The sequence below is a fragment of the Labrus bergylta genome, chromosome 13 (genome assembly GCF_963930695.1).
Source record: "Labrus bergylta chromosome 13, fLabBer1.1, whole genome shotgun sequence".
In the NCBI taxonomy this organism is placed as follows: Eukaryota; Metazoa; Chordata; class Actinopteri; order Labriformes; family Labridae; genus Labrus; species Labrus bergylta.
In genome coordinates this window covers 13,019,287-13,160,574 of record NC_089207.1, presented here as the reverse complement: position 1 = coordinate 13,160,574, position 141,288 = coordinate 13,019,287, and the positions used below count along the sequence as shown (strand labels likewise).

At 45.0% G+C, this 141,288-nt stretch overlaps 8 protein-coding genes across 16 annotated transcripts in view; 1 reads left to right on the top strand and 7 right to left on the bottom strand.

Annotated features, from left to right (window-relative positions):
* Positions 1-1,951, top strand: part of LOC109986946 (ras-associated and pleckstrin homology domains-containing protein 1-like) — a 58,466-nt gene extending 56,515 nt beyond the window's left edge. For all 4 annotated transcript variants that reach the window (XM_020637827.3, XM_065961931.1, XM_065961929.1 and 1 more), the window contains one exon: positions 1-1,951. This exon is cut by the window's left edge and continues 1,651 nt beyond it. In XM_020637827.3, the coding sequence (XP_020493483.2) occupies positions 1-722 (722 nt within the window). In that variant the 3' untranslated portion in view covers positions 723-1,951.
* Positions 1,952-4,576: 2,625 nt separating this feature from the next.
* Positions 4,577-11,509, bottom strand: LOC109976874 (acetylcholinesterase collagenic tail peptide-like). 3 transcript variants are annotated; one of them, XM_020637774.3, is made up of 15 exons: positions 11,216-11,509; positions 10,034-10,120; positions 9,462-9,577; positions 9,290-9,331; positions 8,452-8,478; positions 8,294-8,365; positions 8,090-8,155; positions 7,911-7,937; positions 7,170-7,214; positions 7,048-7,083; positions 6,882-6,962; positions 6,014-6,110; positions 5,011-5,120; positions 4,806-4,925; positions 4,577-4,694 (listed from the first exon to the last, which is right to left on the bottom strand). In XM_020637774.3, exons 2-15 carry the CDS (start codon positions 10,107-10,109, stop codon positions 4,677-4,679), a joined length of 933 nt encoding a protein of 310 aa, XP_020493430.2. In that variant the 5' UTR covers positions 10,110-10,120; positions 11,216-11,509; the 3' UTR covers positions 4,577-4,676. The 3 variants fall into 3 exon arrangements, with proteins under 3 accessions (XP_020493430.2, XP_065818004.1, XP_029133867.2); XM_065961932.1 differs by lacking the exon at positions 11,216-11,509 and adding an exon at positions 10,975-11,146; XM_029278034.2 differs by lacking the exon at positions 10,034-10,120.
* Positions 11,510-12,411: 902 nt separating this feature from the next.
* Positions 12,412-31,564, bottom strand: rif1 (replication timing regulatory factor 1). Of its 3 annotated transcripts, none has more exons than XM_020637830.3 (36): positions 31,382-31,564; positions 30,780-30,826; positions 29,572-29,716; positions 29,381-29,459; positions 29,172-29,268; positions 28,950-29,080; positions 28,115-28,209; positions 27,820-28,009; positions 27,248-27,340; positions 27,019-27,157; positions 26,549-26,700; positions 26,310-26,424; positions 26,025-26,204; positions 25,736-25,846; positions 25,424-25,486; positions 24,840-24,943; positions 24,421-24,507; positions 24,265-24,338; positions 23,074-23,254; positions 22,781-22,873; positions 22,514-22,663; positions 22,175-22,274; positions 21,804-22,093; positions 21,507-21,709; positions 20,873-20,966; positions 20,656-20,787; positions 20,407-20,549; positions 20,227-20,316; positions 20,078-20,132; positions 15,214-18,954; positions 14,994-15,122; positions 14,801-14,887; positions 13,979-14,094; positions 13,751-13,901; positions 13,538-13,664; positions 12,412-13,317 (listed from the first exon to the last, which is right to left on the bottom strand). In XM_020637830.3, the coding sequence occupies exons 3-36, from the start codon at positions 29,685-29,687 to the stop codon at positions 13,025-13,027; spliced, it is 8,001 nt and encodes a 2,666-aa protein (XP_020493486.2). In that variant the 5' UTR covers positions 29,688-29,716; positions 30,780-30,826; positions 31,382-31,564; the 3' UTR covers positions 12,412-13,024. The 3 variants fall into 3 exon arrangements, with proteins under 3 accessions (XP_020493486.2, XP_020493487.2, XP_065818328.1); XM_020637831.3 differs by having other exon boundaries at positions 24,840-24,940; XM_065962256.1 differs by lacking the exons at positions 30,780-30,826; positions 31,382-31,564 and having other exon boundaries at positions 29,572-29,720.
* A 1,898-nt stretch (positions 31,565-33,462) lies between these two features.
* LOC114920437 (uncharacterized) lies at positions 33,463-35,899 on the bottom strand. Its single transcript, XM_029278032.2, has 2 exons — positions 34,463-35,899; positions 33,463-33,611 (listed from the first exon to the last, which is right to left on the bottom strand). Exons 1-2 carry the CDS (start codon positions 35,892-35,894, stop codon positions 33,463-33,465), a joined length of 1,581 nt encoding a protein of 526 aa, XP_029133865.2. The 5' UTR covers positions 35,895-35,899.
* Positions 35,900-39,743: 3,844 nt separating this feature from the next.
* Positions 39,744-50,640, bottom strand: tnfaip6 (tumor necrosis factor, alpha-induced protein 6). The gene is made up of 6 exons (XM_020637853.3): positions 50,482-50,640; positions 47,401-47,538; positions 45,647-45,808; positions 42,060-42,288; positions 40,737-40,777; positions 39,744-40,019 (listed from the first exon to the last, which is right to left on the bottom strand). Exons 1-6 carry the CDS (start codon positions 50,579-50,581, stop codon positions 39,898-39,900), a joined length of 792 nt encoding a protein of 263 aa, XP_020493509.1. The 5' UTR covers positions 50,582-50,640; the 3' UTR covers positions 39,744-39,897.
* A 9,406-nt stretch (positions 50,641-60,046) lies between these two features.
* itgb5 (integrin, beta 5) lies at positions 60,047-105,417 on the bottom strand. Its single transcript, XM_020637866.3, has 16 exons — positions 104,796-105,417; positions 103,969-104,054; positions 103,625-103,832; positions 103,245-103,494; positions 101,331-101,499; positions 98,885-99,046; positions 96,871-96,966; positions 96,692-96,781; positions 93,996-94,130; positions 88,398-88,572; positions 87,861-88,115; positions 68,906-69,128; positions 66,526-66,626; positions 63,615-63,734; positions 63,051-63,217; positions 60,047-62,897 (listed from the first exon to the last, which is right to left on the bottom strand). The coding sequence occupies exons 1-16, from the start codon at positions 104,872-104,874 to the stop codon at positions 62,802-62,804; spliced, it is 2,412 nt and encodes an 803-aa protein (XP_020493522.2). The 5' UTR covers positions 104,875-105,417; the 3' UTR covers positions 60,047-62,801.
* Positions 105,418-105,619: 202 nt separating this feature from the next.
* rbm44 (RNA binding motif protein 44) lies at positions 105,620-115,324 on the bottom strand. Its single transcript, XM_065962055.1, has 21 exons — positions 115,179-115,324; positions 114,897-115,050; positions 114,449-114,476; positions 114,220-114,326; positions 113,931-114,005; positions 113,805-113,850; positions 113,691-113,716; positions 113,398-113,594; positions 113,092-113,309; positions 112,058-112,502; positions 111,910-111,977; positions 111,676-111,825; positions 111,417-111,582; positions 111,300-111,334; positions 111,132-111,213; positions 109,867-109,981; positions 109,610-109,777; positions 108,520-108,587; positions 108,360-108,433; positions 107,994-108,195; positions 105,620-106,859 (listed from the first exon to the last, which is right to left on the bottom strand). The coding sequence occupies exons 1-21, from the start codon at positions 115,197-115,199 to the stop codon at positions 106,566-106,568; spliced, it is 2,739 nt and encodes a 912-aa protein (XP_065818127.1). The 5' UTR covers positions 115,200-115,324; the 3' UTR covers positions 105,620-106,565.
* Positions 115,325-121,551: 6,227 nt separating this feature from the next.
* etv5a (ETS variant transcription factor 5a) lies at positions 121,552-136,529 on the bottom strand. Of its 2 annotated transcripts, none has more exons than XM_020637828.3 (13): positions 136,370-136,529; positions 133,867-133,995; positions 133,632-133,725; positions 133,464-133,511; positions 132,344-132,394; positions 129,714-129,837; positions 129,309-129,620; positions 128,190-128,515; positions 125,479-125,541; positions 124,992-125,060; positions 124,453-124,622; positions 123,884-123,991; positions 121,552-123,440 (listed from the first exon to the last, which is right to left on the bottom strand). In XM_020637828.3, exons 2-13 carry the CDS (start codon positions 133,912-133,914, stop codon positions 123,210-123,212), a joined length of 1,644 nt encoding a protein of 547 aa, XP_020493484.1. In that variant the 5' UTR covers positions 133,915-133,995; positions 136,370-136,529; the 3' UTR covers positions 121,552-123,209. The 2 variants fall into 2 exon arrangements, with proteins under 2 accessions (XP_020493484.1, XP_020493485.1); XM_020637829.3 differs by having other exon boundaries at positions 123,890-123,991.
* Between the last annotated feature and the right edge of the window lie 4,759 nt (positions 136,530-141,288).

Here is a 141,288-nt window from a genome sequence, read left to right as displayed (position 1 = left end):
CTCATCACCTTGACTCCCCTGATTACTTCCCGCCTCCCCCAAGTGACTTTGAGCTTTTCCCACCTCCTCCCCACCCTTCGGAGTTCCATCACCCGCCAAAGGTTGCCGTGGTGAACCCCCAGCCTCAGATGCCTCCACCTCAACAGGTTGTTTCCTCCTCTTTGTCTTCATCTTCATGGAAACAAGGCTCGCTGAAAAAGGGCACGGTCCCTCCTCCGATGCTGAACCGTCGGAGCAGCAACACAAACCAATATGACAATACAACATCAATGCCCCTGTCACCACCCCCTTTGTCTCAGACCCCACCTCCTTCTCTGTCCTCTTACTCCACATCCTCCTCCCCAATCCCCCCCACCTCCCCAAAATCAGCGGGGCCAAGCTCTTTGGCACTAAAGCCTCTTTTCCTGGAAGACCTCAACCGTACCCTTAAGAGGAAGTCGGTTTCTCGCCATGGCTCGCTCACCTCTTCCAGCCTCATCCCCTCCTCTAAGATGGAGCCTGTGGGCACCATGGACGACATGGCACTCCTCCCACCTCCTCCCCCTGAGCTCCTGCAGCAGCATCAGGGTGTCCGAGGACAGTCCAAGACTTTGTCCCGTCACCACACACACTCCCAATCCGCAAAACATGCCAACATCTCAGGCTATGCAACGCTGCGGCGAGGTCCACCGCCCCAACCTCCAAAACGGGACCAAAGCACCAAACTGACCAGTGACTGGTAGGAGGCCAGGACACGAGGTGGAACCTAATGAACTAAACTGACTTTTTAGGTCCCGCCCTTCCTGCAGAGAAGAATTAATCAACGTCTGTCTTGACTTGTCCGTCTCTCCTCATCCTAAACCATCTAACCTTGGACTCCGAACACGTAGCAAGTCGTCTTTCCTACTCTTAATCTCAGATTATGATTGTTCCTATTAGCCTCATTATTACTACCATCCTCATTATTAGTATCATTATCCTGCGACATGAGTAAATATATATATGTAAATATATATATCTGTATACAAGCAAGCCAGAAGATTCACCTATCAAGCTTTTTTCACAATGTCTGTGCAGCTTTGCATTGAAATATTCTAAAAGACGAGACTTGAACGACAACAGCAAAGAGACAATTTGCTGCAGAAGAACTGGTACTGCATGGCGCCGCTGCAACCGAAGTAGCGTTACTCATGAAGGGAAGTTGAAGGAAAAAAAAAAAGAAATGCAAAAAGTGGGACGATGTGTATAGACATGTACGTTGTGGACTGGCGGGGGAGGGAGCATTGCCATTTATTTCAAACCTTTCTTTGTGTGTGTGTTTTTATATAAGATTATTTAATACTGGAAAGATGTTATTATAATTATTTTAAGTTTTTAAGAAGTGTTAAAATGCGAATGAGTTTGACTGGAAGAGCGTCTGTACTCTCAAAAATATGTCGAAGTGTTGGAAGAAGAAGTAGCAAACAGCTGAGTTTATATTTGGATCATTTAAGCCAATCATATTTCTTACATTTAGAGCACCATGGCTGATTGGTTGGTGACTACAAAGGTCTGAGACTCTGGACTAATGTAAAGCATGTAGGGTTTTGCTCAGATTAAAGCCGGTTCTTTTAAGATTTCACATCAAATTGGGAACTGAATTGACCTTCTTTCCTATCCAGACGTTCCCATCCTTTCATCTGTCCAATAACCCTTCTAGATTTCACATCGTGACTACCAATCAGTTTTGCAATATCTGGATGTCGACCAGAACCTCCTGTAATCTGAGCTCAGCCTTGCGAGTCACCAATAACAACCAGCTACATGTTTGGTGACCTTACTACCGGTTTCTTTGAGCAGACTCCTCTGTAAATTCATCACATAGCTTTGCAGTTAGCTCGTTTTTTTTCATAGCTTGTAGACCTTTAAGCTCGACGGTTACCATGAACTGAAATGTCTCACAGAAGGTAATAAATCAATCACTTGTTTGTCATCTGAACGTCTGGTTAATCACTTTGTGAGTTGAGTATTTTAACAGTGTGAGCCCTGGGAACAAGTGCCTGAAAACATATCTGCTAAAACTTCTCACAGGTGCTGCATGAAAGACGCACCGTGCAGAGACGTTCGACCGTTACTTCTGTGATGTTAGCCATTAGCTCTCTGACTTCTGAGGTGCCATCTTTGCCAGACACTGCAAGCTGAAGGAAAGGATCTGATGTTGGGAAACAAGTTGCAGCTAACATGTTTGAGAGTGTAAGGGTCAGGCAACAGACCTCTCTCTAGGACTTTATGTGTCACTAAAAGAAGAGATTCTGGAAATCAATGTGACAGACTGAAAGACATAAAGGTTCCTCTGTAAGTCATAACAAACATATTTCTCTGCACATGTTTTACTCTAGCACACCCTAGTGGTTGCATTAAAAAGGACACTGCTGGCTGCGTTGTCATGCACAGAGGCTGCAGACTCAACTTCTTTACTTTTGCAACCCTCATTTCTGTTCCCCTTATTTCTTACTTTGGTATTTTATACGTCTTAGTCTCCTCTGCACATCAGCGTGTTTGTTTTTGTGACTTTGCTTGACCGCCTAATCCCCGTGAACGAATCTGAGACAAACGAGAGAGGCTCTTTGAATAGTTTAGCCTAGTTTGTTTTAATCAGATTTCAACCTGATGTGTAAAGTTGCTGATCCGATCAAATTTAAGTTATTTCAGTTTTCAGGGCATGTGTCCAACATTGATTTGGTGCAACATTGCAATTAGTAATACTGAATGTTTTTATTAAAACCCTGACGTTTTAAGAACGTTTGGACTAAAGAAACATTTTAAATCTGTCTGTTTTTGGCTCTTGGAAGTTGTGGAGCTTCCTGATCCTGCTGACATTAAACTAAAGTGCTTCGAGTTTCTCAAAGAAAGAGAGGAGCCCTCTTAAACATCGTGAAGTGGTGCCAGGAGGCAGAAAGCACTCTAAAAGCAGCGACACAGCGAAATATTATGATGGATGCATCCTTAGATACTTAGAGAATCAGAAAGTCAGGACATAAATAAAACAGTTATTCACTTTTTTTTAAGGAACATGTCTGAAAAAAATGTAATCTTAAAGGAGCAATATATAACTCTGACCCCTAGTGTTTAAAATGGGTACTGCAGTCCAGATTCTAAACATTGTAGAGAGCGGTCTCCCCCCGCCCCCTCCTCTCTAGAGTCGATTCTCACACAGGTTGCCATGTGGTGGACACTGAAGCTTCAGTGTTTAGCCAGCTCTGCATCGGTCTGTAAACCTTTCTGCGTTCTAACCTCTCTCCATTTTTCAAAAGCATCTCCAATCTTGATCCTAGTTTGAGCACGTTTCTGCTCGTGGAACTTATTAGAAACATGCAGAGGCTTTTTAGGTCGGGTACAATCACTTCTATCTGAACCAGTTCTCTTGCCCGCTTCCATCGCTGCAACACCTGTTGGTTTGACCTGATAACTGCTCTCATATCTGGCAAACCCAGGGGTGTCCAAAACGGCCGTGTGGGGGTGCTTTAAAACCGCCTTCCTTCTCTGGTCCAAATAAATCCAGAACATTCAGGACCACAATCTAAAGTTAGAAGGAGGACATACTGGCAGCTGCATTGTTGTCAGAGAAGCCAGCACTTCAACATAGCATGTTTCCTTAATGTCTGATCATATAGTAAGATCACTTTATCATTTCACTCACTACATATCTCACTGATTGGTCCTTTAAGTGCTGCAGTGACATCAGCTCAGACACTGAAGCTAGAGAAGTAAACATCTGTAGTTAATTAGCCTGATGAGACATACGTTCGCTCTCCTATATCAGAAATATTTTACAGTACTGCGTCCTGATCTCCTGAAAAAGGTTTCCCACTTTGTCAGCTCAGAGGTTTTAAGATTGTTCTTGGTTTGAGTACCTTAATGAATTAAACTTCAGTTTCCAGCGTCTCTTTGTTGTCATCCTTCTCATCACCGAAGATTAAAAATTATTTGCAAGATATTTCAACATCAGCGCAAGAACACGATGTCAAAAATGTGATATTACCCCCCCTTTTTGATTTTGAATGTGCAATCATTTGTTTTTGAAGTGCTCTGATTTAATTTATTCGTATATTTCTATTTACAAACTGGTTTCTACTCATTATTAATATAAATCTGTTATGTTCTATCGTTGAAGAGGAGACAGAAGAAGAACTTCCCGTGTACACTGACATCATCATCATGCTTGGTTTCTGATCAGTGTGTGGACGTGTTTGTCTCATGACGAGCACACGTCTGTTCTTGGTGTTCTGTTGATTCTCTCACCTCATGGCGCCGTGTGAAGCGTTAGAGTACATGTTGAAGCGGTTAGACTGAGTCTTTGTGTCTTTCTAAGGGAGTGGTGTGAGGCGTTCAAACACAACGATACTGTGCTGTTTTCTTGCCAAAATGCTTATGTTCAATAAAATGTTCAAATCAAAGTTCTAACGTGTAGCTGTGGTACGTCAGAGAGTCCTGAGTTATTGATGAGTTTATGAGAAGGTCACTGTGGTTTCAAATGAAGCATCTTCTATTTTACCATCCACACCTTTCCTTTAAAACATCAAACTATGGGTGAAAATAACTTGTTCGAGAAGCGGAACAGAGGACAGGTCAGCCTTTATTTCTCATGACTGGTTCACAGTCACAGCAGGACTCGTCCTAGTTTAACCACAGCCCGAGCTGATGGTCGGACTGGTCGGTCAGGGTCCGAAGTCCTCCTGCAGGTTCAAACAGGAACACAAAGAGAATAAGAGAAGGTCAACCAGCGGTTAAACCTCTACCAGTAGAGGGAGAGAAATGTGTTTGTACGTCTCTGCAGCAGTATTTACCAGCACGTTGATCCACTGGGAGTCAGAGTAGATGTAGAGAGAGTTTCTGTCCGTCCGCAGCACCATCACGTTCTCCCCCCGAAGCCTCCTCATCTGTCTCTCCCCGTTAGCTATAAAGATCTGCAGAGACACACACAGAGGCCCGTTTCACCCAGAAAACATATCATGGACCTGGAACTGACATGAATCCAACAGTGACACTGACCGTGTTGACTCTGCCCTTCTGCGGTTTGGGAGTCTGAACCTTTGAGCAGTTACATTTGGCTGACGGGCCGCCGTCTCCTTCGTCTCCCTGCAGACCTGGAAGGATTAGCACTACAACACAAAGTACGATTAATCAGTAAGAACGGAGAGAGGTTCTCTGTACAACATTATCAGACTGACAACATTACATTTCATATCTTATAATCTACTTTACCAGAAACTACATTCTCAGCCATTTTTGCCTTTAAGAGATGAAGAAAGACTTGAAATGCTGCGAGGGAGTGAGAGGAGGATGACGTGCAGCAAAGGGCCGAGATTGCATTCGATCCACAGACTGTGAATATGAAAGTTTGAAGCCTGAGTGACGTCACCTGTCTGTTGCTGCAGGGGGCGTTGGAGTCCCATCGACGGCGGTCTCCATGCTGGAAATGCTGTCTCAGTCTAACTTTCAGTCAACCTAACGACAGGCTGAGAGCTGGAGCTGATGCAGGTTTTAAGTCTCCTGACAAACTGTTACACCGCGCCCGCCTGTCAATCAGGTCAGCTACACGCCTTATTGTTAATAACTCTTATCCTTCATCAAATCAAAACGGATGAGTCATCAAAACATTCACCCCCCCGTACAGTGTGTGCTGATCGAGACATGAGCTAATCAGACCTATTTGGTTTTTTGAACCAGGCTGTAAACATGTCTTTTTAGAATGGGTGTGTATGTGACTTCCTGTTCTTCTGCAGCCAGCCTCTAGTGGACACTCAAGGTACTGCAGGATTTTACACTTCAGCATCGGACGTTGCTGCTTGATTTCGCATCCCAGAAATCTTACAGAGCCAAACAGGAAACTTGAGGATTTTCCGCCTCTGTACTTCTGGTTCTATCTTTGACTTTCAGTGTAAAACATCAACAGCCCCGGTCTGATCTATATTTGTAAGTTTTGTTTGTGTCCACATACTGGTTTCTTTGATACTAATCAGATAGAAAGACACCATGATGGCAAAGAACTCACCTTGTCCAGGTAGTCCAGGATCTCCAGTCAGACCATGCAGTCCTGCAGGACCAGGATGACCCTGCTTTCCTGTAGGTCCTTGAGCTCCTTTCAATCCCTGCACACAATGATTTATACATTTATCTATTGAGTGACTAATTAGACTTTTATGTGAGGACTTCCTTTCTCAAACACTCTCAGTTCATTTGTCCATATTTAATTTGTCATGTCTCAGAAACATTCTCTTCATTAGTATTCAATCAGGTGATCACTGAGAGTTTATCTCACCTCTACAATATTATTGTAGATAACAGCACATTAAACGGGGAATCCAGTGTCTTTAATTCTCGGCTACATTGAAACATGTTTGAAACAAAATACCAAAAAGGTAGGAGAAGGTTTGAAATAGCTCCATCAGATAATTCTGTGAAAGTCACCTCTTCTTCATTTAGGCCTTAACATATTTAAAAATAGGGGGGGAAGAGCTAAACTTAAAGGAGTAATATGTAATTCTGACCCCTAGTGTTTAAAATGGGTACTGCAGTCCAGATTCTAAACATTGTAGAGAGCTGTCTCCCCCCACCACCTCCTCTCTACAGTCGATGCACACGCAGGTTGCGAGTGTGGTGGACACTGAAGCTTCAGTGTTTAGTCAGCTCTGCATCGGTCTGTAAACCTTTCTGTGTTCTAACCTGTCAGACACTTGCACATCTTACTGATTGGACCTTTAAACACAACTCTGATGGCAGCAGAGACCATTCCCTCTAAAGATCACAATCAGAATAAGAAGAATCATAACTGCACAAAGACAAAGCACGATCATCTCCCCTCCTACATCATGGTTTACTCTAAAATGTTAGTTAAAAAATGTTCATCTGGATTTACTCACCAGACTTCCTCTGACTCCTGTCGGTCCTCTGGGTCCTTGCTCCCCTCTCTGCCCCGGATCGCCCCACTGACCCGGGTCGCCCTTGAGAGAATGGAAATGTTTCACTGTTTGTCTTTTATCCTAAACTGACAACTGTTTAACTTATTATTGCAGTCAGACTTCCTACCTTCTCTCCTGGTCTCCCAGCGAGGCCACGCTCTCTCTGTGGAGACAGATCGATTGGTTAAAAAGAAAAAGAATATTTATTTATGCAAAGTGTCAACACATTAAACTAAAGTTTCCCCTCACCATCTCTCCACTGAGTCCTCTGCGTCCTTTCAAACCTTGTTCACCCTGATGGACAGAAGAGAGAAGATGAGAGACACAACTCGCAAACACTAAATGTTGCTCATCAGAAATGAAAGTAAGGAAGCCCTAAGGTCACATTTCCCTTCTCCAACAGTAAACTTCAACTTGTCTACTATCAGCTGATACCAAACTTGAATTGATCAGACAAGTTCGTTCAAATAGGTACCCTGTAAGTGGAGAAAACTACGCTTTATTGTGAAATTCACAAAATCGTGGCAGACTTCCTGTTGACATTTCACCACAACGTTAATTGACTTTTTTGTAGGTCTTTGCACAGTTAAAAATGGTCATGCATGTAGGCGGGAAAAAGCCTGTTACGGGAGGCCTTTTAAAACATTTCTAGGGGACGCCACTTAGCCATTTTGCCTCGCACTTGTACGTAAACACTTTCAAACGTAAATCAAATGCACTCTTGAACTTCATGCAAAGTTTGTTGAGTTTTCGAGCATGTTAAAGACCCCAAATAAGCGATTAGTTTGTTCAAAGAATAATTCCTTCAGTTTCAAAGGGTCCTCGCTCCAAAGTCGTGCTCGGGCCCTAATAAGTCAAGGCAGAGCAGACGACATGAAGTGACTCATGATTGTGGGCGAACTGTGTAAAATAAATTGTATGGATGCATAAGGGGCTTCTCTTTGTGGTGTTTAAGGTTTTTGAAATAAAAAAAAGACGTGCATCGCTCACCCTGAATCCTCGACGGCCCTTTTCACCCTGCAGGAAAACACACAGAACATCAATGACCTTCTTTCATGTCACCACCTCAGATCCACCAGCGAGGTTCTCCTCTGCTGCTCACAACAACACGTTCTAACTTTTTGTGATTCTGACTGAAAAAAGGAGGAATGAATTTAAAGTGAATTAACCTTCATCATTCCAGGAGTCCCGATGTCTCCATACAAACCACGCCAGCCTCTCTCACCTTTGTCTCCCTGCAGAAAGAACAGAGCAGCACGGAGGTCGTTACAACACGATAGTTTAAATTCATATCACAAACTCTCTCCTTACATCTTACTGGAGGTTAAGTTAGAAAGAAAGTGGCTCTTTATGGCGTTTAAAGTCTTCGTTACCATCTGACCCGTCTGCCCCAGGACTCCTTGTGATCCAGGTTCTCCCTCTGGTCCCGTCACACCAGGTTTCCCCTGAAACACACAGAGCCATTTTAAACTCACCATTTAACTTCCCCTTCCGTGTTTGTGCAAGATGGAGTGGGAGCGTGGCGCCGTACCTTCCGTCCTCGCGGTCCTCTGCAGCCCTTTAACCAGAAACAACATGGAGGATTATTAAAGGGTTAAAAAAGTAACAGTCATCAGGTGTTTTCAGACCGAACAGTTCTGGGGACTTTTTCAGGAGGAACTTTCCACCACAGGGACCTGAGAACTGCACACCACGGGGGCTTTTCTTCTGGCTGCACAAGCATTGCCATGGTGACGACTGAAACGAACCTAAAAGAGACGCAAGCTGTCTGACAGTCGCTATAGCAATGTCACTCACGCGACACATCTGAAATTATGGAGGACGCCGTGATGGGAGCCCTGTGTTTGTTGCGTTAATGACTCGTCTGAGTTTGAAAGGAGTTGTGCGAGATTAGGGAGAGTAAGACGACGGGAGGAAGACGACGGGAGGAAGACGACGGGAGTAAGACGACGGGAGAGTCGAGTCAAAATGCCGTTGTATTTTCTCCATCGTCAGAGATCTGTGTACAGCTCTCTTGTTCTTGTTTGAACGGATGTCACATTGATGCACTGGGTGTAACGATGTGCTCATGCTGTGTGTGTGTGTAGAAGGCGGTTTCTCAAACACTCAAAGTCCCTCTGGTGCTCGGAGACTTCCTGCAGCAGCAGCAGCTACAGACGGTCCTCTAAACAGGTTCAAGGGGCTAAAAAAAAAGTTCATATTTCAGAATATGTGCAGAATCAAACAAAAGGGGGGAGGGGTCCCAACAGGTCCTAGATCGGTAAAACATTTCCTGCGGTCTGAAACGGCTCTCATAAGAAAGGTGGTGACAGTGAGCGAGAACCGTTAAAGATGGTCCACTGAAAGCTGACGTCTGATGTGACTCTTACCGTCTCTCCCTTCGGTCCTGTGATGTGTTCTGTTAGATCCACCTGAAGATTTAAACACAAATCAGGATCAGTGTGTGTGTGTGTGTGTGTGTGTGTGTGTGTGTGTGTGTGTGTGTGTGTGTGTGTGTGTCTGTGTGTGTGTGTGTGTGTGTGTGTGTGTTTCTGTGGTCACCATCAGCTCTGCTTTCTGTTTGATTGTAGGGAATAAAGGCGGAGGAAGAGGAGGAGGGATGAACGCTTGGCATTTCCGAGTCGGCGACCTGCTGCCGCCTCTGTCAGACAAAAGTTCTGCACGCACAAAAACAAAAACATCAACATTTCACTAAAGTTCACAGCTGACTCATTCATGTTCCTCTGAGCGTTAAGCGTTTTGCATCCTTCCTGTCAGAAAATAAAAGCTGATAATATTAGCCAAGCAAAAAAGTAAAAGGAAATCAGTTCAGAGTCAGAGATGGAGCAGAGATGGTGAAGATCGGTGATGAGGTGTGGACATCTCCAAGCGTCTGAGGTCACGATAAGAGTTTACCTGAGAGGTTCAAATTAAAAGAGGCCAAAAAAAAACGTCTCTGTGCTTCTCTGTGAGGAGACATATTGCAGCAACACTGCGCCCCCTGTTGTCCAGGATCGTTTCTAAGCAACTACAACAAACCCGAGCCACGACTTGACATCGCAGGAACTCAAAGAGCGAACATGCAGGGATCAGATCTGAAGGTGGAGTTCATGCGGTCTCATGTCTGAACTCACTGGTCGTGACGGAGGGAGCTGCATGCTGGACGCCGCTGAGCAAGGCAGTCCATCCCAGAAGCAGCTGAGTCAGCATCTCCTCTCGTCCTGCAGCAACAAACACCAGTGGTAATAATCATGATCATCATGAATATGGGAACATTTGCAGGTTTGAATGACGAGCTCTTTGAATAAATTACCCTAAATTAAAATCACTCCAGATAATTCATACAAACATGTGAATGTAAGCAAGATTAAAGTGGGCGTGGTCAGACTTTTTTGACCAAGGCGGTCCAGCTGGGGCATTGACCTCTGCAGCCTGAGACATGATGTGCGCACAAACACACACAATTAAATATTAATGAGCTACCCTTTCTTACTTCACCAATCATATGTACTTAATAACACGAGATAACGGGAACAGCGTTATTAAAAATGTGCATGCAAACTCCTGCACCGTCTAACTTGGGATGTTTTGGTACCAACACGTTGCCAGGGAGATGGTGTGTGTTCCTCTCTTTGCAGCTGTCATTGATATGTAAAAGAAGTTTAGCACACAGTTTAAACACAGTTTAGGGTTTTTGGAGTGGCCAATCAGATTTCTTTTTTAAAGTTTCTCAAAGTACACAGGTGTGCACATGCATGCTAACTTCTTCCATCCATCCATCATCTATATCGCTTTTCCCGTTTGGGGGTCGATTGGTTGAGAGGCGGGGTTACTCTCTGGTCACCAGCCAATCACAGGGCTGAAACAGACAGTCAGCCACACTCACATTCACACCTACGGACAATATAGAGTCACAAGTTAACCTGAAGCCTGACTCACAGGCAGCATATTTACTAAGTAGTGATTTGGAAAAAGAGTTTTTCTAGTTCACAGCAAAAAAAAAAAAAAAAAAAAAACCTCAAGACTCAAGAAGATGACCAAACAAGCTTCAAGAACAGATACATGACCAACTCACTTCAGATGTCTTCAACATTCAACATGTTTCCTTTTCTGATTCATAAAATAAAAAACGTAATCTTTAGAGGAACTCGGTCATCTCAGTGCTCCCAGATAATCATCCTAACACGTCAGCTTGGCTCACTGGCACAGCCGATTCTTAGAGTTCACATATAAAGCAGGTTAAAGCGTGTGCGTGTGTGTGTGTGTGTGTGTGTGTGTGTGTGTACATGCATGTGAACGTGAGCCGTGCGTCTTACCTCCGTGTTGCCTCCGCTGCACAGCGCTGTGACGGAGCTCTCGTCCTGCAGTGGGGGGCCGTCTGCTGCTGGAGCTGCGTTCTTCTCCTGGTCATCGTCCAGCAGCAGAGTCAGAGAGCGTTCTGCTAAGTTTGCACGCCGAGTCCAACTTATCTCCATAAACTGTGGAAATGCAACGCAGCCCCTGGCAGCACTCGGCACGGATAATCAGATAATGACTTCAGACGCTGAGCCAAAGAGAAGCTGCTGATCAGAGCCCGCTGCACATTCTGCCACTCTGTGTTATATTATCATTACTGTATTTCCTTTTACAGCCCGGGCTTTGAGCCAAACGTCCTCACACACCAGATCACATGATCCAGATCTATAAATCTGATGCAGAGAGCTCAGTGAGCGGCTTTAAGAGTCAAACGAGGACGACCGCTGAAAGGAGTAATGTTTAGGTGATAAAAAAAAAAGAAAAAAAGGGAAAATCTCTCATTTTAAATCTCACCTTTATGTTTACTGTACACGGTGACATCACTAAGTGGGTGTGGTCAAAAGTCCAAACAATGATTTAAGAATATCCCTTTTTCTCCAATCAAAAACTGAATTTTAAATAAAACTCCAAAATATTCTTCCCTAAAACTGGATGTAGAGTTCATCACATGAAGTGCAGTGTTCTTTAAAGGAGCAGTATGTAACTGACACCTACTGTTTGAAATGGGTACTGCATTCCAGATTCAAAACATCATCATAGAGTTTCAGAAGCATCTCCAATATTGATCCTAGTTTGAGCACGTTTCTGCTCGTGGAGCTTATTAGAAACATGCAGAGGCTTTTTAGGTCGGGTACAATCATTTCCATCTGAACCAGTTCTCTTGCCCGCTCACATCGCTGCAACACCTGTTGGTTTGACCTGATAACTGGTCTCATATCTGGCAAACCGAGAGGCGTCCAAAACAGCTGTGTGGGGGTGCCTTAAAACCGCCTACCTTCTCTGGTCCAAACAAATCCAGAGCATTCAGGACCAGAATCTAAAGTTAGAAGGAGGACATACTGGCTGCTGCATTGTTGTCAGAGAAGCCAGCACTTCAACATAGCATGTTTCCTTAATGTCTGATCATATAGTAAGCTCACTTTATCATTTCACTCACTACACATCTCACTGATTGGACATTTAAATATGAAGTACGCATTAATAATGTGGACACAAATCCTTATCAGATGTCTTTTTATTGAAATATTTTAAAACCACAAAAAGAGGCTGAAGTGCAGAGTGTTACCACGTAGACTTTGTGACATAAAAACAAGATAAGACATGAAGTAACCGAGAAGCAATCCAACAAAATATACAGGAGCAGTGATGAGGTGAGATGTAAACGTCCTTAAAAAAAAAAAAAAAAGGCAGGCACATGGAGCAAGGTAGTGCCACGACAGGAGCGTATGTACAAAGAGGGAGGAGTCAGCAGCAGGACTTCAGTCTAAGAGGACAAAAGAAAAATAAACATCCACGTCGATACTACAGCGTCTAAAAATCTTCTGACAGCCTGAAAAGTGAGGCTGTGCTTCCCTTTGAGTGTTCCTTTAAAAATGTTTAAACTACACGACAGATCGAGCTACAAACGAGGGGCGGAAATATGCCGCGAGCAATTTTTTAAAACACCTTCGACAAAGAAAAAAAAAATCAAAATCTGAAAAAAAGGCTTTCTGGGTTAAAATCGTTAAAAGTCCTCCGCTGTAAAATCGTCCGCTTCAAGATTTCTCAACACAAAGAAAGTCTGATGTTTGTGTATTTTTGCGCCTGTTCAGATGTTTAATTCAGTCCTTTCAGGGCGCCTCGTCCGTCTTGCAGAGTCGTTTCTGCAGCTCGACTACCACGTGCCTCATCATGCCTCCCAGCTGGTCGTGCACCCGAACGAGCTGCTGTGGTGAGCACTGAGCGAGTCCCTGTGGAGTCATCCTGCAGGTCAGAGCGTCCACCTCTGCCAGAAGACCCTCCGGCTGCAGAGGTCGTACAGGCGTTTCCTCTCCGGGCGCCGCGTCACGTGTCTGATACACGGAGACGCCGTTCTCTGGCTTCGTATCTGCAGGAAGGACGGGCTCGTCCAGCAGCTCTGTAGCTGCAGAGGAAGAGAGGATGATTTTTTTAACAGTGGAAGTAAGGTTAATAAAACCCGCCTCTTAGGGAGATGGTTCTGTATTTTTGAAGCATGGTTGTTTGAGGTAGTCGTTAATAGTCAGGTTATTTACCACCGGTCAGCTCGGCGCCTTTATTGACAAGTGGGTCGCGTTAGCTTGGCAACACATCGCTGCACACAGGGCCGTTTGTGTTTCACTCACCTAGCGTCTCTGCTGAGGTCTTGTCCTCTTCATCCTGATTTTGAGGGGTCCTGGTCTCCTCCAGTTCAGAGGTCATCATCTCGGTTTCATCAAAACTCTTGAGCTCATCTCCGCCTCGTCCTTTACGCTACAGGAAAACGTTTCAGACGTCAAACACAACACATTTCACCTCCACATACTGAAACACGTTCATTTGGACTCCGAGCTCTGCACCTGTTGCTCGTAGATTTTAAGTGCCTTCTTCACATTGGAGATCTTAGGGGAGCGGATCGGCAGAGTCTTGATTTCCCCAGGCGTCAAAGCGCTGAGGTCACCCACAGTTTTGATGTTTCTGGCTCGAACAAGCTGCCCGAAACCACGAGACCTACAAGGAGAAGCAAACAGCGGTTAGAAATGCACACACCTGAAGAGTCACTGTGATCCTGCCTGTGTTAAACTCACCACATGTTGGATGAGATCTGAGGGAGAACAGCTTCTACAGGTGTAGAGCAGCCAACCAGCGCAGGGTAGATGCAGTCTCTAGAGACCGGCCGCGGCTCCTGGCTCATCTCAGAAATCTGGAAGAGGATTCATTCTACTGTTAGGACTAAAGACCTCTAGAGAGCTAAAGATACACTCATGCTATACTCTTCTACCTGGAAGACTTCAGAGGAAACTTACTGTGCAGAAATAGATCTAACTTCAGTTTTAACCTTTTTAGACTTCAGGCTTTCTGAAGTTGTATTAAGCGTTAATTTGCAGCATGAGAGCTTAAAGAACTTTGGCTTTTTAATGGCACTTTCTCTTTTGTAGTTTGATTCCAGTTGTTTCTGACTGCTACAGGAAAGAATATCTAGTCTTAAAGGTCCAATCAGTGAGATGTCTAGTGAGTGAAATGATAAAGTCATCGTACTATATGATCAGACAATAAGGAAACATGCTATGCTGAAGTGCTGGCTTCTCTGACAACAATGCAGCAGCCAGTATGTCCTCCTTCTAACTTTAGATTCTGGTCCTGAATGCTCTGGATTTGTTTGGACCAGAGAAGCTAGGCGGTTTTAAGGCACCCCCACACGGCCGCAGAAAGGTTTACAGACCGATGCAGAGCTGGCTAAACACTGAAGCTTCAGTGACCATCACATGGTAACCTGTGTGAGCAACGACTCCCAGAGAGGGAGACAGCTCTCTGCAATGTTTATAATTTGGACTGCAGTACCCATTTTAAACACTAAGGGTCAGAGTTAAATATTGCTCCTTTAATGTTACTTTGAAACTTTTGCATACCAGGCATTTCTTGGAGCTCTTGAAGCCAGGACTGTGCAAACTTCTGGGACTCAGTATCAGCATCCCCTTTGTTGGAGTGGTGACAAACTGGAATAATGAGGTTGTGTTAGAACAAGTCTGACCAAGTTGATACATAAAGACTCTTGTTTATTTGGATAGGTATGTCGAAGAGTAACTCTAGCATCGTTCCTACCTTGGGCTGAGGGATGTTGCTAACTTTGGATCTTCTTGGGGAGCTGGTTCTTAACGCAGGGCTGCGTCGGTCGATGTCGTCAGCAGTTTCCTGATGTTGGATTGGATTAGCAAAGGACACACGCCTGGACTGGAAAGTTACAAACAATAGAAAGTTACTTTCATCCATCTCATGCCTGAACTTCTAAAACTTTAAAATAATTAACGCTACAGTCACTTACTTTGACCAGAGGTGAGAGCGCCTCCTCCTCTAACGGTCTCTTCTGGCCCTTTTTGAGAATACTGGTCGACGGGGAGGCTGAAGGAGACCAGGATCCTCTGGTCCTGCCACTGGGGCTTTGGCCTACGTCTTGACCCATTACAGCCTCCAGGTCCTTTTGCTTTGCCGGAGAACCCTGAAGTTTTTCGGCATTCTCCAGGCTGTTTGTCGATTCTGATGACACTGAAGTATTCAGAGCATCTTTTGAAACTGCATCCACGTTGTCAGCTAAATCGTTTATTGTGTCAGTGGTTGGTGTTTCCTTTTCTGCCTGGCAGTAAATAATCTCAGCTTCTGTATAGATCTCTTGTGAGGTGTCGTCGACAGCACAGGGCATCACCTCTAGCATTGAAAAGTGGTTGTCTTTAGATGATTCCTCGACTGGAACAACTGGAAGAATTGGTTGTTCTTGGTGATTTGAATCTGATTCCACATTGTGTTCCTCTGAAACTTCAGCCTTCTCCTCTAAAGAATCTGAGACCTGCAGCTGCTCTGGCACCTCATCAGGGGGCACCATTTTTTCCAAAGCAGCCAACACCGACTCCTGCATTGGCTCCGCACTGATTTGTAGAGATTCAGGCTCATCAACAGATTTCAAGTCCCCAGTTTTTCGGGGAGAGGTTTTATGAATTTCTGTTTCTGTGTCCGTTTGACTTTGTTGTTCTTTACAAGGTGACAATGCGAGGACTTCGTTAATCTTTGTCGTGTCTGCCTCAGAATTATCCTCTACTTCTATGGGCGACTCTTCTTTACTTTCCTCCTCAACACAACTTGTCCCCTGTGGGGGTTCAGAAACCTGTGAACCCTCTGTTGAATTCTCTAAATCTGTTGTCGTCTTAGCTTCTACGCTTTGTGAAGCCTGAGAATCATCCATGTCCGTATTTGTATCGATGGCGTCTTCTTTAGGTGGAAGCGCGAGGGGACTTTGGAGCGATGCTTTAGGTTTCCTTCCTCTCTTTTTAGGAACACAAGGACTTTCTTTGGCCTCCGATGAGTCACACTGTGAGGACTCTGCGCTGGCTACCAACGCTTGAGAGGATCTTCTTGAGTATCTGCCCCTGCCTTGAGAGGACTCCGTTGATTCTGCAGCGTCCAACACCTGAGATCCTCCTGGCGTCGAGTTAGGACTTGATTTTGATTGCTCCTCCTTTGCCATGCTCCTTCTGGTCCTTCCTCCAATTCCGGTCTCTGCCTGGTCAGGAGTTTCTAATATCTGAGAACTTGATCTACTCTGCCTTCTCAATGAATTCTTACTCTTATCTTCAGGCTCTGCTGCCTCAGACGATGCTTTGCTTCTTCTGGATTTACGTAGAGGCTGGCTATCAGAGGAAGGCGCGAGTGCTTGAGAGTCCTCATCTCCATCTTCACTTGTCTTGCTTTTGTCTTTGACTCCTGGCTCATTTACCGATTTGTTTAATGTACTTGTTCCATCTTGGAACTCATTGGCCACTTTGATCAAAGAGTCCCGTTTCTCCTTTTTGGTCTTTGCGACAATCTGGGATACTTGGGATGGGCAGTCAGTTTTAGGAGAAGATGTGACCGGTTGAGAATCAGACGATGCCATGCTTCTACTGGATTTACGTAGAGATTGGCTATCAGTGTTCTCATCTATATCGTCTCTTGTTTTGGTTTTGTCTTCAGCCTCTGGTTCGTTCACCAATTTGTTATTTATCGTACTTGCTCCATTTTGAGACTTGTTGGTCAGAAAAGAGGCTTCTATCCGAGAGTCCTGTTTCTCCTTTTCAATAACGTTGGGTTCTTGGGATTGGCTGTCATTTTTAGGAGAAGATGTGACCAGTGGAGAATCAAACAATGTCTTGCTCTTCCTGGACTTACATAGTGATTGGCTATCAGACGACGAAGGCGTGATAACTTGAGAGTCTTCTTGACTAAGGTTGCCCTCTGTATCTTCTTTTGTCGCCGACACATTCACTGACTTGTTTTTTCCATCTTGGGAGTTGTTATTTCTAAACAAAACATCTGCCTGCGAATGTTCCTCTTCCTTATTGGCCTTTTCTGTCAAGTCAGACTCTTGGGATTGGTCACCAGAATCAGATGTTCCTTTGCTTCTTCTGGATTTACCCAAAGACCGACTATCCAGGGAAGCTGGAGTGATAACTTGAGAATCCTTTTGACTACCTTCCTTCTTCGTGTCTTTGTCTTCAGACGCATTCAACAACTTGTCAGTCGTAATAGTTTTATTTTGGGATTCCTTAAGAGGAGCAGAAATGTCCATTTCAGTATGGCCATCTTTTTGGATCTGTTCCACAAGATTGAACTCTTGAGAATTGCTGAAAGTTTTAGGGGCAGAGGTGATCATTTGAGAATCTTCCTTTGGCTCGTCTTTGTCCTTTTCAGCAAGTTCCACCAGCTCGAGCTCTGGAGTCGCAGTTTGGCTGGACTCTTTATAAAGCAAAACTTTTTTGGTCATTCTATCCTTCTTGGTCTCCAACGATGGCGTGCTCTGTCGACTGAGCCCACCCTGTGATTGGCTTTCAAACTGAGATTGTGTATCAGATCGCTGGCTCGTTTGGCTAGGCTGGTCTTTGTCAGGCACTACTTTTTTCTTCACATCAGCTTCGAACTTGTTCTCCAAAGATGACCTGCGCCGCCGACCAGGTCTACCCTGCGACTGGCTGTCAGACTGTGAGTCAGTTTGGCTGGACTCGCGATCTCTGGTGCTCCTCCTTCTGGGTTCAGGTTGATCAAGGAACTCCTTTGAATTGCTGTAAAGTTTGAACTTCTTCTGTGTTCTGCCCTGAGAGTTGGTTCGGCTCGACTCCCCCTTGTCTTTTTGCGCCCTCGTTCGTAATCTGTCTCTGGAACCGTCCTCTTCAGCAGCATTCTTACTTCTTGTGTTTGGTCTGCTGGGAATTGAGTCAGACTTTGGTGAATCCCCATCAGATCGTTTCCTCTTCACCGGTGTGTATTTCTTGTCCCGTTCCTCAGGGTCCTCTCCAGGCAGCAGAGGTCTAACCCTTTGGCGCCCGGACCTTCTCACATCACCTGGAGAAGTCTCGCTCACAGAGGATTGAGAATCATCCAGAGTCTGTTGAGACTCCTCTTCTTGGCTTGAGGATTCCACTTCTGTATTCCCCTTTACCTCAGCTTCAGTCTGGGTGTCCGGGATAACATCCTCATCCTCTGTTGTATCACTGGGAAGTCTATCAGTCAGCCTCACTGGTTCACACTTTGTCCCAGATTCTTTTGGTCTTACAGGGGAATCAGGAGCAATGTTTACAGGACTCTCCGAGTCCATTTTTCCTGCTCGAGTGGACTGGGATTCCTCAGAATTAGGACCAGAGGATGTCTGGGAAGTCTGAGAGGATGGCGTCTTAGAGCTTTCTTGGCTATTTGAGGTCTTCACGAGAGGACCTGTGAACTTGGCGGCACTGCTGGGGCTGGCAGGCTTTCCTTCAGCATACTTCTCAAGCGTGATGAAGGACTGACGGCGACTGTTGGGTTTCTGGGGGGTCCCTGAGACCAAATCTGAAGAGCCAGAGATGTTAGGGCTTGTGCCTTCTTTGGTCTGCATTTCCAAGTCTTCTGCTGCAGTTACACTTTTGGAGACATCTTCCATGGAGACATCTGCTGATTCAGGGATCACCTCTCCCTGCTCCTGGTTTTCAGTCACATTGTCTAAGGCTTTTGGGCCGGCGTAGTCTTGAGGCTTGTCTTCTTTCTGTAAATCTTCTTGAGGAACCTGAAAGAAATAAAATACTATGAACTTAATTTGTCTTCAAAGATGTGTAGAAAGAGGTTAAATTCAAACACAACTGTGTTTTTCTAAGAGTGAATAGTTGTCTAATCTAATCTTTCTAAATGACAGAATTGTCTCAAATACCATCAAAATCCTCAGAGAGCGCAAGCCCTGCCCCACTAATACAGTTCTGGAGTGTGACCACAGCCATGAGCAGCTGTACTCACGGGTTCACAAGATCTCAGGAGAACAACAATACGCGGGAATAGAGAGAAAAACTCACAAACATGTTGCTTTGTCTTTCTGTATACCAGTATATAAGACTCAGTCTATTATTGGGGATTAAAGTGTCTTCCTGTGTGATGATTTTTATTGTGTTCAGCAAAGTCTACAACGTGCAGTTTGTGTCTGCAGCTGTGTCGCTCTTTCAGTACCGTCTGTTTTCTCTTTGTGGAGTTTGCTCTCCTGCTAGCTACAGTACGGGAGTTGAGCTCTCAGCCTGCAGTGAAGTTGTGAAGTGCAGACAGCCCGGTATGCTGCACGACTTCACTTTAAATGCACAAGCTAAAAAGTAGTGCAGCCAGCGTGCAATACACAATGAATGAGGATACAATTACAATTGCATCACCTTACGAGCAGTGTGTAACGTGGCGGCTGGACTGGGGGTAATGACGGCGTCTTTGTCAGCATTTAAAACTGGTACATTGGTCGCACTGGTGTTTAAAAGGCAGCCAACTTTTATGATGAAAAATAGGTATTAAACGTGCGTATTATAGACCAGATTTTGCTGTTAGAGTAACTTAATTCAGTTATAAAATCCATGTTTGGTGCATATGAAAAATAAAAAAGTGATTTTAAAAAAAACTTAGAAGTAGTCTGTTTGATTGTGCTGACGGATTAGTATCTTCTACAGCTACTGAGGGCATTATCATGCTACTGCTTTAACTAATGACTTTAATGAAGGTTGTACAGCTGCAGTTAATGTGAACATGCATGTGGGATGTGTTTGAATAAAAACATAATGCAGCACTTTATAGCAAAGTTGTTGTGGCAGAAAGAAAAACAGATCAAAATGAGCATCTTTCTCTTCCTGGCATTATTTGAAATTACGTTTGTTTCTTATTACCTCGACAGGAGCTTCTTTGGTGACATGTTCAGCTTGTTCGGTCGGCAGTTTGTCCCTGTGCAGGGGGAAAAAGGTTAATTATAAGAAGCAGTAGGTTTAAGAATAAGAAGGATTTCTCTAGATTCTTGTATAAGTGGTTAAGAACTTACAAAGAGTCGTCTTGGCTCTGTGTGTACTGGGTGAAAACCGTTGTATCCAGCGAGGCATCAAGGTTGTTGTACATGGCAGGAATGTCAACCCTGTGTCAAAGAAAACATCAGCTCTGCACCAGCTGAACACATCTACACTTTAAAATGTGTTTCATGAATGTTGCTGCTAAACAAACCCACCTTTTAGTCCTCTTCACCTCCTTCTGGTGCTCAGTCAGGACGCGCTCCTTCGTCTCAGGAGGGATGAAGACGAAGTCGATGGAGGCCTCTTCCTCCAAAACCTCTCTGCGAGGAGGTTTGGGAGAGCCAAAGTCGAGTTTAGTCTGTAGAGGACAACACAATGAAAACCAGCTGTGAAATTAAAGAAACAAGGGGAAAACCAAAGAGACATTACTTGCGCACAAAACATGCCATGTGCTCCAAACTTACAGAAACTGGTTTGGAGGTCTTCACAGAGCTCCTCTCCTTTGGCTCGGTGGTCTTTCCCAGCAGCGAGTCCCTCTTCCCCACCGATGAAACTGGCATCCCACTGAGCTTCGTCTCCAGCTGGGAGCTCTCACTCTGAAGACGTAAACTAGATCAGCCACAGGTAGATAACAGCATGAATAACGTAAACTGGAGTTGGGATGAACGCAGTGAAACTTACAGAGTATTGTCCGCTGAGCTCATCGGGAACGCTGACAACCTCGAATCCAGGAAGAATGATGGGAGTCTTCTGCTTCACTTGGCTCAATATCGGTCTGCGTAAAGGAAGGGGAAATATTGGTCAGGCTGCCAAACCAATCTAGAGAGATCGATTTCTTTCACTGTTGTCTATTACACACAAACTCTTCTTTATGTTTGCATTCTAATGCAGCAAAATATCATTAAGATTAAGAGTAGTGGGGCGCCGGTAGCCGAGTGGTTAGTGCGCGTGCCCCATGAATGGAGCCTGGAATCCTCTGAGCAGACGGCCTTGAATCGAGTCTAACCCGTCACCTCCCCCCCTACAGGACGCCCTTTGGATTTGAAGATTTCAAGCATGTCTTTTTTTGTAAGTGACTAATCTCAGCATGTAGCACTGCTCCATGGACAACCTCAGGAAGGGCAGACCTGTGCTGCATGTCCTCCATTATTGCTCTCTGTTTACTGGGTAACAGTCTTTTGCGGGCTACACCGCAGATATCGCTATCCGGCTTACAAGGGTACAGTTAGCTGTGCAAACCCAAACAAGATCAGGGTTTCACTGTTCTGAACCAAGCCGGACCGCTTGGAGGAAACGGGGCTTTAGAGTCAATTACCTGATCTCGTCGGGGTAAGTAAGGCTGACAGAGTTGGCGAAGGTGGCGTTCCAGAACTGGGTGGAGGCGGTGCGGAGCTGCTTGCTCTTGTGAGGAAACACCACGCAGAGCAGAGGAGACAGCAGAGCCAGGAGCTCATCGTTGTAGGCCAAAGTAGAGCGAGTCTGCAGGCAGCCCAGAACATCACAGAGGAGCTTCTCCAACTGCAGGAGGCGGAGGGGAAAAGTTTAGTTATTGCTCAAAAGGAGTCGACGCAAAAACACTTTAACTTTTAACTGTTAGAGGAAGAGAACCGACCTTCCCCTGCAGCTGTGAGCTGAACCTGGGCGGCTCACTGGCAGCTTGTTTGCAGAGAAGCGTGAGAGGTTGAACCAGGGAGGTCAGGGCTTCTTTGATCGTGTTGGGGAGGACGAGGTTGGAGAACAGAGCAGACATGACGGAGATCAGAGCGAGTCCTGCGGGTTCAGTGGGAGCACCAGAGTCCTCCAGGTACACATCCAAACACTGAACCAGTAGAGACTGGAAGGTGGTGAGATTCCCCAGGACCCTGCTCCTCTTCTTCGTCCAGTTGACTGGAGTGTGAGGAGCTGAATGAAACAGAGAGGGGAATGAGAACTCTGCGTTTGATAAATGTGTTATTCAAATAAGTTAACCTGAAGTTTTCTTACACTTGAGCCGTTGTTGAAACTGAGGAGTGAACGGGGAGAAGTCCACGCACTCCACCATGACTTGAAGGATACTGGAAACAGCATTTAATGTCGAAGGGACCTAAAGGATCAGACCACAGAAATGTGTCAACAATTACAATCAACCGAGATTCACATTTTCAGCACTAGCATGTTTTAGATAAAGCTCCCACATTCTGGCGTTTCTGTGCATGTATGGTTTATCATATGCATAGTCAGAAAGCTGCAGGGCTGCCAGGGGAGAGCTGCAGTGTTCTGACGCTGAAGAGAGTCTATGAGCGTTGGGATACCATTTATGATCAGATGGTCTTCTCTTCTCACCTTCAGGGCATCTCTGTCGACGGCTGACGTCATCTTCGCACAGAACTCCTCGCAGCAGACATTCTCCTCGGCTGTGACCACCAGCGCAGAGCAGCGAGCAAACACTTTGTAAAGCTTTGACCATGTGGTCAGCATCGACTTCTGGGACGCCTGAACAAAACACACGGATCGAAAAAATGAAATCAAAAGATATTTCCTTTGAGGAATTAAAAACAGGATTTTTGTTCTGCCTCATGTGAGGTAAAATGAATCTCGGTATGAACAGACCTGCTGGAGGAGGTGAGTGAGCGGGAACAACAGGGCGGCGTGCATGGCGCTGAAGTTGTGCTCCAGAGCGTCACCTTGGTTGACTTCATTAGACTGTAAATAAAGACGTGAGATTAGACGCATCAAACAGGGAAGTGATCAGGAAGTGATCCGGCACCTCCAGCTACCAGACCCAATTTCCAGATCTGGGCCGCACTGGGTCTTGAACCGGCAACCCTCTGGCTGCTGCCACCCTTACACCGCATGTGTACAGTATCACATTTACAGCCCAGTCAGGACTTTCTCCGCCTCACCTGTGTGATGGTTTCGGTGAGCGGGCTGACTATCACACTCCACATCCTCATAAGCTGCTCTTTGTTGTGGAGGTTTGCAGCGCTGTTTCTGATGGCGCCGAGCCCCGCCTCGCCAAACGCCAGAGGGGAAGTGTGACCCGAAAGACCGCAGCCCACCAGAGTCTGAAGGCAGTGAAAAAACCTGCGGGCAGAAAGACAGGAAGGAGTGACGTCATTTTAAATACACACACCGCTGCAAGGTAACAAGATAAGCTTCTCATGTTTCTGAGGATCAGACGACTTAAAAAAATGTACATAACGCGATTAAATCCGTCTTTGTTTTAGGAAATGAGGAGAAAATTATCATAGAGTCCTGTCAGCTGTCAGTACTTTCACCGTAGGCTGAGAGCTCAACTAGCGTACTTAAGCTAGTAGGAGAGCAAACTCGATTGTTTTCTCTCTGAGGCCGAGTCTATGCGTAGGCGGGGTATGTTTTTTTTTTTTTAAACAGAGGTTTTCCTCCTCAGTCCTCAAAATCATCTTCGTCTAAATGAAAACACAACGCACTGTTACTGCTGCCGTGAGCACGCCACGTCAAAAAGCAGTCCTTGACATTCTAAAATATTCTTGCCACTCCCCTGCAACGACCACTCCATTTTACAGAGTCGTCCAATCAGGCGTCTCTGCTCGTCAACAGAGTGGGAGAGTAACGGTGTATGTTTGTATGAGCATGTAAAAAGTCCAGTTAGCAACATTAGCATCAGCGCTAGTTTGGTTAAGTCTGCCATCGCACTAATCTCATGTAAACTAAAGAGACAGCGCCGCACGATGACATCACACGGAGGAGAAACCGGCGCACAGCGTGACGTCACAAGAACAACACTCTGTTTTCCCCGTCTACACAGAAACACCTTAAACTGAGTTTCTGAACATCTTCACCCTGGAAGGAGTTTTACTAAAAGAGAGTTTACAGTGACCTGAAACAAAAAAGAACACAAATAAAAAGTAGGATGGTACGGATCGGTTATTTTTTACCATTCCTAACTTTCGACTGCATAAACACCAATTAATGCGTACGGTACCGAACAGCTGATCAGGACGGCTTGGTGGAAGCGGGGCTTAAAGGTAAAATTGAATCTAACACTTTAAAGAGGTGTGAGCGCAGAGTGAACAGATTCTTTGTGTAAACGACCAAATAAGGTAAAGACGCACCTCTCGTCCTCGACGTAGGCCGGTAGCATGCTGCTGTTGTAGAGCAGCTGGATGAGGAACAGTGCGGGCGTTCCCTGAGGAACAAAGAACAGATAAATAAAGTAAATATTTTAAGAGATAATTCATGTTTAATGTGCTAAACCATCAGTTGCTCACATTCAGTACGTCCATCTTGCCCACTTGATAGGAGGCGGAGCCGAGGACTCTCTGGGGGATCCCCTTCAATGTGGCCTCCAACAGAATCTGAGGGGAGAAGATGTTTGGAGCTGAAACCTTTAACCGACAAAGTCTTTGAAAAACTGAAACAGAATTCTGATCTTAAAAGACAAAACGGGAACACAAACTCTCAAAACTTCTCAAAAAGTCTTCAAACGCCTAAAAAACGTTGTATTTCATCACAATCACGACATTTCGACCAGAGGATTCTTCAGACTCTCAAAAATTATGACGTGAGCCATCAAAGGGTCTTTTCTTACTGTGTATTTTGTAAAATAGAAAAAATATGAATACATGTATATGGTGTGTTTCTACAGTCAGAGAGAGAGAGAGAGAGAGAGTGTTGCTCTCGGGCTTACCAGGACTTTATGTGCAGGCAGAGCTTCTGAGGTGACGACGCTCTGCAGAGCCTGAAGCATCAGAGTGAGAACTTCACATCCCTGACGCTCCTTCTTACTGCCTGCTGACGACCACAGAGGAGATTCAGATTAAAACTAACCAGCAGCGTGACAAATACAAACATCCTGGAAACATTTCTGTTTAAAGGAGAAAGAAGGTCATCATCGGGGACGGACCCCTCAGCGGTTTCTCTCAGCACAGCAGTCCAGACCTCGAAGGTCCGAATGCTCAGACTTAAACTGATGACAGTGGGAGTGGGTCGGCAGCGGACAAGGACGAGGTCTCATGCGTCCTCCTCCAGAGTGACAGAGTCCAGACCCAATCAGAGTGATGTATGTGGAGCTGCAAGGTGAGGACCACGACTTTAAGGACCCACCGTGCCGAGCAGCAGCCACAATAACAGTTCAAATGTTTGTTCTTAAGTGCACTACAAAGATCCGTCAGGAACCATTTACACCGAGAGGAAATCACAAAGAAGTTATGGTTTGACTCATTAAACACAAAACGCAGAGTAAAGCGTTCAGACTTCGTCCTCAGCTCTTACCTGATTCGATGGTGAAGGTGACAAAGCGGACAAGACTTGTCCAAATGACAGCCAGCAGAGAATCTGAAGGAGGAGAGAAGAGAAGTGTAAACTGTGTTTGATTCAAGAAGCCCAATGAACTGAAAGAGTCCTAAACCCAGAGACGAGCTAACCGAGCTAAACGTGCTGATGAGTTTATGTGAAATGTATGATGGTGACGGACATCATGAATGAGGGAGTAGGCGTGTCTTATCCCCCCACAGCCCTCTCCATGTTGTTTACGGTTACAGGATAGGAAGGAGAATCAGAGGAGTGTAAAGATGTGGTTCTAACCTGGAGCCTCTTTGCCAACGTTGATGTATCCGTCTCGGATGTTGGAGACGAGAACGGCCGCATGTTTAGTGAAAGAAGAAGATCCAGAGAGGAGCGGATGGTTCAACGGCTCTGCAATAAAAACATAAAGATAAATATTATGAAGAACACGTCCTCGCAGAGTTATCCTAAAGTTAATGGTCCACATCAAGAGGAGCCAACACGAGCACCAGGACATCAGAGGTCGGTGTAAACATAATGATGTCACACCCTCGCCAGTAGGGAGGTAACTCGCAGCTCCGACTCTTACCGAGACTCAGCATTATTTTGTGTTTTGCCGCCGTGGCGGTAACTTCAGGTCCGTGGAAGTAGTGCAGCAGCATCTCCAGGCCGAGGAGCTGAATGGACGGGAAGGTGGACGGGTTCAGTACGCTGGAGTTCAGGCTCATCCGAGGCGTACTAGCTGGACTGTTGAATCCCGGAGCGCCCACTGAAACGTAAAAATCAAAACCTCACTCACTCCGATACAGAATCTGTAAACTGGTGTAAGGGGTTCACAGGCCTGAGGAGCAGGGAGCAGGATGAAGAAACGTACCATTCTTGGGCGTTCCAGGTGCAACTGAACCGTTCTGATTGACCGCTCTGGAGGGTGTTCCTGGGACAGAGGGCGAGTCCGCCCCGATGGTGGACTGGAGTAGAGGAACAGAAACCTGGAGACAGACGGAGACTGCTCACTCACAACGCTCCGTCCACATGTTGTTTTGCTTCTTCAGACTAATCAGTAAGGTGCTCAAAGTGGTTCAGGGGAGGAACAGACGAGGTCCTGTTTCTTACCAGATCGAAGTTGGGCGACAGGTTGGGTCCAAGCTGGACCACCAGGTACCACCAGACCTCCACCTTGGTAAGCATCAGGGCCTCCGTCCTGACGTGGATGGATGCGAGGGGCTGCATCAGGAGCTTCATGCGTTTGCTGCTGCACAGGATGTCTTCAGGAAAACATGGAAATCGTTAAAATTCAGCCATGACGACTGCGTAGCCAAATCGAAGAACACGATTACCCAAATGAACAAGTCAGAACAGAGCAAGGCTGAATGATATCTGGACCTTCCAATGCACTCATTTCAAATCCGCCTCCAGCAACATGCCGGGGCACAGCAGCGGCGTACTGCATGTCTACCACACATTATACTCTACAGTCAGTTCTGTGACCTCTGACAGTGATACCAGACAGACTTTCACTGGAAACAAGTTAACAAGAAAACTGGCAGCTTGTTCAGCCACAGACCTGAGAGTCGGCGGCTCACCTGGGTTGAGGGCAAAGTTATCGATGAGACTCTTCCAGGCGATGAAGGCGATCTTCTTGATGGTGGGAGAAGAGCTGCGGAAACCGAGTTCCTCCAGATGCAGCAGAGAGTTGATGAAGGGACCGCCTCTGTGAAGCATCTGTGCAGGAGAGACATTTCCATCGGTGTGATGAGAACAGCTCAACGTCTCTGTTTGAACCAAAGGAAATCTTAATAGTCTCACACTCACCTTCCCCAGCAGTTTAACAAACAGAGGCCAGAGCTTCAACACGTTGGTTTCATTCTTCGACATGAAAAGTTTCTGCAGCTCAGGGATCAGTTTCTGTGGAGAGACGGATAAAGTCAGCAGAGTTAGTGACCGTTAAACCTGATGTATAAGGCGCACTTTTAATAACGCTAGAAAGTTTGCTGCATCCTTTATACCGGACAAACTGCAGATTAAAGCAATGTGATGACTGCAGGTGATGCACCCATCACCATCATCACACACTGAACGTGACCTCGATTGAAAACTAGCCCCCATTCACCATGAGCTGTGAGTGGATACTCAGCACCACAGAGCAGGCTGGCAGCGCCACTTTTTGACAGCTTTTCTCCCTCATGAGGACAGAATCTTAAATTTAGAGCAACTGGTATATTTATCAGTACATTAAGCTCGTGAGCGGCATTTTGAGAGCGCCCAAGTGGTGGGTCTGCACTTCACAACTTTCACCGCTGAGTAAAAATCATTGGTAAATATCTGCAGCTTGCTGATGCGAAGATAAATGAACGACATCGTCACACACCAACGCAGATACTCACCGAGGACATCATGGGCTCGATGATAGCAGCCACCTCCGCCTGTTTCTCCAGAAGAAGAGGCATGCCCATCTCCATGGCTGCCGCAGCTCGTAGACGCACTTTGGACGCCGAGTGGACGACCAGCGGGATGACGAGCTTCGCCCACCGAACCGCTCCATCCCCCATCTGAGCAGGCACCTGCTCCAGCATCCTGAACAGACAGAAACTATTAGAAACGACTCCTGAAATGAAAATAAACAGACTCGACTTTTAATCGTTGCCACCTAAGCATTAACGGCGCCCGTTGTTGTGTTACCTGATGACCACGTTCAAGGCCTCGTGCTCCATCACCACCGACTGCACGTCTTCTCTGCTCCACACACTGTCCAGTGTTCCCAGTATAGACGGCACCTGAGTGAGGACAGAGACACGGATCAGTAACCACAATCCCCACTGTCCCGCTTTCAGTGACCTTAAAATCCAGAGTGTAAGACGCACTTTTAAAAACGATTGTTTCATCTAAACAGCTGGCTGCGTCCTACATACAGGTGTGATCAGTAGACCAGTATAAACTGCTGACAAGGGTGCCGTCATTACAGAGAGAGCAGCCGCCAACATCACACACTGCACGCCACCCGACGTGTGTGAAGAGTCTCCTTTATTTACTGAAGTTTGCACGCTGTACTGGGATGCATAGCGATGCTGACGAGGCTGGCAGCGCCACTTCTTTACCATCTTTTCTCCGTCATTAGCTTTAGAACGCCGGTATACTGTTCAGTAGATGAAGCTCGTGGAGTGCTGGACTGACTTAAAGACTCCACATTTAAAGTCAACGAGCGACAAGCGGAGGCGGGCAGAGAGACCCGTGAGCTGTAGGGTCATCAGAACTTTGAACTTAGGCTGAGAGCTCGAGTAGCATACTGCAGCAAACGCCACAAAGCGAAAACTTATGGTACTAAAAGAGCAAAACAGAATCTGCACGTTGTAGACTATTCTGACCACAGTGGAAATCATCACGCAGGACGACACTTCAAACCCTTTTCCCCGCTCTGGTAGACCCCAAAAGGCAGACAGCGTCTTATCTACCGATGTGACTTAGAGTCGGGATTTTACGTTGTGCATCACTGGATATAAAGGGCGCTGATTCTCACTTTTTTGGCCACCACGTCCGGAGGGAAGCTCTGTTTGGAGATTACCCATAATGCTCTGGTGCACGTGTTCTTATCTGCCGACTTCACCACCAGAGAGCAAAGTGCTGAGAGGAGATCGGCTGCGAGGGTTTCTGTTGTAAAAAAAACAAAAACAGACACTCAGGTACGGTCGCTCTCCCACCAGGTGATAACTGACTTCATGTGTCAAATATGAAAACTCACCAGGAACTGCGGAGACAACGTGAGAATGGTACAAACAAAAGCCTAATGCTTGCAGGGCAGCTTGGCTCAGCTCTGCGTTTGTGCTGCTTATGTGAGCCTGGAAGACATGATCAGAATTAGGAATCATAGAAACACAGATTTAATGTGTAACAGGGGATTCCAGTCAGCTTTCAGCTTTACATGAATTAAAGATGGATATCAAGACTCACCAGGGCGGCGTTACCCAGACGAGAAAAGTGCTTTTCAACTGCAGGGAGAAACTGGCGTCCTTCCTCTCCACTGAGCCGGCTGGAAGGACAGACAGAGTCAACGATATGAAGTTTTTTGGTTTTTTTTAAGAGACACGCTCTCTGACATTAGCGGTCTATCTTCTAACGCCACCAGGGCCGGTGGGACGTACTTTGCGATGGTGAGGTAGGCGTCCGTCTGCTCGGGCTGTCCAGCGGCGCTGTCCTCCAGAGACTCCAACAGGGGGAGGAAGCTGGAGCTGCTCGGAGGCTCCGCCGTCGCCATCATTATTCCTCCTCGCCTCACCTCCTCAAGGCCTTAAGGAGGAGGGAGACACGGAGAGCAGGAGGGAGTGAGGAAAGGGAGAACGGGAGGCATGTTGAAAACACCGAGAGAGACAGAGAAGGCTTAGGAGACGGATATCAGTAAAGTGGAGGCTCTGGTCTTGATTCAATAAGTAACCATTTACTAAATATGTACTATACCTTTATATACACAAGACCTCAGATTTCTAATTGATGTTTCTCTGTCTTTTCAGCTACATACTGAGACACTTGTAGAAAAGCTGAAGATGCAGCTGGTTTTTATTTCAGAAATAAGTCTGTTTTTTTCCTTTGCTGCTTCTTTCACGCCCCTGATCGGTTACTGTGATGTTTTATAAATGCACGCATCTTCTCAAGATAGTTTTTATCATGCTGCGTTAAGGGTCAAAACAAATCTTAAGGCCCTGTTTCATCATTGTACTCTGCGTCTTGAAACGGGGGAAAACAAGTTTCAGGTTCTCTGCTCCTGCAGGAGCATCTGTGTCTAAGGAAGCTCCTCCAGACACAGTCTGAATCCCCGCCTGACAGGAGCCTCTCTGTGTGGAGCCTGCATGCTCTCCCCGTGCATGTGTGGGTTCTCTCCGGGTACTCCGTCTTCCTCCCACAGTCTAAAGACATGCTCGTTAGGTTAACTGGTGACTCTAAATTGTCCGTAGGTGTGAATGGGAGTGTGGCTGGTTGTCTGTCTCTATACGTCAGCCCTGTGATTGGCTGGAGAACAGTCCAGGTTGTACCGTGCCTCTCGCCCCAATGACAGCTGGGATGAGCTCCAGCCACCCGTGACCCCGAACAGGAAAAGCGGCATAGATGATGGATGTATTGCTTTATAGCTTTACCTGCCCTTTAAGGCCTTTTCTTATATTATTTTGGAGACCCCTCTCTGTTTTTTTTCTGACAGTTCATGTTTGTTTCGTTATTGTCAGGACTTCCTGTTCTGTCAAAGCCCTTTGAAAACATCCGATTTGAAAACAAAAAAAAAAAAGGTGCTATATGAATACAGCTGTTAAATATATATAAAACAAAAGGCAGGAAGAGATACAGATGTGCATGTACATACCTCAGTGAGATATATGCAAATCTGTGAACACCCTCCAGTCTCCAGATCTGCAAAGACAGGATACAGGAACACAAAAAGGTTAAAGGTCAACCGGTGTTAAACATGTTAAAACCAGCTGATACTGTAAACAGTCTCTCTTTAAGTGAAACTGATCTGGTTTCAGTGTGTGCTGGATGCTACCAGAGGCCAAACAGCCTCCACAGAGCAACTTGTTTGACCCCCAAAACAACTGAGCATCCTGCTGTAAATAACTAATCCACATCAAAATCATGTTTTCAAACACACGAGGGACCAAAGCGTTACTTCATCTTATTGGGGAAACCCAACACCATGCGGGGAATCAGCTACACGAGCATGCTAACGTTAACTAGCATCGTTAGCAGGCTGCATGAACAGCCTATTAGCGAGTTAGCAAAGTTTCATGTTCACTCCAAGAGGAGTCACAGACCGCTAAAAACACGGTGACACAGCCTCACCTGCCGCATGTCACCTGTCCACTGCAAGGGCTTTTTATTAAGACCCACAGAGGAGCACATAAACGACGTTAACAAAGCGATATTTACATATTTACATCTTGGTTGTTTGACACAGGGATGGCTCACCTCGGAGTTTGCAGGAACAGGCGCGAGCAGCGGGAATTAAAAAAAAAAAAAAAAAAAAAAAAAAAAGACACACGATTAAAAACAGCGTCCACGTTCCTGTGAGGTATTAATATCTCTTTACTTCGGGTGTTTGTGTCTTTGTATTTGATCTGCCTCCTTCTCCTCTGCTGCTGTTACCCCGCGAAATCGCTGGCGCCAAACTACCACGCAGACGTACAAAATTACCTCTGACCCCGCTGACGTCACCCTCAGGCACCGCCCACTTTACCTTATAAGGAGCCTCGTTCATTTTCTCCATAGCGGATTTGATTATGAGCCATAACGTCAAAATAATCCAAGGTAGACCGACCACGATCCACCTGAGTGAGAGAAGGTGATATATATTCTCCTGTAGAAGACATACGTCTGTATGATAGCAACGTCGTTTTAAGAAAAACGTGGTTTTATTCGTGATCTCCGGGAAAAGAACCACATTACCCAGAATCCTCGGGTGTTACAGTGACGTCGCTGATTGGTGGAGCTCCGTGTTGCCATGGAAATGTTTACCGCCCCCGCGAATTTGTTGCAGTTTTAAAGGCTTTATATGCGATTTTGTGATCCAGCAGATGTCGCCCTTGAGCACCAGCATGAAACCAGCGGGACTCGGGTGTTACACTTATTGTAGACAGTCATGACTCAGTTATTTTCAGAGGATATACCTACTTGATTTCTATTACATTTAAGTGTGAAAAATCGCATATAAAGCCTTTAAGCAACTAAAACAAGAAATGCTCCAATGTTGGCTCTCTAGGACTTCTATTTTGGTTGTTGTTTTAAAATAGGTATCAATTTAGTTTGATTTTTACTAGAATCCAAGTTTTAAATCCTGGTATCGTGACAACCCTAGACCTAGGTAAATACCTTAGTGGTAGATAGTTATGGTTTCTGAAGCAGGTATTTACACCACTGGTTGCCACCTGAGCGCCAGATAGTGAATCTAAAACCTGAAACCAGGATACAGTGTTTACATGCAGAACAAATAACAAGGATACTTCAAAAACATAACCAGGTTCATTGTGTTCATGAAAACAGAGTCATGGCTTAATCTACTGCTGAGGATGCAGGAGATAAACCTGATCCTCTGTCGGACCTCACAGAGACCCACCAACTTGTCCGACCTAACATGCAGAGAAAGTCTAGTTAAGATAAGATAAGATATACTTTATTCAACCGAGCAGGGAAATTTTGGTGTTCCAGCAGCCAGCATACATACAAACACACAACACAACACATATATACATACATATCCCACCCATACAAAAAACATGAGCCCACAATACATAGCCAGGATAAAAAAGTGGTATGGATGGTCCATGTGCATAAGTAGCTGTTACTCAGAGATAAATTAGATATATATAATATATTATTATTATATTATTATATATATAAATATTATATATACACCTATTAACATATTCTCTGCAAGAACAACTCAAAGTCCTGGGTGCAAATGAAGCAAAACTTAATCCATCTTTAATGTAAAATGTCAGTTTAATTAATAAAAACAATATTTAAGTCAACATGCTGTACTCACCACTAAACTCTGCTAACCGACCCCAGCCCTCCAGTTTACATGATGACACTAAACTCTGTACAGCTGTCTGCCGTCATGCTACACTGACGCAGCCGACCTTTGTGAGGAGTCTTTAACGGGGAGCAGACTTCTTAGGTGAACAGTCTGCGCTGAATTATTAATGAGCAAACTTCCCGTCATCACTGACACACATTACCGACCAGAACACATGTTCTGTTTGCAGAACACACGTTCATTACATCTACATGTCAGTGAACATGTTTGGATAAAAGTACAATACCGAAACAAAAAACAGGTTAAGAAAAATAAAAACAATCAGTCCACATTAACAGACTTTTCCCGCGCTGCTTTGTTTCCAGTCTTCTTCTGTCTCTTCTTCTTCCCCTCCTTAAACACCGGAGAGCTCAGAAACATGCTGGCCGTGAATTTATCTCCGCGCCTGATTTTGCTGTAAAAAAATAAATAATAATGATCACTTCCTGCTTTAATTGAACCTGAAACAAAGATGTTACCACTGATCAGTTACAACGAGAAGTCCTCGCCTGTTGAGGGTCGGTTCTTTGTAGCTGACGACACCATGTCGTCTCCTGGTTCTGCCTCCTGCTTCACCGTCTGGAGTTGAGATGGTGTTGGTCAGTGTTGTTAAGACTCCACTTGCTGCAAAAACACACAAATAAGTTGAGCTCTTAAAGGTCACATATTCTCTTCCTCTTCTTCAACCAGAGAGGGTCTCAGATCTCCCCAAAACATGTCTTGTTGAAGTCTTGTTGAACATGAAGTTTCTTGTTCTAAATCCACTCTGATCCTGTATTTGATCATGCCTATAAACCCCTCTATTTCAGCCCTGATCAGAACAGGCTGTTTCTGTGTCTGTACCTTTAAATTTGTAAATGAGCTGTGTCTGACCACGCCCCCTCTCTGGAAGGGATTGGGTGTCTCGGGCTTTCTCGCTCCATGTCCTATTGTTTACGGTGAGAAGGCAGACTCAGAGGGCAGAACAAACACCTAGCTGTGGGAGTGTCACCCACCTGGGGGAGGGGTTACTGCCCTTTGTGATGTCATGAAGAGAACATCTCCAAACGGCCTGTTTGAGCACACATTTTCTGAAATGTGGAGCAGGCAAAAGATGGAGAGGATGGACTTGATTCTCATCATTGGCGGGTTTGTAGACGGACTAGAGACACATATTAGAGTTAGAGGAACATATAATTAATCAAAAGATCAATTCAGGCTGTGGCCTGTTGGTTGGTGCGCACGCCCCATACTTTCCCGCATGCCATTTCTCACTTTCTCTCTACGGATTTCTGACTCTATATACACTTTCCTATCTGTACAATAAAAGCATAAAAAGCCCCAAAATAAAAAACCTTAAAAGATCAAGTCAGGACATTTCATGAAACAAAAAAAAATGTTGCAATAGAAGACCCGCCATCTTCACTGGAGTTTGACCTTTAACCTTTACCAGGTAATTATTAAATAAATAAAAGACAAATTAGAGGACGTCCCACCTGACGAGGCTTCAGTTGTGACAGCAGCAGACTCCTCGATCACTGCCGGCCTGCTCAACGTCTCCCTTCTGGGGGTCGCAGGTAAAGAGCCGGCTTCAGAGTCAGCATGGCTGACATCGATGTGCATCCACGGAGGCATCTCATCTGTCAGCAGGTCTCCCACATCTTGACGACCTGCCGCTCCTCTGCTGTCCACCATGTGACTGTTGGAATCTGACATATTAGATGTCCTGAAGTCGTTCAGTGAGACGTCGTCTTTGTTTGTGCCTCCATAGACGACAAACGTCTCCCTCAGATTTCTGGTCTGTGTGGGTCTCTTCAGCTTGGACGTCTTCCTCTTCTGTTTTGGGTTTGACTCCTTCTTGGATTTGTCAGGTGTCAGAGAAAATAAATATGCAAAGAGTTCGTCTTTTTCGCTAATGTAAGAATGTGGGTCAACAACTTGTAATTCATCTAGTTGGTGTTGATTTCTTTCAGTGTCGTCAACATCATTGAGAGGAGAGGCAGATCTAAACCCTGTGTTGTTATGGCGACCTTCGGTCTTCTGCTTCCTGTTAATTAAACTTTCAACACACCCCTCCCTCTGCACAGTTTTCTTTTTACTGGACCCATTCGTTTCTTCTCTCCTTGCTTTTTTAGGTTTCTGAAACTCAGTTTCTGAAGAACTTTCTGGGTCCAGCTGTGGTGCATCGTGGTTTTCTTTGCCAGTCGAATCCTCTTGTGGGCTTCCTGAATCCTGAGTGGCCAGCCAGGGACGCTTACATGAGCTGGGTGTTGTCTGGACACATGCACCATCACTTTCACTGTGTGGACTTGAGCCTGAATGTTGCATAACAGCGGCTCCTTCTGCCTCACAGATGGAGGATCCTGCAGAAGGCATCACATCGTGCTCTGCGACATGGACTTCTGGGGAAGCTCTGCTCAATAACATGCTCTCCCTGGCGACTGAGATCACAAATGTCCCCCTGCATTTTGGTTTGTGACTTCCTGCAGAATTTGTCCTGACTTCATTTCTCTGTACTTCATTTACCAAATGTCCAGAACTAGGAAGTGCAACCTCATCAGCACAGACCAGGAATTCTTCAGGTAGTTCATGGTCTTTGGATGCTTCATATTTTCTCTCGATCACTTCTTCCATTTCATTTTGGATTTTTTCAAATTCTGACTTTCTGATCTCACTTTCACGCAATGGCAAAGTCACAAAAGGCGTCCTGGTGAATGTGGACATCCTCCTGCCTTTTGTCCTGGACCTCCTGCATGTGATTTTAGGCCACGCCTCCTCTGCGGTATCGTCCTCTGGTGCTAGTCTTAGACTCTCTCTGGCTTTTGAGAGTCTAAAATCAGGGTCCATGAAATAATCGTCCACGTCTGGTGGGGCAGTATCAACAGAGTCTCTTTTGGACTTGGGGGTGTCAAAGGATAGATAAGCCATTCATGAGTGAGTGTGGGCACAAAGATTGACTTGGCTCTCTTCATCCTGCAGGTGAGTGATATGAACCTGTAGCCTGAGGGTAGGAGGTTTGTAGAGAGAAGTGTGTGAGCGTGCGGTGTCTGACGCTGTGTGTGTGTGTGTGTGTGTGTGTGTGTGTGTGTGTGTGTGTGTGTGTGTGTGTGTGTGTGTGTGTGTGTGTGTGTGTGTGTTGTATTTGAGGCTAGGTGTTGTCCCTTTAGTTTTGTCCTCCTTTATGAAATGCAAATTAGAGGTTCCTGCTCCTGTCCGATTATTTAACTGCTCATCGTTATGATCCTGTTTTTCTAGGAGCAGTAAAATAATAAGCAGTAACCTACTTAATGTAAACTAAACTCTGAGTGTTGATATTTTCAAACAACAAACCAACCAGTTTCCTGTGCTTTTCTTTGCGGCTAACTCAAAGCACAGAGCCTCCACTTGTTTCTGAAGGAACATGATGTCTTTCTCCAGCTGCCGGCTCCGCTCCTTCTGCATCTCCAGAGCAACAGCCAGGGCCTTGTTGTTCTTCTTCAGAGACACCTTGAAGAAGGAAGACGTGTCTGGTGCAGCAACAAAGAAGAATAACAGAATTCCCATGTGTTTGCTCATTCAGAAAATATGTGAGGACTGCACAAATGTATTAAATGGTTTGAAAAAGTGTGTCAGACTCACTGAGAAGCTTATTTTTGATCTTCGATGCTGCAGCTGAAGACTGCTTGGAGGACGTGATGGTTGTCATTGTCCGCACAGGTAACATGATCAGGTGTTATGAAGGGCTGTGTGAATTATTAAATCATTTGTTAAAGCAAAACACGGGACTTTGTACAACAGTGTTTTTAGCACAAGGAGCATGACGTCACAAGTACGGAAAGGGAGTCAGTGTTGTCATGTATGTGTCTGTCTGTCTTTTATCTATCTATGTTACATTTTAGGCATGAAACCACCAGCAAAAAAAAGTGGTATCTGATCTACTAACAGCGCGCAGTGAGGATTGTGTCTTTCAAATGAGCAAAACAACACGCATTGTCCATTTAGTATGTTTGCCTTAATGAATATGCAATATGGGGCATTTCTGCCCTAAAGTGCAAAATACAGAGTACCCCCTCTGGTGCGCTCCTCTCCATAATGCGCTCGTCTCCTTCCTCTAAAGCCTGCTGCTGCTACTCTGTAGGATGCTTTGATTGGGGGACCTCACCACTGTTTGCACCCCCGTCTTCGATACCTCTTTCCAGGGCATTTTATGTTCGATCAGACACAGCGCTGGCCAGCAGAGGACACAGCTCGCACCTCCTGCGCAATGTATGACACTTAATTCTTAAAATGAAGGGAAGAAAAGAGAGGCCCTGTCTAATACCGAATTTAATATTTTCTTATAACCAAAATTTTTCTTTGTAATATTCAGATTTATCTCCTCAAACTAGAAAGTATTTTGCGTTTATTTGCCTCTCCCACTGATACCTATTTCACACTTGCAGTCGTCCTGCTTTCTGTCCAAACGCTCCGTGACGTAAACCAGTAGAACACGCAAAAACCTAACTTAAATAGTTCCGCCTCCACAAGGTTTGCACCTGGTGTCATTCACGCAATTTTTCTTAGTAGGTCACCCGCAAAACGCCCACCAACCAAACGTGCAATTTTTTGGAGTGAACACGTAATTTAGTACTCTTTAATTGGGAGCTTAGTAAATCTGGCCCTTTGAGCATTTCCGAAGTGAACACAGCCCTTTTTTGAGCATAACTAAGCTGACTAACCGGGTGGTGTAAAGTAGCACATTACATTCAAAATTAGGACAAAACTTACCGTTAACAAACTTCAGCAAGCGGGAGACTTCGCGTCTTGCTAATAAAAGCCCTTATCGATGATAAACGAACGCTGATAATGTCTTTAATAGTTTAAAATATGTCGTGGGTAAAATGCTGCTCGTTCCGTTTTCAACATAAAACAGAAAGTCCGCCGCTCTACAGCACATGCGTGTCCCAGGAGCTGAGGGCCAATCGGGATGGCGATTAAAAGTCTCCCTGCGCTAACCCGCAATTCACACATACTCCGTGCGCGCCGCAGAACATGCAAACAACATGTCGCTTTGTCTTTCTGAGGATGCATTGTTGTTAATCCGGTTCCTGTTCTGACGTAATGTTGATAAAGTGATGGAAAAATACGATCGCGAGTCCGTTTCGTGTGTTTTGTTTTGAAATTGACCGGATGCTCTGTGCGTTTCCTTGTCTGACTTCCTACTGTCATATTCTGTCCAGCTTGACGCGTGCCTGCAGCGCACTCCGGCGAAAATAGACTCACTGCGTATTTGAAACGGAGCAGAGCGCAGTGCCGTCGGTGGCACGCTCTGGAGATGGGCCGCAGCGCGCGCTGTGTGAACACAATGATAGAGTGGCAGCTAAGTACAACATAGTGCGAGCCGCTGACGGAATCCACTTTTCTTTCAAACCAAATACATTTATAACCTCTATAGTTATATGTTTTGTTTTTGTTTTACTCTTGGGACTGTGACACGCTCTGAAACACACCAGATTTCATGGTAATTATGTCAGCTTTTCCATGAGTAAATAAAGAGCTTGTTGTGGTCAGACAGTGGAATTCAACTTTTTTTTAATCTCGTTGTTCAAATAGATTACTATCTTAATTTGATTTATTTATATGGCTCATGGCAATAATAACACAATAAAACATGAAACACAATTATAACAAAAAATATTTGTTGTTTCAGATATTAGGCTACTTAACGGGGACATATTATAAAAAAAATCCTCTTTTACAGTGTTGTTGAACACATATTTTGGTAACCTGAGTGTCTACTGACCCACAAAATGCGAAATAAACCCATCCAGACACATGCCTTCTTCAACTTATATTACAAACATCTTTTTGCTTATCTGATTGTAACAACTTGTTTACATAGATGGGCAGTTCACATAGCTTAATACTTTGGCAGCTATCTTTACAAATCCTATTTTAGCCAATCGTACCATTTATATCTTTCATTGACCTTACAGGTGGTGTTATTCACTGATAAATCAAAGACAGCCTGATGACACTTTTGGTTTTCACCAGTAAATAATTTTCCAATTAAAATATTGCTTTTTCTATTTAAATTAGGCCATTTGCAATTATGGATAGGATAGCTGAAATGACAGAAAATGTTAGGAGGAGAGAGTAGGGGATTCTAAACGACAGCCGCCTGACGAGGGCAGGGAGCACACAACATCACTGCCAGGCTATCTGGCGCCCCCTGTCCACAATTTCTCACTGTATTTTCTGCAATATTTCATTTTTATGAATTCTTTTTTTCTATTTTATTAGGCTACATCAAAATTGTGTCTGCACTCTGACCTCATTTTGCCAATGAGGACCATCAATTCACTCTTCCCAGCCTACAGTAGCCAACGAGAGCCTGAGATGAAAAGTGGTGTCTGACTCTATTCTGATGTAACCAAACCAGGGCAATTGCATGTGAGGTGACTGGTCCACTGACTGACATTTCTTGCAGCCAATAAAATTCTTAAAATGTGGATATGGACTGTGGTCTGTGACGAAGGCCTGCTTTATCTCAACAGCAGTAAGCCCATTTTAATTTGAAAGATTTTCAACACATTCTGAAACTGCCAAGTGTTAGCTTTAAAAAGAGACCTGATTTGTGCTTGTAGTCCAGACAGTCCAAGAGCCGCATTCAGTTTTCTCGCTTTATGCATGGTTCGGCATTCAAGGCAGTTTTAAGAGGATCTATATTAAAGTATTCAGAGCACCTGGCTGAGGTGGAGTGATACATACAGTGAAAAGTCCAAGTGTTGATTTCAAGCAAGTAAAACTCAGGACAGGTAAAATATAAATGTGTTTATTTTTCTGCTTTCAACAAAATCAGAAACTGCAACACAATATAGGGACAGAAGTTCTCCTTTAATCTTTATTCATAAAGATCTATTTTTTACAGTACACGAGATAACCAATGACATCGTGCAGAAGAGAGTATGAGTCAGTGTAAATAGTGGGTGTGATTGTGTGAAAACTGAGATGCATCATGGGCGGTGTAATGTAACTGGAAGCCTCCTGCTGTGACTGAAGCATCAGAGAGGAACTTCAACGTCATCACGTTTCCTGGGGAACAAAGACACAAAGGTTAGTTTTATACGGAAGCCCAAAGTGGACATTCATCCTGTTTTATGTCTGTGGAAAGGACTGCTCTCTGGTTGTTGTCTCTCGACTTATTGATCTTGTTATCTCAACATGACAACGCAGGTTGTGGAGAGATGGAGAGAGGTTAGAACGCAGAAAGGTTTACAGACCGATGCAGAGCTGGCTAAACACTGAAGCTGCAGTGTCCACCACATGGCAACCTGTGTGAGCAACGACTCTAGAGAGGAGGGGGCGGGGGGAGACAGCTCTCTACAATGTTTAGAATTTTGACTGCAGTACCCATTTTAAACACTAAGGGTCAGAATTACATATTGCTACTTTAATCATTTTTTAGGAGCAACCAATTTTACATTTTTTTATATAGGACCCATAATCCATGGTGGAGCCCTGGCAGCGGTTGTTGCTTGGTTAACCCTCGAGAAGAGGACTGAAATAAGCTCGTTATCACGGGGAAACTACAGCTGATATCCCCAGATGAAGAAATCGAGACCTCGTGAAAACATCCAAAACTGTTCTTGTAACAGGATGGAGTAAAATCAAATGTTCGGATGTGCATCCTCTTCTGGCTTCCTAACCCTAACCCTATAACCCCTAAACATGCATACATTTGTCCACAGGCCAAACAACACACAAAGGAGCATGTTATGTTTCTCATATAGAATCATCAGAAAGTCTTACCTGTGCTGATGATATCATCAGGCAATTCTTCGCCGCAAAATCTGTAAACATTAGAATAAAAAGTGGCGTTAACATTCAACATTCATGCAATATCTATCAGTGTAACTCCAGTTTACACTAAAGCCTAACCTCAACGGTCTAATTAAGTAGCCCCTCCCCCAGGTGGGTGACACTCTGACAGTCTGTCTTCTCACCGTAAACAATAGGACATGGAGCAAGAAAGCCCGAGACACCCAAGCCCTTCCAAAGAGGGGGCGTGGTCAGACACAGCTCATTTACATTTAAAGGTACAGACATAGAAACAGCCTGTTCTGAGCAGGGCTGAAATAGAGGGGTTTATAGACATGATCAAATACAGGATCAGAGTGGATTTAGAACAAGAAACCTCACACACATGTTTTGAGGAGCTCTGAGACTTATTTAAACTGATGAAGAGGAAGAGGATATGTGACCTTTAAAAAAAACAAAACTATTTGCAATCTGACGTCAAAGAAAACCCAATCACAACAGAGGAGTGTTTTCTAACACCACAGTGAGACAAAGCAGTTTCCTCTTGAGAATATTTTTTTAGGATTCAAGAACTCGAGTTGTTTTGGATGTACTCCAATATTTTCCCTTTCTCTATCTTTATTTTTAGTAAGTGTCTGAGATCGTCTTGTTGTTATATTGTGCTTAAAAACTTATTTTAAAGGTTTCTTTCCCGTAAGATTTTCTTTTGTAAGTTTCCATCAATAGTTTGAAACCATGTCGATAGTTTTTTGCACAATAACAAATCATTTCTTGTTTGTTGTTGCTTGTTTGTTCACTTAAATCATCAGTTTTATTTGTGTTTATAGTTTGCTCCTCATTGTATTGGCTATTTGTTGGTTAAATAATCGGTTTCTGTTAAGTCCCGTTTCCACCAAGCAGTCCGGTTAAGTTCGGTTCAATGCTGTACCCGTTTATTGGCGTTTCCACCGTCTAAAGTTGGGAATGGTACCAAAATAAGGGATCTGTACCGTACTACTTTGTTGGAACCCTTCTGTTGGGGTGCCAAGGGTCAAAAGGGTCCCGGTTTGACCTCGAAGGATCCCTTTTGTTTACTGTGTCCCGTTCTTCTTCTTTGTTTGACTTTATTAATAGCGTGCCACACTGTGTTGGGCTGCTATGATGTCACACTATTTCGTAGCTGACGCGGCTATCTCCGTCCTGCTTACTATCCGCTTACAGAATAAGGTAACGGTTGGCCGTTGAAACTCAAGCAAGATCAGGGTCTACCGTACCGTAACCGGACCGCTCAGTGGAAACGGGCTTTAGACACTTTTCTCTCTGGATGATCCTCACCTCCCAGCGAAGCCTGACACATCATCATAGCTGTCGTACACCTCCAGGTAATCAGCCAGGCACGCCGTGTCGTCCTCCACGTCAAACTCCAGGAAGTGGAGAACGATCCTCTGACCCAATTTGACTCTGATGTGCCAGTAGCAGATCTGCTCGTCCTGGTACTCGTCGGGGAACCCAGGAGACTGAATGATCCTCTTCGGGTCCGTCAGCACACCGCCACACTCCTTAGCTGGAAGACACAGAAATCACACAAATAGCAGCTTATGCTAATTAGAGAGATGAAAAAGACTGAAATGAATACTGAAAATCTAAATCCAGGGTTCTCAACCAGTGGGTCGCGGTTTTTATGCTCAACACTCAAACTGCATGACAACTTGCTCTCACTGTTACCCGGTCCAAAACTCTGAAGTGCAACAAACTCCAGGATTCAAACATGTCTGACATCAAGCTCCTTACAACTGATTCAGGGGCTAGAAATAGTACAGCATTTCTGAACCTTTTAAGCAATGAATAAAGGGATCATGTATCTCTTTGCACTATTTTAAGATGAACCACTGTAGTCTACCTCCACAGCAGCAGAAATAAGAAGAAAGCAAGCCAGGATGATCCACTCTCATATTCAACAGGTGTGAAGAAAGCCGACTGGAAGGTAATGCACATGTCTCTCTGTATCTGCAGGATGTGAAAGCATCTCAGAAATATGTCTGCAATAGCTGAAATCAAGCCAACGTTTTGTTTAAATTATTATTTTTAGATGCCGTCAAGTCACCAAAAGAAATACATATTTGTAAAATAAGTAAGAAGAAGAAGGATTGAATCCATCTTTGATTACATTTTAAAGGCACAGCCAGTCTCAAGGTGTACACTCAATTGGAAGGAAAAGAAACCTATAATCCATGGTGGCAGCGGCGGCGGTGGCAGCGCCCCAGCAGATGTTGATGATCGAGGTTAACCCCCAACCACTTGAGCTGTAACTACCATCATTATAAAACATTTCCCCTCGTCCCAGGTCGTGATGTTTAAAGTCACAGTTTTGTTAAGTCTTGCCTGAGTCAGCCAAAATCCCCCCAAGCTCCTGTGCTAATCGTGCTGAGTAATAATAAGACCAACAGGTGAAGATGTGTCCTTAGAGGACAGGACAGAGAGACTGCAGCAGCTTCTTTCAAGACGGAGATATCGTTCTTTTGTTCTTTCACTGCAACCCCACGGAAAGATGTGAGCAGTAGGAGCTCAGCGTGGGAAGATTAATACAAGGTGGAGCGCTTCAGAAAAATGAAATATATACCATACTTCATGTGAGATTAATATACTTCAGTGTGTGCATGGTCAGCTGATGTCAGAGCACATTAAACCAAAGGGGCTGCAAGTTCACAGCTACATCACAAACACACAATATATTTTAAATTCACTGCAGTAAAAGTCAGCTGGAGGACACTCTGTCACTCTAATCCCTCCAAACCGGGCATCTTCAGTCGCTGGGTTTGATTCTGGGGGTCTGACCTTAGCGTGTGAGCGTCAAATGAACTCAGAGGAGACGGAAAGAAACCTTTAGTCGAAGGAAAGGGAATCAAACACATGTGTTCAGACTCAGGCATCAAAAGCTTTTACACCAGACAACCTGCAGGGAGAAGAAGACGTTTCTCATGATTATAAACACTGGGAAAAATCAGATTTCGACGGTTAGATTATAAAGACAGACTTTGATGACTAAACTTTAATTTAGGGGGGATCGGAGGGTTTTAGGATAAAGGATTTGTGTTGTCTGGTTTCCTTTTGTTTGGTCTTTAAAAAAAAGAACCTCTCTGTCCCTCTTCAGTCTCCAGTCTGGTATACGTCAGATATCTTCAGGGACTTTTCCAGAGAACAAAAGGTCTTTGGTGAGGAGTAATTGTACGGAAATCGTTTTCTTCTGGCGTTATTTGAGATCCTGAACACCCGAGCTGAGGACACGTCAGCTTCTTTCATAATCTGTTTTATACCCAAGTTGTGTTCTTACGAATCAACAACAGCGTAGAACGACATTATCCTCGACACAACCACACAGTTTGTTTTTTATCATCGAGAGACGGAGAGAATCTTTTTTCAAGAAGCTTCATAAGTTTTATTCTGATCGTCCTTTCCTGCAGGAGTCTCAAGCCTTTTTCACACCTCCACTCCTGAACCAGAAGCCCCTTTTTGGAATGCTTCTAAACAAACAAGGGGTTAAGGATATGCAACTTCACGGGGTGCACAAAGATCGATCTGGTTCACCTGGAAATTTTTCAAGAGGACTCGCAGGAAAACATCCAGGTAGAGATCAAATCAGCGTCTGGTGTTCACACATGCAGCTCACCCTGAACACTTCCGAAACCCCTGATGTTTAGCTCAGGCAGGCCGGTGTGCTAAAGTGGAAAACGTTTTCTTGTGGTTGAAGTATTGAACGGCATACGATCATGTCTCTGATTTATAACCAGCCACAGACGCTGGGTGACTTTCTGGTTTTTATTACAGACCGTCATGAGCATCCCAACCTGCAAAGAATGCAAGAATCCTTTTCTTGTTCTGCAGGAAGATCTGCCCCTGAACTTTCTGCGGTAAGGGTAACAACTGCAGCACTCACACCCACATGTAGGCGCCATCCCACCAAAAAAATCCAGTTGACTGAACATGTGGAGCCGGCCTACAGCGGTGTCAGGTACGTTATTATACTGAGACTATTCTGAGTCCGCTTCACTGCACAGGTCGACTGGTCCTTTATACTGAAGAAGGAAATGTAATTATCAGATGGTCAAATCATACTTTCTGTCGTCTCAGAAATCAAACATTTACACCTTCTTAAACTTTTAAAAATCATTCAGAAATGTTTGTCATGTTTGTTAAATCTTCTGTTATTTAATAAAACGAAGAAGTTTCCGACCTGAACATGAACACTTATGTATTTTACCTTTTTGTTTGAACCATGACTTTGACTGTAGAGGCTCAAATGTTCTGACAGATATTTATAATAAAATTAGCATGTGTAAAATCTCTTTGCCTAAAAAAGGAGGTCTCTCTGTCGCTCGTTTGTTGAACCAAGAGAGCGTGTCACCTCTGTAGTTATCTCCATGTGACTCTGTCTCCTCTCTGAAATCTTATCCACCCTGCAGGTTTATTCCAGGTCGGACTTTGATAACTCACAGGGTGGGACACAGATTGTGGCTCCCCCCCCCCCCCCGGCCCGGTGATGAGGACATCATGAGTGCATCTGTTGAGGCTCAGACTTGATGACTACATGTAACCCGTAAAGATTTGGGGACTCATCCTGACTCTGACACTTCACCACAGACACACAGTCATCACTAAGAGACGGTTGGTTTATCAAGATGGTTTATCAAGGGAGAACAAATATTTATGAAACTGTACATAAGCGATCTTCAGTCCTTTTGGTCCACTTTCGGCTTCATGTTTTGGTTGTGTGAGACAATAATGGATGTTTGGATTACATTCCCAGCTGAAGAGTTCTTTTGGCCTGAATGTGACTGAGTAAAAGTATGTCTTTTGTGGGCCACTTCTCTTTTGCACGCATCAGATAAATGGATTGTAGATCATTATATGAGAGGTGTACTCACAGTTCGGGTTGTAGCAGTACACGTCCCACTTCTCACTTTTGTTCAGCCTGTACCCGTAGTCGACGATGCCGATCTTACCGAAGCCACATTTGGCGCCGGCTTTGACGATCGGGTACCCGACGCGTCCTCTGTCGAACCATCCGGCTGCACACACATGGAATCCTGAGCAAGAAGTAGAAAGTACACAGATTTTAGACGTCTGACGTTTGACCACATCCCCCAACGGTGAAGCCTGAAAGAGAGAAAGTGGCTCACAGCCTCTTTTGGAGAGGTTCTGTTTGTTATTTTGTGTTTCTTCTTTGTGCAGAAAGAGGCCTTAGTGTTTAGCTCCGAGTTACAATCAGCAAAGCTCAGCCAGAGCAGCCCAGATAAACAAGGGACCTCCTAGGTAGACAGCTGAGGGGGGAAACTGAGCTGTGGAAACCAGAGCGAGTGGCTGGACTGGATCTCTGTGTCACGATAACGGTGAAACCACCCACCCAAGAAGGTGTTAACAGGCTTTTACTACACTCCTGGGGAGGCTTTCATTTGGCATGTCATGAAACAGAGTGGAAAGTCATGTTTCAAACACTTATTTCCAGTGACCTGTAGCCTGTGAACATGTGAACCTCTTCTGGTAGATGTTAAAGGCATTCCAGCGAAATTTAAAGATGTATAAACACGGTTACATCTTAGAGCTGTGCTAACCATCCTTAACCTGCCCGAGAACAATGCAGCAGCAGCAGCCACGTTATCGTCCCCTTCTTTACTTCCAGACGACCGTCATGCTCCAGAGTGACGCGGGGGCATGTACTGCTAACTGAGTTGAAGTACTGGCACTAAACATATTGGCAAAATGAGACCCAAAGAGTTATAATTCATGATTCCAGGGTAATTCCAAATTCTAAACATTGTAGAGAGCTGTCTCCCCCCGCCCCCTCCTCTCTAGAGTTGCTCACGCAGGTAGCCATGTGGTGGACACTGAAGCTTCAGTGTTTAGCCAGCTCTGCATCGTTCTGTAAATCTTTCTACGTTCTAACCTCTCTCCATTTTTCAAAAGCATCTCCAATATTGATCCTAGTTTGAGCATGTTTCTGCTCGTGGAGCTTATTAGAAACATGCAGAGGCTTTTTAGGTCGGGTACAATCACTTCTATCTGAACGACTTCTCTTGCCCGCTTCCATCGCTGCAACACCTGTTGGTTTGACCTGATAACTGCTCTCATATCTGGCAAACCGAGGGGCGTCTAAAATGACCGTGTGGGGGTGCCTTAAAACCGCCTACCTTCTCTGGTCCAAACAAATCCAGAACATTCAGGAGCAGAATCTAAAGTTAGAAGGAGGACATACTGGCTGCTGCATTGTTGTCAGAGAAGCCAGCACTTCAACATAGCACGTTTCCTTAATGTCTGATCATATAGTGAGGTACCTTTATCATTTCACTCACTACATATCTTACTGGTTAGACCTTTAAAATGTCTTCTTTAGTGCCACTATAATATATTTTCCTCCAAACACAGAGCGGGTCATAGCCTGTCGTGTCTGCGTTGTTGCTCCTGCTTGCTTCTACAAACATTAGCTCTGCTGATCACAGTAGTTAAACAATAACCATTAATAATAATAACCACAGACAGCCCCACTTGTCTGTCCCCTGAATGCACCAAACAGATCTCAGGGACTCGTGCAGACTCCATCAGAGAGTCTCTGAGTGTGTTCAAGAGTAGCTCTGCTCTGCGTGTGTGCTGTGGATGTGTCTGTGTGTAATGTGCTGCAGACCTATTTGACGGGCTGCCTCCAGTTGTTGGTATGTGGCGAGCGACCCTCCTTCGTACTTGCAGACCGCCTTGGCCTCCTTATATGTCAGCTGGTATCGCCCTTTACGTGATTCCCGGTGGTAAACTCCAGCTGCTTGCTCTGAAAAAGAGAGAGAGACACAAAACCAGCTACTGCTTCTGCTTAAATCTGACAAAGAAACAACGGCCTGCATGTGGTTTTCAGTGCCAAACACAACAATTTAAACCAAAGCTACAGAACTTCAAATGAAAGAATTTGGCAGAACACATCAATAAAGCCGAAGCGAGGCGTGACTTTATTCTAGAGGAGGAAACTGTGATTTTTATTTCCATTTTCTTGGAAGTGTACCAACGTTTTTTTTCTCTCGGCCTCCTCAGCAGGGCGTCCTCTGCTGATCCTGTTTTGGCTTTATGCATGACTACAAACCGTGCAGAAATTAGCTTCATGTGGATATTTTGATCTTTTAAAAACCAGTTTATGAAAGTTTTTCTAGACTAATTAAACTCCTCAGCTCTGACCAGGGGAAGCTGCTGCCTTTTTGTGCAGTTTACCACGATGTCTGTAACTTTAAAAAAGGGAGAGGAGAATATTGGGACTTTGTGCAACGTAATCTTAACACTTCAGTATGGAAAGTCATCTTTGCCTTAACCATAGACTGTATAAAGAATGGACAGGGCAACACATCGCCTCAAGCGAAGCAAAAATATGTAGAGTGCCCACTGCTGATTGGCTGTAGTATGGGGAATAAGCTCTGCGTCCTCCATGTTGACAGATAGAACAAACTATAAAATCTAACTACACATTAAATAAATCTCTCTTGAACCCTGTCTCATAATGATCGTAATTATCACGCTGATTTATGTTCAAGTCCTCTTTTTTTAATTTGTTTTTTGATGCTTTAAAGGGGCCGCTAGACCTCCTGCGGCGCTGTGTGCACCGGATTATGAACATAAGGAACACTAACCTAAGGCCACGTTTACTCAACAACGATCCACTGAAAACTGAACCGTTTTGTGTTTTCATTTTCCGAAAAGTTCTGCATGCAGACGACAACGTTTTGATGACAACCGCCGTGCACACGGATCCACAATGACTAAAAACCAGCTGGGGTCGACTGCTGCCCCCACGACCCTGAACAGGAAAAGCTGTGAAGATAATGGATGGATGGAGGATCCTTTATAAGCTCATTTATGAGCTCCTTTGCACATCAAGTCACATTTTGAGGCTTTAAAGGGGCTTGCACTAGAAAGCAGGATTTGGGGTTAGCAAGGTTTATCGCCATGGTAACTGATGCTGCAAACCTAACCTGCTCCGGGCTGGAGGTCAGCTTTTGTGAAGCCAGTTGACCCAAAGATACCCCATGAGAGGACGAAGCGGGTATGTTGAACCCGCTTTGTAGTCTCGGCCCCTGATCCGTTTTTTTTTAACTGTTTTAACATTTGAACCGCTTTTTAAACCTTTAATTATTTATATTTAGAGTCCGACACCGGGAGTGTGTTTTTAGTTTTCTCAGTTTCAGGACAATAAAGGCTCACATGTGTAAGTTTAAGTTTCTATAGACCTTGTGCATTATGTGAGACAAATCCGTGCAGGAGCATGCAAAAAGCATCTTTATGAGAATAACAGTTGGAGAAAAGGGTCGGACTGTCGTATTGATGACACATTAAGTTCAGTTTTGTGAAGGAAGAAATCCTCTGGACATACGAGGCTTCATATCTGGAGTCTTTCCTTCCCTGTGCATCGAGAAACGTCATTAAACGGCATCCTGAACACACTGTTCTGTTTGTCTCCCTCTCACTCCATAAAAATATAAAGAACGGAGCTCGGTAAGTCAGAGGTATGATCATTTATAATCACACCAAATTCATTTTCAATGTTACAGAGGAGGTGATTGGTTCGTGTACTCTGAACACCCTTACATGAAGTAATTCTCCTGGTGTTTACTGGCCTCATGCAGCACACAGTCAGGTCATAAACAATCCACTTGGCACAGGAGAGCACCGCTGGAGTGCTGCGATGCCTGTTAATCCTGTTACTCCTCACAACATGGCTTTATGTGAGAGGTGAGTTATTTTTCTGTGTTTGCAAAAACACACTCAAACCCAAACGGTCGGACAGAAACTGGGGGAAAAAGGCGTTTGTGCATTCTGCACCCTCAGCCTGGAATCTGTTGCGGAATGACTTGAAACTCAAAGAGCTGGAGTCCTTAAGGGTTTTTAAATCTAGAATGAAAGCCCTGTTAGCAGATTCTTCAGGGTCTTGTTTCTTTTAGCTCAACTGCCTGAACTTCTCTCAGATTTGACTCATAGATGATTCTCTTTTAAAGGCAAAAAAAAACTAGCATGATTTTGAAAGTAGCATTCCCTCAGTGTTCTGTCTACACCCCCTTACATGAGGGGGAGGCGTCTGATTGGTTAATCAGATTGGTACCTCGTGGCAGACATTGGTTGAAGTTTTTACAGGCTTACAACTGCTACAGATGACGGATTTTCTTTGTTCCTTTTTCAGAGAACATGAGTTATTAATTTCTGTCAGGACCTAAAGACAATTTCAACCAAAATCAGAAAAAGTGGATCTGGAGAAAATTACCAACCCTGTCTTTAAATGCAAAATGTAGTGTATGTAGTCTGTTAATTGTTGTCTCTCTTTGTGTCTCCGTCTAACTTTGGGTTTTTGCCGCTGACTGTTTCGACCAGGTCTCCCTTAGAAAAGAGGTTCTTAATCCCAACAGGTCCAAACTGGTTCAATAAATAAAAGACTCAGAATAATCACAGGAAGAAAGGACAGTTGACAGCATCAACTTTTCTCCACTTGTTTTGAGGATTTTAAAGATGTTTTTGTCTGATTTCTTTATCCACTCAGTGGCTTTGACATTTACATTTTAACGACCTTGCTGCAGTTGTTGCTCTGCTAACTGGCACTTTGTCTCCTTCCCCTTGTTTGGAATAATGAATGGAATAAAGATGAATGAAGAAACTGAGCTCTATAAAGATGTTGTTCACTCTTTAACCAAGGTTATTTTAAGCTGCCATGACTTTGACATACAGATAGAAAGTTCCTTACCCAGCCATATGGAGTTATGAAATATTCCATCCTTGTAGCCCCATGCCTGAGCCTCTTTCAGCAGGAGGCAGAGAGCAGTGAGCAGAGTGAAGACTCTCATGCTGCAGAGAGCGGAGAGCAGCTGCTGTGTGCAGAGGAGGTTTCAGGAGCTGCTGCTTTATAAAGACCTCCCCAAATGCTCCTTCCGACCAACAGGGTGAGGGGTAACACACTGAGGTTTCCTCTGCAGGCTCTTTACTCCATTTACTGACTACAACAACCCAGGGAGACTTGGGGGGTAATTATATATATTTTTTATTATTCACAGGTTGCCTGGAACACACTCATCATCTTTGAATACTAGTAAAATATACATGTGGACTAACTATTAAAGGTCACATATAATCCAAAATCCACTTCACCATGTTTCTCTAACTCTAATATGTGTCTCTAGTCGGTCTACAAACCCCCCAATGATGTCTTTTGCCTGCTCCACTTTTCAGAAAATGTGTGCTCAAACAGGCCGTTTGGAGATTTTCACTTCATGACATCACAAAGGGCAGAAAACTAATGGAAACCCCCCCCCCCCCCCCCCGTACAGTGCGTGCCGATCGAGACATGAGCTAATCAGACCTATTTGGTTTTTTGAACCAGGCTGTAAACATATTCATCTCTGCTGTAAAAACAGGCTTTTTGAATGGGTGTGTATGTGACTTCCTGTGCTTCTGCAGCCAGCCTCTAGTGGACACTCGAGGAACTGCAGGACTTTAGACCTCAGCATTGACTTCATGCTAATTGTTCGACAACAGCTTGAAAATATTACATTTGACATCAATGAATCAAAACAATTTGCTAAAAGAGTCAAAAAAACAACCAAGACTGGACCCAAGAGGGATTTTAAAGACTACACGGTTTAATCAAGGCTCCTTTTTGCATTATCTTACTGACATTCTTTGCACAATGGAAAGGGAGTTTCTCTGTAAAGTTCCCCTGCAGACTCATGTCAGCACAGTTGCTCAACAACACAGACCACAGGGGGTGGAGGGTAGAAGGAGATGGGGGAGTTTCTGTGTAAAGTGAACAGTACACAAAACCATCTGTGAAGGTTTTCCAGATGTTAGATCTACCCCGCAGCTTCAGGAACAGAGTACACCAACGTGATCCCATTGTGAGCTGAAAACAGGGAAGTGTGTTGCCAACATTTTGGACAGAGGTTAAATAAATATTCTTGAGTGCTCAGAAGAATTTCTAAAAGGCAACATTCTGAATATTAACACAGTAAAAATCAAATTTAAAGGAGCAATATGTAACTCTGACCCCTAGTGTTTAAAATGGGTACTGCAGTCTAAATTCTAAACATTGTAGAGAGCTGTCTCCCCCCCGCCCCCTCCTCGTCGTTGCTCATACAGGTTGCCATGTGGTGGACACTGAAGCTTCAGTGTTTAGCCAGCTCTGAACCTTTCTGTGTTCTAACCTCTCCAAAATTGCCAAAACGCAATTTAGACAGTGTGCCGGAGTTTACCTGCAATATTGATTACTAAAAAAGAAGAGACTGTTTAATTTTTGTTGCCAGCTTTGTCTATGACTTTGTTACGTCGCCTCCACAAAGGTGTCAGAAATGCAGAAGCCAGAAGCTGCCTGATGAGGGCGCTGAAAGTACTCGTCGTCCTGATGGTGTCAAAGTGAAACGATGGTCATCCTGTAACACGAGAAAGGAACCAGAAACCATCCTAACAAGGTGATGTTGAATATTTCAGTCACACTAATATGATGTTTCAGTGCCAGTTATGACTTTATGCTCTCTTTGGTTTCACCTCCCAACTCTTCCAATTAACTCTAATTTAATTTTTATAAATCAACAAATATCTGCTCAGTGGTTTTTAAGGTGTAGTCTCGGTGGCGTCCATGATCCGTGTATGTATGGAGTCGATTTAGTGCCGAGTGATGAGGTCATGAATTTATTTTTTAGTAAAACATGAATCTCCTTTTCTGATCATCACAGGTGAATGTGAAAACACACTTTCTCACACACACACACGCACACGCATACTCTTACACACACACACACACACACACACACACACACACACAAAATTGTTTCTGAATTGGTTCCAGATCTGGGAGGAAATGATCTGGCCCGTTTTAATTCCCGGTGAGCCGCTCCCTTCAAACCCACACATGGAAAGTCCGTCTCAGTGGTGGTGGTTGTGACACCCCGTGTATTACAGTGCAGTCTAATAAGAGATTCATCATTTCCACGTGTCCCACAAATTCAGGAGGGTGAACCCGTAACTCAGCTCGGAGTGAGGGGGCTGTTTAGTGATTAACAAAGGGCCGTAAATAAGTTACTCTCATGACGTCATGTCTGCTCCGCGCGTCACACACATATTCAGAAGAACGTTTTAAATCTGCTCAGAATAAGGAGGAAGGACCACCGCGTTTACTGTAACAGTTTAGGTGAAGTAATGTCTGTGTAGACGCTGCAAGCAGGATCGTCTATTTTTCAGGGAGAGCTGGAGGTCGCCATGACTACAGTCCTCTCTTGTGCCTCACTGTATTGCACTCAAGTGTGACTTCCTCCAAACCCTTTCATGGCGTAATGGTCGTGATTATAGGATAGGATAGTACTTTATTGATCCCCAGAGGGGAAATTCAGAAAAAAAAAAAAAAAAATCCTAAAAATCAAACATGTCTGATATAAACGCTAAATGGTAAACGGACTTGAGCTTGTATAGCGCTTTCTTGTCTTCTGACTTCTCAATGCGCTTTGACCCCGCAGGTCACACGTTCACACCCTGATGGTAGAGGACGCTGTGTGGTGTCTTGTGTAGTACTCGAAAACGGTCTTGGTTTCAAGACCACTTTTTGAGCTCTCGTCTCGTCTCGTCTTGGAGTCTTGTCTTCGTCTCAGACTAGGCGGACTCCGGATTTTAAGACCACCACTGATTAGCTATTTCTCCATGTCATTACTGTGATTCTGAAAGAACAATTAACTTCGGTCTGGCCCTGCCTTGGTCTTCGTCTTGACTCGGTCTCGGTCCCTCAATATCTTAGTCTTGGAGCACTCTGGTCTCGGTGAGAGTGGTCGAAGGAGAAGGGTTAAGTTTCTTGGACACATCTAACATGTGGCTGCAGGAACTGGGGATCGAACCCCCGACCTTCCAGGTAGGAGACGACTGACTCCACCAACTGAGCCACAGCCGCCCCGGGCTCAGTTGGTATTTAATCTGGGCAGGTTCTCTGTTCTGAGCAGCCTCGAGGCCGGGAACACCCCGCAGATTATCAGGAAGGAGGTCGGTCTGATTCTCCTGTAGTCCTGCCAGACTCGTCGTCTCTCAGCCTCAGCTCCGTTTCCTCTTCTAAAGTCGATAATCAGACCGTAAACTATGGCAAAATATGGACTAAGCTCGTCCTTCTTCTAAACGCTACTTTACTTTGACCAGCTGGACTTTGACTTCATACATATGGTGTCGTTTCAGCGTCAGTGGTTAAAGTGTCTCTGAACTTGAACTTTGTCTGATTAGCATCAGAATCAGGAAGTGGATGTTGAAATTCTGGAGAATTCTCCTGAGAGTTCTGGGGGGTGAACATGTGGTCGCTCAATACAGCCACATGTGTTGAACATGTTTCAGGAGCAGAGCTCGTTTTAGTGGTCAGATTCTCTCTGACGGGGTGACCGTTACTGTGAAATAGATCAACGTGTCAAATACAAGAGACGGAGAGAGGATGGATCGAGAGATGGCGAGAGAGAGATGGATGAATGGAAAGAGGATAGGAGTGATGGATGAAGGGATGGATGAAGAACAAAATGGATGGATGGATGGATGGATGATGAATGAATGGATGGATGGATGAATGGATGGAAAGAGGAAAGGAGTGATGGATGAAGTGCAAAATGGATGGATGAATGATGAATGGATAAATGGATGAATGGATGGATGAATGGATGGATGGATGGATGGATAAATGGATGGAAAGAGGAAAGGAGTGATGGATGAAGTGCAAAATGGATGGATGAATGGATGAATGATGAATGGATGAATGGATGGATAGGTGGATGGATGAATGGATGGATGGACAGAGGAAAGGAGTGATGGATTAAGAGCAAAATGAATGGATGGGGAGGATAATAGTGTCTTTGTTTAATTCTTAGAGTTTGTACTCTCTGACTTCCATGACGTAACATCCTGGCACACACTAGTGTCAAAGCGGGGGGGGGGGGGGGGGTTTCCTCGCTCTGGTGGTCTATGACACACACACACACACACACACACACACACACACACACACACACACACACACACACACACACACACACACACACACACACACACACACACACACACACACACACTCTCTCTCTCCCTCCCTAATAACCTGAAGACCTCTCTCCCTTCATGCACATGAAATGACGTCAACAGCAGATCCTGTCATGTTTTTATTTGTTTACCATGAAATGTGTAAAACTTTGATTCTGGTTTGGACCATCAGACACCCGCTCTAACATTTGGATTCATAAAATTCATCAGACTTTTACATGAATAGAGTCCATCTATCCTGAACTGAACAGGGTTAATTTTTTTCTGAAGCCAGGTGGTCTGAAATGTTTCCTGCAGTGGAGGCCGAACATCTCCATGCAACTTCAGCCAAGTGTTTAATTAATGTTCAAAGTCATCAAACATCAGGTAGAACTAGTTTGGGACTATGTCTAAAATATTACGGGTAATATCCCCGCCCCGATCCCCTCCAGTCCAGCTCAGCAGAGCAGATACAGCCTCAGAAACCCCCTCCTCATCACATGCTGCATTCCTCTATCACCACCACCAGGGTCTATACTCCATAGGGGGGTATCACCACCACCACCAGGGTCTAGACTCCATAGAGGGTTATCACCACCACCACCAGGGTCTAGACTCCATAGAAGGGTATCACCACCACCACCACCAGGGTCTAGACTCCATAGAGGGGTATCACCACCACCACCAGGGTCTAGACTCCATAGAGGGGTATCACCACCACCACCAGGGTCTAGACTCCATAGAGGGGTATCACAACCACCACCACCAGGGTCTAGACTCCATAGAAGGGTATCACCACCACCACCACCAGGGTCTAGACTCCATAGGGGGGTATCACCACCACCACCACCAGGGTCTAGACTCCATAGGGAGGTATCACCACCACCACCAACAGGGTCTAGACTCCATAGGGGGGTATCACCACCACCAACAGGGTCTAGACTCCATAGGGGGGTATCACCACCAGCAGCAGGGTCTAGACTCCATAGGGGGGTATCACCACCAGCACCAGGGTCTAGACTACATAGAGGGGTATCACCAGCACCACCTAGGTCTAGACTTAATAGGGGGGTATCACCACCACCACCAGGGTCTAGACCCCATAGGGGGGTATCACCACCACCACCAGGGTCTAGACTCCATAGGGGGTGATCACCACCACCACCAGGGTCTAGACTCCATAGAGGGGTATCACCACCAGGGTCTAGACTCCATAGAGGGGTATCACCACCACCACCACCACCAGGGTCTAGACTCCATAGAGGGGTATCATCACCACCACCACCACCACCAGGGTCTAGACTCCATAGGGGGGTATCACCACCAACACCACCAGGGTCTAGACTCCAGAGAGGGGTATCACCACCATCACCAGGGTCTAGACTCCATAGAGGGGTATCACCACCACCACCAGGGTCTAGACTCCATAGAGGGGTATCACCACCACCACCACCAGGGTCTAGACTCCATAGGGGGGTATCACCACCAGCAGCAGGGTCTAGACTCCATAGGGGGGTATCACCACGTGCAGCAGGGTCTAGACTCCATAGGGGGGTATCACCACCACCACCAGGGTCTAGACTCCATAGGGGGTGATCACCACCACCACCAGGGTCTAGACTCCATAGGGGGGTATCACCACCACCACCAGGGTCTAGACTCCATAGAGGGGTATCACCACCAGGGTCTAGACTCCATAGGGGGGTATCACCACCACCACCACCACCAGGGTCTAGACTCCATAGAGGGGTATCATCACCACCACCACCACCACCAGGGTCTAGACTCCATAGGGGGGTATCACCACCAACACCACCAGGGTCTAGACTCCAGAGAGGGGTATCACCACCATCACCAGGGTCTAGACTCCATAGAGGGGTATCACCACCACCACCAGGGTCTAGACTCCATAGAGGGGTATCACCACCACCACCACCACCAGGGTCTAGACTCCATAGGGGGGTATCACCACCAGCAGCAGGGTCTAGACTCCATAGGGGGGTATCACCACGTGCAGCAGGGTCTAGACTCCATAGGGGGGTATCATCACCACCACCACCAGGGTCTAGACTACATAGAGGGGTATCACCACCACCACCACTAGGGTCTAGACTCCATAGGGGGGTATCACCACCACCACCACCAGGGTCTAGACTCCATAGAGGGGTATCATCACCACCACCACCACCACCAGGGTCTAGACTCCATAGGGGGGTATCACCACCAACACCACCAGGGTCTAGACTCCAGAGAGGGGTATCACCACCATCACCAGGGTCTAGACTCCATAGAGGGGTATCACCACCACCACCAGGGTCTAGACTCCATAGAGGGGTATCACCACCACCACCACCAGGGTCTAGACTCCATAGGGGGGTATCACCACCAGCAGCAGGGTCTAGACTCCATAGGGGGGTATCACCACGTGCAGCAGGGTCTAGACTCCATAGGGGGGTATCACCACCACCACCAGGGTCTAGACTCCATAGGGGGTGATCACCACCACCACCAGGGTCTAGACTCCATAGGGGGGTATCACCACCACCACCAGGGTCTAGACTCCATAGAGGGGTATCACCACCAGGGTCTAGACTCCATAGGGGGGTATCACCACCACCACCACCACCAGGGTCTAGACTCCATAGAGGGGTATCATCACCACCACCACCACCACCAGGGTCTAGACTCCATAGGGGGGTATCACCACCAACACCACCAGGGTCTAGACTCCAGAGAGGGGTATCACCACCATCACCAGGGTCTAGACTCCATAGAGGGGTATCACCACCACCACCAGGGTCTAGACTCCATAGAGGGGTATCACCACCACCACCACCACCAGGGTCTAGACTCCATAGGGGGGTATCACCACCAGCAGCAGGGTCTAGACTCCATAGGGGGGTATCACCACGTGCAGCAGGGTCTAGACTCCATAGGGGGGTATCACCACCACCACCACCAGGGTCTAGACTACATAGAGGGGTATCACCACCACCACCACTAGGGTCTAGACTCCATAGGGGGGTATCACCACCACCACCACCAGGGTCTAGACTACATAGAGGGGTATCACCACCACCACCACCAGGGTCTAGACTCCATAGAGGGGTATCCTATCCTGCTGCCGGCCTCTCTACATGAGGTCATCATGATGGAGTCTAAAACTTTGCACATTTTTTTCCTATATTGTTAAATAAATAATTGTTGATTCTTAATGAAGTTTCTCCTGATTGAAGTTGAGTTAGGTAACCTCGCTCGTTCCTGCATATACGGCTTTTGTGCTCACTGATCCGTTTTCCTAACAAAGTCCACAGGGACAGTGAGTCACAGATAACACTCTGTGGATGGGAAACATGTTAGCTGTATGGGCAGGAGAAAAATTATCAGTCTTCACAGTTTCCCTTTGAGAGAGGCGGCGGGAGTGTGTGTCTTCACTGGATTTCTCTTTGTGAGGAAAAGTGGTACGCACCAGGTGATCCTTCATGTTGCTTCACTGTTGGACTTTAAGATATGTCTGTGTGTCTTCAGAAAAAGCTCTGAAACAGAAAACTCTTTTGGCAGTTCTGGTTGATATCATGGAGTCAGGTGAAGAGCTGGCGCCTCCTGGTGTTCAAAGATCAAACCAGCAGTACCGAGGCGCCAACGTCATCCTTCAGTGGAGGAAGGTTCACCTGCCAAAGCTTTAAATATAGAAGCAAAGCTTTCTGGGGCCCCGCTGCATGAGGGGCCTGAGAAGGTTTGTAAAAACATCTTAAATTTAAGCAATGATAACAGAATTTTGTTTCATAAAACATCTAATTTGTTTCGGCTTGTTTTAACTAAATTCCTGCATTTTAAAACATGAAGTCTGATTAGCTTTGTTGTTAACTTTGTCAGCTTCTGGGTGTTTTTCAGATATAACACATTCACACGCTTCTACTGCATCAGCCCTCGTACTCTGATTTCTTTGTGTGCCTTTCTTTCTTTCTTTGCATTCCTGTGTGAAAAGTGAGGCGTCCACAAAGCTCTCCTTCTGCACACTTGAAGCCCTGATGTGTAATAATTTACAAACACGTTCCTTGTCCACGTTCATCTGCTCTTACAGCTCGACATCGCTTCTCGTCTGATCCTCGGAGAGTCAAATCTAAAAGCTGCCTGCAGGTTTCTGTCACTAGAGGGAAGCAGAGGTCAGGATACCAAAGAGGTTGTTAACTCGGGGCTCTGTGCAGGAGGGCGATGATCAGCTGCAATTCATTCAAAATACAGAAAGACCAGAAGGAGAGCTCACACTTTACACTGGCTGCCTGTGAGTTTTTGTATTGTTTTTAACCCTCTTGGTATTAGTTAATGAAGCACTGCACGGCCATGATCACATCTGAGTCCCAGGATGGCCCCTCAGATCCTCCGGCTCGTCTCTTTCACTGGAGCAGTCTGCAGGTGGAGCTTTAAATATAAAACTAGAACATATTTATGTTCAAAAGCAGTGGTCTTTTAGTCCTTATATTTAAAGTGGCATTGTTATTTTAAAATCTGAGTTCTTTTTAGTTCATCATACTAGCTGTGTGAAGTCAGCAGCAGCCAATCAGAGCATTGACTCTGCTAACGAGAGTCAGCCACATTAAAGCCGTGCTCCTCCGTGGTGTCCTGTCAGCCGGTCTCTGTGCTGGAGGAGGACTCCACCCGTCAGGAGGGAGGGGACTCTCAAAACCACTAAAAGGGGGGGGAGACGGACGGGTGAGGAGTTTGAAGAGTTCACCTCGAGCAGGAAGAAGCTCGTCAGAGGACAGCTCCAAATGCTCATGTGTGGTACTGGTTGTGCTCACCTGTGTCCTCCCTCTTACTCCCAGCTTTTGTGTGTCGCCTCATTCCAGCCTTTTCTTTTTATGAGTCTTCTGTTGTTGTTTTTTTTTTTTTTTTTTTTAAACCATTGCCTGCCTTCTAGTTTTTGCCCCTTTTGGATTTGTTTGCACCGCTGACCGCTCACCTATGTACCCACCTGGACTGTTTTTTTTAAAACTCCAAACATTTGCAACCGACTGAGCCATGAGTTTCTTTGAAGTAAGAAACTGAAAACATAATTAAAGGGTCATCCCGTCAAAGTTTCAGTTCATCATACTGGATGTGGGAGGGGCGTGACCAGGGAGGTGTTAATGACAGCGTCAGAAGACACTTCCTGTCTGTTAGTGGTCACAGCACTTTGAAGTGATGTGCAGAGTCACTGTATGAATTATGTTTCAAATCAGAGCTCTGATGTATGCCCCTCCTTTAAATATATGTTCCCATGTGAGCAAATAAAAACAGACTCTCTCTGACTTCTGACGTAAGCTGATTTATTGTTGCTGCTCTGTGTTTGACAGAAACATGGCGTGGAGTGAGTCCTCGTTGGTGTGAAAATGTTCTCGACTGTACAGGAAAGATTTGATGTCAGAGCTGAACACCGTGTGGGTGGATGGGCGGGGAGCATTTCACTCCACATTTCATTTGGCACTGTGCAAACCATGTTAGAATATTTACACTCTCTGAAACATACAGACTCCGGGTCACCTTCATCTCTCGCTGTCACGTCTCCCTGTGACAGCTCAGACCCCGCCTCTTACTGTGGGAACGCCGCCGGTGGATTTATGAATCTATCCTTTGAGGTTTCTCAGAGTTTCCACCCTCTCTCTCCCGCTGCAGGCAGGGTGGACTCTCGGCCTCTTTATAACGTAGCAGCCAGTCAGAGAGTGAGCACCAAACCACCAAACCTCAAAGTGCTGCGTGTGAGTGGAAGACCGAGGTGATTTACTCTAAAGGACATCAGAACCAGAACGCTTCAAGGTGCCTATTATGGCGCTCAGTAAACAACAATGTGAGGAGGGCAAAGAGGCTGCTGCTGGTTTTAAATATCGCCCGTCTCTGGACCATAGAGCGTCCATTTCAATCAAAGTGTTCATAGAGAATGTATAAAGTTAGTGCATAAAGTTACTACGTTGACATTTTGGCTCGCGAGCTGGCGGTGTAACACTGTGCAGCGTTAGAGTGTGTTGATTATCGAACAGAGACGCCGTGACCTCTTCCTCCTCTCCAGTAAGGCAGATTAGAAAATCCTTTAGAACTGCAAGAAAGGAGGATAGGAGCGCCGTTTTAGTCCTTAACGCTAGAGACCCATCGAGCTACGACAGACGAGGTCAGGGGGGCGGTCTCAGAGCCCCTCGGTTACGGCTCACATTGTACCGACTGTCAGCGGTACGGGACTTCCTTTTCCGTGCACTTTCCTTTGTTTGTTTGTTTGTACTTTAACCCTGAAGTGACCTCAGAAACTGAAAAGACGAGACTTTGTTCTCCTGAAGATCACCAGATCTGATCTCTTCACAACGTGCTGCATGTGGCGTCGGACACTAGAGGCGGCGCCGTAACAAACAATAGGACGAGACACTTGTCTCTGATTGGTCGCATCTTTCCTGAGACGATATTTTGGTTATTTTGGACGTTACGCTGTACGAGGGAAGAAAAACTTCAAGCTTCTGCAACAACCGACCGATGTCCCGACGTCACTGTAACAAACTCTCTACTCTCAACGGCCGCTGTATGAGCGACACTGCTCCGTTACGTTTTACTGCATGTTTTATATTTGAGATCGTTCATTTCCCGATCAGACTCGGAGCGAGGAGGATGTGGGTACAAGACACGATCTGTAGGAGGTTGAACTACATTTTGAAAAGAGCGCCGGTGACGTCAACAGCGCCTTTCTGAAAAGTTGAAAGATTTTCAACTCGAGCGCTCGGAGCCGCCGCAGGAAAAACTGCAGAGCACTCGATAAAGATGCTGGGCGCAGCACTTTTGCTCCAGGCGGCCGTTTTCTGCTGCAGACGCTCTCTACCCATTGAAAACAATTTTTAAAAACGACGCTCAGGAAAAAAAAAACGGCAGGTGATCACGGGGCCTTAAACATGAACTAAGAATGTGATTAATGGGGATTAAATATGGAATAGTTTGACCGCCCTAGCTATAAAGTCAGCGTTGGCTGCTAAATGATGTAACGCCAAATATCTGTGTTATTGATGTCGGGTGTTTGAGCCAGCAGCCTCTGCTACGTCACGCTTCTTTGTTCTGATTGGACGTAGAGCCCAGGGGGGGTTGGGCTTCACCTCTGCTTTGCCACAGACACTGTAAAAAAAACAGTCCAAAAAAATCTGATGTCTTGGAGGACTTCTTCTTCTTCTCATGGCGTTTGTTTACAAAAATACAAAATACAGAGTAACCCCAGACTTTTACTTTGAAGGGCGCGAGGCTGGCGGGAGAATCGTCAGCGTGCGAGTCAGACTGAAGGAGAGCCGAGCAGAACGACGACATACAAACAAGAAAGAAAATGTAAATCTTAACGTCACCTGACTCTAAATATTCTCTGTGCAAAATGAAGGTGAGAAGAGTATTGCTTAGTAAATGTTAGTAGTACCACAGCGTCGTCATAGCAACCGTGACAGAAATGTGCTTGAAATCATCCGACCTGACGTGGAGTGAGAGTCATGTTCAGAGTCTCTGTTTGTCGGGTGCATAGTTTATACTAAAAAAAGAAAAAAGGCATTTTTTAGTGTTTATAAAAATATACAAATATAAGTCCCGCCTTCGCCGTACAAACAGGAAGTGATGCTTTAATGTGGCTGGAGTTATGTTTCTGTGTTTTATGATGAGAGAGTTTATTTATCTTGTGTAACTGCAGACTCACCGCTAACTCTACTCTCTCTCTCTCTCTCTCTCTCTCTCTCTCTAAACACGAGTGATGAGTTCACGCTTCGTCGCTCCACCGCCGTCTGAAAGGAGACGTCACGTCACGTCTCCGTGGTCGGCCTGAATGTCCTCTAGAAAAAAGGTGAAAAAAAAAGGCCACAGATTCCCCACTCCCACAAAGTCTCTCCTTTTATCATCTGTGACCCGAGCAGAGGGATGAGTATGTGATCAGTCCGCCCTCCACCTCATGTGCCCACCCACCCCCTCCCCCCTCCTCCTCCTCCTCCTCCTCCTCCTCCTTATTGTCCTCCAGGGATCTGTTCAGTTGGACCGGTCCTGCCGCCCCGTGCCGAGGGATCAGTGGACCACTCCGTTGTAAGACTTCCCGTACATGCTGAAGTCCGTTTCCACAAAGTGAGTAGAGACGGGCTGCTTGTACAGCGGGTTGGAGGCCTGCAGGTGTGATAAAAACAGAAAGTTACACTCATGAGACATTCTGACATCAGGACGTTTAAAGAGACAAAACCTCAGTTTTCCTCCTAAACCGAATAAAAAACAAAAAAAGAAAAAGAAAAAACGATTCCAGGTGATCAGGATCATTCTCACCATCTCATATCGGGCTCGTGATCGTGCGCTCTGGAAGCGTGCAAACTCTCGCCGGTCGTGGACGGTGATGACCGTTTTCCAGACGGCGAGCAGAACGACTCCCACCAGCAGGATGCTGCCGACCACCGCGAGCAGCACCATCATGGCATCAGGACCACCTCCACACTCTGATGCAGGAGAGGGAAAGGATTTAGACTTTGTAGGACATAGAGGGCTTTTATTTTGTAAATGCACAACAACAACAACAACAACAACAACAACCAGAGCAAGCTCCAATGTTTTGGTGTTTTCATGACGTTATCGTTCATTTTGCTTTTCAGTGAGACCTGTGCACAGACGGACTCTATCAACCACTTCCTCATGGTTCTTTTTTTTACGTCATGTACAAAGATGTATAAGGGGGGAGGAGACTCCGCCCCCTTTCCTTCTAACAGGGATAGTCTCCTGCTGTGAGGGAACAACCAGATCAGGAGAATGTCAGGGGAGTCCTCCTGCACAATGAACACATTCATTTCTCAGCAGGTGTTAAATCCAGACGCCTCAGACGTTGACCGCAGAACTGACCTGGCTCTTTGAGCGCTGTGAGGACGGACTGTCCGCTGACGTGCTCAGAATACGTGAACTTCATGACACAATCGTTGTCCGTCTTCAAGAGACAGAGAACAGCGCCGGGCTCGTCCGTTTCTGAAGAGGGGGGATAAAGAGAGAAACAAAACCATGAACCTTAAAAAGTTTAAAATTGTTAGGCTTTTATTTTGAAATAAAGTAAGGCCCTTCTGGTAGAGTGAAGGCCAGGACATGAAGTTAAGCACAGAAACAGGAAGTGGTTAGGGATCCCAAACGGAGGACAAACAGCTCAAAGGAACGGCAACAAAGGTCAATGTGTGATGTCATAAGGTGGATATTACTTTGGACTCGTCAGCTGAGCCGTCTGAGAGTTTGTTAAAGTGAAATGAGACATTCAAAGATGCAGCAGTGTCCTTCTTTTACATCACTGAGACTACAGGGAGACACTGAGGACCACTATCTATGGTGAGCCTGAAGAGACAAAAGAGCATGAGATTAATGTGATTAACTAGTTCATGCTGACAGCCCTAGACTAAACTTGTTATAATTATTATGGGTGCACAAAACTACAGGACAGATAAAACAGGAAACTGTTGGCTCAGTAAATATCCTGCATTCTGACTTTATATGTTCATCTATAGAAACTATTCTCCTTCTCTAACTAAGAGAGAGATTTGTATCTGTGTGTCTCCTGTTTTACTTTACATGTATTTAAGGAGATATTATCTACAAGTTATACAGAGAGTACGATGAGGTCAAATAAAAGGGAGGTCTCACTCTGAGGGAAAAAACAGATATCGGTCATGAATCATCGTCACATAGTCCGAGTGTCTTGGCTGTGAAATCCCAACTTGATCTACAAGGGCATGCAGAGTCTCAGTCAATCTTCATCAGCCAAACCAACTCAAAGCTCAGGAGGGAGGGTGAGGTCACGGCGTCCCGGCCCCCTCCTCCCCTCTGCAGCCCCTCCTCCTCTTCCTCTGTTTCATGCACAAAGCATCTGGAATGTACATGTGGAGTCCATTAAGGCCAGTCAGATGGCTGAACTCGCCAGGAATGCTATGAAAGACGTCAGACCTGGGCCGGGGCCATGCTGGGCTGACATGGAGCGCTCTTAGAATAGTCTGTATATCTGAACACACAACTGTCAGTGTGCACATCTCCTCTGTGCACCACCACGCTGCACCACAGACCCCATTACCACCATAAATCAGAGCGTGCGCTCTTATTAATGCATTCCTCAAACATCTCCACACTGTTTCCCTCTAGGCTGAGGGGCGCTGAAAATATGGACGATAAAAGCTTGGATGGTGGATCCTAAACTCGAGCTCTTTGCTTTTAAAATGACACTTAATGGAGACATTCTGAGCTGCAGGTTCATGTTTGTTTAGTGGGAGGATTCCGCAGACACACAAGGTTTTTTATCCCTGAATGGTTTGAACTCTTTGAACCTAATGAGGGTGCGTAGCTGGTCGTTGCATCCTGCTGTGAGAGGTGAAGGTGTTCGAGGTCCAGACAACCTGACACTTCATAACATGAAGATCAGGACCCGAGCGAGCAGCTCTGTGGGTGAGCTCTCATTCCACAGCATAGAGAAGTTAAACTACAGAAGATCTGGGCTCATTTTTTTCTTTAATGATTAAGTTGCTGTTTGGTCTATAAAATATCTGAAAGGTAAAAAACACTTGTTCCAATTGAATTTATATCAATAATTTATGTAGAAATGTTCCCGACACTGAGTTTACTTTACGTCCTGCAGGGGGCGGGGCTTCTGGGAGCGATGAGCCCAGGAGGAGGGGCCATGTTTGAGTGTTTACAAACATTTCTACTGACTCCTATGAACCAATAATGGAGCTAAATGTAAAGTTAAGGGATAACTAAAGTTATTACCAGTTGTCATTGGAATGTGAATGTCATCTCTCCAAAGCTGTGAAGACTTTTGACTCGTCACGAGGATCCATCCTCCATTAACACATGAACGTTACACAAACTGTCATTATAATCCCTCTGATAGTTGATGAGATATTTTAGTCCAAACCAAAGTGTTGGCACGTGCAACATGAGTTGCCCTATTGTAGCTAAAAATAAGCCCTGAAAGCCTTTGATGCTCCGAACACAGTGCTAATAAGACAGAGATGATCCATAATGAAGGATTTATAACCCTCATTAAACTGGAACCAGAGGAGTGGACTCATGAGACAACAGAGGACACAAGACTCACTGAGGAGGTTTCATACAGTCAAAGGCTTTCTGTTTACTTCATCACGTTTTAAACTCTTTGATTCATCGTGTGACAACATCAACCTCAGAAACTTCAGAGAGGGAAATGAGAATCTGACCGCACCCTGAGGTGGTGCGTCGGGGCGTCAGGTTTGACTCAGAAAAATAATAATCTAATATATCTGTGGTGCTCCAGCTCGATTACTTCCAACGTCTGATTGTGGACTTAGCTGCTTTGTGTGAAACATTATTTTAGTTTCAGCTGCGAGATACAACGGTCACCTGTGACTTCTAGACACGCACGGATCGGGACAATCAGAGCCAGAGTCGATACCAATCAGAACATTTTACCAATTGGATACGTTTCTCTCTCTCAGTTTGAAAATACTTTATCATTATACAAACATGGACGCCGTGTGAACGACTTCTTCTCTTTATTTAACAACACCCTCAAAGAAACAACGCGTTTCACCAGCATGCCTCTGCTGTCAAGACTTTATTTTATACGTTATTCTTTTCACGAAACGTTTGCTCCACAGAAACAAGACGAAAGGTCAAATCAGAAGTGACAGAGGAAGAGGAACGTGAGGGAGACGACAAACTGTTGCAGATGCCCCAGATGTTAGTACTTCCAGCCAGCTGCTCTGTGTGTGTGTGTGTGTGTGTGTGTGTGTGTGTGTTTACTCACTGAGGGTCTCCACTGTGATGATTTCGTCCTTGCACAGGCGCTGGCAGGTCTGGTTGTCTGCGAGGCGTCCTGAGTTGAAGAGCCGACACTCGATGCACTCCCTGAAGCAGACCAGAGACAAACTTCATCTTTAATCTTTTTGTTTACACTCCGCACTCCTCGTCATGTGTTGACTTACTTCATGCTGTTTTGTTATTTCTTATTTTGGAACATCAGCTGTTAGAAATGTCCCGGCGTGCCGTTGTTAAACACTGGAAGCTTGATGAACACAAACAAACAGCAGCTGCTCGTTCAACCATTCAGTCTCTCCAGGCTTCCGTGACATTTTACAGATGGATCAAGTTTGGAAGAAACCCGCATTTGAATGTCATTATTTTGTTTTGCAGAAGATTCAGAAAAGCTGTCCAAAGATTTCAACAACAACAGACTCAAAATGAAACTCGTCTTTAGGTTTTTAAACGCTAAAAAATGAAAGCAAACTGGCCGTCTGCTACATTTACTAATCATGTAGCTTCTGTGATATTTAAAGGAGCAGTATGTAACTCTGACCCCTAGTGTGTAAAACGGGTACTGCAGTCTAAATTCTAAAGATTGTAGAGATCTGTCTCCCCCCGCCCCCTCCTCTCTTGAGTCCATGCTCACGCAGGTTGCCGTGTGGTGGACACAGAAGCTTCAGTGTTTAGCCAGCTCTGCATCGGTCTGTAAACCTTTCTCTGTTCTAACCTCTCTCCATTTTTCAAAAGCATCTCCAATATTGATCCTAGTTTGAGCACGAGACTGTGCCGATGATTGACGTTTCTTTTAGCCAATGAAACTCTGCTCCATCAGCCTTCCTCTTAAAGCATGGAGGGCGTTTCTAACTCTAAACAGATTGTGATCTGTGACGAACGCCTGCCTTATGTCAACAGTAGCACGCATGTTGTTTGGAAAGAATGTCAACACTTGACGTGATTAGTGATTGTAGTTCAAACGGTTCATGAAGAGCACTCTAATCTCATGCCTCCTTTCCACATAAAACATTTGATGTTATGTTGATAACGTGATGTTATATATGATCAGGAGTCTGTATATTGTGTTTTATTTTGAAATTGACCGGGCGCTCTGGGTGATTCCATGCAGCGTGCTTCGTCAGAAAAAGACTGGCAGCGGACGATGTGGAAATTGGGGAGTTAGAAGACGAGTCCTCTGCAGTTTGAGTTTCAGCTTCTTCCATTCTGGTCGAGGACTTTCAGCTCTAAAGAGCAGCATATCTGTGGGTATCAGGTTCAGTTTTCTTATTTCTGCTGGATGTGGTTGTTGGTCATTTCTTGAAGGTCTTGTAAGGAGGGACGGAGATAGCAGGCTGGAGAGCTGATGTCAGGCTTCTTAATTATTCATTTATTTTAATGTTCTAGACCAGGTGTGGGCCACATGCGGCCCCCATCAACCCTCAACGTGGCCCTCAGGTCAAATTAATTGAAAACATGGCAAAATCTGCCATGAAATCATGAAAACCAGAAATATGTCCACAATAATATTTGATGACTGGTATATGTTGAGTTAATTTGAGACATAATTGACTGCAATCGTTTGTGTATCCTACAATTTGCCCCCCTGGCAGTTAGAATTAAATGAATGTGGCCCTTGCTGGGACCAAAGTTTCCCATCCCTGCTCTAGACTCTATAACTTTTACAGATCAACTTGTTCATCAAATTGTACGGTTGGAGTCGCCACACCTCATGCTCTTACTCACTTTTGCCCGTGTGCATTTACTCTTTCTATGTTTCTTTTTTGTCTGTGCTTTATTAAGTGACTCTCCCTGCAAACACATTTTCCTACAGGTACAGATAAAGTCACCTGACCCTGAACCGGATGTGAAAAACATCTTTACATCAGTCCATCTCCTCTGAAGATTTGTTTCTGCAGCTCTGCCTCATTTTATCTTTAGGAAAACATCTAGTGTGCATACCATGTTCAGCTCACCCTGCAGACAGAGCAGCGATGTCCTGTTTCTAAACTCCTGTGTGGTCAGAGGTCGTTCTGTAAAGAAACAGGACCCATGTGCACGAGCAGTTCTTCTCTTTACTACACGTCTGATGGACATTTATGCCCGAGCTGCCCGTCTGACTGATGAAGGTTCAAACTGTTTAATCTCCTCAGGTCAGGAATGGCACGAGGGCTATCTGAAGCACTCGCCATCAAGACTCAGTTAAGTCCACCAGAGGGAGACTTATCTGGAGGTTTTACTCTCAGTGTGGACCTTCTGTGTTTGATGGTTTGACCTTTCTGATTCCTGAGAACAAGGGGCTGCACCTTGTTTCAATGTTCCACCTTCCTCTTCATGAAATAAAAACAGCTTCCTCTACTGAGATTCACAAACTCGTCACTCGTCACAGTTACCTTTTGGTGCCGCAGGCGTCGGGGCAGGTGGGGCATTTCTCGCAGGTATCTCCGAAGGCTCCGGGCTCTATGCACTGACAGCGTCCACACACACAGTTTCCTCTCCCGCTGCACATCTGCCCGTCGTCTGAGACACACGTGGACGTCTCCGTGGAGCAGTTACAGTTGTCTCCGACGAACCCAGCGTGGCATTTACACTCCCCGCAGTGACACTCTCCGTGACCTGAGCAAGAAAAGAGAGAACGAGGAAGTCAGCAAGTGTCTTTACAACGAGGTCTGACTGCCCTGAGGGCGTTTGTCACATATCCCTCTACCCAGTATTTATTTAAGATATCTCTTCTCAATGTTTGTTTTAGACCATCAGACAGAAATCAAAAGGTTAGAAAATGTAAAGCTGTGATTAAAACAGAAATAAATGTGTGTTGTTTTTTTTTTCAAATTAGTGACCCTATTTCATTGTTTTGAAGGTGAAAAAGTGACGACACCTGTAGAAGCTTCAGTGTCCATCACATGGCAACCTGTGTGAGCATGGACTCTCGAGAGGAGGGGGCTGGGGGAGACAGCTCTCTACAATGTTTACAATTTACACTGCAGTACCCATTTTAAACACTAGGGGTCAGAGTTACATACCGCTCCTTTAATGTTTTAATAAAACCTGAACTTGTAGACATGTTGAAGTTGAGACTCTCTTTTATATATCATGGACCTTTGAGAGCTTTCCACAAATAAGTCACAGAGTCGTCCAAAATGGAGTAACAGTCCAGGCTGTAGCCGGCTTAAAGCACAGCATTTCAGGTGTCTTCAGTTACATTTGGCCTCATAGTTAGTAACCAAAATGTGATCTGCTGTCACTCTTTTTATCCTTTGAATGTCTCAGTTTTAGTATGAATGGACACATATCTCATGGCTCCTGTGTGACAGGGGGTGGACACACACACACGCAGACACACGCACACACACACATCTGCTCCTGAGAGAAGACGTTCAGGTCAAACAGCTGCAGCAGCTGCTGATCTCTTCCACATGTACCACCAGCTCTGCACATTACATCCCGTTATCTTCACTGACGAGAAATCCAACAGGAGGAACCCTGAGGCAGAAAAGCAGCGCCTGACGGGGTCATGTTGATGCTCCGATTCGTCTCGGTCATCTCGGACACAAAAAGAATCCTTGACGGAGGGAGGACAGCAGCTGTAAGCACGGACGCGTTATTATTTATATTATTATTATTTCACTAGCTGTCTTAGCTGATCCTCCACAAAGAGCATTCACTAAGCTGCTATCTCAGAAGGATGAGAAGGAGAGGACAGAGGGGAGGCAGGCTGCAGGCGGCTCAAATCTGAGATTTTATGGTGAAGAAACATGCAAGAAAAAAAAGAGAAACGTTGACGTGTGGAACAGCTGCTGCAAGCCGGCTGATCATCCTGAAGCTTCAAACTGCTCTAACAGAACTCCACACTGGAGCTGAGCTGCTGTAAAAAACCGCATGAGGCTTCATTAGGGAGCCTGGAGTCATGACAACACGTGGGAAATACACGCAGTGTTGTGAGACAGTTTCTGTACGAATACAAACTGAACATCAGGAAACAGATCCTGTTGATGTAATGAAGGTAAAGCAGCAAATACTTTGACGTACAGAGAATCCATGAAGATACCAGTTTCACTTTTAGTTGACTGGGAGCGAAGCAAATATGGCGGCATGTGACAGTTCAGTGTCTGGACTGGTGTCTTAGACCACACAGACCGAGGTGAAGACATGTCCGGGATGAATCCTTTATTGATGCAGTTGTTTGGATTAAATCAAGCCTGAGAGTTCTTCATAAAGGAGCATGAGTAGAGGCTGAGTTGACTGACAGCAGGAGGTTTAAGGTCCGCCTCTTTAGGCGTAGCTATCATTTCCAATATGGCCACCACCATCCATTGGGCCTCATCACCATGTTTAATACAGTCATTGGTTAAAACATGAGGCTCGTGTAGGCTGATATAGGAGTTTGGTTTGGTGCTGAACTTTAAAGTTTTGATTCAACAGACATCATTCTGAGTTTGGGAAAGACAAGAAAATCGCGTGTTTCTGGTTTTTAGACGGTCGATTGGACATCGTCCCAAACTTTAGGGACGTGAAAGGGTGTTTACAGCCTGCTGACATTTGATTTATCAGATCACTTATGAGATTATCGTCTACTTTAGTGACCAAGAAAATCAACAATACTTTCCTCTGTCATCTGTCTCGACTTCAGAGGTTTGATGGGCTCCAGACGTGTTTAAAGGAAAATCCTGAATATCTTGGAAAATACAAAACATGTTTTCTCATTAAGTGCCAGTCAACATCCTTTTCTTCGCCGTTTAAATGGAAACAGAGTGAAAAATGACAGAGTTATGATCTAACACATGAGGGAAGGCCGAGGAGAAACTAGGTCAGCGACAGATGAAATCAGCGCCGTCTGTCGAGGAGTGGCTGCACCGTCTGTCCAACACTCGGTCAACTTGAGATGAGGGATAAAAACGATCAGAGGATGCTTGCCAGTCAGCGTCAGACAGATGCAGCAGGGGAACTCAAACAGAGTCAACGATTCAACCAAGATCCTCAAACCGGTCCCAGAGACTTCTCTAAATGACTGAAACAGGAAATGTTTGGTCTAATGGGCCGCACAGCGGTCAGGATTGTGAAACAGGCCGTGCTTCACATTCTTTCTAGTTTCACATTAACACCACCTCCTTCTTATTTATCAAGCTGCAGAGCCGAGCGTGCGCAGGTGGAAAAAATGATCCTGCTTTTATTCTTTGTGGTTTTGAGTTTGGAGCGCCACTCCCAGAAACATGGCCAAAGTCAGAGGAGGTCTGCAGGTCTGCAGGTCTGCATGACCAGCGGCGAGCAGCTGAGTCATCGTAGCGTTGCTGGGAACGCGTCCTTAAATGAGGGCATCAGTGGGCGAGAAGTGAGTGTTTGATTAGTGAGAGTGAGAGGAGGATGAAAGATGTGGCGCTGCTTTGACAAACAGCTTATTGTCGGACAAGTCCAGACGAGCTGCTGGCAAAAACACGGGCCTCGTCTCGTCTCATTCTCACTGTCAGGCGGCGTGCGGTGTGTGATGGCGACAGCTGCACTCTCTGTAATGACAGCTGTTTGTCAGCATTTCATTTTATTGGTCACATCGGTCAATAGCAGACTGCCAACTTTCTAGATTAAGAAAGCGATATTAAAACGTGTGTCTCATACACCGGATTTTCCAGTTAGTTCAGTTTAACTTCACGACTGCAGCAGCAAGATGTGCTTTTAGCAAGTAGCTGGTGAACATAGCCCAACATTCAGGAAGCAAAGAGACTGACATTTCTCAGGGGATTTTGTTTTGACCAAAAAAGAGCAACGAGAAAAAGGACTTAAGTGGCCAAAATAAGTCTGCTTCAAGTGTTAAAAGAAAGATCAACTATATGGCTACAGTTTGTCAGTGTCGTTTGTAGCTTGTTACTGTAATCGCCAAGGCGGCAAAAAATGTGAATCGGTGTGCATGTGTTACACAAGTATGACCCTTGACCTGAAGCAAATATTGAAGTTTTTCCGTTGATGCATCCAGACTGTTTTAGGAGGATTTAGAAAGCAATAGTATAAAAAAACATGACATCATCTTATTAAGCACAAGCAGTCTTCTAAAACTCACACTGGACACCAAACAGACCTCATCATGCTCATACTAATGGATTAAACCATTGGTTTCCAACCTGCGTTCCGGGCCCCCCTCTCAGGTGAGGTGCTTGAGATCTTAGGGGGAGGGGGTCTGAGGCACTCTCTGCTCTGAGGTTTGTTCAATATTAGATTTGCACATATTAAATAAAAGTTCTAGGTAAAACAGTTTGGCAGCTCGAGGGTGTCAGGTTATGGTTTTCTTCACTTCACTAAACTCAGGTGCTGCATCTGTCTCTGTCTCCAACAACGTGCGGCTTTCGGCTCCCCTCGCTTCCCTCGAGATGACAGCAAAGAATACGAGCACTCAACAACAACAACACACGAGCCTCCGTCTGATCCGTCCTCATGCCTTGAAACAGATGTCTGGAGGAAGTGCGCTCTCCTCTATCACGCCATTCTGTCAGTCACTGAGCCGCTGAGTCCTTCCATTTCTTTTGGCCGTCTCTTCGGGACATTTTGATTCTCTGACGGCGAGATTAAACACAGCTCATGATAAACACAGCTGTGGCAGAGGAGGAGAGACCTGGAAGAAGTTCAGATCCTCTTCTGTGTTTGACTTTTCCATGACGTTTCTCCCAGACATTCAGTCAGCCCGGACGAGAAGCCAAGACGAAGAAAAACGACACAGAAGACGGAGCCATTAGAAGCTCATTTAACTGAGACTTTGACCTCAGACAGAAGGCAGTAAAATAAAACTAATATCTACTGCGGTAGGTTAGACACAGTACGTGATTATGCAGCCATGACTCAGGTTTTCATAACAGCCACGGGTTGAGGGCAAAGTCACTTTCAGAGCTGGGATTAAAATATCTGATCAGAGATCTGATTCCTTAAAGCATCCTTTAAAGGCGATAGTGTGAATCTTTGTGAGAGAGAGAGAGAGAGAGAGAGAAAGAGAGAGGACATGCAGGCCACGTGACGGATTCAAACCCTGGTCGCCGGCTTGGAGAAGTATTGCCTCTGTACATGGGGCGCGCACACTAACCACTAGGCTACCACTAACCCCCCCATCCCCCTTTGTTGTCTTTATGCTTGCCTGCCGTTAAACAAGTGAGCAGCAGAATAATCTCATCAGAGCAGGAAACCGGCTGTCAGAGCATCATGCTGCTCTCTTCCCCGCTGAGACGCTTACGGATCACCGACTTCATTCACATTTTGCTGCTGCTGAGCGAAGAAGAAAGCAAGAGGAAGAAACATCAAGGCAAGCTGAATAGTTAAGCTCCTCGACTTTCAGTTCTTCATGATGAGGCCTCATGAATACAATCCGTTCCCCTTGAAGAGCCTCTATGAAAGTTTTTTTCTGTTTCCCAAATCAACGATAATCTTTCAAACTTTCAAACCAGCATGGAGGAGACGTCCTTCATTTCACAGATGAAGTAGAAAGATACGATGCGATACGATCAGGTGTGTTCAAGCAGCAACCGCCGGTGTTGAAAAATAAAGCCGGTGCTGAAGTGTAAAATCCTGCAGTTCCTCGAGTGTCCACTAGAGGCTGGCTGCAGAAGCACAATAATGCTCCTTGTTTTCTCCTTGAGGAAACTTCTCTTTGTAGTGTAGCACTACATACGGTCGCTTCCCCCACAGTAGAACCAATAGAGACAACACAAATATGCACATCAAACATGGAAGATGTGCGCTGAATGCAGTTACATGCATGTGAATGTAAACTGTGTGGAGCAGCTTAGAGAGCCGTGTGAGCCTCGAACACTGTTATTCTTCCTTGCTGTTCATCTTGTGTTTGACACCCACAGCGACAGAAGCTCCCGACAAACATCAATAACAAATCATGGGCTCTCTGTTCTGTCACACTGGTTCCCTTTGAAGCCTCAATTATTGGCTTAAGAATATTTTCCTCCCAGAGAACAGCATTCCCATATTTCAGCCTGCAGACACGCTGGATTTCAACATCCCATTTAAACGGGCTTCACTAAATATTTGGAGATTATATGAAGAGGAAATGAGCTGTCGGGTTATTTTTAGAAGGATGGTTGTTTGTTGCACTGGTTCCTGAAAATTTGCCAGACAGCCAGGACTCGAAAAAACAAACAGGAGCTGAACTCAAGCTGCACGTTTCACAAGAAGCATTTTGAATATACAGAATGTGAACAAAGAGAACCGTATCAAATGTCTGGCAGCAACAGGCGTCGACACTCGGAAGAACAAGTGCTGTCAGCAAATTTATGTAACCTAGCAACAGTGAGAAGCTCTGAAAGTCAGTGTAAAAAAAGAGCAGTTAATGAATTAAAATGTGTCCCAGAGAGCCCTCGTTTGTTTTGAGTTTTTCTTCAACCAATTGGGGTTAGCTTGCATCTAACTAGCCAATCACAGCGGTTCTGATGCGAGGAGAATGCTCGGGGTTTCCTTGGCAACAGCCAAGTTTGCAAGCTAGTGTCATCCAGTTGCTACACTCCTTGTGTAAACAGCTCTCCCTCTCCTCCTCACTCGCTCTCTCTCCTCGCCTTAAGGTGCCTCGGCAGCGAGGCGAACACCAGCTTCTACTTTTTAACCCCTTTGGGTGTAGAATGAGCAGCGGTCTGTGTTTCTATCGTCCAAGTCTGACATGATGAGCCGAGTTTGCAGCGGCGTGCATCTCACTGGAATATTCATGTTGCATACTTTAACTTCGATTTCTAACATTATCTGGCTCTTATTTTGAAAGACTGATAACTCTCCACATTACCACTTCTTTCCTCAAATGCAAAAAAAAAAACTTTTATTGTCCTGCCTCAGCTCTGACCCTTACGCACTCCTCTTCATCAGTTTTATATGGAGCCAGGATTCTTTATCTGGTCTGGAGGAATCATTTTCTGCAGAGTTAAAGAGGCCGTCACCCTGAACTCAGTCACCCTCATCAGGAATGCAGAGAGTGTGTGATATGATGTGGAGCATGCTGAACTAAAACGCTCTCCCGCCTTCCTACTGTTGACCCAAAGTGAGCAAAACTTCCTGCAGCAGCGGTCAAAGGGCGGCCTGCATCCCAGAGGCTGTATTTAGGTGTGTGTGTGTGTGTGTGTGTGTGTGTGTGTGTGTGTGTGTTCACAGAAAAGAAAACACGGCCTCCAACCTCTCTCGTCTCCAGCTGCAGGCGGAAGCATTGCCCTATTTTCGTCTCTCAGCTGATGAAAAACTCTGCTGAATATTTGAAATAGTTGCGGTGCAGAGTGGTTCGCCTGCACCAACAAAAAAAAAAAGAACTTACATCCAAAAAAATCCAGAGGAAACAAGTCTGTCTCTGGGAGGAATTGAAAAATGGTTTATTTCCTGTGGGAAATCCTGTCATACCTGCATTTATCTTTTTGAATTAGGAATGGAGTTAATAGCACGCCTACAGTAAGTGACCAGTCTACATTACTTAATGTCTCCCAATCAGACGAGTCCAGAACCAGAACCAGACCAATACAGCAGCCACAAGGTCCTCCTATAAGCTCCACGAGCAGAAACGTGCTCAAACTAGGATCAATATTGGAGATGCTTTTGAAAAATGGAGAGAGGTTAGAACGCAGAAAGGTTTACAGACCGATGCAGAGCTGGCTAAACACTGAAGCTTCAGTGTCCACCACATGGCAACCTGCGTGAGCAACTCTAGAGAGAAGGGGGGGGGGGCAGCTCTCTCTAATGTTTAAAATTTGGACTGCAGTACCCATTTTAAACACTAGGAGTCAGAGTTACATACTGCTCCTTTAACGATGGCCCAAAGTTCAAATTATAATTAGCTTCCACATTTACTCTAAAAATAAGCTTTGCTCAATACCACCACATGCAGACCATCTGGAGCGGCTCCTGTGTCTGATTTTGAAAAAGTCCAGACGTCAAATGACAGAGAGCTTTGTGCATCAATTTCAGAGACGTCAGACGAGACGAGCCTGGCCCACACACACACACACACACACACACACACACACACACACACACACACACACACACACACACACACACACACACACACACACACACACACACACACACACACACACACACACACACACACACACACACACACACACACACACACACACACACACACACACACACACACACACACACACACACACACACACACACACACACACACACACACACACACACACACACACACACACACACACACACACACACACACACACACACACACACACACACACACACACACACACACACTGAATACGACTGTATGACTTTAAATGACAGCAGAACAATATGACCGAACCACTCAGTAATTACACAGTGGGCTGTAGTGGGCTGTGGGATCAGAGGACTGGTTGCTCCTGACCTCAGACTGGCTGCAGAGTGTTTTCTTTCTGTTGTGTGAAAAATATTCAACCTAACCTTGCTCTTATGCTAAAACAAACTGGCCTTAGACTTCAGATTTTAAGTGTTTGGCGCACACACTTTTTGAAAGCTGGAATCATGAAAGTTCTCCTGGAGTTGGGGTACGATGGTTTGATGTCATGCGGTTTAGCCCAAGCTCTTCTTTGGATCTTTTTTCTCAATGGTCAAAAATCAAACTTATTACATATGATCTAACCCAGTCTTAGTTACAGAGAGAGCTAAGTTCAATGACTTTAAAATATGAGAAACTTCAGGACGCTCTCTCCAGAAGCAACGAGGAAGCAGCAGACTGGTAGATCAGAAACAGGGATGTGAATGCTAGCTCGTATAGGTTAGTATTCTGCTCTCAGTTTCTAGCAGAAGCAGAACTGAAAATGTTTGCAACAGCAGTAACACAGTTTGTAGAGAGTGACCCTGAAGATACCAAGTCTCAGCAAAAACTGTAGTCTGGAATTTATGCCTCGGAGATTTTCAGCCGTTTCATAAAAGCACAAAAATCTTAGAAAAAAGGCCCCGATCTTTCCCTGCGAGCTGAACATCAAACGAGCAAACTTTCCAAACCAACTTTAGAACATTTCTGCAAGGAGTCGGGATGAGCCGATGTGTGAATAGAGCAGGTAATATTCAAAAACCACGGCGAGGGAGCAGCTGGAGGTGATGAAATGATGTCATGACTCTGCTGCACGGCCGGTGTGATCTTTGGGCCTGAACCAAAGCAGCTTCATAATCTTTTCTGCGTGTTCACTGATCCTGTAAATATGTCCAATTAGAGGTAGCATTGATTCACAGGATTAACTGTCCTCATAGCGCCAGACTCCTGAGACCCGCCCTCCTCACGTCTGACAGCCAAAGCGGGAAAGAGCGACTCAGGAACGTTTGAGGGACAGGCGTCGGTTTGAGGCCCACGTTTACTTTCTGAAATGGCGGTTTGAGGCGAGCTTATTGGCTTTGTTACAACGAGCGGCCCAAAGTGACCGAGGCATTCAGAAGACTCCTGATTTGATTCCAACATCGGGAATGATCAGTAAAGAGGTATCACCTGAGAAAAACGGTGCTGTGCTGAAAGTATTTCTCTCCAGATGGTTGAAGACTTCTTGTTTTAAACTCTTGAAGTTTTTATTGGCTTTGAAGCAAACACTTGGAGTTTGCTACTTGAGGCGTCAGCACAGTCAGGGAGAAGATCCAGCTCATTTGTGGGCGACTATGATAAACACGTCAATTAAACACGAGATGGAAACAGAAGTGATGCTTTCATGACAGGAAGAAGAACCACAAACAGCCAGCAGTTAGAGGAACACTCAGCGAGCTTCAGCCTGCGAAGCCTCCGCAGTGACAGCGGCTTCTGTAAACAAGACGAGTCAGCCAACAGACAAGAGTGCTGATGAGGCACTGCCCCCCCTCCCCTCCCACATGAGTAATCAACAAAATATGTTTGTTTTTATCTGAAAAAAAGGAAGCCATGTTTGTTTCATTTCCCGAGCAGAAGCATTTCTGTGGGTTTATTAGACACAAAGTTTCATCAGCGTCTGTCAGAGAGGAATGATTCCTGGTCCTCCTTCAGGGTTAAAGGCTCAGAAACAAACTGTTCTGATAAGATAAGAAAGAGACTAAACAACACACATGCTGAATGTCTCTAACAGCTACTGAAGCTGTTTGTTACCGAGGGATAAAGAAGAATTCGACAATTCATTTAGCAGACACTTTTATCCAAAGCGACGTACATCAGAGAGGTTTCATACAAACAATGGATCACCAGAAGTCGAGTTAAATGTTGAGACTGAAGAAGGAGAATATTTCATCTTTAAAATCAGAATCGCCTGTCTGTCTCTCTCTCTGTCTGTCTGTCTGTGTGTCTGTCTGTCTGTGTGTCTGTCTCACTCTCTGTCTGTCTCACTCTGTCTGTCTGTCTGTCTCACTCTCTGTCTGTCTGTGTGTCTTTCTGTGTGTCTCACTCTCTGTCTGTCTGTCTCACTCTCTGTATGTCTGTCTCTCTGTGTCTGTCTGTCTCACTCTCTGTCTGTCTGTCTCACTCTCTGTATGTCTGTCTCTCTGTGTCTGTCTGTCTCACTCTCTGTATGTCTGTCTCTCTGTGTCTGTCTGTCTCACTCTCTGTATGTCTGACTGCCTCTCTATGTGTCTGTCTGTCTGTCTCACTCTCTGTCTGTCTGTCTCTCTGTGTCTGTCTGTCTCACTTTCTGTCTGTCTGACTGTCTCTGTGTATCTGTCTGTCTGACTGTCTCTCTGTCTGTCTGTCTGTATGTCTGTCTCTCTCTGTCTGTCTCACTCTCTGTCTGTCTGTCTCACTCTCTGTGTGTCTGTCTCACTCTCTCTCTGTCTGTGTGTCTGTATGTCTGTCTCTCTCTCTGCCTGTCTGTCTCTCTCTGTCTGTCTCACTCTCTCTCTGTCTGTCTCACTCTCTCTCTCTCTGTCTGTCTGTCTGTCTGTCTGTCTGTCTGTCTGAAACAGCTGAAAAATGTCTCCTGTTAAAGTCTGCAGGCTGAGACAGGCTCCGCTGTGTGCTGAGCCGAGCTGCTCGTCACCAGACGTCAACAGAAGATATCTGGGAGGGTAGATGGGAGGGGGTGGGGGGGGAGTCTTTAAAAACAAACGACCACGTCTTTTCTAACGTTTGGGTTAGGCTTCAATAACAGGTATCAGCAGCTCTGCAGTGTGGCCTGAACATCACACAGCTGACAGACAACAGTCATTATCAGCCAAGAAAACAGTGTTTACGTGAGCGACTCTCAGGACACCTCCACGTCCACTGACTGCTGCTCACAGCGAGCAGAAAACAGCAGCCTATAAACAGAATCCCAGAGGGGACACATGGAGGCACAATGAGCTCTCTGTGACCTCCGTTTCATAACCAGCTGCTAGTTAAATGCTGACGTTTGCTGTGTCAGCATTTCTATTGTTGACGCTCCATAGAGTGCAGGAAGAAACTGATCATTATCTCCTTCTATCGAGATTATACTTTAAAGCCGATGGATGGCTGCTACTGCAAACACTTCTCACTTCTGCCACACAAAAGCTCAAAGGGTTCAGGGTTTTTACTTGAAACCCTGAGAGGGTAGAAGAATCCGAAAGAACTTTATTTGTGCAAAACAAAAACATGATGACAAACACGAGCGCCTGGAGTCCTTGACACAGCACGCATACCTGCATCGCACAGTCAGCTGAGTGTGTGTGTGTGTGTGTTTTCCCTGTGAGTCAGTCACAGTCAGCCATTTAGCTTTAAAGATCTGAATCCTGAGGCCGAGACCTCTGGGGATGATGAGGGAGCAGTGAGGAGGCTGAGCTGGACACAAAGATGTCAGAATGAGCCGCTGTGTCGACAAACACTCCTCGAGACTGATTCTATAAATCCATAATGTCAGACAGGTTTCTGACTTTTTGTGTAGGGTGTGTTTTTTGCTTCCAGAATCAAAGTCGACGGCTCTGCATGTCAGCATTCGACTTCGTTTCTAAATCTATAAAAGTTTAGCGTCTGTCTCTGTCCTCTATGAAACTCAGGTGAAGTCTGTGAGTCAGAGACCTCAAACGCACCACAGCTCCAGAACACAAAGAAACACCTTTGCAGGTGTGTTAGTCGCAAGTCCTTTAGTGTGCGCTCAGTGAAAGGATCGGGGAGCTGCCTTCTACCTGAAGGATAAAGAAAGCTCAAGTCTTTGTCTGGTCAAGTTCAGTCAAGTCTCACACAGAGAAGGAGAAGGGGGAGGAGTCGTCAGGTGTTGGTTTTACCTGAAGGGACTGAAGAAGACTGAGCCCCAGGTGCTGCTCTGGTAACTTTGTCTAGTCTGAAACATGACTTCCTTTACTTTAATATGTACAACAACATCCTCGTGTACTTTCTATTAGCAACATTAAGGAAGTTATCAAAGGGAGAACTATCACTTCATGTCTGATAGGTTTGCTCTGCGTGAGTTAAATATACCATTAAAGCTTTTTTTTCCCCATGGAGTTTAGTCCACAAAAAACACAAACAATTCCAAAAATATCTCCACAAACATAATGCGACTCGTTGGGGGGCTTGGAGCAGAAACGTTAACAAAGTCCAGACTCACTAATCGCTGCATGTTCCATGACTCATAAAACACTGATGGTAACCACAACCACAGAATCAAACACGTTACAGATGCCATGTTGCTCAAAAAGAGATACAGGAAGCGCTTTTTACTCTTACACCAGCAGCTGACGTACAACTTCAACTCAACTGGTATATCTGTTCCTGAATGTATTTCAGTGTGTAATGCCCACATGCTCACATGTCAGATAAATATCTTAATGTGTTTCATGCCGTTCTGAAGTCTTCTTAACAAAGACGAGCTACAAAAATGCAAAAGTGCCAACGTAACAAAACTGGAACTCATTATCCTGTTTCCTCCAGAGGGAACAAACAAAACACTTGCTGGTTTAATCCAAGTTATTTTTACCGTGACACGATGTTTAAAAGTCCAGATGATGATGATGATGATGATGATGATGATGAGAGAAAGAATGCAGCACACACATGACACAACAAGCTGCTCAATAAAACACACACAGGACTGAAGTTCATCACTGGGGAAGTTTAAGAAATGAAAATGTTCATTTTGCCTTCCACGCTGCACGTTTTTCTTTTGTCTGTATTGTTTGTAAAGACGCTGTGCAGCCGCAGAGAGCAGAGAGGGGCTGCACTGACTTATGTCTGCAGCACAATATCCCTGTTTATTACTTTATAAAGCAGGTATGTAATCATCTTTTTTGTACATTCTTTAAAGGAAGAATGTGAGACTTTAATAACATGTGGTAGGTGATCAATGAGCAGAAAGAGATACCTAAACGTACAAAAAACAGGGTATGCATAATATACATGCATTAATGAGTTCACCAGTATTTATATAAATACAGTATGGGGGCAACAATCATAGTGTTATAGCACCTGCTAATTTGTGTGGCCTTTATTGACGTATGTTGAAACCCATCTTGACCAAAGCTCGACTGAAGCTGCACATTTTCGCCTCGTGGTAACTCTCAGGTCTGTAATCTGTGTTAAAACAACAAGTGCAACAACTTAAACATCTGTATTACACCTGCAGACCCGACAGTTACAGCAAAGAGGAGTTCTTCTTCTTCTGCAGACAGTTAAAGTAAAGAGGAGTTCTTCTTCTGCAGACAGTTAAAGCAAAGAGGAGTTCTTCTTCTTCTGCAGGCAGTTAAAGCAAAGAGGAGTTCTTCTTCTTCTGCAGACAGTTAAAGCAAAGAGTAGTTCTTCTTCTGCAGACAGTTAAAGCAAAGAGGAGTTCTTCTTCTGCAGGCAGTTAAAACAAAGAGGAGTTCTTCTTCTTCTGCAGACCGGACACTTACAGCAAAGAGGAGTTTCACTTCTTGTTTCTATCTGATGGCTCCTTTAACAAAACAAACAGAGCAATCTACCCAGAAGGCACTTTGGGCCTGACGAGGTCTGTTACCCTGAGTTCCAGTAATGCTCAGCGAGAACATGAATAAACACACATGTTCCCGTTTACCCTATAAGGAGAAACACACATGCATGCAAGGCGTACACATGGAGCACATGCATGCACAGGATAAGAGTCGAGGACAGCAGCTTTATTTATGGGAGGAAAAGTCTGGAAAAGAAAGCAACGCTATTTCTGGCATCAGGAGTCTGCTGAGAGCTGAGATCATTATTTAGAACCAGCTGTGGAGTCGACGGAGGAGATGTGGGTCAGGGGGGCAGGAGGACGAGGAAAACGAGACTAACTGCAGTCTCGTTAAGAACAGAGAGAGAAACGACGACACAGGAGGCCGATAAAGATATCTGTGCTTTGAGGGGGAACAACATCTGATATTTCTGTTGATACTGTTGGCGACTGCGACTCATACTCGCTCTAAAAAAGGTTTCATGGCTATAAATACTTTACAGTTAAATAATAAACTTTAATATGAGAGACAATATTTAATATCGTCTCCGCCCTGTGGAAACACTTTGTGATACAAATACCATGCTTACCTAAATGTTTCAATATTTGATTCTACACTTTCCCTCAGCAGACATGCAGTCAGTGTGAGTTCTAATGAGCCCCTTATGAAATTGTCTGGCTCTAAAAGAAAGCATTTGACTCTTATTTGCATGACTTTCTAAAGAGAAAACTTAACACACAAACAAGTGTTTTCTAGATAATCAGTGCACTGATACATAGCAGGTTTAGCTCAGGTCAGAGTTTCTACATCCTTCAACTTGAAGAATCTCCTCAGAGAGATTCGAGGCGCCACAAAGCGATACGCAAGACAAACACAAGGACAGATGGCCGAGTGGATACTGAGGATAAGATTACAAGAACATTCAGGGACAGATAGTCTTACAGCACAGTTCATCTGACCCCAGATTTACAACATCCTCCTTATAGCGTCCTGTTAACAACTACAGAGACAACTACAACGTAGCAGTCAGTAAGATGTGTAGTGAGTGAAATGATAAAGTGAGCTTACTATATGATCAGACATTAAGGAAACATGCTATGTTGAAGTGCTGGCTTCTCTGACAACAATGCAGCAGCCAGTATGTCCTCCTTCTAACTTTAGATTCTGGTCCTGAATGCTCTGGATTTGTTTGGACCAGAGAAGGTAGGCGGTTTTAAGGCACCCCCACACGGCCGTTTTGGACGCCCCTCGGTTTGCCAGATATGAGACCAGTTATCAGGTCAAACCAACAGGTGTTGCAGCGATGGAAGTGATCAAGAGAAGTGGTTCAGATAGAAGTGATTGTACCCGACCTAAAAAGCCTCTGCATGTTTCTAATAAGCTCCACGAGCAGAAACGTGCTCAAACTAGGATCAATATTGGAGATGCTTTTGAAAAATGGAGAGAGGTTAGAACGCAGAAAGGTTTACAGACCGATGCAGAGCTGGCTAAACACTGAAGCTTCAGTGTCCACCACATGGCAACCTGCGTGATCAACAACTCTAGAGAGGAGGGGGCGGGGGGGGGGGGGGGAGACAGCTCTCTATGATGAAAAGAATTTAGACTGCAGTACCCATTTTAAACACTAGGTGTCAGAGTTACATACTGCTCCTTTAAAGAAGAGTTGATGCTTTATGTGATTTTTGTTGTTTTTTGCAAATCAAATCTTTTCCTTATGGTCAAAGCTGCTTTACACAATATCTTTTTTAATTCAAACTCAGCATTTCCTGTTTTTGTTGAGTCACATTTTAGTCAACTTACTGATCAAACATGACACAACTGATCCCCTCCCATCCTCCTACACTTCCCGTTGATCGAGTTACATCATGACATCATGAAAAAACGTTTCTCACCCAACCACGGTACAAACTGTGAAAGTGTCAGGTGCTTTAGACTTCCCGTTCGTGGGGGTGTGGGTGGAGGTTTCATGTCCAGGGTGGAGAGGTGAGAGTTCAGCTTCCTGACAGCTCAGTTGGATGAAACTGCTCTTGAGTTCCTCTTTCTGCTCTTTGAATCGGATGCAGTCGGAGGTGAACGTGAGGACAGAAGCACGCCGCTCTCCTCGCCCAGCTGTGGCTCACACCTGCTGACCAGACCAGCTGTTCTTATGAGCTGTGTGTGTGTGTGTGTACATGAATCACACACTAAATGGGTGTGTATTCGCTGTGGTGACACGCGACAGCCGACCAGCCAAACCCACCAGAGCTCACAGCTCCCCAGTGAGCCTCTCAGATTTACTGCAGCTCATGAGATGGAAAACAACACGACGCTGATTTTTTTATATTGACTCACTTTCTCTCTTCCCAATGAAGCGGGACTGAAAGAAACCTGCTACAGTAACCGACTCAAAGATTGCAGTCAGTGTTACTTAAGGATGTTTTCGAGATGCTCGTCACTGATTGGTTATCTCGGTGTGGGCTCAGGTCAGCTCTCTTTTGTGGTCGATGAAAAGATGCGCTAACACAACTCTCAGAGACTACAGGGTGTGTTTGTGTGTTTAGGATGTGTAGCAGCTAAAAAAGGTCAAAGGTTAAACACATGTTGACGTGAATCTGGAGCTTCCAAAACCACCGGTAGAGTTTTTCACTGAGGCTTAAATCCCTGTTCTTGAACAGATTCCCGTCATACTCTTCAGAAACAAAGTGGTAAGGGGCTTTTCCTTTCCCTTTTCCCGTTATAACAAGTACAGAGATCTAAACTACTTACTTTGTTTATCACGGGACAAAGCAGCATTTTGTATCCAGAGATAACCAGATTAGTAAGTGGAGATCTCAAGAAAACAAAACTAATGTTGTTATCACAGAGTTAAACTAAATGTTTCTTCTGACAAGCGTCCTCGACAAGAAACAACACCTGACATCAGTCGTGATCTTTGATCTGATCGTTGCGCGCTCTTTGCAGCCGGCATGACGAACCAACAGACTGACAGCGAGCTGCTCTCAGATATTCAAGGAGACGAGGAGTTCTTTAAGAAGAAGGCCGTGCTTTGGATACGCTGCCAGCTGATTTCCTCTTTAATAAAACCTGCCGAGCCTGGAGGCCGTTTATACGACTGAACACTGAAGACCTTCCCAGACGGCGGAATATCAGGTGAAGCCCGATGCTATTTACAGGATCAGTCTGCTTGCTAAGGGGGGCGAGCAGAACTTCATAGTATATCCTGTGGAATCTTTTTCGAAAAGAGCGAGGCCCAGAGCCTGCTGCACGATAATTAACTGTCAGAATCCCAGGAGCAAGGGAGGGAAGTGTGGAGGAGGCGTAGCGTTTGCTGTCATTAGGACTCATTATGGCGCCCACGCTGAGAGAGGAGGAGAGAGCAGCAGAAGGTAGCGGACTGTTAACATTTAATGACTGCTTGTAGATGATCCAGCCATTCTGCATCTGTGCATTCACCGTGTCCGTCCCCGCTGCTGACTAAACCAAACACTTCTGTTCCTCCCGCAGAGAGATAAATAGAGGCGAGCATTGTGTCAGGGGGGGATCACGCCAAAAACTGGCCCCTCCGTCACAAAGCGCTCTCTGTGGTTTCAGGGGAACAGTTGCTGTCCTGGGGCCGATCCAGCAGGTCCTGCTCCAGAATGCAGAGTGTTGGACCCGATGTCCTGGGAACACAACAGCCTCGGCCTGGTTGGTTCAGCCGAGCCAAACCTGCCTTTTCAAACCGAGCCTCTCTTTTTAGCCTCCGAGCTCAGAGAGAGGACCTTAACCCTTTAGACTCCAACAACCAACACAATGTTTTCCAATGTCATTTCCTGGAGTAGTTTTAATGCTTCACATCTTAAGACTCTGTACTGTTCAAGCTAAAACTCTAAGTTAAAAAAACTACCAGTGATTAAAGTGTGGAGATTCAAAATGAAAAAATAATTCAAGAATTAGAAATGGACACAACATTGAGCTCTGAGAGTAGAAAAATAAATATTTCTTAAAGCTTGAGGATGATAGATAGATACTTTATTGATCCCGAGGGAAATTCAAATCTTGGCTGATCTTTACTTTTTGTATTTCTCACTTATTAATGATAAGAGAGAAAATTGTTTCATCATGTTAAATACTCTGACTGCATGTGTTTTTCTCTTAGTGTGAAGTTATTTGTGGGATGCTTCAAATCTCCCAAAGAAAGATGTTGATAGTTTGTTATAGGGCCTGACTGATGTGGGATGCCCATATTCACCGCTTCTTTCATCTCATGTAACATCAAACTTCATCATCAAACACACAGTGTTATAACCCAAAAAACAGACGCCTTTGGGTTTTGTTTCAGAGGTTTAAAAACTCGAGCTGGTGGAGATTATGACACTCGGCATCAAACAAACACACGCTCACTAACCGCTACATCAGAACTAATGACAGCTGGAGGTCTGCAGATATCTCCTCCCAACGTTTCGTTCATGATCGGTGGGGGAAAACAGATTAAACAGGCACGCCTGCTGTTGCCATGGTGATTTGGGATGTGTCGTTTGTGCAGGTAAAAAAAACAGGAGGAAAAAGTCACAGGGCGGGGAATCATCTCGTGGCTCTGCTCTCACTGTGTGAGTGTGTGAAGTCGTACGACCAAAATATCAAGACACACCAGAAAATCATCCCACCAGTCGGGAGCAGCTGATTGGTCAGTGTTTTACCTTCATGCCTCAGTGTACGCTGCACGACTGACGACGTGCGGTTTAGCTGAAATTCAGCACAACTTAAAATCTGTTCTGCATCTCAAAAATCAGGTCTAAATCGGCCTCAAAACGTACAGTGTACGCCCGGTTTTAGATTTCCTCTGCAAGAACAATGACAGCTCGTGCTAATGAAGTTTTTATTGTAAATAGCATAAAACCGTACAAAGATCTCCAGAAGCAGCCTGCAGGAGGTCTGTCTCCATAGGAATAAGTCGACATAAACAAAGATTGATCAACAGGGCATGTTTACGCCTCAGGATGACACCATGGAGATAATGAAAAGACAAAATGCTCCAGCTCAAAGCTCTAAGAAAGCCTAAAGAATCTCTGATTTTTGTCTTCTTCTTTCACACATCTCTTCCTTTGATTCCAGCAAGACAAGTCCCTCCACCCTCTCTCCGGTCCTGGACGAGTATCATACAAAAACAAGCCCCCCCCCCCAACGAGAGACAAAACACAAGCTGAACATCTGAACAACTACTGAAGCTCGTTCAGAGATTCTTCTGGGACTGAAGCCAGCAGCCCTCCAGGTGACAGTTACCGCTCAGTCGAAAAAAAAAAAAAAAAGCTGCCTTTTGGAGTCAGGAGGAGGCCAAACCGCAGAGACACACCCACGGCAGGTATGGGAGTGTGACTCAACATCATGAACGGGAAACACAGCTCATTATAACCCACAACATGCAGCAGATCTGAGGAGTGTACAAGCGTGTTTGATGTGAGCTTGTTTTTCTTGTTTAGTTGGACGCTCAGGGAGGATCAAAACACCTCCTTCCTACAGGCTCAGCTCCTCAAACTCTGCGTCAGAGGAAATAAAAAGAAACGCAGTGGGTGACGTTCCTACCTGAGCAGAGGATTCCTTTGTGTCTGGCGCAGGAGAAGTCGTCACACTCGCAGTAGCTCCCGTAAATCTTCCCAAACTCGGACTTGAAGCAGAGACACTGGTTGCAGCTGCACTCTCCTCTCCCGCTGCAGATCTGCTTGCCCTCGGCCTCCCTGCAGGCGCTCAGGTACATGCTGCTGGTGTCGCCCTCCTGGCACTCACAGCGGGCTCCCAGGTAGCCCGGCTCGCACTGACACTTCCCGCAGTTATATGTACCTGCAAGGGCAAGATTAGTTTTACCCAACCGACTGATCACAGATTAATATGCATGACTGCTGCGCACCCTGTAGACCCCTCATTTTCTACAAGATTATTCATGTGCACACATCAAACACAGCTTCTCAGAATTGATCTCTTCCACCAGCGGCCATGAAACCCGACTCAAACAGACTCATACCGTCTCCAACGTTTTAAAAATATTTTAACAACTCTTTCACTCTGTCTGATCAGGGTGTCATATCCTGAAATAAATAGACCGTGTAACGCAGGATGACGTACCTATGGAGCTGCAGATGCTGCTGTTGGTTTGGGCTTTCTTGCTGCAGTCACAGTCACACTGATAATCCACAGACACCTCCAGGCGGTCTTTGAAGCCCACCGGCCTGATAGTGAAGCTCTGGTCGGTGCCGCGGGGAGGGCAGCTCCTCGCCTCCACGCTCACATTGAAGGACACCTACAAAAGAGGAAATACAAAGTGTAATCTCTGGCAGGGATGGAGAAGAGATAGCAGCTTCATATCCGTGTAATCCGAAGAGTTCAGGTCAAGTTCAGGGACCACCATCGTGACCTGATCCCACCCTGCAGCTTTCCCTCTGAGCAGAAACAAAAAAAAACAGTTGGCAGCTTCAGGCTGTAAACATGAACTACACACGACCCTGGGTTCTGTTTACACCAGTGTGTAAGAAAGAAAGTGGGCAATGAGAACAGACCTACACCCATCTGATTGCTCGGAGGAAGGAAGAGAAACCCAACCCAGGCTGCCTTCTTTCTGCTCCAGCATGAGCACGTTCTTCTGGTATTTTCCTCATTTCATAACGACCACAGCGAACGACCAGAGCGCTGTCTGCTCGATGTACAGCTCAGGGTTAGTCTTTCATGTCGTCCTGATTTTAATCAGCATCACTGGCTGCTGCATAAACGCATGTTTTCGATTTAACACCATGTATTATAAGTCTGTGACAAAATGAAAGAAAGGCACATGTTGTGCTCTGGTTTGGCTCTGCTCCACTCCAGACTGGATCAGAAACAAGAACAATGATTGTGAGCGTTAGGTGCCAGAGTTCAGCTTAACTTTGAGAGTGTTTACAGCCATGTTAGATTAGCAGTCATTATATATCAAAACACACAGACTGACAGATGTTACAGGATCTGTAAGAAGAGTGATGAGAGCCCGTTCTGCTTTGAAGCGCCGACTAGAAGAACTCGACCCTCAGACGACAAACTGAGGAAACATTCCTCCCCTGCAGCATCGGCTCTTCTCTGCCAGAACGTGTGAGTTTAGAGCTGAATACTTTATTTAAAAGCATCCTGCATGTGCAGCCAGTTTCTGTGACGTGTTGCCAAATATGTCACAACTGTTCCTCATGTGTAGGATTAATACCTAGAGCATGTCGGCTCAAAACACCACTTAATAAATCCTTCAAACGGGAGCTTCCTGTTTTGCTTTCCTTACCTCGGATAAATACCTCGGCCATGTTTTGCCAGCCATCAGCGTAGATATCTTACATATCGGTCCTTTAATTTACAGGCAACTTGTCTACAGCAGCCATGCATGCTTTTCATCATAGCTTTAATGATATTATTAACCCTTTAATCATTCATTGGCTTTGATTCATTCTGATTCATTTCTGCAAAGCTCCAGGCTCTCTTTTAAATCTGGTCACCTCTGACCTCCACAACTCCCGTCTATAAACAACACGAGCTGCTTCAGGATACACGGTGCGTCTACGTCACATGCTGCCCGGACTCCCCCCCCCCCCCCCCCCCTTCACAGAAGCGCGGGAAGCTTAACGAGTTAACGAGACACAAAATTAAATTGACTTTAAATGTGAGTCGCGAGGAGGCAAGTTCCCCCAAATCATGTGACTGAGTCAGGACAAGTATGAGGTTGTGGAGGGGTAAAAAGAATTCAAGCGGAAGTAGTAGTAAAAGGAAAATAGGACGGAGAGAGGGGAGAGTGAGGGGATGTAATATCCTGCAGTGATAAAATTTAGTCACTGAGGAAAAAGCTCAGGATGCAAACTTCACTCAAGGAGAGAAATGAGAGAAGAGGGTACGAGATGATGTGCTACAACTTTAAATCTCTAAGATTTAAGATGGTTAACACAAAGACAAACATGTTCTATCAAAGACTTCATTATGTTTGGGGAAGAAATGGAGAAGAATCTTTTGGGATGATGGGATTCTTATGACTGCTCTAAATTCAATTAAGCGGGACAAAACTGATGAGAAGGTCAAACACAAACAACCCGAACGTGGAAGCGTCTGTATGTCAGCGCAGACTCACTTTCATTCATATGCATATAGCTTCACACACTCTCCGCTCTCACATTTCTCCCGCTGCCAGCTTTCCTCATTCATGGTCTGCAGTTTCACAGGCCCCCTCCTGCCTACTTTTGTGTGCCGTCATTGAGATGCAGCGTCAGGCTCCACAGCGGGCTCAGTGACTGACACCTGGGACGAGGACCGGGCCATGTCCTCCTCACAGAAAGACTGAGAAGTTTGGCACCCCCCCCCCCCCCCCCCACCGACTCCTTTCACCGCCGAGAATAAAAGACTAGAGCAAGGATGATCACCCCAAAGCCCCCCCCCCCCCCCCATTCAATGGTGTTCTTCTATTCTACACTCTTTCCCTTTCCCATCCCCAAACCAGGAAAAGAAAGCAGCCCAGAGAAGAGCGGGGGGGCGGGGAGGGGGGGTTGGGGTAAAGAATTCCACCACGCTGGAGCTCATGGTGTGCCTGCATGTATGGAGCTGCCCCTTGCAAGCATTCACAATGGATTCAGGACTCAATCCAGATCTTAATAGAGGGTCCTGGACAGAATATAAAGTGACCTCCAGAGAGAGGGCTGTGCAAAATTCAAATCTATAAAAGATGTACGATCGTCCTGTCCCCCCCCCCCACCTCTTCTTTTGTTCACACAGACACCAACTGAGAACGAACGCAGCTGAAGCGTGTAGCTACGACTGACTTTAAACTACTGTTTATGATCAATTAATGAATTATGAATCGTTTTCAGAATTAATCATTTGACCGTTCAAAAATCAAACACTACATGAGTGACCTCTCTCTCTATAACTCTTCACTGACTGTGAATCCTCTGATTCCTTCAATGACCTCACAGCTACAACTTCCTCAAGCGTTACCTCCAAGCCGAAGGAAAAAATCCTGAGCACAACAGGCTGAAATTATTTCGGTGTGGGCGCCAGAAGCTCCACACCCACTCATAGATCTAAAGCTTGAAGGCTTATCAGATACTGTAATGAAATCAGAGAAGCAGTAATGGACTTCCTCCACGGTCTTAATGGATGTGAGGCAGAGGGTCAGCCAGGAGAAACATTTCCACTGGGCCACCAGGACCTGGTGTGAGACTTTCGGCTGATTGAATCCAGCTCAGAGAAGAAATATTCCAAGAGGAACGAGTGACTTCTGCCAAGAAATCTGTTTTATGATACAGTAAACCTTCTGGAGAAATTAGAAAAGCGTCATAAGGTTGTAAAAACTGAATTATCAGGGAGCATAAATCCACACACTCAGGGGAAACAATGACTGTGTTAGAGGTCAGGAGAGAGGAGAGGGACCCTGTATGTGTCCTGGAGTGACCCCCCCCCCCCCCCACACACACACACACACACACACACACACACACACACACACACACACACAGACACACAGTCAGACAGTGTGCCCCGTCATCGTGGCTTAGGTTACTCCTCAAAGGATGCAGAGACTATTTCTGTGGTATCAGTGAGGAGACCCCTCCACTCCTCCTCCAAGTCAGCTTGATTTCAGCAGACAGGAAGTCACTTGTGTTGGATTCAAAGGTCACACTGCGTTCAGCCCAGTCTGCCGAGTCACCACTCTGAACATCTTAAACACACGTAACGGACTGACACAGGCCCTGAATGAAGATTTCCCTCTGCAAAGCCAAATTCGGAAAGATCAAAGACTTTTCCTTGCATGCCATAAAAATGTATTTTCCAGATTTTAAAGACGAGAAAACTTAAAACTTTGTGTTCACTCCTCGAGTAAGACGAGTTGGTTTCTCTGCTGTCTCCCATTGTAGCACTAAATCATATAAGCCTGCACACAAAAGGTGTTCAATGAGGGGTATGAAGACATTCTCTACCAGAGCCTTTTAACTCCGGACATCGTTTCCATAGCAACACATCCTTGCATGCTGAAAAAAAACTGCACAAGGAGCTTCTCTGCAGCCAATTCACAATACATGACCCGTGATCGCAGCATCGATCCCGTGTAACCTTCACCACACATGTTCTGCTTTTCACACGGAGACACCTTTAAATGATCGTCTCCTGTAACATTAGAAGGGAAACAGTCGCAGTGCTGCACATCATGAATGTGATGTGAGCTCCAACCTCAAATTATTCTTCCTTGGAAAAATACACAAATATTTGTGTGGCATGAACGCACATTACTAAATCCAACAGCATCAATCTGAAACCTCTCAAAAGGTTGTTTTCCACTGTTGTGCAACACTTTCCGTGTGGCCTCGATTCAGCTGAAAGAGCTGCTCTGAATGTCCTGTGAAAATATTGATCCCTGGCAGAACAAGTTGGAACGTTTTCACCATGTGTTCTGATTTACTTCAGCTCACAGCGACAGCCTGCACAGCACCAGCTTAAAGGTCATGTCATTGAGCGGAGTCTACTGAGGTCAGACGTGATGTTAAAAAAAGACGCGGACGTAGCAGATGAAGCATCAGAGTCCTCTATACCAGTGGTTCCCAAAGTGGGGGTCGCGGCCCACTGGGGGGGTTGCGGAACACTGTTAGGGGGGGGTCGCGAGATTCCTTTCAAAAACATATGAAAATGGTTTGAAATTGGATATTTCAAATACATTAATTTGAAAATACAGTAGGTAAAAAAAGTAGTCTTAAAATAAATTACAAAAATAATATGATGGTGTTTGGGCTATTGTTTGCTGTTTTAATGCCAGTGTTTTGACCTAGAGCGTCAAATGTGGGGTCCCAAATATCTATCACCGTCATAATGGGGGTCGCAAGCTGAAAAGTTTGTGAACCCCTGCTCTATACGACGCTATAATGAGAATGTGTGTCTTTCTATCAATGCTACATGTAGTTGAACAGAATCTCAATGTGAACTAAAGAGTGGAGAAGAACATACTGGAGAACAGGAAACATAATGCAGCAGGTTCATTAGAGCACGGAGATGGTAGAGGTGGCGTGCAGACAGTCTATGGTCGTGCAGCGATCACAGGGAATAAAGTCAGAATAAATACGAGGAGGATCTCTACTTGCTGTGTGCTTTTATTTTGAAATAAAGTAAGGTCCTTCCTGTAGATGAAGGTCAGGACATGAAGTTAAGCACATAAACAGGAAGTGGTTAGGGACCCCAAAGTGAGGTCAAACAGCACAGGGAAAGGTAACAAAGGTCAATGTGTGATGTCATAAGGTCAATGTGTGATGTCATAAGGTGGATATTACTTTGGACTCGTCAGCTGAGCTGTCTGAGAGTTTGTTAAAGTGAATTGAGACATTCAAAGATGCAGCAGTGTCCTTCTTTTACATCACTGAGACTACAGGGAGACGCTGAGGACGACTTTCTACGGTGAGCCGAAAAAAGTTAAAACATTTATTTCACACCTTGTCGTGTAGTTATTGAAGCCCTTCAGTGTTGTCCAGGTTAAGCGAGTAAAAAGGTGTGTGTGTGTACCCATGAGACCCCAAAACATGTGAAAGAAGGGCCCGGGTTTATAAATATCTGACTCCCCCTTTAAAGCCTCTGATAAAGTTTTCATAAGCCTTAAGAGGAAAGACCGGTCGCAGGAACACGCTGCATCAAACATTCAGACTGCGAGGCGAGTCTGAAAGAGGAGTGGGGACAGGGACTCACCGTGTCGCCGATCTTCAGGTCAGCACACTTCCTGAGGCCTGGCAGCGGTTTTCCATCCTGGCAGGTGGCTGTGAAGGAAAGGCTGATGTCCTCCGGGTGATCCCACACCGACAGCTCCACTTTGGAGCGGATGTTCTGAGGAAAACACGAGACTTTATCAGGACACGTTAGCAACTCAAGGTTTTTACAAAAGATTACTGTTGCTGCTTGGTACAGTAACTCCTTTCAGGTTCTTCTGCAGCTGATACACATTATCACACTGTCCTGAAGTTAAACTCACATTCATACGATTCATATAAAAACCACCTCAGTGAGTCATGTAAAGCCTCCTGTGACCCGACTTGAAATATTAAAAATCACACATGTGACATCAAAATGTAATGTATCATGAAGCATACACAAAACACTGAGTGAATCCGGGTGATAGACGCTGGAGCCCGTTTGGCATAGAGTGGAGCTTTCCCTCACAAAACCGAAACGCCACCTTCTGTTTCTCCAAATCAACAGCACCACAAGCTGTCAGCTTCACCAGAGGATGTGCAGCCAGGAACGTCAAACAGGAACGTGAAAGCTAAGCTAACCCCGTCCACTCCACACCAAACGTCCGAAAATGTTCAAAAACCTAAATAATGTGCGACTTTTTGATCATGTCCCCCTTGAGCACCAGCATGAAACCAAAACAAACTGCTGTTAGGCCACACCTCCTCCATACTGAAGCCTCCGCTCTCCTACAGAGACACACCTCCAACCAGCCTCCTGTTACTAACATCCAAATGATGAGCGAGTATGTTCTTCTTCTTCTCTCTAGTCCTTGACTAAAACAGCTTTTATACACAAGAGGAGGAGCCATCCGTCCCGTCCATGTAAACACGGCTCTGACAACAACACAGCCAGCGGGACTCGAGCTTCTCACTCATTGTAGACAGTCATGACTCAGAGAGACATTTACAGAGGATAGACTTGATGTATGAGATATTTATGTGGAACATGTCACACATTCATCTCAATTATGGTTGGAAGGTAACGTTTAATACTTTTAGAGACTTTGTGTTATGGACATAAGATCATACAGAACATAGTTAGAAGCTTTTTGTGGATTTGGCTTTCCAGAGGCTTTAAGGTCTTTAAGGAGTGGAAAAGAGTGAAACATGGGGAATGTATCGCCTGGGTTAAGCACATTTTTACAGTTAATCTGAGTGAAACCACAGGCACTGTGCATGGATGCAGGTTGTAACTGAATCTTGTGAAATACAATGCCAGCTGCGGCAGGCTCTGATAGACACGTGCCCACAGAATCTGTGTTTCATGCACATTTACTAAATGAGGATATCTGCACATGGATTAGTTCTCCCTCATCCCCTCACTCGGACTCTTTTCTGACCCTTAAAGCAATCACAGCGGGCAGCAGCTTTGTGCCACGCTTCAAACTTGAGGAAAAAAAAAAAATCTGTGGGGTACACAGTGAAACCTCAGTGTTTGGCAAAGCCGACAAGTGGTGGATATAACGTGGCGGCTGGAATGTTAATAAGGCAGGGAGTCAAAGAACTTCATTCAGGCTTCCACCCACACACTCGGCATGTCACAGTCGGAGTTTGACACGAGTTTCAGTCGCAGAGAAGACTCTGCCACGGGGCCAAAGACGCAGCTCCTCCTGAAAATCTGAACGCCCACACGGAAAAACACGGAGGGAAAAGTTGACTAAATGCAGGGCAGCTCAAAATCTTTTTTTAGTTTTATAAGACATCGGAGCAGATGAATATCAGGCTTCAATGTGTCCAGTTATTTCTATTTATTTATCTGATTGAGAAAGCTGAAAGGAGAGGGGACGGAAGTATGTCGAGGCATGTCTCTGTGTGAAGGATTGACGTACTCCCTGATGATCAGGGATAGATGAATACTCTTAAAGCATCCTCAGGGTACCGGTTTGAATTTTGCGAGCACAAAGATACACAATCTGGATATCGATACCGCGGCAGATTAAAAATGAAAATAATTCCTGGGTGTCTGAAATGAGTTAAAAACATTAGTTTAAGACTTTAAAGCTCCAGTTCTTTCTGATCCTGGAAAAGTTAAAGTTACGGAGATGTTGTCGTTTCATTGACGTGACATTGACAAGTATCACAGAATACTCCCTTTGACCACCCGATCACTTAATTATTTCCATCCATGCGCGAGATAAGCGTGAAGGACCCAATCTGCTACAAAGTCAGCTGTTAAAAGCACGTCGTCGGCACCTCAGAGTCTCCACCACCATGAGACATGCAGCCTGTGAGCGGCCACCCATGTCAGCTGGAGGCTCGTTAAATGTGTCACGGCGGTGGGAAGACATGAAAGAATCTGCCTCTGTTCCCATCCCCCCCGCCCCCTCGTCTTATCTTCTCTCATTACTCTCTCTCACACACACACACACACACACACACACACAAACAGGAAACCACACACACACACACACACACACACACACACACACACACACACACACACACACACACACACACACACACACACACACACACACACACACACACACACACACACACACACACACACACACACACACACACACACACACACACACACACACACACACACACACACACACACACACACACACACACACACACACACACACACACACACACACACACACACACACACACACACACAGACGGTTAGAGCAGACTCTCTGGACTCACATTGTACGCTGCGACGATGAGCTGGATCACATTCTTGGAGTCCTGGTCGAGGATTTCTACTGTGGTCCCCGGTATGAGGGCAGTAAAATTCTTTGGGAAAGGAGACAAACGGGCAGCGTTAGTTATTTTCTGGATGTAAATGAAAATAAAGGAACATTACACACTCTTTAAAGGTCTACCTTATAAATCACATAGAAACGTTTGGTCACGGCAAAGATGAGAAAGATGTTGTTTTCAGCCAGTTTCTCTCCCAGAAGAGCCAGAGACGGATAGTCCTATAGAGAGACAGGGACAGAGAGGGAGGCATTATGGGTAATGAATACAGAGTTTCCTGTCAGGAAGCCGGCAAACATATGTTGATGTTATTCTGACCCCGGTGTTGTGTTGACTCAGGAAACACTCCGCTGGCCTTCTGACACCTCACTGGAGCTTGATGTGATTTTTCTTAAGCATCAAAGAGAATCTCCGATCTTATTTGTTTAACGCTGCACGTTTTTAAAAGTTGTACAAGATATCAACAACTGACACACCGCTACATCGAGCCCGCCTGTCAATCAGGTCGGCTACACGCCTTATTGTGAATAACTCTTATCCTTCATCAAATCAAAACGGATGAGTCATCAAAACATTCACCCCACCCGTACAGTGTGTGCTGATCGAGACATGAGCTAATCAGACCTATTTGGCTTTTTGAACCAGGCTGTAAACATGTTAATCTTTACTGTAAAAACAGGCTTTTTAGAATGGGTGTGTATGTGACTTCCTGTGCTTCTGCAGCCAGCCTCTAGTGGACACTCGAGGTACTGCAGGACTTCAGCATCGGCTTAGTTTTTTCAACACCGGAGGATGCTGCTATCAACGTCGCATTCTCGTAACTCCTGGCTCTTAATGCACACCCAAACACACACCTCCTTTTGAACCCGATACCGTGCCTCGTATCTGTTCTTTCAAAGCGCTTAGTTTCTACTGAAGCTCTGTTATGATAAACATGGTTATCAAAGAGTCATGTGAAATAAATCAAGAGTTTCAGACAGAAATGAAAAAGTTCCCAATTTGTATTTAAAACTTGTGCCGTCCACATGATGTCCATCAGTTATCAAAGCATTAGCCGGCTGGCGTCCTCTGGAATACATCATTATAAGCAACATGTGAAAGAATTTGCAGAGCAGTAGCTGAATGTGGTGAAATTGAATGTGTCCTACTGATTTGGCATCTTATCTCAAATCAGAGCTGCTGATTGGCAACACTTTGAGGTTTTGATTATTAATGTAGGTCAAAGACAAACACATTCATCCTTAAGTGTTGGTGTAGTTTACAGTCTACAGTCCACTCTGTGGTTTTATTGGCTGCCTCCAGGTGTTGACTTAACCATTGGCCCTCCTCTCTGCAATTACCTCCACATGGTGTTTCAATAATACGCAATGTGCTGGGTTAACACACAGGTTTTCTCACATACTTGATATAAAATGGGCTCAGATCCACTAGCGTAGTCCTGGATGACAGCCAGCTACAGTTAGCATACTGTAATGAAAAATGGCTCTAAGTATCAGACATATCTTTCTTTAAGTAAACAATGGAAATTCCAACGTGAGTCAGAGCTGGACTCTGTAAAGAAAAGTTACCTGAACAGTGCCAAGGTGTGTTACAGTAAATTCAATGTCAGAGGTTTCTAACAGGGTATAAAACTGAAGGGTTAAAATGTTTGTTAAAGGTTTATTTTAGAGACAGGACACTGGACAGAGTCAGAACCCAGACCGGCTGCTCTCGAGGACTTAAGCCTCTCTACATGGGCTGCAACTTCCACCAGAAATGAGTTAGCTCCAGTCCATTACAGCAGCACTGCCAGACAGCTGGAGTCCTGAGACCAAGGAGTTCCCGCAGGAATTACAGATTCACACATGAAGCTGAGCTGGAGCTGAGACAGAGCCCAGCGGAGCGGAGCCAGTGATGGACCAGACAGTATCTGGTGGAATTCAGCAGTAACAGCTAGGGTACCCACGCCCCCCAAAATGTTTCTTAAGGATCCTTCCAGCTGACACTCTGGCATGATCAGACGTTTAGAGCGGCTTGTTTCTGATAATAACACCTCTCCTTTATTCTTTGATTTACATCGTGCATCTTTCTTTGTTTGAATATTTAAATAAATTAAAGAGACAAAGCACGACAAAAAAAAAAGGGGGCAGCTCCTCTTACCATCTCTGTGGAGGCGCTGTACTCGTTCTTCTCGTTCAGGTGGCACTTTCCATCGTGCGGCTGGACGAGGCCTCCCAGCCGACCGTCCAGAGCGAGATGAGGAACATCATCTGTGGTGAACACCAGTAGGTGGTACGCCTCCTTTCTCCACCCGATCTCCGTCTGACACACAGAACACAGGACCATGGACTTTAATTTCTACAGGGGACTTTGTTTCTAGGATCATTCTAAAGGTCACATATTCTGTAAACATCCACTCCTCCATGTTTCTCTAACACTAATATGTGTCTCTAGTCCGTCTACAAACCCCCCAATGATGAGAAAAGTCCATCCTCTCCGTCTTTTGCCTGCTCCACTTCTCAGAAAATGTGTGCTCAAACAGGCCGTTTGGAGATGTTCCCTTCATGACATCACAAAGGGCAGTAACCCCTCCCCCAGGTGGGTGACACTCCCACAGCTAGGTGTTTGTTCTGCCCTCTGAGTCTGCCTTCTCACCGTGAACAATAGGACATGGAGCGAGAAAGCTTGAGACACCCAAGCCCTTTCAGAGAGGGGGCGTGGTCAGACACAGCTCATTTACATATTTAAAGGTACAGACACAGAAACAGCCTGTTCTGAGCAGGGCTGAAATAGAGGGGTTTATAGGCATGATCAAATACAGGATCAGAGTGGATTTAGAACAAGACACTTCACACACATGTTTTGGGGAGCTCTGACACTTTTTTACACTGGTTGAAGAGGAGGAGGATATGTGACCTTTAACCTGTTCAAAATAAAAGATATCTAACTCAAATTTGAACTATAAGCTTATCATGAGAACTTGCCACACGTTCGAGAACCTCTGATCTAAACGCACGCTAAACAGTGGGAGTGTAACAACAGCCAGAGTTTTCGGCCACAAGCACAATCCTGTCTTTATCAACAGGAAACAACAGGCAGGCCAAAGTGAGCACTGACAGAATGCTGACTGATGCACGGCACTAAAGAAACAGAACATTTCTACCAGTGAACAGAGGGACGTTGTCCTTCTTTTGTTTTGAGTGAACACAACAGAGCAGCGGATGATCCTATCAGAGGCCTCTGTGATGAGCAACTACAGTAAATGTTTAGCAAGCCAGAAAAGATGTTTGTGTGAGAAGGCCGAGCTTTGCATGACACGGGGATGACACACAGCAGGGACTGAGTCCTGGGATGCAATTAGGTTTCAAAGATCTAAACTGTGTTTACCTCATGGGCATGGTTATAGAGTTCTGTAGTCCAAAGAGAACTTTAAGGCTTGTTTCTACATTTTAAAACCAGGACTCCATGTTCATACTAAATGATGCAGACCTCAGCAGAGTGCTTCAGCCTGCAGCTACAAAAAGGACGGTAATGGCTGCAGCATAATTCCTGCCACGAAATACGAGAGATGAGTCACCTTCACTGAAAGTCCTGCTTTTTGTAAGTAACAGGCTCAAATTGTGTCTCTAACTGAAGACTTCTCGGTGGACGGTCTGTGATCATTAACTTCGGGGATTATGCTGAAGCAGTAACAGTCCATTTTGAAGCTTTAGTGGTTACAAAACATCCAAAGCTTTAACAGCACTTTAGCTCAAAAAATGTTCAATACAAAAGATCATCCATGTTAGCTTCCAGTATTATTAGTAGTATTAGTGAGATTCACAAAGGTGTGCTGATTTGAAAAAGCCGTTTTCACATCTGCACTCCTGAAAATATCTAGATAATCTCAGGAGGACTGCTCCTGAAATCCTCCAGATGTGGTTGTTCACACATGCACCTCACAGGAGGAGACTATCCCTGTAAGAAAGGAGGGGGGGGGGGGGGTGTCTACATGTTTTCACACATACAGCTCACCCAGAAAACTTCAGGAGGTTTTTTATTGTGTGAGTGTGAAAGCTCTACATCAATCTAGCTTCCTGCTCCTCCTCCCGTTAAAACATTCTCTTCTGGTTTGAAAACAAGTATTTGATTTGATTAGTTCATTTGAGTCATATTCATGTGATAGGCCTCACTTCGCTGGCCTGACCTTCATTCAGAATTCAATAATAAGAATCGATCAGGCCTTGGGACAGACGCAGCCCAGCCTCCAGAGGGTGTTTGAAACAGAGCAGCTCGACTAAATTACAGGGCAGGAGCCACTGAGAGGGAGTCGCTCTCTTCCTGTAGGAAGAGTTCAACTGGCAGAGTGAACGACTCGGCCTGCGAGTTACTTTCTTATGTTTAACCAGCTGCACTGGACTGCACATCCTGTCTGTACGTACCCCCGCTTTTAATTAACAAGCAAAGAGCCGCACAAGGGCAGTTTGGTATTTTCACTGCATTCCCAGCGTGTGTCACAAAACTCATGAAGGTTCATTTTCAAGTAAATATTAAGACGACTCGACAGTGAGAGGGGATTAAAGCCTCGTTAAGAACAGAGAGACAGAAATGAGACACTTGTTGTCACCTTACAAACAGCTGCCTGCAGGATGGCGTCAAACCCGCCCTCAGGTGCGTCCCTGTTGCGGGACACCATCTGCTTCTGCACCTCCTCGTTGAAGCGGTCGACTTTATCCGTCAGCGAGAGGATGTTACGGAAACCGAAGGTGGGGACGCAGTTAGGAAACGGTTTGTATCTGTGGGAGGGAGAAAGGGAGGTCAGATCCAGATACTCCCTCTGAACGTCACATCAGGATGACAAAGCAGAAATAAAAGTTCATATTCTGATATGTTACCACATATTATCATATCTAAAAAGGCTTTAAAAGAGCCGATCTGCAACAGCTGGAGAGTCTCCGTTCTGCACACATGGCAGGACATCAGTTATTATTCACCTGCTCTGATTCCATCACTATACAAGGAAAAAGGTTTTGTAAAAAGGCAGCTTAAAATATTAGATATGTTCTTATTTCATGTTTGAATCTGCCGGATATTCACTTGCATGTTTTCCTCCTCTTGTGTAACCTCGATGAGCAATGGCAGAACTTTGGGGTCAAAACGTTTTCCTCTATCTCTTTAAATATTTGCCTGCTGTGCTTCTCTGTGTGTGACACACACACACACACACACACACACACACACACACACTAAACCAAACCCATAACCTAGATGGGCAGTGATGCGCGATGGCGGGCACTGCGTTAGTGCACTGCTGTCTCACCTCGGGGCAAACATCGTGTGCTGCAGCCTTTTTACCCCCCCCAATCTGCTCTGCTGCCTTTCAGTTTGACCTCATCAACAACCAGAGGGGTGCAGGAGGACAAGAAGTGCTCTTTTACTCTGCCTTATCATACACCACAGATCTGCAGGATGTTCAACTATACATGATTCATGAATGTGCAGAAATAGAACGATGGTCCGAGGGGGAATTATTATTTCAGGATTTCCCTTTTCGTCTGCGGTGACACTTCTGTTTCAGTAGAAAACATCTTGAGCTCAAACTCACATCGATTCTTTGATAAATCTACACTTCTTAATGTAAAAAAAATATCAATCTACAAGAATGTAAGCCCTTAATATTTGTGTTTGGAAGCCCAGCTTTGTTATAACCCCTCGAAGAAAGTGTTTGAGCTCAACAGTTTTATTTAAAGGAAAACTAAGTTATGAAAGCGCCTCACATATAAAGGTCCAATCAGTGAGATGTGTAGTGAGTGAAATGATAAAGGTACCTTACTATATGATCCGACATTAAGGAAACATGCTGTGTTGAAGTGCTGGCTTCTCTGACAACAATGCAGCAGCCAGTATGTCATCCTTCTAACTTTAGATTCTGGTCCTGAATGCTCTGGATTTGTTTGGACCAGAGAAGGTAGGCGGTTTTAAGGCACCCCCACACGGCCGTTTTGGACGCCCCTCGGTTTGCCAGGTATGAGAGCAGTTATCAGGTCAAACCAACAGGTGTTGCAGCGATGTGAGCGGGCAAGAGAACTGGTTCAGATAGAAGTGATTGTACCCGACCTAAAAAGCCTCTGCATGTTTCTAATAAGCTCCACGAGCTCAGCACTTTCTCTTGACTTTACACACGAGCAATGCTTCACAGCATAACCCGTAAAACAAACAAATCAAGGCAGCGGGAGACATAGAACTGCTAGCTACAAATAAAGCTTTAGTCGATGTTTCCAGTTTTGAAAAAACTGCATCCTACTCGTGAACAAAAAAGGTCAATCTCTGCAGGAACTCCAAACAATCTGAGCTTTCAGCGGCAAACACAAACACTCCTGGGCTTAACTTGATTGGATGCATTTGATTCCAAGGATTACTTTGGAGTTTTAACAGCTGTGTGGTGGCTGCCAGCAGAGCAGATCAACTGGATGAACATAAAAAAATGGCCTCAGGTTACAGTTGGCAGAATATCATTTTAACAATTCAGGAAACTACCCACCCACTGCAGGGGTTCTCCTGATACTTGGGTGCTGTGTAGGAGAAGGGCGAAATGTTTTTGTCCACAAAGGAACCAAAGCCCAGTCTGAAGTTGCTGGTGAGTTTGCCCATCTCCTGAGCCAGCTTGGTGCCCAGGTTTCGGATGGTGTCCAGATCGTCCTTCATGGACAGAGACAAGTCCATCAGGTAGTAAAGATCCACTGGGTAGTCCTCCACCTGCCGTACCTGCAGCCCGAACCACGTCTGTTCTCCTACATGGGCAGAAGAAGAGTCTGTCAGCTGGTGCACTCATAACATCATGCAGGAGTAGAGGAAGAACAGTGCCGTCACTTGTGCATCGTGCAGTGGTTTTCCTCGACTCTGACTGTGTGTAAAACTTACCGGGCCGCAGGCTGAGAGAGATGCTCTGGGGCATAATCTGGACCACATCGTATTGGGTCGCCCCGGACCCCTTATCACTCAGCGGCATGTTCTGCAGGATAGAAACGCTGCTGCTGGGGAACTCTATGAACAGCGGATCACAGCCTCTCTTATGCAGGTTCTGTTTGAAATCGCACCTCGATGTCAGAGTCCGACCCCTTCCAAAGTCCTGCGGGATGAAAGGTTTTAAATATAATGACACATGAGGCTCAGAGACACTTTTCGCCTCTATGAAAAACTAAACACCGCAGCTGATCGCAAATCCCTGAAAATGACACAGAAGGTATGTTTTTTTTTTTTTTTACCTCTTGTGCGCACCAGGCGCAACTGGGGTGAATCAGGAGGCATTCTTCACAGGATGTAGCGCTGCCACTCATACACATGTTGAGACCTGTGAGTGTTGGAACCATCACAGAAAGGGGTGGTTACAGTAATAACAACCGTCATGCATGTATCTCTACTGAAGGACTCACAACAGAAAAGCAGAACAACCTGTGCAGCCCCTCGCCTTGATCAAATGGTTAAACACTTTGTTGGCAACGTTCCTGAATGGTTAAATTAAAGCTCTGCGTTGAGGGTTGGAGCTCTGGTTTGAGGCTTTGCACGGGATTACATCATAATTCAGGATATTTCTACCATTTCTCTTCCTCAGTGCATTTAAATAATGTTGAACATATGCACATGCAGCAGGGATACCTAGATACCAGATCTGACACAGTGCCAGCATTTAATGATAATATGCACGACACTGCAGAGGTGTTTCTTTTACTGTTTTCACACAACGATTTCATATTAATTGCAGTTTTGCATGACATCATTTCGATACAAAGGCTTTAGGCACCTGTGAGACTGTGTGCAGGGAATAATTAGATATCGTCACATTATAAAACTCCTCCATTTCAAGACAGGAGGAGTTGATTTGCTCTCTTCTTTTGTAACCTGCCCAGAAACAGAAACAACCCAACGTTGACCTGTTTGTCTCGCCTCCATGTGTCTCCACTTCTCCACCCCGCATGTGTGTGTGTGCGTGTTTGCACGACACACAAGGCTCTATGTTGTTGCTGCAAAAACAAGGCTGAATGCAGAGAATACAGAATTTAGCTCAAAGCACAACAAGCCTGCTTTGTCCTACCTCTGGCAGTGTGCAGCAATGTTTCCAGAAGCGCGCAGCACAAAGCGGCTCTCCACATCCACGTCCCCGGGCTGCACATGGTGTCACTCGGCGTGTTTATCAACGCTGACGTGGGGGGTGGGGGGGACAGATCTGTTGCACTTCTTCTGCTACAGCTGACACCGACTTATAACATAACCATGAGCGCTCTCATCGGAAGTATTCCTGTTGATTTGTGCCAAAAAAAAAAAAAAGACGCAAGATGAAGGTGTGTTTATTATTCCATGTGAGCGCATGCAACGCGCGTATTCCCGGTTTATAACAGAGGATCCGTGTGCAGGCACAGACAGTTTGCCATTGTTTCACAGCGTGCAACAGAGAGAGAGCAGTCCTGTTGATTCGCTTCCACAACTCAAGTTTCTCAGCTCGGACTCTGCAGCTTCAGCTCTCCACGTCCTGACTACTTCTCCCATATCTGACAGCGACTCCTCAACTTCTCCATCGACCTCAGACAAACCTCCTCGGTCTCAAACAGAGGCAAAAGGTTGAGCTGGACGAAGAAACAAAGAGAGCCCAGAGATACACAGATGATTTCACACAACCACTAGCAGTGATTTTTTTCTTCTCCACATTCGTGCTTCTCCGGCGGTTTGTCCGGTTTGTGTCCCAGCTGGAATCTCCGCCCATTTCTCCTGTGGATTACATTAACCCTTTCGCTGCTCTGTTGAACGTTTGGCACCGCGGAGAGACTGACATCCGCTGGTTTTGAGGACATCTAGTGGTGGCTCTGGGGAACTGCAGCCACAGGTCGTTACGTGTTACAACAGAAACCCGAGCAGAATTTAAATGTCCTCGCTTGGAGTACGGAAGAGGATTTTTTCATTATGTATTTCAAGAATTAAGACTAAATGTCGAGAAATAAACTAAAATACAAGTACAAGAATAAAATTGAGATTTCAATGGTCGTGTTTAAATTTTATTCCAAACATTTCATCTTTATAGCTCAACCCTAAATTCTCAAAATGTTCACTTTTATTCTCGACATTTGCCATTTTTACTCAACCTTTATTCTCCAAAATGTGTTTCAGTTTTATTCTCCACATTTCCACTTTTCTTAGCTTCTTATTATTTGTTCTTTATTTCTTTGCACCAACACAATATGTCACATTCCTTAGATGTGTAAATGTTCATCACAATAAAAACCTGATCCTGATCTGGACTCGGAGTCTGTGTGTTTGGAGGAGATGACGAAACACTAATAGAAATGAGTCTAGCTAACAGAATAAATCATCTGTGCCTCCGTGTCATCTTTAAAAAGAAATGTTAAATATAATAACACTAGTAAGTCTAGGATGTACCGTATACTCGTGGTAGATGGCGAGCAGGAGGAGAGGAGAGGAAACGAGGAGGCACGTGACATAAAAAAGGAGGAGCAAAGAGAGGAGGGGCTCAGGAGGAGAACAATAAAAAGGTAAGAAAACATTTTAATGTGCATCTTATTTTATTGTTCAGAAAGAAACAGAGATGCATTAACGTGTGCATACATGAACTAAAGTAACTGCCAAATCTGGCAAGACTCTCAATCATCAAAGCTTCTTCAGCATTAATTAACAATCTGATGAATTCTCAAAAAAAAAAAAAAAAACACAAAACATGGTCTGTTAGACCAAACGCTTAACAAGAACGTGTTCACTCCCTCCCCTCTTTTTTAAACCTGGAGCTGTGATAGCAACAACAAAACTTCAAACAGATCACTGCTCACAAAAAAAAAGCCTCTAAAGAGCGGCGTCCTTAGAACTGTTCTGGACTGGCTGGCCTGGTCAGAACCTGGGACGTCATGTCCCTGATGGTCCTGAGAGGCAGACCGCTTAGGACGCCCTGGTGTTTGGCCTTCAGCTCCAGCAGAGAGTCCACAATCCTCTGCCTGCCGACGTCCGGGTGCCGCTGCGTCAGCTCTGCCATCAGGGTGTCGAAGCTGCCCATGGTGCAGTAGTGTTGGGGTACGCATGTTCCCTTTGCGATGGGAGAGATGCAGACCACCTTCCTGGTCTTGGTGGGGGAGCTGAGCAGCGGCTGAGCGGTCAGCTAGAGAGAGAACAGGAAACACATTCTTCTTCATGAAGTTGTTCAGATTTTCAAGAATGATGATTATTTCATGATCTAGAAATAACCTGTCGTCTTTAAAATACTAAAGTGGTCTGTTACACCAGCTAGATACAAGTTCTGTCTTTGGTAGAGGTGTAAAGTCAACACTAAACCGTAGCATGTGACTTCAGTTCATTTCAACTAGTCGAGCAAAACGTAAAAAAAAAATAAAAAAAAAAAAATACAGTCTCAGAAATTCAATCTTCACTTGTTTGATGAGTCGGTGAAGAGCGTTATTCTAAAAGCAGTGTTTGTGACCGTGCTGCCTAATAATATCTGTGAACAGATTTTAATCTTCAGATTAAAAGATAAATCTTCCTTTGTCCACAAACAGAAACTAAAATATGACAATAAAACATTTAATGTGCAGCAGAGCTCGTGTGAAATCCAAACTGTGACGGCACACGGTGATAGATGATTCAATACAGGTGGATCGATCCAACCAGAGCAGTTCTATGTTTATCTTAAAAGGCAGACACACTTAAAAAGGAAGGACTGAGGGTCTGTGTCGTGTTGAAAGTCTGCTGCCAACAGGTCAGTCGTCCTCTATTTCCACTGGTGGAAAACAAAAGTGGGAGTACAAAAATCCCAGTCAGCGTACATTTTCAGAGGGGTGTAATTCATCGCAGGCCCCGGCTGAAGAGGCTGAACAGGCGGTGAAACCCTCTGCTCCTCCTCAGCCTCCAAGAGACACAACCTTTAAAACTAGAAACTAGAAGCTCAATGTTTGATAATCCAGGTAAACCAACATGTGAATTTGAATGTATCCCCTCTGCTGCTGCTGCTGCTCTCTCTCTCGCTCTCTCCTTGGGTTCAAACTGTGACTGAAGATTTTGTTTAAGCGTTTTAAAACACATGCTGTCAGAGTGTTTCAGATTGTGACCTTTATCAGGTAGCTGCAGCTGACGTCTTTAATTCTGAAAACAGTCAGTAAGCTTTCTACCAAAACATGTGCCAGTTATCTGAAGTCCTTTTATCTTCTACTCTTCATACTGATTAATCATGACCTTGTGGATCATACAGCATGTCTGAAGTGACAGAATGTTCAGATCTACCTGTCCTGATCCTCCTCACCTGTCTCTCAGTTTTGTTGGACTGAGTGTTGGACGTTCTTGGAGACTCAGGTCCACCGATGGAGGGCGATGCCTGACTCCGGCCTTCAGGTGTTCTGTTGATGTGCTCCACATGTAAAGTGTGGCCTTGCACGCTGCGGCCGTTCAGCTCTCTCACTGCAGCCTCGGCACACTGGGCTCCACTTATCATCACTATGGCAACACTAGAACAGAAGCCAGACATACAGGCTTGCTGTTACACGGATATTGAAAGAGTTGGACATATGGGGAGGAGAGAACAAGAAGGTTCCACATTTTTTAATATTTAGAGCAGCTTAGACAACGAGACGAAAACCAAACATGAATCTGAGTGTTACCATCAGCTCACCTCGCACCGTTCTTCAAAGCAGACACGCTGACTTCTGATGCTTGGTATTTTTCAAACTGCATCATCACATCATGCTGGAGGAGACAAACTTTTAGTTTCACTCTCTACTGCCCTCTGCTGGCTGTAACCAACACATACCGGTACAACATGATAAACTCACTTCTGTCACGTTACTGGGCAGGTTGGAAACAAACAGGACAGACTTCTTGCCCTCCTCTGAAGATAACTCTGTGGGTAAAAAAAACAAAAAAAAAACAATACAAAGATGATGCCAAATGTATTCAAAGCTCTACCTCTGGAGGTCAAAGTGCTCAAGCTACTTTCCTTGAACTCTTCTAGGGTGGTCCTGACACCAGAATTTTGATACTAGTATAAACAAATAATACTGATATGTGTTTGGACACCATGGTAACTAAAACAGAAGTCCTATGCACCCAATGTTGGGTTCATTCTGTTCTTGTTTGTTAAAATATATGCTTGGGCCTTTTTTCCTTTATTAGACCTGACAGCACGAGAGAGAAAGGAAACATGGAGAAGAGAGAGCGGGGGGGGCGATGTGCAGCAAAGGGCTGAGGTCGGATTTGAACCATTGGGCCATCTGCACTCCTGTTTATTCTGGTTTTTAACTACCATCCCAATCCAAAAAAAAAATAGAGACTCTGGTCTCATCCTGACTCTGGTCTCATCCTGACTCTGGTCTCATCCTGTTCCTGTTTTTTTTTTTTTTTTTAAAGAGCTCTGTCAGTTGAACAGCCGGCTCGTTGTTTTTAGCTTTGCGCTGCAGATATGCCTTTCCCTCATCACTTCTACGTGCTTTCTCAGAATTGTTGTTTGAGTAACGTGGCAGCTGCACATGATTGTGTCGTCATTTAACCAGCAAACAGACCCCAGAGCTGATAGAAATAACAGCCTTTATTCATTTCTTTGTGTGTGCAGATAAAACTGATCTATTGTGATCTTGATTCTCGTCCCATCCTTGATGATTAGTAGTGAAATACCCTCCCTACCCCGGGAATCCCGACACATCCCCAAAAAATGTCAGCCTCTATCCTGCACTATGTCTAAACATCGAAAGTGTAATAATGCTGACGTTGTCAAACACATCTATCACACGGACACAACCATCCGTTACAAACACAACTGAAGATCTGAAGTTTTAGCTTCTGGTCTTTTCAGTATTTATCATTAAAATAACAGATTGTATCGTCTGGTTCACCTGGTATTAAAAACATTTTGAGACCCTTACTCACCACTTGTGATGTTTTTTATGACCTCTGCCGGATCCCCTGCCGGGTCCCCTGCCGGGTCCCCTGCCGGGTCCTCTGTCGGGTCCTCTGCCATCCCATCAGCTGCTGCAGCACACAGATCTTCTTCAGCGTCGTACCACGCCTCGCTGCTGTTGAGCTCTTTGCAGGAAACTTATTCACAAAAAGAGCTCTTCTATTGTTCGGACTCTAACAAGTTAATGATGTAATAATATGAAGAGGGGTTTCTGTTTTCTGCTCACCTGTCTGCTTCTCGTCTGGCTTGAGTTCATTGTGGATGCCGTTTCTCTCCTGGAGGAGCAGAGTCACAGCTCTTTTGGCTTTACGTCGTTCGGTCTTCATCTCTTTTTCCTCCGTCTGAAAGAAAAGAGTCAAATACGAGGGCTGTGGACACTGACGAGGATTACATGAAACTTCAAAATTCTATTTTTGCGTGACGTCACACTCTTCTGGAACTGCCCACCTGGAGGGCAAGAAAGGCTCTCCACCACTGTACGCTACTGAGAAGTTACTGGTCATAGTGTCCCCCTAACTGTTTTTATCTCTTTTAATTTTGAAATTAAATACAGGTGTTGTTTAATATGATACACTAACCAACGAGGAGACGAGCCCGAGTTTTGCTTCTACAGAATTTAATCCGAGAAAAAAAACAAACAGAAAGGAGGACTTTTGTGGATTATAGCAGTTGGACTCGCGGCCCCTGTGATGGGAAACATCGGACTTCTCCTCATCCTGACATCAATTATAATATGTTGACTAAATCTAAATATTCCTGCCATTAACTCAAATTACCCCCAGAACACTAAGATTGACAGCTGATACTATCGCTAGCCAACGCTAACTAGCTACCTCCAGCTCTCCGCGCTAGTGATGTCACTGAAAGCCATGAATTAGCTCCAATAAAAGTGTCCAACTTCCAGTCAAATATGTATTAACTATCACATGACAAGAAAAGTTGCAAAGCTGGAATCAGCTGATGTTTGACACTTCCGACTAAATGGGGCGCTAGTGGCTAGTTCGCGCGGTCATGTACAGAGGCTGCAGCCATTGAAGTATGCAGCCCCGGGTTCAAGTCCAACCTGTGGCTCCTTCCCCTTATATCATTCTCCACTCTCTCTCGCTCCCTGATTTCTGACTCTATCCAGAGTCTCTAACTAAAGCATAAAAAGACCAAAATATATATCGTATAAAAATAAATAAAAATAAGACTAAATAATAGGGCTGCTCCATTTAGTGAAGAATAATTTTCACGATTATTTTGATTGATATCGAGATCCCGATTATTAAACACGAATACTCATCGATGACTGAACCTGTTGACAAAACGAGCGCAACTTTCATCGTTTCATCTTGTTTTCATGATCGTGAGAGGACACAATTGTAACTTAAATGATTACTCCATTAACTGCCCAGCCCTACTCACTAATGTATCGATTATTAAAACTGTTGAAAATGGATCTACTTGATGTTTATCACTGCAGCTCTATTGTCTCGCTCTGGAGCATACCTGACCGCCGGGTCTGCTTTGACTCTCAGGACTTCTTTTCTCTTCCCCGGATGGTTCTGGTTTTCGTGTCTTCTGGGAGCTGCTGTGGATCAGAAAACATCCCTGTGTCGGTACAGTTTACCACCAGGGCTGAGCGTGAACTACACGATTATAAATAAGATGACCTACCTGACAGGAACATTTCCCAGCAGATCACCAAACATCTAAACGGGGAAATGAAGGACTAACACTTACTGCACAGTTTGAGGTTTTCAGACATTGTAGGGTTAGTAGTGCGAGTCGTACCTGCGCAGGGATGTAACTTGCTCCTGTGGTTAATTTCTCACAGTCCACAGACAGAGGCTTTAGTTGAGCCAGAGGAACCCCTGCTACGATCTGATCCCTCATCTGGTTGAAGTCAGATTCCAGTTTTTGCAGGACATTCACAATGTCTGCAGGTGGACTACCTGCACTGCAGAGGGGGATTATTAAAGTACTAATGAAGTGTCCAAGTGGAAGAGTGAAGGTGAACACAGGTACACTCGGATCAATGGCGTCTCCTTACAGTGTGGCGAGCTGGTCCCTGTCAGCAGACATGCAGTACAGTCTCCAGGTGTGCTGTCTACACATGCTGTACTGCAGAGCCAGGAGGCACAGCTCGGCCTGCTGAGCACGCTCCACACACTCGCATTCCTTCCTCGTTAAACACGCAGAACTGCCCAAAACAGATTGATAAGATAATTACAGATGAAAGTTCAACAGCAGAACGTCTAAAAAGGAGGACTGTGTGGAACTTTACCTTTTCATTTTCTCTTCCTCTTTCTGCTCTCTCCTTTTCTCTTCGGCTGTCTTGAGTTTGATAAATACCTGAGAGGTTAAAAATGGAAAGCTGATGTCATATTTTGCTGAGGCTTCTACAAAAGATGTCTCTTTGGTTTCAGTGTTACCTCAGCTAGATAGTCCAGATCTGCCATGTGGACCTCAGTGATGATGTGTTTGTCAGAGGTCTGTGGCTCCTCAGTTTGGGTGAAAGCTGGCGTGCACGCTGCCTGCTCAGTCCCCACCATGACATCACAGGTAGCGAGGCGTGGCAGAGGGGAGGTGGACTTCTCTGCAGTGATCGTCTTCCCGGCAGACGGGTCAGACGGCGAGGAGTCACCGACGCCTGCTCCTGCTGTCACCTCTTCAAGGGGCAGACAGGCGAGGATGCTCTGATCGTCCTCCATGATGCTGTGGAAGTTTTCACCGGAATCCTCACAGCTCGAGCTCGCTTTGCTGTCGTCCACAGAGCGCTCTTTACTGCTGCCGTCACTGAGCTCTGCTGTATCCAACTGGATAGGGTCATAGCTGAAGTATATAGAAGACTGGTCATCAATCGTCGGCCACTCAGACCTGTAACATGAAACGCTGTGCTTAGATTGATATGACATGCATTCACCGGGAAGCAGCCTTAGTTTATCCTCCAGTAGGTCCATGATTTTCACCTCCGGGGATGGGCATCAACACTGCTAACATGATAGCTTGTGTGTGTGTGTGTGTGTGTGTCAGACTGTGCTGTTAGTGTCTGTATGGCTGTGCACATGGCATGCAACATCTGTGTTAATCTGGTATCTGCACACACCCAGAAAGGATGAAAATCAGCAGCCAGTCATTCAGTGCACCTCTAGTTTGAACCAGACGCAAGTTCTTCTTCACTTTGCAAACCACTGATGTCCAAAAAACATTCAACAAAAAGACATGAACACGTTCTGCCTCACCGCTGGTGCAGTACGAGTCAGAATTTATCGCAAAAAAACCCAACTTCTCTCTTCCCTCCTCGAGCTATTCGACAGTCGAGATCCAAACAAGTCTGAAAATGATTGGACGGCTTAATAAAAAGGCCTGTGGCGGCCATGGAGGGAAGACTAAATCACCCTCCATAGCTTTAGAGTTCAAACTGCCAGATATACACAGTACGATCAGGCACACGATGATTACTCACTGTAACGTCTCAACTTCAGAGTATGAGGAGCTTGTAGTCTGGTCTTGAGTCTTTGCAGTGTGGCTCCTGAGCTCCTCCTTCCCCACCTGTTTGCATCGTTCCAGCTCCACGTCCACTGAGAAGCTGGCCAGGGCTGCTGGGTCTTTGCGTACAGCTACACTGCTACTCTTAGCCATCGGACATGTTTTGTCTTCACTCAGCTGGTACAGAGGTGGAACCTTAAAAACAAATCCATCGTCCGCCCCATAAGAATAAAGCTCAATGACTTACCTGAGGCTTGACGTGTATAATATAGAAACTACTCACAGTGACTGTGTGGGCCTTCTGATGCTTCAGTTCCTGAGTGAGGGGGCTGTCGAAGGCCGTCTGGAAGCCACCTTGAAGATGAGCCAGCTGCTCATGGGAAGGTTTTTGGGATCCATCTCTGTTGCTGCTGCAATTTAACAGACTAAAGGTGTCTTTAGCACTGCTGGGAAGCATTTTCCACTCTTGCTGTGTCATTTCTTGAAGAGCAGCAGACAGACGGAGACGTTTAGCTCAGGATAAAGTTATGGTTTAAATCAAATGTTAAAAGTCAAAGTGTGAGATCTGCTCCTTACCACATGTGCACTCCCTTCCTGATTCTCTGGATTCAAAAGAAAAAAAAAAAGAAGGTTGTAACAATAAAACTAAACGCCGTGTCATTAATTCACTGCGCCTCATGTGAGACTTACGCGTGCCTTTTGGTTGACTTCACACGTCTGCCCGATCTGATGTCATCTGCAGTGTGGGTAATTAAAAACAGTCAGTGTGTGATCGGTCTCCTCTATCAGAAGATTAAAGAAGCTGAACAGACTCACACTTCACATAAACATGATGGCTGGACAGTTGTAGAGCAGGATGTCTCTGCAGGAACTGGTGAAAGCCGCCTTCATCTACCAGAAAGAAAGGAAAACGATTCTATTGAACAGACAACACGAATGAGAAGAGTCATCAGGGGCGGTGGGAAGCCTACTGGTCAGTGCGTCACAACATCACCTTAACAATTAAACAAATACTGACGACGGTCTAAACAGGTTAGGTCGGGCTGAGACACTCAAACATGTTCGCAGCAGGTGTTGTGACCCGAGTGTCCGTACTGAAGCGAACCTTGTATGAGCTTCCTGTCCTCCTGAGACAGACCCAGATACCAGCCCAGCAGCTTCTGGTCAGTCAGAGAGAGGTATCGATGAGCGTCCACCAAATCAAATATAGACCTGGAGCACACGGGACAACAGCTTGTTGTTATTCATATTGAAGGTCATTTTAAACATCAAGAGAGAATGTGTGTGTGTGTGTGTGTGTGTGTGTGTGTGTGTGTGTGTGTGTGTGTGTGTACCTCTCCAGAAAGAATCTCTTGTTCTCTTCTGTTGATAAAGACACAATCATTGGATTTATTAATGTTACAGTTTTCCTTTGGTTTATGTAGTCAGCCTAACCAACCCTCCTGTAGTAGCTGAGACATATTGCCATATTGTGCACTACATTGTTTGAAAAAGGGGAATAATATGTCCTCTTTAATGCTGACAGCCCTAACAATATTAACACGACGTACTTTACGACGTATATAACTTTTTACAGACATTGTTTTCATCAGCAGTGTTTTAGGCGGCAGAACAACCACTGTAACTTTTGCTGCTTTGCTAAAGTGCTCATGATGGACAGGCCGGATCTTTGTAACATAGCAATAAGTAAGGTCTTTTACCTGCTTTTTGTTAAGTGTCTTGAGATAACACTTGTTATGAGTTGACGCTATACAAAATAAATTGAAAATTGAAAAAACTTACTCGCACTCTCTATCACTGTTTTGAAAGAATATGGACTCAGCCGGGGAGGAAACGACGACCCTGCGTGGTCATTAGCCGAGAGCTGTGGCCGGAGAAGGGTCACCTCAAAGGGCAGAGGAAGGTGCCAGCAGGACCAGGGACTGGACCACAGCGTCTGGGAAAAACAGGACCAAACAAACGTGTTGACGGTTGTTCACGACGACGTCACCGACGTCAACGCATAAATCGCCATTGGACCCTTTATAATAATTAATATTTAAATAATATTCAAACAATGATTACCTGCTGCGGATGCGAGGCCATTTTCACCGCCTTTACATTAAAGAGAAAATATTTAATATTATTAATTATTAGACCACAAAGTGATGTTCGTTAACCTGATGATTTGAGGTGCTGCGTTCAAGTGGTGACCGGAAACTTCCGTCACCGCAGACTATGTTAGCTCGGTGAGCAAGCAGCGCTCTCTCATCATCAGCCAATCAAGTTAATCTGCAACCGGTGCTTTGACCTGCCCACATATATTATTTACAAATATCACAATTTCCAGAATTTACTGGAATCCAGCAATATCTGTAAATGTAACAGGGTCAAAAATGCACCTGATTAATTCACGATTTTTCTTGTTATAATTACACCAAATTACCTGATAACTGACTTTGTTTTACGTATTGTCTGAGATAACTTTTTCATGTATCTTATTTTGTAGTTGAAGCCCCCTTTTTCCTGTGTCTTCTTCTTGTTCTTTGGTTATTTCTAAATATTTGTTTGCCCCATTCCCTCTGTGGGAAAGGTGGGTGTCCATTGTTTTGCCTTTTCTATTCATGTCTTCTTTTCCTTTGTCTGCTTTTGATTTGGTCAATGTTCTACTTTTCTAAAAAAGGATGTATTTATATATATATATATATATATATATATATATATATATATATATATATATATATATATATATATATACATACACATATACACACGCATACTTGACTGTCATTGTAGTAATGGTATCATACCACTAGAGGGCAGCCGTGCTTAATGTAAGAAACAAAAGATCTGTCCTGAAATTCTGCAATAAGTCATGGTATGTGGGTGGTGTGTGTGTGTGTGTGTGTGTGTGTGTGTGTGTGTGCGTGTGTGTGTGCGTGCGTGCGTGCGTGCGTGCGTGCGTGCGTGTGTGAGTGCGTTTGAAATCAGTTATGCAACAGAGTTTTAGGAGCAAGGCCTCACCATGGTGATTAGCTCTGTGCGAACACAGCGTGTTGGCCAAATCAAGTGAAAGATTTGTGCTGTTCCCTTCCTGGCAGCATGACCCATATTCCTCAGCCATATAGTTGCAGCTAGAACAGAGTGTTTTTCACTCCTTTAAACTACAGTAGAAAGTAGATGTTGGATGCCTGTGTGTGGGTGTGAAAGTGTGTGTTATGAGTTCTTGCTATAGTCTGAAGAGTCTGAAACCACATTATGCCTGAGCTGCCTCATCGTGCATCTGGATCAATAATTTACTCGGAAGCAGCAAATGCTCATACAGGTTAATGCATGTTGAAGGACCATGCGTGAGCACTCTTCTCCATGCGTTCCTGTGTTGGCATTGATTTTGTCTGATGTCTATGATGTCCGTTTCATTTTTGTACACTCAGTCCACGTCTTACTGTTAACCCATGGCAGCTCAATGAGCAGCACTGGATAAGACGGATAAGGAGCCGTGCATATTGGGGATGGAGCGTTTCCAAGGTGATGAGACACTTCCAAAGCCTCAATTGTTCCTGGTAAATGGATCAGCATCATCATACCGGGCTCCTGGCCTAATCTGGACTGTGGATAGCAGGTAGTGGGAGGATGGGAAGGTACACAGAGAATATTTTTAGCTACATAAGCTTAAGGTTTGGCAATGTTGGTGTGTGTGTTGGTCAGCTGCTTGATCCGGACCGAAATATCAGGCGTTTGATATTTATTTACAAGCGCAAAACCATCATAAACGCTATCCCAAGAAATCTTGTTTAAAGAGCTGGTCTAGGTTATTTTATTTAAAATATTACTCCCAAGGAAACAACAAAATCCATCAAAAGTAAAGATCTGTCAACCGCAACCAGGAAATGTTTAGTTTTAGCAGACAAAGACCTTCAGACACACAGATAGGCCTACTGCCATCTCCCTCAACTGGTTCAAATATCTAAAAAAACAAATGTGAACTGACTTACTTACAGGGGCGAGAGATAGATTTAGAGATAGGACAGTGTGTAGTGAGAAATTGGGGAGAGAGAGAGAGAGAGAGAGAGAGAGTGGGGAATGACATGAGGGAAAAGAGCAACAGACCGGATTTAAACCCGGGCCGCCCGCTTGGAGGACTACAGGCCTCTGTTCAAAAAACAAAATAGGTCTGATTAGTTATTGTCATCAGTGGCACACACTGTACGGGGTCGAATTTTTTCGAAACGCCTGCGGTTTAATTTTGAAAACGATACGTGTTCTCCATAGTAAGGCGCGTAGCTGACCTGATTGACAGGCGGGCGCGGTGTAACGGTTTGTCAGGAGGTTTAAATCCCGCCTCAGCTCCAGCTCTCAGCCTGTCGTTAGGTTGACTCAAAGTTAGGCTGAGACAGCATTTCCAGCATGGAGACTGCCATTGATGGGACTCCAGCGCCCCCTGCAGGAACAGACGGGCGACGTCACTCAGGCTTCAAACATTCATATTCACAGTCTGTGGGCCCACACACTAACCGCTAGGCTACCGACGCCCCCTGATAAATATAGTTCTGCAAGTTAGCCAGTGTCCAGGGGCCGATTGCACCAACAGCTACGACTTGCCATGAGCTAAGTCGATCTTTATTTGGCATTCCCAGTCCGACCTGGCACCATGAAGTTTGTTTTTTCAAGATTCAGTGATCATTTATGTATATCAAACCATTCTTTCATTTTCTTTCCAATTCCATTTTGACCAAATCGAAATCCTGGAATAAAACTAAGTAAATCAGTAATCAGGCAGTGCGTGGTAAAGAGAGGATATTGGTTGTCGGAGGTGAAAGGTGGATAAAACGTGTGGATGTTGTGATCTCCAATCAATCCTCTGTTCAGAGAAGTCAACATGAGGTGTTCTTTTTGTCCTGTCCGCAGCCTCACATACAGCCATACAGCAAGTGTTTCAAAGAAAGACGTCCACACAGAGAGTAGCTAGAAGTGGAGTTGATGAAAGAGGAACATGTGTTGTGAGTGCTGGAGGCGACTACACTCGCACATAAACACAATCTATCAGGGCAGGGCACCTCCCATGAGCACACTAAAAGCTCTTTCATAGCATTCAAAGGCACTCTGCGCTCTCAATCAATGGAAAGTTGCCTGCCAGGCTGTGTTACTGGAGACCAGAGCTCGGCTTTTTACACTCTGTGGTTTGATAAGGCTCTGATTCAACACCACGCAGAGAGCTGCCGGCCATCCAAACAAAGGCCGGGTCTAAAGCTTCTCGGCTTTATCGCATGTCAGATAGCAGCGCGTCATGTAGTTCAGATCAGGAGAATGTAGACGTTTTATCTCGTCAAACTATTTTAATAAGACCAACACGCCTCAGGGAAGCTGTGAAAAACCCACAAATTTTAAACAAGATCAAGTCCAGGGAGACTCGACAGCTTTGTAAACTCTCAGCGTTTGATCCAATGGCTAGAATTCACTCGATGCAAAGTTTTGTAATTCAGTTCAATTTGAGTGAATCGTGTCACATTCAGAGTTTTGACATAAAAAAAAGACCTGGATGCAGACTTTGAGGATTCATGTCAACAAACAGTCCAAACAAAAGGCTGGCGGTGAGCGGCCCGGGAGATTCAGGCGTCGTCCACACGTAGGCGGGTATTTTAGAAAAAGTATCTTCCTTTGTGCGTTTTGACCTTTCGTATACAAAAGGCGTTTTAGGTCACTGAAAACTCACCTTTAGGAAAAGTCCTTCCAGAGTGAAGATTGCTCTTATTGTTCACGGTGAGAAGGCAGAACAAACACCTAGCTGTGGGAGTGTCACCCACCTGGGGGAGGGGCTACTGCCCTTTGTGATGTCATGAAGGGAAAATCTCCAAACGGCCTGTTTGAGCACACATTTTAAAAAAAATGGAGCAGGGAAAAGGATGGACTTTTCTCATCATTGGGGGGTTTGTAGACAGACAAGAGACATATATTAGTGTTAGAGGAACATGGTGAAGTGGATTTGAGATTTGACATCATATGTGACCTTTACCACCACTGTTGCCAATTTCTGCAGATGGAAATTAGCTTGTTAGCTAAATCCGGTATAAAGCATCTTTCTTCTTCTGAGATGTTTTTATGTACTCTGTCCCTGATTCAAATAAACTAATAAACTAAACTAAACAAATATAAAGTCATTTATCTCATGCATTGATGCGGGTGTTATGTCAACTTGCAACTTCAGTTTGGCCTCACTGTCAATGTTCAGGAGTGCTTGCATTGGAAACATAAATATTTATGGCGTACTCTGTTCCTCTTAGGAATGTCAAATACTTGAACTCATGAATAATTCTTCACACTCATAACAGCAACCAAAACGTCAATCTGTGCAACTTACTGACGGAGCTTTCTGTAGGCTCCAAACTGTGAATTATTTACTGCACAGGGACATTAAAGTGAAACTGATCCATAAAGATTGATCGATTCAACAGATCCTTTCTGTGTCTGCTTCTGTGTTTAGATTAGAGATCAACTTCGAGCACAAAACTGCAGATAATGTCCCGTTTGTTCTTCCATACATAACATCTAATCTTTGTCATCTTTTAATACATAAATAACAGATAAGAATCAAACAGAATCAACTGTGTTATTGTCACTCTAACCACATCACAGCACTCAGTCATCCTTGTGTAGACATACAGCAGAGCAGGGGTGTGTCCAGACCTTTTTTTTTGGGGGGGGGGGGGGGGGGGGCAACTGGGGCTCTGACTTGTGCAGGGGTGGCCTGAAGTTTGTGTGCACAAACATGAATAAGGACCATTCATTTCCCCCTTCTGTCTGCACTGACTCATCCACTTCTCAGTAACACAAGATAAAGGCAACATATTCGTCATTCTTCAAGGACTCAAAGAAAAAAAATGGTAGTCCAAAGTCACGATTTAAAGGATTTTAAATATTTCAAATAAACATCTGCACGCTGAAAACTACGAGCTGCTCATTGCAACACAGCCTGAATAGCGGATTTCATCATAAGTCCCGCCTCTGGAAAGGCCAACAACCATTCATAGTTAAGGATTTTAGGGTAGCACCATAGGCCGATAAGATTAAAGGCTTTATATGCGATTTTTTGCACCAGCATGAAACTAAAACAACTTGCGGTGCATTGTTGTGTTAGCATGCTAATGCTAGCGATCTTTATTGTGCTCGTATCTTCACACTGCATGTAAATTTACCTGAAATGAGCGTGAAACTCAGTTAAGCAGTGAGTACAGTATGTTATTCTTCTTTTCTCTAGTCCCTCAATTAAACAACTTTTATTTGCGAGGGGAGGAGTCAGCCGTCGTCCCGGCACTATAAACAATGACTCGGAAAACTCGGAAAACATCACAGACAGCGGGACTCGGGTGTTACACCCATTGTAGACAGTCATGACTCAGAGTCATTTTCAGATGATATACTTGATTTCTATTACATTTAAGTGTGAAAAATCGCATATAAAGCCTTTAAAGGGGGCAGACACTGGCCACCCCTCTGGAAACTTTTATTTTATGTAAAAATGAATGTTGTTAATGTAACTCTCTTTATGCAAGAAAATCTGATTTCTCGTACAAGAGTCTCCTGAAACTCGAGCATGTAGTCAACGTGGGAGATTTTAAAAACAGGATAAAGGACAGGGGCGTTTGGACACACCCCTGCTAAGGATCGCACGTTTCTGTGCTTATTGGTTCTGATTTGTTGATGCCGTTTTTTGTTCTTGGTCTGATACTTTGATGCTGCTGTCTTGGCCAGAAAAATAGATCTTGTATCTCAAGGAGAATATTTTTTTGCTGGTAAAATAATTTTTAAAAAGTGCTAAATTTAGGCTCTTTTTTCCTAATAAATATAAAGTTATATTGTTTATAAGACAAATGTAAATCTGTTCTTAGCTTGGCTGTGCTGCTTATGAGATATATTTCCTTATTTCAAGATGCGTGCATGTGAACTGGATTTATTTTATTTTGCAGAACATTGAACACATTTTCATTTAATGGGGACTTTCAATCAAGAGAAGCAAACAAGATCTGCACAACGAAGAGCTCCCGTTTCAAGGATTTATTGAAAAGTCACGTCCTCGTACTTTAGCATGTTGACTCTTTGCTGTGCAGATCTTGTTTGCTTCTGTTTACCTATTCCTGTTTTTGGATCCAGCATCCACTTAGGGATTCTTACCAGGTATTTCTCTCATCTTTTCATTTCATTCCTTTATACTTCGGTTTCACTTTTTGCAGCAATCGGCTCACCAGATGTTGCTCAAACACGTCGGCCTCAGGGTTAAAAAAAAAAAAGAGTAATCATTTACCCAGAAACATAGCAAAGAGTCAGAAGCATGTGACTCATGAAATCAGCCAGGTCAAGCAGAGTGAGTGCCAGACCACAGCAGCCAGTCAGCTGACCGACCAACTGCACGCAGGAGAGGGGGGGGGGGGGGGATGATGAAACACACCAGGACTGCAGGCAGTGAAGCATAAAGGACCGTTTATTGTACCCAGTACAGATTATAATAAACTCAGCAGTGTAAGAAACACATTGTGAGGGGAGGGGAGAGGAGGGGACGGGGGGGGCTGAAGCCGATACAAGCGCAGACTCCCCCCCGTGCTCGGGATGGATCCCATGATAACGTGTGCGTCTTGGTTTTGGCCTTTGCTGGAACTCTGGCCTTTTACGTGCACACATTTCACCGGCGAGATAAAAACCTCCATCTCATCCGAACCCAAACACAAGAGGCCTCTTAAAGAAACAGTCTGCAGGAGGAGCGCCGTAGGGATCCGTTTGAAAAAGGAACATGTCTATTAGAGGCAGATCTATACAGCTTATACATCAAAACAAATGCAGCCTTATAGCAAAAATATATACTTTTATATACGTTTTGTCTTTGCCCCGGTTCAGAAACATACATAAAGAACACAAAAATAAAACTGCAGAGAATATCACAAATATCTTCCTTGTCCAAAGACAGTAAAGCGATATGTTAGTGGACACTTACACCATGCAAAGAGAAGCAGAAGTCTCCGCTTGACAACTTGTGATCGGCAGAGGTGTCCAAAAAGAAGGTCGTCAAAATGTCTAAATAAAATACAAAACTTCTGTTTTTTTTTGCATGCAACTTCCTGATGCTCCTGCCATACTGGTGCATCAGAGGAACTAGTACATCGACGAGGAAACATGAAGCACCCAGACAGGAATACAAAAAAATAAGAAGGGAGGAAAATCAACGTTTATCATACATGATGTTAGGCGTTCACGGGAAAATATGTACTCGTGTATCCCTTTTGAAAACAGAGGAGATGGAGTGCTAATCATCTGGATAAAAAAGGACCCAGCAGTGATAAACAAACATGATACAGAGGAGTGTACTGTATAGACTCTTACCGCAGGGGTGCAGTCTCTAAAGGGAAGCAGATACAATCTGTTACACGGGGCGGTACGATTAAAAGAACGTTCAACACGAGAGAGAGAGAGCAGCCCGACTGACTAGCCTGAAAATACAGCAACGCCCCAGAAACCTGAGAGGCCCGGGTCTCAACCAAAGTGTACAAACAGCTGGCATATTTAAAAGAAAGAGGAGTCCTATCTACAGAAACACAAAGTCGTCTGTGGGATTAGAAGATGCTGTTCTCTTGTCAATCCGTTGTTTTTGCAAATTAAAGCCCTTTAACGGATCTTTGTACTTTGAGATGTGGTGACGTGAACATGTGGGGGACGGGGACCCAAAAAGGCAACGATAGAATTTAGATTTTTTTTTAACAATTTCACTCTGTTTTTAGTTTTAAGAAAAGCAGATTGTCACAAAATCAGAAATGCAACTTGTCTTGCTGTCAGTTCTTCTTAAAGATGGCGGCGTGTGGCCCCGCCTTGTTTGGTCTCTGAAGAAACAGCGGCGCCCTGGTGGGGCAGAGCTACTGAGTCCAGTTCATCCTCACTGGTTCCTCTCCTTTTCACTCTTATGTCGCAGGTTTTACCCCTCGTTTGTAGCTCGGGGGCTTCTTGAGTTTTTTCGGAAGGTTTTCCAACGAGCCAAGAGTGCGAGGTTCATCTTCCCCGCAGCTCAGCAGGTCCAGAGTGGGCATCAAGGGAACTGTTTGTGCACATCGATGTGTGTCGTGGGTCGGGACTTCTTTAGTAGCCGTAGCCGTCTGGGAAGGGCAGGCCGGCCACGCACTGCTCCGCGGCATCCAGCAAGTAGGGGGCAGCGTCGTCGTAGTGGGTGAGGGGCACCGTGTCGTCGTCCAGCCCTGGCAGGCTGTCGGGGTCCACCTTCAGGTTGGGCCTCTGGTTGTCGGGGAAGGCCATGGAGAAGAGGGCCTCGGGGTCGCACACAAACTTGTACACGTACCTCTCACCTGCAACCTGAGGGACGAGATGAGACACTCTTAACTCCTGCACAAACTGAATGCATAACATTATATTTATGAACATGTGATTTATATTCCATAGACTGCTTACAGTAAAGACATATCACTCAATATAAAGGTAGCTTCACTCATGCTAAACCGACTGAAGACCCTTTTGTTTCATGACTTTGGGCAAATATGTGGTTTCAGCCTGTAGCCACAAAGAGACGGTAACGTCTGCAATCATAAACTTAAAGGTAAGCTCCTGCACGCTGTTCAACTTGACACTTGAGTCTTGCTGAAAGACACATCTGACATGTGGCTGCAGGAGCTGGGGGATCGAACCCCCGACCTTCAGTTTGAGAAGATGACTGACATGCGTCTGTTAGATACCCGAACATGTCAAATCAGGGTCTTGGTTTATAAACAGCAACGAAAAAGACAAAAGAGTGAACGTGCCTTTACCTTCTGCATGATGCCCTTCTCGTAGTAGTAGCGCAGTGAGCGGCTCAGCTTGTCGTAGTTCATGGCCGGTCGGTTCTTCTGGATGCCCCAACGGCGAGCAACCTGAGGACACAAAAACACGACTTCCTGTTACGTGTCTGTTTTATTTTCATCATGAATGGCCAGATGGCGATGTCAGCGGGACACACTGTAGCCCGCCAATAATTTCAAAGACAAGAAGAAGAACGTGACGCAGTAAACAAAGAGGACAACAATGAAGGACGTCCAGCAGAGAGGGAGATTCAAACATTGGCCTGTTCTGTTTAATTAATGCTGTCAAACAGGAAGTGACGATTCTTTAAACCAATCAAAGGACTGCAGTTTTACTAGCTCCGCCCTTTATGGTCAGATCGGTACGTTTGGCACCCCAACAGAAGAGCAGCATAGAAGTAAAATTGTATGGATCAGTAATTTTGGCATCGTTCCAACTTCTGAGCGCGGAAACCATGTTCATTTAAAAGTTCATTATTGGTTTGATTCTAAAACGAGTTCTTTCTTGGCATCTGTGTGCTTTGAGTACTGACCTCCTCAGGCTCGATGAGCTTGAACTCCATCCCACGGCCGGTCCAGGCGATGAAGTGACCGTTAGCAGGGTCGTCCAGTAAAGTGACCAGGAACTGCCAGAGCTGCAGGGAGCCGCGGCGCTGGTAGGGGGGGCCGTCACGGTACACGGAGGGCTCCTGTTTTACTTTGCCTGAAAGTCAAAGAAGAAGGGAAAGTTATCTCTGGTAGAAGTTTCCCATCAGTTTTAACGTGGTCTTATTATTTCAGTACGTCGTTAGATAATAATGTGTCAGTTTGTGGTTCATTTGTGCCAACATAAAAGAACAAATCCTCTTTTATGGGAGCGCAGAATGAAGTGCAGAGAGATGAAAAGAGGCAGAAAGAGAGAAGTGAAAGTATCAGTCAGAGCGGCGCTCCAACGCGGCACTGTGGTGAGAAATTCCTGCCAGATGGAGGCTGTGAAGCGGATTGCTGTTTGTTATGCACCACGAGCTGCAGATCTGATTCTGCCTCTCAAACTGAGCACACTATCTGAACTCATTGTTTCTGTCATCCTCACCTTCTAATCGCTCAGGCACCACGCAGGTGTCGTCAAAGTACAGCTGATGATCTCTGTCGAAGGAGAAACCTGCGATTGGAAAAAAAAAAAGCAGAAGAAAAAGCCACATTAACTAAAGGATATTTAGCCGCAGACAGAGCGTGGGAACTTGGCTTTTCTTCTGACATAAAGGCCAGCGTCCACGTTCAGCCCAAGAGATCCAAACTGCATGCAAAGCAATATAGCTGGGCAGCGTCCCAAGAGTGGAAGGCTTGTATTGTGCTGAGCCGCTGCCAGCTGCAGCTACACAGCATCCATTGATACATTCACTTCCCCTTGAGCTGACACTTTTAACGCCGCTGACCGTTTTTCTCCCACCCAGCCATCAGCGAGCCGAGCTTCCAGCAGCTCGATTCACAGGTTCAGGGTGGCAGAGGAACAGCCTTGGCTTAATGCAATCATTCAAACACCTGGGACTCAAAAAGGGAGACAATCATCTGAAACTTACTTTCATGGTTATTCTGGTAGAAGCTCCCCGCTCTCCCGAACGATGACTGACAGTTAGGCACTTCTGTAAACAAAGAAGAAGAGGGTGTAAATTTAGACCAGAGACACCCTCACTGTCATATCAAATGTGTAATAAGTCAAAATCCACCCCGCAGCTGACAGATATATTTGGATCTGTGCCACCGTGTGCGGCTTTGATACTTAGCCTCGCTGTGTGTCTGACTATAGACGAGGCTAAAGGCTGATATAGGATTTCTGAGGCTGCTACCGATATAGGAGGCGTACATTTCACACATTATAAATACTGCACCCAACATATAGCCTGTTTTTTAGAGCTGGAATGAAACTACACTTTGTTTTAGTGGATCGTGCATTGATACAAAGATAAAAAAACATTGAAACCTGAAAGGCAAAGACAACAAATCGAAAGTTGAAAGAAAGCCCAATATGATTTTTGATGCCAGCGACATGTTCTGGAAAGTTCTGCGACAGGGTTGTGTTTATCATGCTGTTGCATCACTTTGTCTTTTAACAACACTTTTAGTGCTTTCACATCCGCAGAACACTCCTGAAGTTAGCAGGAGGAGCTGCATGTGTGAACACAAACAGACAAAAGTTTTCACTCTGAGTTTCTCCTCCAGCCACCTCTACCATCTCCGTGCTCTAATGACCCTGCTGCATTATGTTTCCTGTTCTCCAGTATGGTCTTCTCCACTCTTTAGTTCAGATTGAGATTCTGTTCAACTACACATAGCATTGATAGAAAGACACATATTCTCATTATGTGTGAGACAGTGCACTTCTCTTTGACTCTCTGCAGCTTTTGTGAGAAAAAAGGACTCATTTCTAAAAAAGCTTTTTGATACAATAAACATTCAATTTACAGAGACTGTATGGTTTGAAATATCAAAGTGTCCAAAACGCTGACAACCTTAAGGACTGAGGACTACATGATGGCCTCTTTTTGTTGTTGGCCTGTAGCTGCAACAGCTGGGCTGCAAAATGCCTGATCCCAAACGCCCACACACCGCCCAGACGAGAGAGCAGCACACCACATCCCTCGCATGTCCACCCAGCTTGTAAATAAGATTAGCACCATGGCTGCTGTTTTAAATCTCAGTGACAATCGAGTTACACCAGTCCTCCCCCCCTGAGGGTCCAGGCCTGTCTTCCGTTCTTAGCGTCTCTGCAGTGCTGTCCAACCCCCGCATATTATTCTGTTTCCTGTCTGCTGATAAGACGAGCAGAAATCGATCGTCAGAAAGTGTTTCTTTACGGCTCGTCCTCCCTTTAGGAGAGAGTCTGCAGGAGGTTCTTAGCATGTATGCAGAGAAACAGAAATCATGATAGGCTGATAAGACTGGGATTAAAAAAAAACTGGGGTTTGATTTCTGGTTTTGTTGGTATCTACAGACCACCCACACTGCAGTAACAACATGTTCCCTGTTGGAATGCCGAACATGCACTTCTCCCGTCCATCTACAGATGCTAGTCCTCAGTGACGTAGGTATTTAAAGGCCATAAGAAGCTAAGAGGATTTGTCATTACATCACTGCCCAGCCAGCCGGTCACCAGCCACCAGGCAGGAAAGGAATGAGAGTGTTTGAGAAAAGATGAAAAAGAGTCGCAGAGTATCAGGCGATGTTAATGCAGCAGAGCGAGGGGACAACAGCTGGGTGTGTGGGCGTTGGGATCAAACAATGCCCCGACAGTGGCTCGGCCTTGTTTGCTTTGTACCACGTGAGCAAACAGCCGTCACTGCCGGGACGAGGCTTTTTTGGAGAGGATGGGCACCATTTGGCCTCTTTTGTGTTCTGTAAGAGTTTCCAGGCTTCTTATAATCGACCGCTGTGCTGCAGGTCAATGAGTCCTCTGCAGGCGTTGGCCTAGATCTATTCCAGGTAGGCTCAGAGAAGAGGCTCTATGCACCTGGCTGGATGAGTGACCCATTTACTTCTTGCCCTTGAAGGCTTAGGCTGAGCTAAGAGACCCACTTTTACTTTACTGCTGTGACTCTGGAGGAATGATGCAGATTAGGACTCTGAAAGTGCGTGTGTGTGTCTGTGTGTGTGAGAAATGAGCACCTGTGCCATCAGTGCTAAAACTCACAGGTCTGTGTCGGTGCCCAGAACAAACATGGCCAGGCACATTCCTCAGCCCGCTCTCCCCGCACACAAACCTGAGACAATCACTTCCCCAGTGCGAGCAGAGTCGGAGAATGCTTCACCGTATTTACTCAGCGGGAATCTCAACAGCTGTTACAGAAACGTACCGCTGTGGTCTCAGTTTGCAAGTCATAGAAGTCGAGAATCTGACAAACTGCATCATGTTACCCAAGAACCACTCGAGTGCTAAAGTTAGCTGACGCTGCTCAAAGGAGCTCAGATACTTTGTTCTTGTTTTTATTACTTTTTAAGTCACAGAGCAGTCAAAAAAAGATTTGTCAGACTGTCTACTTTTAATATGATTTGCATCCTGGAACGACTCCATAATTTCATTTTAGCTTCCAATTGGCGTGACATCAGATCTGCTGTGTGATAACTTGAGATCTTTGTCCTTCAAGCCCGTTTGACCTGCGGCTCCTTTCGCCATCTCATGCCCCTCCCCCCCCCCTCTCTCTCTCTCTCCAATTTCCCGCTCTGTCCACGGTTCTTTCCAAATAAAAGCAGAACCGCTCAAAAATAAATCTCTTCTCCAAACCGTTAAACTCACCAGAATCAAAGCAGAAGTCCCGAGGCTCCTGCTTGATGGCCATGGGGTGGAAACCGGCCTGGCGTTGAGGCCCCTGCGGCGGGACCGGGGGGCCCATGGTGGGGACGCCCTGCTCGGTGTATCGCGGGTCGATGAGCTCTTGTTTGAACCCCTGTGGAGGAGGAGCGGCTACCAGCGGCTCTGACATCTGCCGGTGGTACGGTGGCCGGCTGTCTCGTGGCAGACTGTTGTTGCTGCTGTTTGGAGGCTGGGGCAGGAACTGGGGGCGTCCTTGGCTGTCAGATGGCGGGAAAGGTAGACATGGCTCTGACATCTGCCTCTGGAACCTGCACACGAGGGGCAAGAAGAAGAAAGACAACTTGTTTACAGCTCTTCAGGGTTGGAAAGCTCTCACATGGTTTAAGTCGTTATGTGGAACTCTACAACAAAAACTGTGAGCTTCATTATCTCACTCCCAATTAAAAACAAACTGGAACACAGTAAATCTAAAAGCTAATAGGACATGAGATCTGTCATCGGGCAGCTCTGTGTTTTTGGCCTGAGGGTCTCAGTGTGAATTTTGCCCATTTGGAAACTCAGATATCACAGTTTCTCTGACACCAGGAGTCCTAACAACGAATTCATTTAGCATGCTCCCTTCACGGATGAGGTGTCCTGTTTGTATTAGGATTTGGTCGTATTGTCTTTAGAACTGCAGAGCAAACAGAAAAAACTTTTTTTTCCCCCCAAAAGGTGCAAACACCAAATGGAGAGCTGGAAGAATATTCTCACTCTGAGGTAGAGCCAACGCTTTGGGGAGAAGAACCAGCAAATGTTTGACATTTTCTGCTGAGCAAACAATCATGCAAACACTTCAACATCCATTAGAATATCTAATAAGGATGCAAAGGAACATTTCCTTTACATGTCTGAAAACTAGAAGCTCAATAAGGCCCAAGAAGTTCCCAAAGGAAAGGCTGGGACCCCCTTTAGATCCTGAAGGGCTGGACCTGGTTTGGGACACTTTAAACTTAAAAGTGAAACATTGGGCCAGAGTTGTATTCCATATTTGTTCTGCATGCATGTTCTGAAAAGCTCACAAGAAGCAAAAACTCTGAAAGCAAAAGGTCGATTGCTCACCTGTGCTCAGGTGTGAAGGTGTTGGCATCCTGGCTGATGGGGGCGCAGGGCACGGCGAAGGGCGGAGTGTGGCTGTGGACTGGGAGGGCCTGCTGGTTGGGGGAGCCGGTGCTCGCTGTGATAGGCTGCTGAACGTGAACGGGACGCTGCCCTGCGGTCGGGTTGGCTACGTGGGGGTGAGGATGGGGAGGAGGGGGGGTCTGCTCGCTCAGTGGGTGCGTTACTGCTGTGCTGGTGGGGCCGCAAGGAGAGACGGGGGTCGAGGGGGGAGTTAATGGCTTGAACCCGGGAGTGGGCTTCCTGTCACAGGCACTGAGGAGGAGAGAGAGTCAGAAGAGGTTTTAGTCACAGCGGGATGATCGATACCACTTCCTGTTCTCATTCATGCGAGCGCTCTCGACGTACCTGTAGCTGTAAAGGCACTTCTCTCCGTAGGGCATGGGACTCCGGTCCTGGCGGCAGGGAGAGAGCTCTTCGGAGGGGGACAGCTCTCGTTTGATCTTGGCTGGTGGCGGGCCATGAAACATCACTACAGAGGAGGAGACAAACAAGAGAGTGCATTAGATAAACTCCAGATATGTCCAAACTGAAGCCATGAGCAGAAGTGCAGCAGTTATCTTAACCACATTTAAATGGATGGATTATGGATGTATGGACGGCGTCTACTCCCTCGACTGAAAGAGACACTTAGCAGCCGTTTATCATCCCCCACTAATGAGTGCCGACTCTTTGCTCTGAACACATCCATCCATCCGACACAGCTAGGTAGCACAAACTAACGGCACTGTACACACAGAAGCTATCAAAGCCCTCGTCTGATTCCCATTAGAGCAGGCCAATACCAATACCCATGAATCAGTGTGGCTGTAATCTAATGGCGATGAATGATTTTCTTCTCCCGTGCTGTAACCATTAGACACTGGCTGCAGCTTCCGGGGCGCCACATAATAGCAGGGCAGAAACTGGATCCCCTGGCGCAGAGGAGCGGGAGCCAAATAAATCAGCCGTGGTGCTGATGGACCTGCGCGGGGCTAACAATGGGCACGTGAGCTCCTGGGTGCACGCTCTGCAGCCTAATGGCTGGACGGAGTCTTCTCACACAGGGGAGAGTAAATAATGGAGAGATTAGGCAACTTTGGACGGGTGAACAGGGGGCTGGATTAACAAGCAAGTGCACTAAACTCTTCTTCTGCACAGGGATGTGAACTGCCAAGAATCTGTTGATATAATAAGGATCAGGATAATGTAAGTATTAAAGAGCTCTACAGATACAGCAGATTTACATTTTTAAACTGAACCAAGCCCCGACCTTTTTTAAACTTATTTCCAGGTGTTTGCGTTCACAGGTGCAGCTCACCCTGAATATGTTTTTAAGAGAGCAGGCAGGTTTTTCTGTTTCTAATACGGCCAAATGAAATGTATTGCTAGTAGGGCCACAAAGCGTCTCAGGACACGTGTGCTACTAAGGCCGGTCCGAAGCTATCCTGACCACAGGAGGGATTCACACGAGGACACATCTTTGAAAAACAGCTCCTGCATTTTACCCTGACAGTGCTCAGTCTCTGTAACTCCCTCTGATGCTACTCGCTCAAGAGGATGTCAACAACTAGAGTAATGCATTTCACTCGATGTTTTCAAAGAGTGAGCATCATTGTCTGGAGAGTTTGTAGGTTACATTAGCAGAGACCACTTTTTATGGCAACCCAAGACCCAAAACTCTGAGCTGACAAGTTTTACTTTTCGTCTGAATTCAGCAAAAGATTCCCTGGAACGTCTGCACAGCATTTTGTGCAAACTCAATCAAGGGAAAAACAATTACCAATATCTGTTTAACAGACACTCTTGCATGTCATTCAACCAAAGAAAAGCACTTGAGTACAGGCACCTTTTTTCATTAAATGTGATATTCAAGATTTAAGTTGATCCTCCGCTCAACAGAAACTTTAGAAAGAGGTCAGTGAAACCATGTGATGTCCTAATGACTGGAGCTGATATCAAAACATCAAGTTTGGGTGAATAGGCAGTTTGTGAGAGCAAGCAGTCTGCAGCCTAGCAATAGAAACAACTGCCAACTCCACTACTCTGTTCCCACACACACAAAGTGCACCCACAAGGTCAAAGACAACCCCACAGCAGTATTTACAGTGTGCTGACTACATGCAGTATAAACCTACACATGAACACAACCTCCAAAAGGCCCTCTAGAAGAATACATACATGTCAATGCATTGACCTAAATAATACGTTGCAGCTCTGCAGCTCGGCGGTCAGTTTGCAGCTTTCTGAGCCGCAGAAACCAAGATTTATAGAGGCAGCGCTGACAAAGACAGGCAGCCACCACACCCTGTCTCCACCTCCTACGCGTCAGACCAAAACACAAACTCTGAAAGTCAGAGGGGAGGAGGGGGGGGGGGGGGGGGGAGTTCATAAAATGCTCCATTGGGCATAATTCAAATGTATCCTTCAGCTGCAGGCTTAAAATCAGAGTGCAGACACAAACAGGCGGGACAGTTTTTTTAGGGGATGCGAGTTCTGCTCTGAAGTCGCCCCATCCGCTGGAATCTAGCCCACTTCAGCAGCAGGGCCCGAGTGCGGGAAAGTGTGAAATCAGATTAGAGGCTTGGCTCATGTGATGCCCCATGCCAATCGGCTGATAAAACTCAAAATGGAGGGAGGGAGGAAGAGGGAAGAGGAGGGAGGAAGAGGGGGGGGAGGGCAGCCTTTCCCAGAGCTGTGTTTTTGAAGAGGAAGGATGGTGTTTGTCCTCGGCTGGATGGAGACATTTCAATAAACGATGGGTGAGCTGGATGTCTTGGTCAGGGACGGTAACTCAAAAAGAACAACAGCTCTTTCTTCAAAGCAGAGAAGAAGCCCACGCACTCTCTGTTATGAAATCTTCTGATGCAGTGCTGCCACTTCCTTCCTAATCATAGTCAGCTTTTTTATCGAGCTGCAGATTCTTTTTTTTTTTTCACACATGTACTCAAAAGACGAACAAAGAAGAGATTAAAAAAAATAAAAAATCAGGTACTCACAGCTATCCGACTGGAAATCTGGGACAAACTGTTCGTCATCAGGCACCTGGGCTGTACACACAAACGAGAACGATGCACAAGTGAGAAAAACACAACAAATAAAGACACGTTTATGACCCTCCTGATTACTCTACACATCAATGAAAACAATAAGGGGATTATAAATCTGCAGGAGAGGTACATCTGCGTTGTTTTGGGCAACCTAAAAGCGACCGTGGTCAGCAGTTTCTCTTGCAGAGGACTTTGCCCTCCTCGCTCGACTAGCTAAAACAAAAAAAATGCAATATTTCACACACTCATCAAGTTAATATGTAAACTGGAAACTCAGAGATACAAGAGAACTCTGCAGCGGCTGGTTATAGGTGAAGGTGAAACACTCAAACTTATGTAAGAAACAGATAGAAATGAAGTGCATAAAAATGGTTTCATGTCTTTAGGAGATGTTGTCTTCATGCTCTCGGTGCAGGACAAATTCTCAGAGGGACAATAAAGGTTTAATTCAAATCTGTATGGTAGTTTTGATTTAATTCTAGCACTTCCAGTTCTCCCAATTCACTTGAAAAAAAGCTGAACTCAACTTTAAATCAGTGCCACTCATCTCATCTTCACCGGCTAATATTCTTGATTCACATATTTTAAAAGTCAGCATTACTTTAGCACCGTTATTCCCCTGAACTATTCCATGTGCACTAACTTCAAAGGTGCAATAATATCTTCAGAGTGTGCATTTATCTCTACAGTTTGAAGCTTGATCTGAAGGCAGCTGGAACACGTTTTAGAGATCTTCAACTTAGTCCAGTCGACTTTGGATCAAGCTTTGGATTTGCCTGACTGACCTGGAGGACTGAGAGCCTTCACAGACATTATTATCGAAAAAAATATATTTTACCCAGTTCATAGGAGCGCGTGTGTGTGTGATCGAGCGAGTGTCAGAATGACGTCAACTGCATGTCTTCTTCTCAAAGATCGACAGAAAGTTTGGTTTTTAGTGAGCGATGAAAATAAAGGCACCCATTCAAACGCTCTCTAAAAGCATGCTGCAGTGTTTAAAAGACGGAGGAGGTATTGTAATGTTCATGAGGAGGAACTCATCAAATATTCAAACAAAAGTAGAACTCACCTTCTGCAATCCAGATCTCTTGCAGCTGACTGAGGTCTTGGAAAAGTTCTGAAAAAAACAAAAAAAAAACAAGAACATCCAGATGATGAGCCCGGCTGTATCTGCATATTTACATTTAAAATACAGTATTTACAGTTTATCTAACATGTGCAGGTTTAACATATTTACCTTCTGTGTCCTGGGCGAGCTCTGTGTCCACAAACTTCCTCTTCCTGTCGATCAGAGGCCTGCTGTGAGACGCTTCCTCCACGTGAGACTTGTGCTGTTGGGGAAGGAAGAAGAGGCGTCAGACGTCACTTTGAGACCGATCTTTATAAATCTAATGATCTGCGGCGAGGTCCGACTATAAAAAGGCGCTGCGATGATGTGATGTGTGAGGCTGGCATGTGTGTCCACTACTTACGCTGGGAGGGACCATAAAGGGGACTTGCTGGTCGTAGAATCCATCCATGTTATCTGGGTGATTGGGGGGCGCCAATATTTGAAGGGGGGAGGGGGAGGTGTTCGCTTTAAAGCGACAGCGCCTGGGTCACTGGAAAACACACAATGGGAAGCACACATTAACACTCAGGAGATCGGAGAGCTGCGACGACTCGTGATGGAAAAATAAAAAGTCTGCAGCTAGTTAGACAAACGCTTCGATGATACTTCTGAGCTCTCTTCACTGTAAATATGATCTCCCCTTTGGTCATTTTTAACAGTTAATAACAAGCTTGGGGATTCTTTGCAACATGACGACGGCACTTTGGGATCCTGAGGAGCCTCTCTCGCACGCTTCCTTTAAAAGCTTCATGGACATAAACATTTTTGAATAGTCCTGTTACGTGGGATGAAACGTATCTTCCCTAACTCCCTCTTTGCAGAACATTATCCTCATCTTTGAATATAAATCATACCTAAAATCTGTGAGCTTCCCGTCTCTTGTAATAAGCCATACAGTGATGCATTCATGGTCTTCCTCTTCCTACATTGATGCTGCAGAAACTTGTTCCTTTCAGCCTTTTTATTCAGTGGCCACAGGGAGGAAAGCAGCACGATGTAAACAAGGCGCCGTCATCATGTAATAGAGTTATATAAGCCACACTCACTGGCCATCTGCAGGCACTAGTTTTCCACTATAATCAGCTTGGAGATCTTGAGTAAAAAAGACTTAGAAATGTGACACTGCAGAGTCTGCCTGAAGTCTGTGACGTGCACGACTTAAAGCCGTCCAAAGGAGATAGAAAACAAAAAGGACGGGTCAAAGAGCTGATTAGAGTCTTATAGAGCTGGCAATAACCTGGACTCCTTTACTCCAAACACTATGAGCCAGAAAAGTTTACTTTGAACGGCTGTGAACGACTTGATAAAGCTCCAAGGCTGCCCCTCTATTCTCACATCTCCCTGTGATATGACTCACTCCTCGATGTGCCGCTAACGGATGACGAATCCAGGATAGCTGCAGGGCAGTAATTACAGACGCACAACACGGATGACAATTACAACATCAGGACCCCCAAAGTGCATGCACTCGTGTGGACGATAACACGCCAACACAGTCGAGGCTAGGGAGCTCAAAAATGTACCCAAGACAAGATTTAAACATAGGAGTTCGGTCATTAGAATAAACTTCAACATGGGACATTTTTATAAGAACTGCACGGACCATGAAGCTGTAAATGTTTGGGAATAATGAAGTTATAATGTGCAGAATGTTCCCTGAACGCAACACAAGCTGGTAGTGATGAGAGTGGCTTATGAATTTATTTATTTTTACTCTAAAAAATTAAGAGTCACGCATTTCGAGGCACAGAAAATATACTTTGGACACGTGTTTTGAATTTGCGTGCAATTCTAAGTTAATTAATTATTTTGTAAATCTTGTTAGATAACCAGAAACTTACTGTGGACATAACCCACTTTTTAATCCTCAAAACGACTTAAAATATTACAATTATTAGGAGATCTTGCACATGTGTTCCTTCTAACAAATAAGAATCATTAATACTAATATTCATTTTTATTTCAGGTTTTTTTTTTTTAATTAAGATTTAATGACGTAATTTTGGGGCTTTTTGTGGAAACAGTAAAGACTAGTAATGTATTTAATAACTTCACTGATATTTGTTAATATATAACAACAATTAGAGGTCAACACATGACTACATTTGTCTGAATTATACAAAAACAACCTAAGACGTAAAGAGCCGAGACAAATGGTCCGATCGCACGAAGTTTCCGAAATTCCCATCAAGGAGAAAGCTCGACAAAAAGTTCCCCACATGCAGAAATCCGAAGTGAACGTGAAATCTGCAGCTTTGTTGTCTCTGTGGTTTGAAAGAAGTAAACAGTCAAATTTGGCTACGGCGTAATCCAAACCAACTTCTATAACAGCCCTGAAATGACAAAATCGGCCAAATTTTGCACAAACTTTTACGAAGAAGGAGAAAGGTGAGGGGGGGCGAGGATCAGCAGACACCCCCCCCCCCCCTTCACACTCCTCCTCTCCCCCACGCCCTTCCCCCACCCTTCTCTGCCTTGTTTTTCTCAATGAAGTGAAACTCGACCCGTGTGGAAACACAGAGGGAGGGAGAGACAGAGAGAGAGAGAGAGGAAAAAAAATGGCCCGTCCATTCATAAAAATCACAAACAGTCGCCTCACCGCGCAGATAAGCTAAAGCAAACATCCACGCAGATACAATCTCGGGTCAAATACAATCCACGCTGCGCTTGAAAAAGCCTCTTAGTGGGTATTAAACGCAAAAAAAGGAGCCGATTTAAAATGGTTGGCAAAGTAAATATCTTTAAAATAAGATGGCGTTGAGGTCGTTTGTACTCTTAAAAAAAAAAGAGCGTCAAAAAACATCTAGCGAAAACAAGGCTTCGTAAAAAGCAAAGTTCTCGCCGAAATAAACACTGCAGCTTACCTGGTTCCGGTCTAAATCCGTCCGTTACTTCGAAAGAATGCCGTAAGAATATCCACAAATAAAAAAAACAACGTGTCGATAGTCGTAGAGTCGCCTGCGCACGGACAAACTGCTGCTCCTCCGTCGACTAGCAAAACTTGACTGAGCTTTTCGTTAATGGCCCGGTCGGTTTTCCCCAGGGCTCGAGCGGCACACAGAGACACACGCTGATTGGTCGAACGCCGCTGTCCGTTAGGAAGCGAAGCCAATGGTGGCCGGGTAGCTTATGAATTATGCATGACGACCGGTTCGGCCAATCAGCACGCAGCAGAGGACTATTTTTATGAATGGCTGGATTTCATTCACATTTTTTTTCAGGCATCAACGCCAAGACGCGTTTGTTAAAGGGCCAGCTGCAGTGGAAATGTACTAATGGCTGCTGTGGCAACGTCAGTGTCACGCTGTCTCTCTCTCTCTCTAACGATAGATTATTACTCTGAAAGAACACATTGGATTTTAAATGTGCTATTGGCTTTGTCACACAGCGCCACACTGAACAAATCATTAAAGTGAGAATTTAAAGTTGATTTTTAACAGCGTAGTAATGGAACAGATTCAGCAGAGTGACGCAAATGTCTCAGGATTAATATGGATAAAAAGAAGGGGATGTATTTTAAGTAAAAGATCGAAATTAATAGATTATATAATTCACACTTTCATACGTCAAACTCGTTACACAACTCCTTTATATCACTTTTATTTTATTGCAAGCATTATTGGCCTCATAGTCAAATGCTCACACCTACTTGTTTGCCCAGAATTTTTAATTATAAAATATATTAATTCATATATAAATACAGCAAACAATACTTTGATGTTAATGAGCACCTCTGAGCTCTACAGGTAGACAAACATGTGATGCTGAGTGAGAACAACACGTCACAAGTACTGATAAGATTACAATGTTTTATGGACATTTATTGACGCTACAGGATGTAATTACCTTCAGTGATGAGCTGACATTTCATGTGGCTTTATTGGATTTAATCCTGTTCCTCCTGTTCCAACCCTGTCCTCATTGTTCAGTTCTTATTGCCAAGTATTTTCTTTTATCTGTACCCGTTCAGACCATGTACGTCTATCTCTGTGTGTATCAATAAAATACAGAAACCAGGACATTTGTTATAAACACTGAAATAATCAGTCTAAGTTTCAGCAATCTGCAGCTCAGAAGCGGAAAACAACTTTTTTCTTGATTCTTGATTTGCATTTTCTACCTTTAATATGTGAATTAACAGAGCTGCAGAGTAACAGGTGGCGTTCATTTGGAGACATGTGCACCTGATCGTGACAGAGAGGACAATAAACATCACCATGTGCCCCTCTGATATGTATTAAGGTGTTGTAAAGATATTGCATCAGGCAGAGTTACATGAATGAATGTGAATTTGGATGAACAGGCCCCATGTGACAGCTGCTCTGCTGGTGTTTTCTACCTCAGGAAGTTAAAGCAGACATGTTAACGGAAAACCCTTTTGTTCACTCAAACCTTGAATTATTTTTTAGAAACAAATAAAACATGGAGAGGGCAACACTCGGTGAAAACAGTCTGAAAATCCTCAGATAAAACATTGAAGACTATAGCTCAGTGACTGTGATTAAACTTTAAACATGCCTTTATGCCACAGTTTCTTTGTTTTTTAAGGTTTGCCTTCATCCTGTCGTCTCTAAATATCAGGTCAGTAAGAAGACGACACAGTTTGATGTTTTGCAACCGAAGCTTTTAACAAATTAGCATCCTGGGAACTATGTTTGTGGGTTAGCATTGAGCCCCCGTTTGAATATTTCAGAGTCTTCGTCGTCTTCAATCTTTTGGATGAAATCCTGAACCCTTACATTTAAAAAAAGACAAATCTTTGTTTTATTCAGACTAAAAAAACTTTAGGGCTCTCTAGGGCTCTGGATAGCCTAGCGGTTATATCACCCCGCATTATACCACCGAGGCTGTAGTCCTCATCGCAGTGGCCGTGGATTTGAATCCGACCTTGGCCCTTTGCTGCGTGTCGTCGATATGGAGCGAGAAAGCCCGAGACACCCGAGCCCTTCCAGAGAGGGGGCATGGTCAGACACAGCTCATTTACATTTAAAGGTACAGACACAGAAACAGCCTGTTCTGAGCAGGGCTGAAATAGAGGGGTTTACAGACATGATCAAATACAGGATCAGAGTGGATTTAGAACAGGAAACTTCACACACATGTTTTGAGGAGCTCTTAGACTTATTTACACTGGATGAAGAGGAGGAGAATATGTGAGCTTTAAGGTGTTAACGACACTCTGCTGATAAAGTAAAGAGGTTGACAACAGCGCAGAGTTTTTCTCTGAATGTTTTTTGAAAGTATGTCGTTTATATACAGATACAAATCTGGAGATGTACTCCGAGGATCTTCAGACGAATATTATGAACAGTTAAAGTCTTGATGGTCATAAAACCATGAGAGAAATATACGACATCACGACTTGTCTGTGAGCATTTGTTCGTGTGAAGGAGCGGCTGTCGAGACCCAAAGGTTTAAGGTCATAAATAAATAACCTTTCTCATTATCACCCCGGCGTCCAGATTAGGAATCCCTCATATAAACTCTCCTTCCCTGCAAACGTCACTCACAGTTTAAAACAAAATGCAGCAGCTGGCCTGAAAACTATAATCCCTGTCAAATCCCTGCGACCACGATGTGAAGATTATGAGCCCGCTGCAGAGGCAATAATAGCAGGAAAAGACAAACACATGCAGCCGCCACATAGGACGCACAGAGCTATCTTTGTTAGACACGCTCAGAGGTCGAAAGGCCAAAGGCAAACAGCTTGTCTTTCACTGTACGCGCTCCGTTTGGAGATGAAGAAGAGGAGCAGAAATGTGGAGGTGAGAGGCCTTCAAAATATCGCCTGTCAGATTCAATATGTGTGGAGCGTTAAACAGCAGAGGACACATATCAGTGAGACTATTCCAGAAGCTGCAGCCTGCAGGTCCACTGTGTGTGCACCTCTTCTGAGCTGCGGATGTGGTGGGTGGTCACTTGGAGGCGTGTGGAGCGAGCGCGAGCACATTGTGTTGCTGTTCTTACTCTTTCCTTAAATAAATGTGCCATATGCAAACAGGGTGACATGCTGCTTTCTATACATATACCTCTCTCTCTCTCTCTCTCTGACTGAGTGTGAAAGTGGGCGTCCTGAAGGCGGATTTTTAAGTGCTGATTTCCTGTTCCCTCGAAAACGAATGCTACTGTAGGTTAGTGTGACACTGACATAACAGCCAGGTCACCAGAGCCGCATTGGTGTCATGTGTGCTAATCCTGATACCAAGAATCCTTCACTAAGCTCCAAAAGACACTACACATTGAACCCGCTGAGGCGTACACCAACGGTCACCTTGATGGATCAGCGATCTGCCGCAGCTCTGAGGTTAAGAGTTAATGTTTGATCCTGGCAACAACACCACAAGGTCCATTAAGTGGCTGTGGAGCTCATGAACATATTACATCATCCTCATCAGCTGATGCAGTCTTCCTTGGAGTCGGCAAATTGTTGTCCATGTTTGGAGACACTTGGTTGTTTGTTTCTTATCGGTTTAAAAAAGCGACCTCAACAGATTTATGATTGTATTCCACTAAAACAGTTAAAGGAAAGTTAATGTTCAATTCAGCGAAACTGAAGAAACAATCAGGACGTTTACATGTTTACACATAAGTCAAGCAATGGTTATCGGGCCTATCAGGCCATTTAATTGTTCTTCTGTCTTTTGGTGCATTCATGTCGGACACATCGGAAAAACAAGTTACCGAACACCTGCTCAAGTCGGAACAACAAGTCGGAAACTCGGAAAATAATTAGGTGTCCGACTTGACAACATGACGACTTCACGTCAGAAGCATCATCACATCGGGGGGCAAAAGATGTTTTGTTAATGTTCAATTCCTTTTAATCAATTCAGGTATTGCACATAAACTTTTTGCTCAAATATAACTCGTAGCAGAGACATTCACACATTTTCTTCGTAGCATGACAACTTTCCGACCTGAAACCATGGGAACACACTGCCTGGTTGTTGTATTACGTGTAATTAGTATCCGCTACTTCTCCAATTAAAAAAAGCTCATTGTCAAAATGTGTTGGATTTTTTTTTTTTATTATAAAGGAGCAGTATGTAACTCTGACCCCTAGTGTTTAAATTGGGTACTGCAGTCCAGATTCTAAACATTGTAGAGAGCTGTCTCCCCCCGCCCCCTCCTCTCTAGAGTCGATGCTCACGCAGGTTGCCATGTGGTGGACACTGAAGCTTCAGTGTTTAGCCAGCTCTGCATCTGTCTGTAAACCTTTCTGTGTTCTAACCTCTCTCCATTTTTCAAAAGCATCTCCAATATTGATCCTAGTTTGAGCACGTTTCTGCTCGTGGAGCTTATTAGAAACATGCAGAGGCTTTTTAGGTCGGGTACAATCACTTCTATCTGAACCAGTTCTCTTCCCCGCTTCCATCACTGCAACACCTGTTGGTTTGCCTTCTCGGGCTTTGGAGAGAGTGGGGAATAACGTGCGGGAAAGGAGCCAGACTTGCGTCAGACTTTTCAAACTGCACTGGATCCCCCGCTTCCTGCTCTATTGCATTACAACCACCTTTCTGTCCAACGTGCAGGTACCTGACATGATCACATACTACAGCATCCGTACATGGGACACACAAACACTAACCACTACGCTACAGGCACCCCTAAACATGAATAGTTGGTATAACTGAGAGCTCCTGAACGACTAAAGAGGTCTCATGGTTACAGTTCTTTCCCAGCTATCGCTCCTCTGTTAACCAAACTCTAAATAAAACCACAAAGAATAATATTGGTTCTTGGTCTTTAGCCCGTCAGTAGACGTCACCTTTAATCTCTGCTC

Coding starts and splice junctions, on each gene's coding strand:
- rbm44 (XM_065962055.1), bottom strand. CDS start 115,199: ATGGCCTCGCATCCGCAGCAG. Junction 109,778..109,866: donor GCCAGACGAGAAGCAGACAG/GTGAGCAGAAAA, acceptor TTTGTGAATAAG/TTTCCTGCAAAGAGCTCAAC. Junction 108,434..108,519: donor TGCCCAGTAACGTGACAGAA/GTGAGTTTATCA, acceptor TGTCTCCTCCAG/CATGATGTGATGATGCAGTT.
- itgb5 (XM_020637866.3), bottom strand. CDS start 104,874: ATGTGCAGCCCGGGGACGTGGATGTGGAGAGCCGCTTTGTGCTGCGCG. Junction 104,055..104,795: donor ATTGCTGCACACTGCCAGAG/GTAGGACAAAGC, acceptor CAACACTCACAG/GTCTCAACATGTGTATGAGT. Junction 88,573..93,995: donor ACCTGAAGATCGGCGACACG/GTGAGTCCCTGT, acceptor CCTCTTTTGTAG/GTGTCCTTCAATGTGAGCGT.
- rif1 (XM_020637830.3), bottom strand. CDS start 29,687: ATGATGGCGACGGCGGAGCCTCCGAGCAGCTCCAGCTTCCTCCCCCTG. Junction 26,425..26,548: donor TGTCGCCCAACTTCGATCTG/GTAAGAAACAGG, acceptor GTCTGTCTCCAG/GTTTCTGTTCCTCTACTCCA. Junction 20,788..20,872: donor AGCTCAGCGGACAATACTCT/GTAAGTTTCACT, acceptor TTACGTCTTCAG/AGTGAGAGCTCCCAGCTGGA.
- etv5a (XM_020637828.3), bottom strand. CDS start 133,914: ATGGATGGATTCTACGACCAGCAAGTCCCCTTTATGGTCCCTCCCAGC. Junction 128,516..129,308: donor ACCTTCACACCTGAGCACAG/GTGAGCAATCGA, acceptor CCTCGTGTGCAG/GTTCCAGAGGCAGATGTCAG. Junction 123,992..124,452: donor AGCTCATCGAGCCTGAGGAG/GTCAGTACTCAA, acceptor TTGTGTCCTCAG/GTTGCTCGCCGTTGGGGCAT.
- tnfaip6 (XM_020637853.3), bottom strand. CDS start 50,581: ATGAGAGTCTTCACTCTGCTCACTGCTCTCTGCCTCCTGCTGAAAGAG. Junction 47,539..50,481: donor TCATAACTCCATATGGCTGG/GTAAGGAACTTT, acceptor TCTCTTTTTCAG/AGCAAGCAGCTGGAGTTTAC. Junction 40,020..40,736: donor TGATGATATCATCAGCACAG/GTAAGACTTTCT, acceptor TTTGTTCCCCAG/GAAACGTGATGACGTTGAAG.
- LOC109976874 (XM_020637774.3), bottom strand. CDS start 10,109: ATGCTGACTCAGCTGCTTCTGGGATGGACTGCCTTGCTCAGCGGCGTC. Junction 8,366..8,451: donor GAGGACCGCGAGGACGGAAG/GTACGGCGCCAC, acceptor TGTGTGTTTCAG/GGGAAACCTGGTGTGACGGG. Junction 6,111..6,881: donor CAGGAGTCAGAGGAAGTCTG/GTGAGTAAATCC, acceptor CATTGTGTGCAG/GGATTGAAAGGAGCTCAAGG.
- LOC114920437 (XM_029278032.2), bottom strand. CDS start 35,894: ATGGCTTATCTATCCTTTGACACCCCCAAGTCCAAAAGAGACTCTGTT. Junction 33,612..34,462: donor CACAACTGAAGCCTCGTCAG/GTGGGACGTCCT, acceptor GTGTTTTTGCAG/CAAGTGGAGTCTTAACAACA.